Source organism: Elaeis guineensis, chromosome 8 (assembly GCF_000442705.2).
Source record: "Elaeis guineensis isolate ETL-2024a chromosome 8, EG11, whole genome shotgun sequence".
In the NCBI taxonomy this organism is placed as follows: Eukaryota; Viridiplantae; Streptophyta; class Magnoliopsida; order Arecales; family Arecaceae; genus Elaeis; species Elaeis guineensis.
In genome coordinates, this window is record NC_026000.2 from 4,233,250 (window position 1) to 4,377,428 (window position 144,179).

The 144,179-nt window shown below is 37.1% G+C and overlaps 8 protein-coding genes, 1 long non-coding RNA gene and 1 other non-coding gene across 19 annotated transcripts in view; 7 read left to right on the forward strand and 3 right to left on the reverse strand.

The window, feature by feature from the left end:
• The first annotated feature begins 1,946 nt into the window (after nucleotides 1-1,946).
• Nucleotides 1,947-16,838, forward strand: LOC140851038 (gamma-tubulin complex component 2-like). Of its 3 annotated transcripts, none has more exons than XM_073242377.1 (22): nucleotides 1,947-2,132; nucleotides 2,281-2,400; nucleotides 2,929-3,036; nucleotides 3,672-3,863; nucleotides 9,148-9,282; nucleotides 9,360-9,491; nucleotides 10,562-10,645; nucleotides 10,726-10,824; nucleotides 11,245-11,336; nucleotides 11,534-11,606; nucleotides 11,688-11,840; nucleotides 11,944-12,063; nucleotides 12,157-12,210; nucleotides 13,918-14,001; nucleotides 14,097-14,171; nucleotides 14,286-14,435; nucleotides 14,529-14,654; nucleotides 14,740-14,847; nucleotides 14,926-14,988; nucleotides 15,081-15,155; nucleotides 16,148-16,344; nucleotides 16,444-16,838. In XM_073242377.1, the coding sequence occupies exons 1-22, from the start codon at nucleotides 2,070-2,072 to the stop codon at nucleotides 16,568-16,570; spliced, it is 2,430 nt and encodes an 809-aa protein (XP_073098478.1). In that variant the 5' UTR covers nucleotides 1,947-2,069; the 3' UTR covers nucleotides 16,571-16,838. The 3 variants fall into 3 exon arrangements, with proteins under 3 accessions (XP_073098478.1, XP_073098479.1, XP_073098480.1); XM_073242378.1 differs by having other exon boundaries at nucleotides 1,951-2,132; nucleotides 2,284-2,400; XM_073242379.1 differs by lacking the exons at nucleotides 1,947-2,132; nucleotides 2,281-2,400; nucleotides 2,929-3,036; nucleotides 3,672-3,863 and adding exons at nucleotides 8,545-8,628; nucleotides 8,742-8,800; nucleotides 8,976-9,021.
• An 84-nt stretch (nucleotides 16,839-16,922) lies between these two features.
• On the forward strand, nucleotides 16,923-22,365 carry LOC140851039 (uncharacterized). Of its 4 annotated transcripts, none has more exons than XM_073242381.1 (3): nucleotides 16,923-18,201; nucleotides 20,936-21,017; nucleotides 22,123-22,365. In XM_073242381.1, the coding sequence occupies exon 1, from the start codon at nucleotides 17,095-17,097 to the stop codon at nucleotides 18,133-18,135; it is 1,041 nt and encodes a 346-aa protein (XP_073098482.1). In that variant the 5' UTR covers nucleotides 16,923-17,094; the 3' UTR covers nucleotides 18,136-18,201; nucleotides 20,936-21,017; nucleotides 22,123-22,365. The 4 variants fall into 4 exon arrangements, with proteins under 4 accessions (XP_073098482.1, XP_073098484.1, XP_073098483.1 ...); XM_073242383.1 differs by having other exon boundaries at nucleotides 16,923-18,194; XM_073242382.1 differs by lacking the exon at nucleotides 20,936-21,017.
• Nucleotides 22,366-40,471: 18,106 nt separating this feature from the next.
• On the reverse strand, nucleotides 40,472-40,813 carry LOC140859705 (uncharacterized). Its single transcript, XM_073261991.1, has one exon. It carries the CDS (start codon nucleotides 40,811-40,813, stop codon nucleotides 40,472-40,474), a length of 342 nt encoding a protein of 113 aa, XP_073118092.1.
• A 2,360-nt stretch (nucleotides 40,814-43,173) lies between these two features.
• On the forward strand, nucleotides 43,174-56,415 carry LOC105050709 (26S proteasome regulatory subunit 6A homolog). Its single transcript, XM_073242380.1, has 10 exons — nucleotides 43,174-43,357; nucleotides 43,510-43,626; nucleotides 44,155-44,262; nucleotides 44,899-45,090; nucleotides 45,350-45,541; nucleotides 47,650-47,768; nucleotides 48,871-48,958; nucleotides 54,801-54,920; nucleotides 55,030-55,170; nucleotides 56,137-56,415. The coding sequence occupies exons 1-10, from the start codon at nucleotides 43,241-43,243 to the stop codon at nucleotides 56,212-56,214; spliced, it is 1,272 nt and encodes a 423-aa protein (XP_073098481.1). The 5' UTR covers nucleotides 43,174-43,240; the 3' UTR covers nucleotides 56,215-56,415.
• Nucleotides 56,416-57,434: 1,019 nt separating this feature from the next.
• Nucleotides 57,435-63,823, reverse strand: LOC105050708 (uncharacterized). Of its 2 annotated transcripts, XM_010930825.4 has the most exons (8): nucleotides 63,734-63,823; nucleotides 63,366-63,571; nucleotides 58,605-58,898; nucleotides 58,474-58,520; nucleotides 58,311-58,373; nucleotides 57,942-58,074; nucleotides 57,792-57,851; nucleotides 57,435-57,695 (listed from the first exon to the last, which is right to left on the reverse strand). In XM_010930825.4, exons 2-7 carry the CDS (start codon nucleotides 63,496-63,498, stop codon nucleotides 57,817-57,819), a joined length of 705 nt encoding a protein of 234 aa, XP_010929127.1. In that variant the 5' UTR covers nucleotides 63,499-63,571; nucleotides 63,734-63,823; the 3' UTR covers nucleotides 57,435-57,695; nucleotides 57,792-57,816. The 2 variants fall into 2 exon arrangements, with proteins under 2 accessions (XP_010929127.1, XP_073098992.1); XM_073242891.1 differs by lacking the exon at nucleotides 63,734-63,823 and having other exon boundaries at nucleotides 63,366-63,701.
• Nucleotides 63,824-67,405: 3,582 nt separating this feature from the next.
• Nucleotides 67,406-73,467, forward strand: LOC105050706 (Golgi SNAP receptor complex member 1-1). The gene is made up of 5 exons (XM_010930823.2): nucleotides 67,406-67,563; nucleotides 69,169-69,396; nucleotides 69,656-69,823; nucleotides 73,031-73,144; nucleotides 73,247-73,467. The coding sequence occupies exons 1-5, from the start codon at nucleotides 67,528-67,530 to the stop codon at nucleotides 73,358-73,360; spliced, it is 660 nt and encodes a 219-aa protein (XP_010929125.1). The 5' UTR covers nucleotides 67,406-67,527; the 3' UTR covers nucleotides 73,361-73,467.
• Nucleotides 73,468-89,891: 16,424 nt separating this feature from the next.
• Nucleotides 89,892-91,247, forward strand: LOC105050705 (zinc finger protein 1). Its single transcript, XM_073262049.1, is given in 3 exon segments — nucleotides 89,892-90,089; nucleotides 90,245-90,435; nucleotides 90,438-91,247. Coding segments are annotated over 2 exon segments (762 nt in total). The 5' UTR covers nucleotides 89,892-90,089; nucleotides 90,245-90,311; the 3' UTR covers nucleotides 91,076-91,247.
• Nucleotides 91,248-120,655: 29,408 nt separating this feature from the next.
• On the forward strand, nucleotides 120,656-122,070 carry LOC105050704 (deSI-like protein At4g17486). The gene is given in 3 exon segments (XM_073242823.1): nucleotides 120,656-121,100; nucleotides 121,212-121,583; nucleotides 121,586-122,070. Coding segments are annotated over 3 exon segments (711 nt in total). The 5' UTR covers nucleotides 120,656-120,967; the 3' UTR covers nucleotides 121,792-122,070.
• A 2,446-nt stretch (nucleotides 122,071-124,516) lies between these two features.
• On the reverse strand, nucleotides 124,517-131,071 carry LOC105050702 (uncharacterized). Of its 4 annotated transcripts, none has more exons than XR_012143406.1 (6): nucleotides 129,921-131,071; nucleotides 129,132-129,818; nucleotides 128,983-129,032; nucleotides 128,661-128,813; nucleotides 126,622-127,981; nucleotides 124,517-125,079 (listed from the first exon to the last, which is right to left on the reverse strand). It is a non-coding gene; the product is annotated as an uncharacterized lncRNA (long non-coding RNA). The 4 variants fall into 4 exon arrangements; XR_003801670.2 differs by having other exon boundaries at nucleotides 128,995-129,032; nucleotides 129,917-131,071; XR_003801669.2 differs by having other exon boundaries at nucleotides 128,661-128,782; nucleotides 129,917-131,071.
• Nucleotides 131,072-142,836: 11,765 nt separating this feature from the next.
• LOC105050701 (uncharacterized) overlaps nucleotides 142,837-144,179 on the forward strand; it is a 1,672-nt gene continuing 329 nt past the window's right edge. Inside the window, exon 1 of the transcript XR_012133958.1 lies at nucleotides 142,837-144,179. This exon is cut by the window's right edge and continues 329 nt beyond it. This is a non-coding gene — a transcript (uncharacterized protein).

The window sequence follows — 144,179 nt, forward strand, 5'->3', positions numbered from 1 at the left end:
CTTCAAACGGGAAAATCGGAGAAAAACTCCGACGATCGTCGGTGACCGAAGGATCTACACTTAGAGGAGAAGAGGGGGTTCTTATAGAGCTCGTCCTAGGGTCTTTTAATGGCCCTAGGACTCCGATTTTTGATCGGAGACGGGGAAGAGGAAGACTCCGATCGGGAGTCTTCCTCTCTGCTCTGTTTTTTTTTTTTTTTTCCTGGTGGGCTTTGTGGGCTGGTTTTGGGCCCAATTGGGCCGGATTGTCATATTTCCTCTACACATATATTCCTAGACTCTTTTAAATGACCCTCACTTACCAACATGTAACAAAGCTTGTGAAATGCTTTTCTATCCATCCTACAATTCTCAACACAAACTCTATCACTGTTGAAGACCATGTGATTTAGGTTCAATGACCTTATGCTTCCTCTAACCACACGGTTTGTTGCCCCCTAGTTGCCCCCATCTATCTCCTCCTACTAAAAATAAGGAGCAATAAAAGGTACGTTGCAAAGATATATATTGAAACAATTTGAAAATTCATGAATCATAGAGCTAAATATTGTTTTTTTCTTGCCAAGGGGGATCGAGCCATTGCTGCAAACAAGACTTACCATAAAACTATTCTTAGATAGTACCAAAACAATATATATCAGAAAAAAAAATGGACACTAATTAGTATAAATAGGAGCATGCAATTCATTTCAAAGACTGAACAATATTACAAAATATGAATCACTTTCAAAATAATATAAGTGAATTGGATTGTAAATACTGAGCACCAACCCATACATATGAATCACTTTCAAAATAATCAAAATTTCTCATAGCGGTATTTTCACAAACAGACAGAATTATTGAGTGGCGCATAGTTATTAAGAATGAGAATGTGCGGAGGTTAGGTTTTAAGTGTTGCATGAATGCCCAAAACATAATAATAGTTTCATGGTAAATCATTCTCTCATTGGAGGAAGAAAGGCAATATAATGTGATGCAGTGTTAGTATGTTTTGCTATTTCACCTTAAAGTTGTGATGCAGTGTTAGTATGTTTTGCTATTTCACCTTAAAGTTGGGACCTCAGCCCATAGATTTTAACTAGTGCCATTCATAATTATCAGAAACTCATGTATTTCCCTCGTGTTGTAAGGATCTTGTGCCAGTCATCAAGAACAAAAAACAATCACCAAAATTATCTCAAATGAAAGAACAAAAAATGGGAAATACAGATTGGTGATGAAGAAAAAAGTTGCTTACCGATTTGGGATTTGAACATGCTTGAGAGAAAAGAGGTTGCAGTCGGTGTTGAAGAGAGAGAAAGTTTACAGGTTGCAGTCGAGCATAGAAGAAAATTAATTGCTGACAGGACAAGAGTGTCATTTAAAAAAATTAATGAGGGCATAATGGATAAAAAAGTTGACATTACTTGGTAATGTCATTTTACCCATATGACATGGGGGGTAAGACATTACCCACTTGGGGGTAATATGAAGGAGGAGAGTAATCACATTACAGGATAATATAAATTTTTTTTCGTCCAACCAAATGGGGTAATATGATTACATTATCCTATAAGTTCATATTACTGGGTAATGTAGCCACATTACCCTCAATCAAACACAGCCTAAGTAAATTAATGTATAGCTGAGTAGGATAAACCTATAAAATGAAGTTGGCGTCCCCTGCCTATTTTGCAATGTGACCCTGATGCCATATAGGGTTCGGATCTTCCGGCATTATTGTAATCTTCGTAAACAAAAGTGGGTAATTACTTGATAACTTTATATAACAAGTGCTGATCATGGACTGAATTTCGGATTTAAATTTTATTTATTTTTAACCGTGCTTCAGATCTATGTAAAATATGATATTTTTTGGACCAAGACTGGCCCATGGTCTGCTCAATGTAATAAACCGATACAGTCGGCAATTCCGTTGTCGGATTCAGAGGTTATTTGTCTTGTGAGGTTCATCTCGCTGATAGAGAGCACTATCCCTCGTTTCTGTCCTGTGTCTGCCTCACTCTTCTCCATTGGCTTCAGCAACGACGGAGGACTCCAGTTTCGAAGACGATCAGCTGGCTTCGATGAGCACCGACGACATCATCAGGGCCTCTCGCCTCCTCGACAACGAGATCCGAATCCTCAAGGTAAAACCTAATGAAGATCCCGTCCTTTTCCCAAATCAATCTAGGGTTTCTTTTCCCATCTTTTCTCCTCTTTTCTATCTCTTGTCACGCTCTTTCTGCTATATATTAGATTTTTTTTTTTGATCTTGATTTCTTCTGGGATCTGCAGCAGGATGAGTTGCAGAGGACGAATCTCGAGTTGGAATCCTTCAAGGAAAAGATAAAGGAGAACCAAGAAAAAATCAAACTAAACAAGCAGCTTCCTTACCTCGTTGGTAACATCGTCGAGGTATTCTTCTTCCCTTCTTCTCCGCGCCTTGATTTCCCTTTTCTTTCTTTCTTTCTTTTTTCTTGAGAGAGAATATTATTTAGCTAGCGTGTTAACTATTTCAACCAATTAATCTGAAATCTAATCAATTCAACCCGGGAACTGTAACATCAAGAAAGGGCAAGAAAAAATAAGTATGGATTTCATCGGTTTGTTTTTTTGACCTATAATATTTTCTGCGCAACGCTTTATGATGTTGTTCAACGTCCAAGTTCCGTGTCAGCAGTTTTATAGGTTCTAGGGTTTCTTACTCCGCTTTTTTGGCGTGATAAGATGGAATGTTGATGATGCTTTCAGAAATTTCATGAGTAGATTCAAAGATATTTCACCTAGGCAATGAGGGCTTCCATTTGTATGTGGTTTGAAGGACGGAAGCAGTTTAAACTTGGCATGTTATGACATTTACCGTGTTATTTCATGTGCCTTATGATTAATCCTATCGTTCTTTATTCCTTTATTTCTGTTAACTGACCTTCTTGGTTTCTTTAGATTTTGGAGATGAATCCAGAAGATGAGGCTGAGGAAGATGGGGCAAATATTGATCTAGACTCGCAAAGAAAGGGAAAATGTGTGGTTCTAAAAACTTCTACACGACAAGTAAGCTAGAAGTTCTCATTTATCCATTGTTTGCTTTTTTTTTTCCCTTGATTGAGCATAGCTAGCTGTTGCTTCATCTGGCTATCTAAATGTAGACCTTAATGTTGAAATATCAAGCAGTCTTGGCAAAAGCTATTTGAAGTTAGCTGACTTCTGATGGCAATCATTCGGTTGATCAAGTTGCCTTCCATTCTGACATTAAAGAGTCACGAACATCTTGGTGTAAATAAACTTTAGTTTCGAAATTCAATTGGGTCCTTTGATCCAAAAAAAAAAAAAAAATCTTGATGATGGAACTGTTATCCTCATTGTTTTTGGTCTTGCAATATATAATTGTAACAATGTTCACACTAGGTGCTATGTCATTAGTCTTATTACCCTGCTGTTATCTGTAGTTAGTGATACTTGGACTTTTAAAATAATAGCTATGAAGTTTTGTTTTCTTTCCTCCACTATGTTCTACCGCTTTTACTAACAGAAACTCATTGTCAGATTGGAACCTTGCTGATATTTATAGTTGGCATGACTTTGAATTCCGATGCCTCTTGTTAACTAAAAACCATATGCCCATATGTACAGAATTAGGTGATCAAGTATTTTTAACAACTTCGTTCTGTTTCTTATTTGATTTTCAGACTATCTTCCTTCCTGTTGTTGGCTTAGTTGACCCTGATAAGCTTAAACCTGGAGATTTGGTTGGGGTTAACAAGGACAGCTACCTAATCTTGGACACCCTTCCTTCTGAATATGACTCACGAGTGAAGGCAATGGAGGTTGACGAAAAGCCAACTGAAGATTATAATGATATTGGTGGTCTTGAAAAGCAGGTAATCCTACCTTCATGACATAGGTATGAGGTTTTTATTTATTTATTTATTTATTTATTTTATTATATTAATGTTTTTAATGAAATTCAACCACCAAAACTACTGATTGGTATTCTGCTTTTCCAATTTAATTTTGATAATTCTGGATTCTATGGATATGCTGGAGTTGTTTAGATCCTCCCTACGGCTGTTGTTAATGAAGAAATGCTCATTCTTATTTCCTTTCTGTTTCTTCCACTTAAATGCTTCCTTATTTTCTGTAGATCCAAGAACTAGTTGAAGCAATTGTGCTGCCAATGAAGATGTCATACCTGGACTGAAACAGGGTAGGATCCAATGACATTATCCGTGCCTCGACTGCCGAACAGAAAGTTTCCAAAATGAAAATTTTAGTATAAAAAAGAAAAAAACAACAACTCAGCTACTAGAGAACACTGAAAATAAAATACCAGTACGTAGAATTGAACATATATGCATGAAATGGAGACAATAGATGGAGCTGAATTGTTAGAAGACTGAGATTGAAGTATACCTGAAGGAATCCATGGAGAAGGGTTTCGATCCTGTGGTGTGAGTTGGGGCTTTGATTTCCTGAAATCGTCGGGAGGTTTAGGAAAGACGGCGAGTCAGAACGGGTAGAGATAGAAAAGAATGAGAGGCCTTTCGATCGTCGAGGCGAAGGAGCTCAGGAGAGAAGCAGGGTACCTGATAGAATCGGCCGGTGAGGAAGGGACGCTCGAGGTTCCATTGGGGAGTCCCGGCGGTCGAGTCCATGGCGATGGCCCGAGATCCGGCTTCAATCGAAACCTTAGATTTGATACCCTACGATTTTAGAGAAAGAGAGGGCAGGGGCGGTTCACCAAAAAGGCCAAAAAAAAAAAAAGGCGGGTTTTTTTTCTCTCTCTCTCCCCCTCTCCGTCGGGATGAACAAGGCTATTTGGCCCCTTTTTTTTTTTTTTTTTTTCCGTTCACAATTCCTTGCAGCCGGCTAGAGGATTTGCGGTTCGATTGTTAATATGTGGATCCGCTCCACTTTAAAAGGCCAGATCATGGCCTGGTTCATTAGTTTCATGTAGCACGCAAGAAGGATGCTGAAATAACCTGCGGATAGATTAGTTGTCCTTTTTTTGTTTACAAATTTCAGCGAGACATTAGAAACCTTGCTCTATTGTTATATGAAAAATGGGTCAAAACTTCCTCAAAAAAAAAAAAAAAAAAAAAAGGTGTCAAACCTTTTTATGAGTCACTTAAGAGAATGTTTGATCATTTACATTGCTATCTTTAATAGAAATATCTCAAGGGAGGAAGTTATTTGTCTACAAGATAGATGGCAAATCTGAGTTGCATGATATGAAATTTGACATATAGTGTTTGCATGTGTGTAACTCAAAATAGAAGAAAACGTTTGTTGATATATAATTCGAAATAAATAAATAAAAATTAAAAATAATTAACGCATGGAGGAGATTGCACATCTGCATACAAGAGCTATCCATTGCAAGATTTGAAACATACGTGAGTTTTCATTCTTGCATTGTTGCATATAAAAAATTTATACATTGTAACCCAAAAAAAAGTTATACATTGAGATATTCACAATGGTGCTTGCTGTTGTGTTTGGGAGTATTATATATATAAATCTCAAAATTTATTATGAACTGTATATCTATGGTGGGGAAAAAACTCTCAACATGGTACTATTTATTCATGATATTTTGGCTATGACTTAAAGAAATAGAAAGTTTAGCACATAAAATGTTGTCTGCACCATGATACATTAATATTGGCAACTCAGTATCCGAGTAAACTATTGAGGAGAAAAACAACCATTTTGACCATGAATAACACTCCAACCATTCGCATATTGGTTTACATAAAAAAGATAATGACATACTTTTGGGTGCCTATTAGGATAGGAAAAAAGCATCATTATTTAAAACTAAAATTTCGAGCACTACAAAATAGCTTATACCGAACTAGCCAAAAAAATATAGTTATGAAAGTCACAAACTCCATTTCTTATGATCTAGTGTTTTTTTCATTTTTTTTCCTCTAAAGTTGTTGGGTGGATGTCTGGCCAGAACATCATCTCCCAGAATCTTTTCAGTACCACACGATGCAGCAGGAAGAAAGAAAAAATAAAATAAAAAATAAAAATAAAAAATAATCAAAATACATGGATCAGTCACAAAAAAGCTCGTCTCCACGGGACATTCAAACTTTACTATGAAAAAAAAATTTTACAAGAGGAGATCTCATCCTCAATCTTCGTACATTCAATTTCTCTCTCACTAGAAGTTCTCCTCACAAAAGTTCTCTCTCTTGAAAGACCCCCCTGAACCTCTGAAGCGACCGACGTCCGCTGTCCAGGATCCTCCCGCTCCTCTCTCAGCGGTGTTGTTCTCTCTCTCTTTCGAGTTCCGTACGGTTCCGTATGGCGCATCCACGGCAAAAAATCAGACCACACTACCACTGTTTCTGTATACATCCCTTTTTAAAGGGTTTAAACCCAATTAGATTAGGTTTAAGACTCCTTAATCAGCCCAAATCAAGCCCCTGGACCGTCGGATCATGATCGGGAGCTCCTTGGACCCTCCGATCGCGCTCTGAAACCGGTTTCAGCATACGACGGATATGAGATCAGCAGAATTTTTTTTATTTTAGCTTACTAATTTTTTTTATTTTAGCTCAACTCCCATGTTTGCTCATCTATGATCAGCAGGTGATTGCCCCAAAGCATGGGGGCGAGGAGATCCAGAAGCTCTCGAAGTTAGTAGGAGACCGAATATCGAGTCGAGATGGAGATTGTTAGGATTTGATGCATCGAGATTCAGTCCATATTGAGCCCACAGCGAGGTCCGTGACGAAAAATAGAGTTCAACGAGATCAAGATCATCCAAAATCAGAGCGCGATCGGAGGGTCCAAGGAGCTCCCGATCATGATCCGACGGTCCAGGGGCTTGATTTGGGCTGATTAAGGAGTCTTAAACCTAATCTAATTGGGTTTAAACCCTTTAAAAAGGGATGTATACAGAAACAGTGGTAGTGTGGTCTGATTTTTTGCCGTGGATGCGCCATACGGAACCGTACGGAACTCGAAAGAGAGAGAGAACAACACCGCTGAGAGAGGAGCGGGAGGATCCTGGACAGCGGACGTCGGTCGCTTCAGAGGTTCAGGGGGTCTTTCAAGAGAGAGAACTTTTGTGAGGAGAACTTCTAGTGAGAGAGAAATTGAATGTACGAAGATTGAGGATGAGATCTCCTCTTGTAAATTTTTTTTTCATAGTAAAGTTTGAATGTCCCGTGGAGACGAGCTTTTTTGTGACTGATCCATGTATTTTGATTATTTTTTATTTTTATTTTTTATTTTATTTTTTCTTTCTTCTGCTGCATCGTGTGGTACTGAAAAGATTCTGGGAGATGATGTTCTGGCCAGACATCCACCCAACAACTTTAGAGGAAAAAAATGAAAAAAACACTAGATCATAAGAAATGGAGTTTGTGACTTTCATAACTATATTTTTTTGGCTAGTTCGGTATAAGCTATTTTGTAGTGCTCGAAATTTTAGTTTTAAATAATGATGCTTTTTTCCTATCCTAATAGGCACCCAAAAGTATGTCATTATCTTTTTTATGTAAACCAATATGCGAATGGTTGGAGTGTTATTCATGGTCAAAATGGTTGTTTTTCTCCTCAATAGTTTACTCGGATACTGAGTTGCCAATATTAATGTATCATGGTGCAGACAACATTTTATGTGCTAAACTTTCTATTTCTTTAAGTCATAGCCAAAATATCATGAATAAATAGTACCATGTTGAGAGTTTTTTCCCCACCATAGATATACAGTTCATAATAAATTTTGAGATTTATATATATAATACTCCCAAACACAACAGCAAGCACCATTGTGAATATCTCAATGTATAACTTTTTTTTGGGTTACAATGTATAAATTTTTTATATGCAACAATGCAAGAATGAAAACTCACGTATGTTTCAAATCTTGCAATGGATAGCTCTTGTATGCAGATGTGCAATCTCCTCCATGCGTTAATTATTTTTAATTTTTATTTATTTATTTCGAATTATATATCAACAAACGTTTTCTTCTATTTTGAGTTACACACATGCAAACACTATATGTCAAATTTCATATCATGCAACTCAGATTTGTCATCTATCTTGTAGACAAATAACTTCCTCCCTTGAGACATTTCTAAGTGACTCATAAAAAGGTTTGACACCTTCTTTTTTTTTTTTTTTTTTTTTGAGGAAGTTTTGACCCATTTTTCATATAACAATAGAGCAAGGTTTCTAATGTCTCGCTGAAATTTGTAAACAAGAAAAGGACAACTAATCTATCCGCAGGTTATTTCAGCATCCTTCTTGCGTGCTACATGAAACTAATGAACCAGGCCATGATCTGGCCTTTTAAAGTGGAGCGGATCCACATATTAACAATCGAACCGCAAATCCTCTAGCCGGCTGCAAGGAATTGTGAACGAAAAAAAAAAAAAAAGGGGCCAAATAGCCTTGTTCATCCCGACGGAGAGGGAGAGAGAGAGAGAAAAAAAAACCCGCCTTTTTTTTTTTTTTGGCCTTTTTGGTGAACCGCCCCTGCCCTCTCTTTCTCTAAAATCGTAGGGTATCAAATCTAGGGTTTCGATTGAAGCCGGATCTCGGGCCATCGCCATGGACTCGACTGCCGGGACTCTCCGATGGAACCTCGAGCGTCCCTTCCTCACCGGCCGATTCTATCAGGTACCCTGCTTCTCTCCTGAACTCCTTCGCCTCGAGATCGAAAGGCCTCTCATTCTTTTCTATCTCTACCCGTTCTGACTCGCCGTCTTTCCTAAACCTCCCGACGATTTCAGGAAATCAAAGTCCCAACTCACACCACAGGATCGAAACCCTTCTCCATGGATTTTTTCAGGTATACTTCAATCTCAGTCTTCTAACAATTCAGCTCCATCTATTGTCTCCATTTCATGCATATATGTTCAATTCTACGTACTGGTATTTTATTTTCAGTGTTCTCTAGTAGCTGAGTTGTTGTTTTTTTCTTTTTTATACTAAAATTTTCATTTTGGAAACTTTCTGTTCGGCAGTCGAGGCACGGATAATGTCATTGGATCCTACCCTGTTTCAGTCCAGGTATGACATCTTCCTCGAGTAAATTCTTTGAGTTGATCATTGCATTCAACTTAATGTCACTTCTAAAATGACTTGACCTTTAATGAAGATGGAATATCAAAGCTATAAGTTTTAATGATAATGTAGGAGCTCTTGGTCATTGATGACTTGCTGTCTGCTCTGGTGGGCATTGAGGGGCGACACATTTCAATAAAAAGAGTGCGAGGGAAGGAAGGCCATGTAATATTTCAGATCGATCCATCTATGGACCTGGCACTGCAGGTGAGACCAAAAGATGTGAATGGTTGTGGGAAAAATATTAAAATGGAGCCGGGGTTGACCAGCTTTGATTGGTGCAGGAATTGACACAGCGGATTTTCCCTTTATGCGAGGACTTTGTGTTGATCTGTCAGTTTGTTGAGTCCAAGTCCCATTTCAAGAATGGCCTGGTTAACCATGCATTTGCTGCTGCACTGAGAGCCCTCCTTCTGGTATACTACCTCTTTGTTCTCCCTGAATTTTTCTTTAGTATGACAGTTGTTTGTGCTGAATTTTTCAGGTACCTTTTATTTTAAGGCAAGTCAATACAACTGAAATTCATAACCAACCAGTTTTGTATAATCAATTGAGGCTTACTTCTTTTTTTTTTTTTTAATTTTTTTTTTTGTTTCAATGCTAGCATTTGTTGACCCTTTAACACAAACCCAAACTTCTCTTATTTAGGTCTTCTGATTCTTCATCTAGTTTTTGAGTGTGACTGATGTGCTACAAATGTGCTGTTTCTTTTCGAGTTTCTTGTGATTTGATCAATGCATATGTCGTCTGTGGTATGCACCTATCATACTTGTCGCAGGCAGTTGCCCAGCCTGGTCTAAAACCATATATACATGTATTGCTTGCTCTTTTTTATTTTTCCAATGCATGCTGACCTAAATCTGCACCTAAATGGAATCCCCATGCAATCGATAGTAAGTAAATTTTGACTTCATCAAACACAATATTTAAGTACATAAGGAGATTTTCGAATATTTCGTATGTTAGATGATATTTCCCAACTTTAATAATTATATCAAGAGTAGAAGTATGTTTGTGGTTTTGTGCAATTCCAGATGTATGCTTTCTCAGAATATTTGAAAATAATGTTGCACCACTTTTTCTGTGAAATAGAATGCTCTCCTTCACATCAGAATGCGAATTTTAACATCTTTTTTGTCTTTTTGATAAGAAGGGGATTGAATAGCACCTTTGGATCTTAAGGCTCATTAGAGTACCATGATCTTTCCCAGCAAAGCCAATCACCAAATATTACTTTGACATTCTACTTGAGTAGGTTCATCCCAGTTAATGATATATATGTCAACACACCAATATGTATGTCTGTTAATTATTATATGACTCTTTAACATTATTGACGTTTCAGCTTTCAATTAACTGAAAATAGTTTGTGACTTAATGTGGAAGCTACTGTTAGAATTATTTCTCCAGTTTCTCAGACACAATTCTTTTATAGTGGGAGGTCCAACCTTTAGTGTGATTAACTTATTTTCTTGTTTGATATCAGGATTACCAAGCAATGGTTGCACAACTTGAACATCAATTCCGCCTCGGAAGACTTTCTGTTCAAGGATTGTGGTTTTATTGTCAGGTTGAGGTTTTTTTAATGTGTCTACTTTTATATACCAACTCCTCATTTGTATTCATTCAATTACTATGTGCTGCTTCCAGCCAATGATGGGATCACTGCATGCTTTGTCCATTGTGGTTGAGAAGGCTTCTTCTAACAACTTCTCAGGCTCTGCAATGCTTAACCTCTTGCAAAGCCAGGTAAATATCTTATTCTGCAGTCTTAGTTTGCAATTGAGTATTTGTTGCTTCGGTGATTAGATTATGGAGTATCCACATTGTTATAAAATTCCTTCGCTTTTGCTCTTCATGATCTGCATTGTCTTGAATGTTTTTTTTTTTTTTTTGCTTTTTTTTTTGTTTTTTTTGTTTTAAGGATCATTTGAATTTATCAATCAGTCCATAACAATATTTGATCTTGTAGATTGGTTTTTTCCTGTCAGAATATCTGGACACTGATTTACTTGCACTGTCTACTTCGGTGCCCTACCTTTTCTCCCATCGTTTAAAGATTCGACTTTGGCAATCCATGCAGCCTCCATCACCTGAAAAGTTTGTGCATATGCTCTATCTTCTGCTAGATGTTACAACTTGTCATCCTTATTTTTTTCTGCAATGCAGGCCAAGGCTATGGCAGGTGACAATGCAGTTCGGTCATTGCTTGAGAAGATGACACAGTGTGCAAGTTCTGCATACCTGGGCATACTAGAGAGGTATCTACTTATGGAAACCTTGTTATTAGATTTCACTTTTATGGTTTCACCATTAATGGACCTCTCTGCTTTCTTACTGTTTTGGTTCTAATTTAGTGTAGCAATCATGTTCAGTTATTTTGTAGAAGCTCTGAGGTTATCTACTTTCTTTCTGAAATCTCCTGTTACTTTTGTTTCTAATATCATTTAGTCTGCAGGTGGGTATATGAGGGAGTAATTGATGATCCTTATGGTGAATTTTTCATTGCTGAAAACAAATCACTTCTGAAGGTATCTGATATGGGTTGTGGATTGACAACCTGTCTCGTTGTTTTGTGCTCAAATGGATCTTTAAATTATATGTTTCTACAGGAGAGCCTTACCCAGGACTATAATGCCAAGTATTGGCAACAGCGATATAGCCTCAAAGAGGGCATTCCTAGTTTCCTTACAAGTGTTGCAGGGACAATTTTGACAACTGGGAAATATTTAAATGTCATGAGAGAATGTGGGCATAATGTTCAGGTACGCCATTAATTCTTTCATATATCACTGTCTAAATTTTATCTGAAGGATCAAATCACCATTCTTTGATCATAGTTGTGAGTGCCCCACTTGTCATGGTTAGGTCCCCTTATCAGAAAACTCAAAATTAACAAGCTTTGGATCAAATCATCATTATCTTGAATGTATCAAAGCTGCATACGACTTTGCAAGTAGTGAGCTCTTGAATCTCATCAAAGATAAGGTAGACGATGATTTCTGGTGTCTGTCCTGTTTATAGAACATTGGTTTCTTATGCCAACAGCTAATATGAGAATATGTTATATTATTTACTCAGTATGACCTCATTGGAAAATTGCGGTCGCTGAAGCGCTACTTACTTCTGGACCAGGTGCTTTAACACATTATTTATTTTCAACAGTAGTCGGTATATTGGTGGGCAAATGATTTGCAGCTGTCAAGTGTATTCTGTATTTGCCAACATTTGGTTCCTTATGATATATACCATAATGATTTTTCATTTTAAATGGATCATCTGTCCTTCTCTGTTGTTTGGTATTGATCTGTTATGTGGGCTTCTATACAGTTTATTTAGTGAATGGATGCCTTTTTTTGAAGTATGCCTATTGATATTTGCAATCAAATGCTTAATTAGAGTTTTTTTTTAAAAAAAAAAAAATCAAATGATCCAAGTGTGCTGTTGGTTTTCAAATGTTTCTTGATCCTCTTTCCCTGGTAGCAGTATGGAGGTGGCATAAAACTCAACACTCTTTTGGTTATCTTTCTTTTTGGGATGAAATGGTCTATATGGTTGCTTATTTATTATAATATATTGGGTTTTTTTACATGTGTACCATCCCAAACATTCAAATTTGTACAAATACCCTTTCAAAATTGATATCTACATGTATACCCTTATAAAATATCTTTTTTTACATATGTACCTATATCATCTAACACTGTTAAAAATTAATGGTTTAAAATTAAAATGACTCAAATATCCTTAAGGATAGATATGCAAAAAAAAAAAATTATAAGGATATATATGCAAATAGCAATTTTATGAGGGTATTCACTTAAATTTGATTATTTAGAAGGGGATACATGCAAAAAATCCTTAACATAAATGCATCTTTCTTGGTTTGTTAATTCTTTCCTTATTCTAATAGAGAAAAATTAATATATATAACTAAAATAATAAATTTACTTAATTTATTAATTTATATAGATAAGATGATCTTTTTATCAAATGATAGATCAAAATTATTTTATTTAGAAAATAAACAAATCGTAACCATCCATGTTTCTTCTAATGTATAATAATATGTTTCTAAGAAAAGTATCTAAACCTAATATTAGATGAATAACTTGTACATTTGCATAGAATGGACATAGTTGTGGATTTGGACATTATGTAACAATAAGAATTTATAATCTTATTATATTTTACAAAAATATCTTTGTGAAGTGTATAAGGTATATTATGTTGTTATAAGATGGATATAATTGTCCTATCTTGCATAAAAATAAAATAAAATATAGTATTTTAATATATAAAATATTATATAATATCATCATCGTGTTGCTATATTATGTAATATGCTACTACATTGTAGAGTAAGAGGGCTTAAATCCATCTAGATAAAATAGGTAAAAATTAAATTAGAATTTTTTACATATATATTTTTTTTAAACATTCAAATTTACATAAATTTTCTTATGAAATTGCTATTTGTATATATACCTTTATAAATTTTCTTTTTGCACATCTATCTATAAGAATATTTTAGTCATTTAAATTTTAAACCATTAATTTTTTAACGTCATTAAATGATGTGGGTACATATACAAATAAAAATAAGGAAAAAGAAAGATATACATACAAAACAAGTATTTTATGAGGATATGCATATAAATATCAATTTTGAAAGCATATTCATTCAAATTTGAATATTTAGGAGGGTATACATGCAAAAAATCCTAAAATATTTTCTTTCTATCATCATAATTACCTCCTTGAGCTTTTTTTTTTTTTTTTGTGTGTGTTTGTTTTTTTGTTCCAGTACCTTCACTTATTAAGCTATTCCTGGTTTTACAGGGTGATTTTTTGGTTCATTTTATGGACATTGCTCGAGATGAGCTTGCTAAAAGGCTAGAGGACATTTCCGTTGAGAAGCTGCAGGTTCTTTTCTTAGAACTTATCACACATGCTTTTGCAGAGACATGACAGTTTGTGAACAGGCCTAAATATGGTTTCTCTGTCATGTAATGTTACAGTCTCTGCTTGACCTTGCTTTGCGCAGCACTGCTGCTGCTTCAGATCCATGTCATGAGAACTTGACATGTTGTGTGGTAAGTGATACAGTGCATTGTTAACCATGTGTGATGCGCGTGCGTGCACACACACACACACATAATATTTACATTTACTTCTGATTATCTGTATTCATATATACTGCCAAGCAGGAAAGAACCTCATTGCTCAAGAGGCTGACTGCACTTAAAGATTTGGAATGTGCTTATCCTCCACATTTAAACAAACCGATTCCTGATAGTGATGACCAGCCTGAGCCATTGAGCATCACGGGCTTGGAAACATTCTGCCTAAATTACAAGGTTTTGTGTATTCCCGTGCCCACTTATCTTCTATTTTTATCATGACTTTTCCAATTACGATTTCATAACTTCTAGAAATTGGATAAATTTCAGGTTCAATGGCCATTATCACTTGTTATCTCAAGAAAAGCTTTAACAAAGTATCAGTTGATTTTTCGGTTCCTTTTCCACTGCAGACATGTTAACCGCCAACTTTGTGTGGCATGGCAAGTGCATCAAGTATGAATCTTTCTGTTTCCTCCATATAGTTCATTTGATCAATTCTGATCTATGTTTATTAAATTCACTGAAAATTATTTTACAGGGATTTCGTGCTTTCAACACACTAGGAACACCCATCTTGCGATCTTCTATTCTTTGTCGCAGTATGCTTAAATTTATAAATAGCCTTTTACATTATCTAACATTCGAGGTAAGATTCAGCATTTTTAATAAACATATAGGCGGGAAGTGTTGGAATCCTGATTCTTTGGGTGTATATCTTTCTCAGGTTCTAGAACCAAATTGGCATCTGATGCATGATAGACTTAGGACTGCAAAGAGCATAGATGAGGTTTGTGGATTGGATATTATCTGCCTAGGTACATTTATGAATTATAGAAACAGTACTGGATTCACATATTTACTACTGGATAATGCTTACAGGTCATCCAGTTTCATGACTTCTTCCTCCAGAAATGTCTGAAAGAATGCTTGCTTCTTTTGCCTCAGCTTCTTAAGGTGGTCAGCTCATTTATTCATTCAAATTTTAAATAGAAAGAAACATATCTGAAAAAATAAGTAGTCAATTATGTTATTCATGGTTTTCCCCTTACGGTGGAGATTCCATCATCCTTTATTTGCAACTTGAATATGATGCACTGAGGCCTTTTTTTTCCTTGTTCCTTTATTTTTCTGGAACTTGAAACCCATGTCATCTTTTTGTTTCTTGAAATATAGCCTGAAGGGAATTTGTTTTTCCAATGCGCCAATTGCTGCAGTAACTTTAATCTTATCCAGCAAGCCTTTTCATTTGTAAGAAAAGCAAGCCTTTTCCTATTTTATGGGCTTCTCCTTGCAAGCATTGAGGATTTTGTATCTGTGGCTCTTGATCTAAATTCAACCCTCTGGAGCAAGAAAGAGAACATAAAACTAGGAAGACCATTTAGAAGGAATAGACATATATTGGTCTTGTTATACTTTTATACTTAAGCAAGCAGGGAGAAGCCCATCGCTGTGCATGCAGGTGGGTGTGTGTGTGTGCACATGCGCGCACACGTGTGTTGGGGGGCTATTTCTGTGCCCATGTTGTAATGTTGTATGTATATGTATGCATGTATATGCATGCATCATATGTGCTTGTTGTTGATGTTTCTTCTTTTCTACATTCAACAGTTAAAGAGTTTTCAATATTATTCCCTTGGCACAACTATATGCTATCAGAAAGTAGAGTTCTATGAGATTTTTTTATTCGAAACGCTGATTGTTATATTAGCACCTCACATTTAATTAGAGAGTACCGAGGTGATAAAACAACACCCATCCATGCTGAGAAAATACCGGGGGCTGTGTCTGCTTGGAGCTGATGATACATTTCTTAAGCATATGTTTATATATTTAAAATTTATCTATGCCTCCAGCTAAAATAATGTTAGGAAGATTGTTATTTGGTGGTTTAGAATGTTCTGGTGCAAAAAATGTTCATGATTCTTATGCCATCTAACTACATGCAGAAGGTGGAGAAGCTGAAATCAATATGCCTTCACTATGCAGCTGCTATTCAATTGTTGATACCATCAATCTATGTACCTGAGCCGGATGCTGCTGTTGGCTCGTTGGGATTGGATAGATCTAAACCAAGGAGATCTCAGAGTAGAAATCAGCAATTGAACCTTGCAGCAGAAAGCTCCAAAATCTGTGATTCTATCATGTATGAACCTCTGTTATCAAGACCATGCGAAGAATCCAGATGAACAATTTTGTCCTTTTGTTACATTTTGTGAATTTGTTTTTGCTTCATGTGATGCAGGAAATTTGAGAAGGAATTCAATGCTGAGCTTCAGAGTCTTGTGCCCATCTTGAGCAACAGTTCACAAGCAGAGCCCTATCTGACCCATCTTGCCCAGTGCATTCTTGGGGTAGGGAGCGAACAGTGAGTTACTTGATGATTACTGCACTACTTTGGTACCGGAAAGGTCACTCTCTTCCTCACGTGAAACTGTGAATAGTGATTTTTGTGTTGCAAAGGCAAATGCAAATATCCAAAGTACATTGTTAAGCCAACTACGCTAAATGTGTTCTCTTAGGTTTGTTTTATGCCTGTGCGGTAGCAGTTCTTTATTGCTCGAGTAGAAGAGCCAAAATTTGTATCCTTGTACTGGTACTAATATACATGGATTTATTAAGCGAGTTTTGCTGAACTTATTTATCAGTTTAAAGACATATTTGTAATTGAGGGGAGTTGTAATTAATATTTTGTGAAGCGGTCAGAGATGATCTTTTGACCGTTGCGCGTGCCTCCACGCGCTTAAAGTAGTTTTATATGACATCCGTATCCGATAGCCAACGAAGGGCTCTTTCGAGAGAGCGCGCTGTCGATAAATACCTCCTGCTCTGCGTCCGAAAGCTCGCTCTGAAATCTTCTCTGCACCGATAAAGAGGGGAAATAGAAACCCTAGAAATGGAGTCCAAGAAAAAGCTCCGGGTTTTCGGCCGATGCCCCGACCTCGGTCTCTCCACCCGAGCCCTGACCCTAGCCCCCGATCTCACCCTCCGCCGCCTCAAGCTCTCCTTCCTCCCCCAATCCCTCCTTTCCCAAACCCTAACTCTTGATTCCCTTTACTTCTGTCTCAACGGTAAGCCCCTACCAGACTCATCCTCCCTCGCGGCCGCTGGTATCCCCAATTCTTCCGCCCTCACCCTCCGCCTGCGCCTCCGCGGCGGCGGCGGCGATGGCGGCGCCACCGGGGCCGAGTCTCGCGACTGCTACCTCAACATGTACGCCACCAAGAAGCCCGACAAGGTGGATCCGAACGAGACCCGGCTCTCCAAATGGACCACCTGCGCCCTGTCCGCTGAGCCTCTCGTTCCCCCGTGTGTGATCGACCGTCTGGGCAACCTCTTCAACAAGGAGCCGCTTGTTGAGGCCCTCCTCCACAAGAAGCTTCCCAAGGAGTTCAGCCACATCCGGGGATTGAAGGACATGATCCCAATCCATCTCACCCCGATCCCCAGTGCTGCCGATTCCGAGACCAAGTTTCAGTGCCCGATCACCGGTCAAGAGTTCAATGGGAAATATGGATTCCTGGTGATCCGTGGATGCGGGCACGTTTTGAGTGTCAAGGCATTGAAAGAGGTCGAGTCATCGACTTGCTTGGTTTGTCATAAAGAGTTCTCGAATATGGATAAGATTGTGATTAATGGAAGCGCGGAGGAAGTCAGAGCGCTAAGGGAGATGATGGAGGAGGAGAGGGGGCGGCTGAAGGGGAGGAAGGAGAAGAAGGTGGGTACATGTCTGAGTGGTACAAAGCATGCCATTAATGAGAAAGATGGTACTTTGGATGACCGGAAGAAGGATGGGGGTGGTAAAAGGTTCAAGGCAGTGGATATGATGCCAGCCCATGCTACGAAGGAAGTATATGCATCTATCTTCACGTCATCAAAGAAATTTGATTTCCAGGAGACGTTTACTTGCAGGTCGCTCCCGCTTGGGAGGAACTGATGGGGAAGGATGTGGTGGACAGAGAGGAGCATCCTGTTTTATCATACCGTTTCATGGAGGTTTGAGGTTGCTTCTTACTCGTTGTGTAATATGCTTGGTGTATTTTTTTTTTTTTTTTAAAAAGAAATTGCCATGGAGAACTCTTTTAGAGCAGTTGACTTATCAAGTTTGTGCTTCTTCATGTGCTGAATATTAAGGAGGTGCTACCAAATTTATTGTATAGATATTGTTTTAATGCATTTGATCATCATGCTGCTTAGAATGGAGGGGGTTTGAGCTCCTTCTTCTGTATATGGATCATATATTCTCTTGCGGCGCCCCCCCCCCCCCCCCACCCCTAAACCATTCTTTTCACACTCACTCACTCACATAAGCTATGTAAACATTTTTCTTGGTTAAATGAGCTAACCATACATGAGTCTGCCATAAATTAATTTGTTTTAGGTGTGTGAGTGTGCACTTTGAAGCTGACTATTGAGCATGCCCGACCTACCAACCTAAGTCGTCCCAATGTTATTAAGGTGCTCGCCTAGGCGCACCTAGGTGCTCAAGCAAGGCGCCCTTGGTTGAAAGCGCCTCAGCCTCCTTTAGGCGAGGTGCCTTCAACCAAGCGAGCGCTTTTGCTGCCTAGGCACTCGCCTTTGGCGTCCAATTAAAATTGATTTTGTTCTCCTGGCTGTTTAGCTTCCAATTTAACAGGATGATTTGATGTTTGGTGATGATGATGACTTGACATGGGGTGCAGTAGCTAGGGCAGTAGGTGTTGGAGAAGGAAGAAAAAATACCAGATTGCAAGTAAGGTCAAGAACAGCAGTAGCTTCAACTTCACATTTAGAGCCACGAAACTAAAATCATGAAGAGATTAGTTCTAGTTCAGAAGAAGAGATTGAGGAGAACGTAGAGAATGACCTATTTGATGATGGAGGAGATGATCATTATGACAACTTAGGCATAGAATCTGATGAAGACTTTTAGTTTTAGACTTTTAGAATGGAACAATAGGCTGCCCTGTGTAAGTAGTGGAGAAAACAAAAAACTTAGAAAAGTTTTAGTCTTTTGGGTATGGTGTTTAGACAAAAAATCTGATGAAGACCTTTAATTTTGGATTAGATCATTTGAACAATAGGTGGTAATGAAGACTTATAGTTTTAAAAAAGACTATATTTATTTCTTATTTTTTTTTCCTAAAAAAATGGCGTTGGACTTCAATCAGGCACTCGCTTTTTCAGCGCTTAGCGCCTTGAGGGCGCCTGGCGCCCTTAGCAACCTTGAGTCGTCCTTTAATCTAGTGATCACCCATAACCTGCAGTCTGTGAACCTGGCATTTATCAGTCGCAGAGCTACTGCAAACTGCCCTCTTGGTCTCTAAAATCAAGTTCATTCTACCTGTTTTGAAATCTGAACTATTTTTTATTAATCCTTCTTCCTGCATTAATCTAGGTTTCTCCTTTGCATTACTTTGCCACTTATCCAAGTTCTTTTTGTGCATCATATACAAATCATTGGAGATAAATTTTTTTCCGCCTTAGTTGCAATGCATGAGATCATATAGGATTACGTTTAGGGCACTTATAGCAAGTATTGTAAATGCTGATGTCTAGCTGTTTCATCTTCAATTGATTTATCAAGGGTAGTTGAATAAGTATTTATATTGATATTGTCTTTTTTTAATGGGAAACATGCAACATAACTAGTGGGGTGTTTTTTGACGCTTCTTTTTCATGCATACAATCGCAAGCCTTGATTATATTGTTTTGCTGAGCCATATTAGGACTCACTGTGTTTTTTTAAGGTGTGGAATGCTTATGATTGTAAGGCATCCAAGTGACCTTTAGTTCTTTGTTAAGTCAGATGCACTTCAGAGTGCCGTGTCTTTGGTTTTTGTGTTTTGAGTATCTTCATATGCATATATTTGTGTTTTTTGAGTTTTAGAATTTGGGAATGCATTGTTTGAATGTTGGTTATTTTCATGTATCCTTAGCTGGAGAATTTTGCAAAAATGTTCTTTTTTGTCCCTATACTTTTCATCGATTCGCTAATTCTATGTTTAAGATGCTTATCACAAAATAGTGAATCAAGGTGAGATGGTGTGCACAAGTTCTTGTATTTCTAAGGTGCATGAAAGGTTTAACAGGAGGTGTGACAATTCTATAAGATGATTGAGTTTTTATGGAGATATTTTGACTATATGGAGCAAAGAATTTGATGAAATAAACAAAACAAGGAGAAGGATATCTTCTTGTTCTTGTTTTTGTAATCCATCTTCTCTTTGTTTAGAGTGGCCTTAAGATTCATCATTTGCTGGGAAGCCTTGAACGGATGCATCCATTGGCATCCCAATATTATCATCATTAGTGATATTTGACATTGATATGTTGAGAAAAGTATCTATATCAATGTTCTGACAGTCATTTCCAGGACTACGAAGATATCTCAACTTTGTAAGGAAACACTCTTAAGTTGTTGAAGATCCTTAAGGATGTTCACATTTAGCAAACCTTAAAAGTAAAGCTCTTGTCAAACAAATCATTATAAATACCTTGTCTTAAGATGATTGAAGATAGTCTGTTATATTTTATTTTTTTCTCTTTTAGTTCTCAGCATCTGTTATGTAAGATCCAACTATGTGTTTGAACGGAAAAAAAAAGTATGGCATATGAGGCTGCACATAGTGCTACATTTTTTTAGCTTGTTCATGGGAAATAATTGGGAGAATTCTGATGTGATTCAGTTGAGAGGCTGCTTGGTCTTTATTCCTTGTTTTTTTTCCTATGGGATCATGTCATTTTTGTTTGTGCAGTTTATAAGGTGAGCTTAATTTGGTGGAAGCATCTGATACTGATGTTCTTCCTGCAGATCCTGGCAATATGTATGGGTCAGATGTAAGTAATTTCTTTGTATTCTCCATCACTTGGTTGGACCACAAATCTTGACTTTAGGAAGGAGTAGGAATTTCACTTTAAAAACTGAAGGGCCAAAAAGAGCTTATTTAGGATTATACTATATTTGAAATTCAGAACCAAGTTATAGGTTTGTTTTGGTGCCTATTATTTTTAACCATGCGGTTGAGGAATTCGGGATTGAATTATTGGACTGTTGATGACTTTGAGGAACTTTAAAATCATCACCCCACTTTTTTTCTTTTGTAACCAAGGCATGAAGGACGAAACATTTTTTTAACCAAAATACAAGACAGACTACAAATCTGATGGCAAACATGTCCAACTGTATCCCAAGCCATACATATATTTTTTGATGACCGGTGAACTTACAAAATTTTTCAGGCTAAAGGTTATGTTTTAGTTTATATTATATTTCCCTTCCCTTGAAAATTTGTTTTTTTATTTCTGTTACTTTAATATTGATAAGATTTTGGTATGAGAGGTGTGTTGCTGCAGTTTTATTGGTCAGAGGTGTATATACCGTGTCTCTCTGCCTTTTATTCGTTTTCATAGCTTGGTGCTTGTGATAGATCAACGCATTCCCTAGTTCTCATATATGTGAAAAAAGATTTTTTGTCCTCTCGTTATGCAACTCCTTGTGTCTTCAGTTCTGGAATTCATTCTTTTGCAAAGAAAACCAACATTGTTATTGAGTTAATGGATTGATGACTTTCTTTTGTGCTTTTTTCCCCCAAAAACTTAACGTTGTAGCTGACAATTACCTGTGTATCTTATGCTTCACATCTTCGATACACCTTGATAGTTGCATGACAGTGCATGTGGTAGTCGCCCAAGTTCCTTGATCAGGTTGCTATGCTTAGAGAGGCAGCCCTTTTTATGATCAGCCTTACTGTCATTTTCCATCATGCATTTTCTCTGTTTGATTTATTCTTGTTAAATTGTGATTGAATCTGAGTGAAGATTGAGTCAACCGGCAACGTCTACAGCATTTTATTATGTAAAATTCTAAACAGTTGGTAAGGAGTATTTAGCAATCTATATTAGTCATTGAAATGCGTTTCTGTCCTTACTTTTTTTGTGCCAGTGATTGTTCTCTCTATCTGAAGTAGAAAATGGATGTGACAAGTGGAAGTTGACTAAGGTGTACCGACTTGATGATACTCCTGGCAAGTGGAAGTTGTTTTTTTGTGAAGAGAAAGTTGATGAACAACCTTTCTTTTTTGCCTTCTTTGTACCGTTTGAGATAATTCTGTTGTTCCTGTATGACAGTCTACTGATATCCTAAAATTTAAACGGTCTTAAACTATGAAAATTAGAATTTGAAGAATCCTCTGATATTTGCTCGTTGGAGTGCTTGGTTTCTTATTCCATCTTGGGAATCACTTGATATATCCAATTTTATTACTTCTAATAGGGAAGCTAGTTGCTGCTCTTATGATACCTGAGTTGCTTTCCTTGAAAGCTTTTAAGTGGACAGGTACGGATGCTGAGAGGTCATTGAAGTCTTTGCAAGGATGTAGCACCATGATTTGCAAGATAATGCTCTGGTTCCATATTAGAGACTCTTTTAAGGTTTGTGAGACGTGATTTGAGGGAGTAAAAAACTCTTTAAAATAAGGATATCCCGTATCGGCCTTCGAACTAATCCAGGATATCACTGTAGCAGCATGCCCTTCTGTCCAAATACATTTTAGAGTTTGGAAATGACCATTTTTACAAGAAATTTTGCCCTATACTGCATGCACCGTATGGTCGTGCATGCAGCCACTTATGGCTGCTCGTTGTTGTGGGCTCAATCAAGCATTCATCTTATTGCACTACTCTAGGAATGAGGCGTTGTAATTACGTATGTGCATGGCCACGTGGTGTATGTAATGTAGGGTATAAGATTCAGCTATTGGCACTGACAGGTGATGGTAAGGATGTGCACTCCTTTCACTTTAAACAATAGAATACTCCTCTTCACCCATTTGCCAATGTTTGACTGGATGAAACTTCAACTGATTATATCATATGCAAGAATAATTATTGAATTGATGAGTCCATACTCTCCAACTATTTTTAGATTTATATGGTCGACGGTTGCATGTATCAGTATCACTTAGCAAAATATTTTTTCTGGGGTCATAGTCATGGTTGGTCGTTCCCAAGTGAGGTAGCTCCATGCTGCTTTCCACACGGTTCCGACGGGACCATGGACTAGTTTGTCTGAATGAAGAACGCATCCAAGAGTTTCAAGGTCGCAACCCAGTTTAGCGTGGCGGCGTAAGGTCATCTTCCAGCTTGCCGGGATTGATCAATTCATCGCCATTTAAGTGCCTTCTCGGATCCATCCCCACCCATCGTTTTCTCCGAGCTACTTCCTGGAAATCTGCTCACCGTCTCCATGCTTATTACCTCCTCGTATGTTTGATCTTTTCTTTCCATTTAAATTAAGATTTAAGTCTCCGACTCGTTTTTTAACGACTTGTATGTTGTCTAACATGCACGCTTTATCTTGCTAGAAAACTCAGCACCTTTAACCGGGAGGAATTGGAGAAATTGCGGTGACCCATCTTTTTGCCATACTATGAAGCCAACAGGTATGCTATAAACAGGTAGAACTCGGGTCTCAGAATTTTGACTCTGAAGCAATTTCTTGAGAACATTGACTTGTGCTGCAACACAACTCTGGGGCTGCCATTTCTGTCCGGTCAAAAATACCAAAATTTGAACTTTGACCCAACCAATTTGTCAGTCCTGGTTATTACAAGTGCACTTTTGACAGTGCAATTTGATAGGGTTAATGATCACCGGGAAAGTTAACCGTTAAGCTCACTGCGGTGACGAGAAGCAAGTCGATCATGCTACGGCTTCTGTAGCCCAACTGGTGCTTTCCGTTGCCAAATTTGTCCCCCAATCCTCCCCGGTCGGTCTAAAGCGTGGACCGGGTCGAACTTGCAACTCGAAGCGGTTCGGCCTCATAGGAGTACTTGTTTCAGGTACGAGACGAGCCCTTCTCCCACCACCACACAAATCACACCAGAATCTATCTTTTGCATCCGGAGTCGTGCATCTCCTCTAGACACGCCTGCCCATTCTCTCCACAGGATTCCTCGCTATTTTTTTAAATTCTTTATCTAATTAATAAAAAAAATTTATTTAATTTATTTATCAGATTGATGCAAAACGAATGAAACGCTGTTTTGAATGGCATTTTATCATTGCCACATCACCCATTTTTTTCTCCATTCGACGTCAAAAAAAAAATGCCATATTATTTGATGATTTTAATTTTTTTCAAACAAAAAATATAAAAAAAATAAAAAATAAAATTTTAAATTTATAAAAAAATAAAAATTATAATTTTGATAAAAATAAAATTTATCATTTCACATTAGTATTCCCATTTCAAATTATCTTTTTAAAAAAATATCTGAAAAAAATTATTGTAAAAAAAATAAAAAATACCATAAAAAAGAATTGAAAAAAAATAGAAATTATAATTTTAAATTTTAAAAAAATAAAAATTTTAATTTTAATTCAATAAAAATCATCATTTCAAATTACAATCTCCTTTTCAAATTAATTTTTAAAAAAATCATAAAAGAAGGAAAAAATAAGAAAAAAATGAGAAAAAAATAAAAATTATAATTTTGAATGAATTTTAAAAAATAAAAATTTTAATTTTAATTCAAATAAAAAAGATAATTTTAAATTTTTTTTCATTTAAAATTAATTTTTAAAAAAAATATCTACAAAAAATCTTAAAATATTTAAAAAATAAAAAATATCATAAAAAAGAAAAAATGAGAAAAAAATAAAAATTATAATTTTAAATTTAAAAAAATAAAAATTTTAATTTTAATTCAAATAAAAAATATCATTTCAAATTATTTTTTATATTTTAAATTAATTTTTAAGAAAAAAGATGTTCAAAAAAATAAAAATTAAAAAAAATAAAAAGTACCATAAAAAAGTTAAAAATCTAAAAAAATGAGAAAAAAATAAAAATTATAATTTTAAATTTAAAAAGAATAAAATTTTTAATTTTAATTAAAATAAAAAACATCATTTCAAATTACTTTTTCCATTTCAAATTAATTTATTTAAAAAATATTTCAAATAAAAAAAATACCTAAAAAAATTTCATAAAAACAGAAAAATTGGTAAAAATGGGAAAAAAAATTAAAATTTTAAATTATAAAAAATTAAAATTTTAATTTAAATTCAATAAAAATAAAAGAAAAAAATGCCATAAAAAAAGTGAAAAAAAGAAAAAATGTGAAAAAAATAAAAAATTAAAATTAAAATTTTTAAAAAATAAAAATTTTAACTTTAATTCAAATAAAAAATATCATTTCAAATTACTTTCCTCATTTCAAATTATTTTTTTTTTAAATTTGAAAAAAAATTGGTGTAAAAAAAAAAACATAAAAAAAGGAAAAAGAATTGAATTGAAAAAAATAAAAATTCTAATTCTAATTCAAAAATAAAAATTATAATTTTGAATTTAAAAAAATAAAAATTCTAATTATAATTTAAATAAAAAATGGTAAAAAAATAATAATTGTAATTATAAATTTTAAAAAAAATTAAATTTAATTCAAATAAAAAATTATCATTTCAAATTACTATCTTCATTTTAAATTAATTTTATTTATTAAAAAATTACATAAAAATAACTAAAGAAAATTAAAAAAATTAAAAAAATCATAAGAAAAAGGAAAAAAAAATAAAAGAAAATGCCATTTCTTTTGACATTTTTGAAGCATAAAATCCAAAAAAAAAAAAACCTCTCTCCCTCTTCTCCGACGTTTTCTCCTCTTCGGCGGCATGGCGGCGAGCTCCCAGCGGCGGTGAGCTCCCTCCTCTCTCTCTTTTCTCTTCCTCTCTCTCTCCCTCTTTCTCTCTCTCTCCCTCTTTTTCCTTGGCCGTCGACGATAAAAGGCCGGTGGCGGGCCTGTGTGCCCCGACGGCGGCCCTCACGGTGGGCCCCAGCCCTCCCCTTCCCTTGGTCGGCCCCCTCCTCTCCCTCTTCCTCTCTCTCTCCCTCTTCCTCTCTCTCTCCCTCTTTTTTCTTGGTCGCTGGCGACAGACGGCTGGTGGCGGGCCCGCGTGCCCCGACGGTGGCCCCCTGCGACGGGCCCCGGCCCTCCCCTTCCCTTGGCCGGCCCCCTCTTCTCTCCCTCTTCCTCTCTTTCACCCTCTTCTCTCCCTCTTCCTCTCTCTCTCTCTCCCTCTTTTTCCTTGACCGCCGGCGACAGAGGACAGGCGGCGGGCCCACGCGGCCCTCCGGTGGCGGGCCCGTGCGGCCCTCCGGCGTCCTTCTATTTCGATCTGCAGTGACGGGCCCCGGCGATGGGCCGCGGCGGCAGGCCCCGACGACGCCCCCCCGACGGCGGCCGGCCCTGCGGGGGCCCGGCAGCCCCCGATGGCGGCCCCGCGGTGGCTCTCCGATGGTGGGCCCATGCGGCCCTACGGTGCCTTTCTATTTCGATCTTTTTATTTTTTATTTTTGTCTCATTAGATTCAGATTTATTTTAAAATTTGATTTGATCATAATTTAAAAATTTTAAAATATATTGTAGAGTAATTATATCTTAGTTCTAATTGATGACGATGAAAATATCGAAGAAATGCCGACCTTTCTCTTGAAATATTCAGAATGTCGATTTTTAGAATTATATATTGAAAAGGAAGATGCACCGAGCTTTGGATACTATAGTCGGCTTTTAACTCAAGCGAACAATAATGTTGGGCCTTCTTCACCTTTCGTAACTCCTATGGTGCAAACCGATAATGTTAAAACCGTATTTGCAGAACAATATTTCACTACTGTCGGCCTTAGTTGTCCAATTATTCAGAGTCCTATGGTGACTTCTCCTGTGTCTTCTGCTATGGTGAGTTCTCCTTTGCTAGAAGTAGTAGTAAGTGCGGGAGACGACCCTTATATAGGGAATGATGACTGGATAGTCGGTGGAATAAATTCTGATAATCTAGACTTTGAGTCAGATAAAAGCGAAGATGAAGACTGTTGGATGGATGAGGACAGTAACAGTAATGATGATGATGGTGAAGATGAGAATGATGATGAAGATGTTCAGACTAATATTAATGTGGGAGAACCTCAATCTCGTTTGCACGAACGCCCATAATTTTTTAACGATATAAATTTAGATGATGGTGGTTGTGTTAGTGCTAGTCGAAGATTGAACTCTGACTATCAGTTTTGAGATTCCTCGATGATTGAATTTTCTAAAGGTCTAATGTTTGAGAGTAAAGATTAAGTAAGGAGAGCTGTTGATCTTTATTACATTATGAAGCATCGGACATACAATATAGTTCAGTCGCATTTAAAATTATGGTCCGTACGATGCGCATCATCAGATAATGTTTAAAATTGTAAATGAAGGCTTCGTGTTGCATTGTTGAAAAAATATGGATATTTTCAAATTACAAAATATGAGGGTCCTCACACTTATTTGTTTACGGGGTTGAGTCGAGACCACAAATATGTCAGTGGAAGGATGATTGGCACACTAGTCCGACATATTGTTGAAAAAGATCTCAGTATTAAAGTTGAAGCTATTGTGGCAACCGTTAATGATCAATTTCAATATACAGTGTCATACAGAAAAGCATGGTGTGGAAAGCAGAAGGCATTGGTTGTTATTTATGGAGAATGGGAGCCATCTTATACTAAATTACCCTATTATATGGCTGCACTTCAACATGCAAATCCCAGTACAATTGTTTTATGAAATTTTTTTCAAACTGTGAATTTCAATGTCTGACTTTTAAATTATATTTTTTGGACTTTCAAACCATCAATCCAGGGTTTTACGCACTGCTATCCTGTAATCAGCATTGATGGTACATATTTGTATGGAAAGTTTAAAGGTAAGATATTAATTGCAACAAAAATTGATGCAGAGAATGGGATATTTTCATTAGCATATACAATTATGGATGAGGAGACGACTGCAAGTTGGAGTTAGTTTCTTTTCTAGCTCAGAACACATATCGTCAAAGATAGAAATGAAAAATGCTTAATTTCTGACAGGCATCTAGGTATATTAAATGCCATCGTAGATGAGTCTATTGGATGGAGACTACCACGTACCTATCATCGATACTGCTTAAAATATATCTGCAGTAATTTCAACACTCATTTTAATAATATGCAGCTGAAAAGAGCAGTATGGCAAGCAGTATAGCAAATGACGATGCTTTCAAAAAGAAATATTCTTCCATTTGTAAATCTTTTACAATTATTAATTGAAAATTATTTTATCATATAATAAAATTGATAATTATAATAACCTCTTTTACATAGCACGATAACCGACAAAACTAGGAAGGAGGGATAAGACAAATCAAAATAGCTAGATTTCCAATATTCGAGTTATAATTATAACATTATTTCATATTAAAAAGATTCTCAAGCTAGTCCTTATTTTTATCCCAATAATTTTCTGAGTCATTCTAAAAGCAACTCAATCTGAACCTTTCAATCATTCTCCAATTATATATGAATTTTATGATTCATTTGTGAAGGATTTGATATGCCCTAAGATAGACCATCCACCATAGCATTGGTAACCTAATAGCAACTCAATATGTATTCTTAACAGAAGGTAATGGAGTGACTGTCTCGCCTCTGCCACTTGATTATTTTACGACCGTGCTTGAGGAGCTCCACAGTTTTCTATCTGCAAGACAATAAGCGGCCAGCCTATTGGTTATTCCACTTCTTACTCCACTTAACGAGATATGTAATTTTCAACAATTATGAAACATATAAGCCATTATTCCTGATAGCCAGAGCACATCCTCACAAATCGTTGCTGACGAATGGCGCATGTTTCTGAAGATGACAGATACATACTTTCATCAATAAAACTCTACTCTCTGAAACTCTCTAGATAAGTGAACACTTACTTTGTATGCCTTCTTCCAGAAACTGGTTCTATACAAACCATATTTTATTTCCTCCATAAAGCTCTAAGTTCTCATGACTCCATTCATGATCTCCATGCTCCAAATGATATTTTCTGAACTTTCACTCTCCATTCTCTCATTTCAATTTTCTATACTTCATACTTGACTCCATTATAAGCTCAATCATTTTTTATTTATTTTTGCAAGAAGTTGATTTGGATATTGAAGGATCCACCACTAGAGAATCCCCAGTGTGAGGAGCTTCTTTTCTTTGATGATTTTGTAGATTCGACTTAAGAGATCGATCAAGGACTCAGCATCAGCATTCAATTCGGAGGTCCTGACTAGCTACCTTTCGACCGTCTCTCTTGGTTCCAATTCAATGATTTGAGTCAGCACGGCTCTCTAGCGGCAACATGATTTATAAAATCTAAAAAAATTATATATGTTAATAATTATAGTTATCACATATTATTGGTAGTGATGATATATTATATGCTTTATATTTATTTTAAAATAATTTTAAAAATATATTATGAGATTTATTTTTTAGTTTATTATTTTTAAGTTATTGGTTACGTGAATTCTTTTGGAACCTTTCATGAACTTGCTGAATTCTTCCGGCTATGGGTGGAACCGAACACACTGTCGCGATTGCCGTTGCCATGGACAGCAAGGTCTGCAGTGAAGGCATTTATGACGGCCGCTATCCCATGCCGTTGGATGGGGAACACTCAAAAGTGAGCTGCCGTTGGCTGCTCCACCGTATTGACCTGGGCTCCTCGTGTGCCGGGGATCGGACGGTCCGCTGCCGTTTGATTCGTTCAAGAATGCGTGCTCCCGCTTTTCGCGCAAGTGTACGGGCCGCGGAGCGCCTCAACAAAGCGGGCGGGGATGTGGTGGGACCACACCACGCGCACGCGAGCAGAGCCGGCCGCCGCCGAGACCGACAACCGAATCTGGGCTCGTGAGGGCGGGTCTCGAGCCCGGCCGTGGCGAAATCCAGACAAGGCAAGGACAAGGTTCAATCACTACGTAGCAGACTAGAAGGGCTTAATTCAGTTTGGGAGAATTGAATGTTTCAATTAATGGAGCGCGGGATTTAACTTGTGCATCGTAGATGCACAGTACAAATTGCATTCAAGAGATGACACGAAAAAAATGATCTCAAGCTGGTAACTTTTAGCATGAGATGGTCTTTTACTAAGTTACATTTTTTTTTTAAACCTAAAGTTGCAATAAAAACAATTCTGGAAAATCCCTCGGTCTTCCCAAATTAGGGTGAACTGAAATTTGATTCTAGATCTCTTAATATAACTATTATAAACTTTACCAACTTACAAGAAGATACTCACAAATTACAGATCTTGAGGGGTTCATATATAGATTCTATAGAGAAAGATCTATGTTTTTCAAAAGAGCCTCAATTTTGTCTTTCAAGGAATCTGTGAAGTGTGATGTTTTCAATTATATTACTCCACATTTCTATTAATTCATAGAATTTAATTTATTGTTATAGAAATCTTGATGATGGAGAAATCTCTAAATAAATATTTCCACACAGAAATATGGCATGAAGTGTGTTAATGCGTGAATGATTTTATATTGAGAACTATGCTAGAAAAGTCACTACCTAATTCCAACTAAGGACCTCTCTAATGTTTATATGGATGGCAGAATTAGAGACCTAGGTATCTCCTAATGATGGATATTTGGAGACTCAAATCGAACCTCATTTCATATGCTATAAGACATATCTTCGGAAGGCTAATAAAGCAGTTGATTGGGTGGTTTATCGTATGGCTTATCACCATGGCTCGAAGCAACGAAAGATCTTTATTTTGTTGGATTATCTTCAGAATATTTTGGTGACTGATGCAAGTGGATGTATTTACTCAAGTGCTTTATAAAAAAGCCGAATCAATACATGCAAAAAAAAAAAAAAAAAAAAAATTGCATGGAAATTTTAAGGGCAATGCTTATTTGATAAGAGGGCTATCAATAAATTTTTCAATATATAGATTGGCCTTAATTGTAGAAAAATGAGGACACATTTAAGTTGTTGATTATCATATCTATGTTAATATGCAGCAACATAGAGCTCAACTCTAGGTTTCCTTCATATGACAACCATTGTACAAGAAACCTTTTCACTAGTTTTTCCAACCACTATTAGTAACCTAGTTAGGTACAATCCATTAATCTATCCATGCATAGAGACATATTAACATGGGCACACAAATATGCTGTATATACATATATTTTTTGTGTTTGCATGCAAGTATGTATTTGCATCTTGATGTGAAATCATGTTGTCTTGTGGACCAAATGACTAGCCCTAATCTAAGACTCATCAAGCTGAGACTTGGGCTTAATTCCAAGGCAACTTCTGGTTTAGCCAAGCCCATCCAATTTCATATCCTCATTGACACCATGAGGACAAGGAGTCACTTAGAAGGCAACTGATGCCAATCCTTGGGAATCTGCCTACAGAAAGGCTATCTTTTCTGGTTGGTGGAACCATCTCATAATTTAAAATTAACCGATCATGCTCAGAATTAAAAATAAAACATAATAATAAAGTTAGTTGATATAAAAGAAATTGGATCGAAGTTGTTGTCCACAGCGTGGCTATCCACCCCTCCCCTACCTTATTTAATCTTCCCACTAACCTTATCTTACGCTTCTTATCTGCATTATAGTCTGTAGATTCTTTGCTTTCTGCAGTCACCTGGCACACACTTGCTTGAGTGGTATAATTGGTTAGTGGGTCAGAAAGGCTTACATAACGTTTAGGCGGGTTTTATAATCGTCAAAGTTGAAGCTCAACTAAAGATGCCACCACCTTTTAAGGTGGGGGTGAACCCAACCTTTAGTACTAAAATGCTGAAAACCTTGTACTTCCTCACATGGAGTACTGTTTGCCTAAAGATCTCAGCCTATCAATAATGCAATCGAATCCTGCTCCAGGGGAGAGGGGGAGCAGAAGACTGATACAGTAATTCTACTTGGACTCTGAGGGTTGCATTTGATTTTATATGTTAACGTGTGGTCCATTTGTTATCCTCAAGATTTAACAAGTATGAGATTGATAAGGTTGGTCCCAACATTACAGCACTATCAAGAATTGGTTTATATAATAATTGGATACCCGATGGCCATGTGACTCTGGAATCCAACAAGCATCCCCATTTTCTTTTCTTCGCCTTTTGTTTTCCCTGATTTGTTGGGTTAACTTTCTCATGATGAATATATATATAGCATTGGATGAAAAATTCGAACTAATCACAGGGACGTTCCAACTAAGTTAAACTCAAGTTACAACCAATAAAGAGTAGTTCAAACTACTTGGAATTCTCACCAAGGTAATTAAAATCGGAACCTTCTCTATATTTTAACGCTCCCTCTCAAGTTGGAGTGTGGATCTCAAGAACACCCAACTTGCTACTCAAAGATTGAAGTCGATCCTTCCGACGTGGCTTGGTGAAGGTAGCAGTAATTTGTTTTGAAGTGGGAGAGAGAGTTAAAACAAACTTTAGACGTAAGGTCATGAGAGACAAAATGACTTGGTGTAGCTTGGACTTTTGCAGGTCATCAAGCATTGGACTGATTAAGGTGCTCAGATGGAGGTGGTTCGGGTTGATTGGATCGAGTGGAAGGTGATGAGATAAATGGAGCAGGTAAAATTAAAGGTGGAATTCCAAGGAAGTAGGAGAAAAAGATGATGGTGCTGGTAAATTGGGTGTAGGCACTTCAAATTATGTTACACCAACGAATAAGAAAGATATAACCCACAGAACTCAAGTTACAAAATCATGATCTCTACCATATTTTAATTTTTAAGACACGTCTTCTTCATTAAAGAATCATGGTTGGTTTCAGTTGATGCTCCTAAGCACTTTCAAACATGCCTTGCTTTATTTACTGGTTGAAGAAATCCAATGTTATTTATACGATGATCTGAACTTTGGAGCTGGGCAAAAATAATTAATTTTGACGAGCCACTAAGAATGAAGTAGATGGTGCAGGTTATACGGAACCGCATAAGACATTATAATAACTTGAATCTGAACCTTTATTAAACCTAGTTTTCAGAATCTAACCTAGACCTAATCCACTTCATGAAGTATGCTATGCTAGGTTCATCTAAATTTGGTTAGGTCTATCTATACTAGGTCATATTGGTTTAATTTCATTTGACCGATTACAAGTATAATTGGAAAATTAGGTTCCATTAATTTTAACTCTAGGGTTTGAACCTAGCAAGTTGGCCCTTTGAGAGGTCAGCGACTTAATGTATTTCAATTGAGGGTGGGGGTTATATCTTTCACACGAAAGAAGGATTCATCTTTCTTTGTACAAAGTCACAGTTGGATCGCCTAATGATAGCTTCGAGATCTATATAGGTAGACGAATAAAAAAGCATGGAGTGTTTTGAGATCCGTACATGATGCAATTCAATAGTTAACGTTGTGAAAGAAGAACAAAAATTCTTTTGCACAAAAAATGCAATCCAAATTTTCGGGATAATATTGATCCTCTCCCAACTTACTGGCACAGCATTGGCATTCCAGTGTACAAGATGGCTAATACGTAGCAAACCTAATTACCTCAATAAAGTGCAAACAAGCTAAATTAAGAGTATTCTAGCCATTTAGGAAAACCATATCGATAAAACCAGATAGGATGGTACCAAAACTACAAATAAATTGCAAAATTTGGAGAGCATGCTTCTGCTGTCGCTTTGCATGAAGGACACACACATAGCTGTGATCCTTGACCAAAAGCATCATTGTTTAGAAGGGATTATAGGCCGGGGTAGATGTGGGATGTGCTATGATGCATATTTGCAAAGCTAGTTATGGTTATGGTTTTGTAGTATTGTTATTGTGGTCCCAAAAACCCTAACTCTAGCGCTGGGGTGAACCATTGCCTTCTCTTCCTCATTTTCTCTTCCATGCCATTGTGGTGATCACTCTTTTGGAATCTTTCACATGCGTCCTGTTGCATAAGCTTTTCTAAAAGGTGCGATTACTCGTGTTCTGAATGGGTGGTCTTTTTTTTGGCTGTGCTGAAATTAACTAAGTGGTCCATACCTAGGGAGAAAGGGTGGTGGCTGGTTGATGTTAACGAGGCCATGCTTGTCCATATCATTTGAAGCTCATATCATGTACCTCGCATATCAATATTTAATACTCAAGTTATTCCAACTACGAACTTGGTGACATTATAATTTATTTGTGAAAACTTGTATGAAGTCTAACCTAGCATGTTGAGCTCGATTTCAGAATTACATCTGCCCTAACTCTTGCAAAGGCCTCCCCGTCAACCATCCAGTCATTTGATCAAGGTGGTGATGGGCTGAAATGCATGATTGCACCTTTCGGACCTTCATGTGAAGGTGAAATTCTTTGGTACTATGGACGATAGAAAATCAATGTGGAGTGCACCATCCGTTCGATTGACCACGTCGTCGCTATTTTTCAATGCGCATTTAATGCCTGCAGATCAGTTTTTTCGTTTAAAAATTTTGTATAACGAAAATATTCCCGTCTTTGAAAAAATTATGACATTCTATGTCTATATTATAATATCCTATGTCCATAATATATACAGAATATCATAATTTTTTCTAAATAATAGAATATTTTTTTATTCAAAATTTTCAAATAAAAAAATCGATCTACAAGTATTAAATGCGCGTTGAAAAGTAGTTGAAGAAAAATATTCCTCTCATATTATGATATCTTAAACTATATTATGACACCTTGGGCTATATTACGCTATAGAATGTCATAATTTTTTTTCCAAAAAATAAGTATATTTTAGTCATATAAAATTTTTAAATGAAAAAGTCGATCTATAAGCATTAAATGCGCATTGGAAAGTGATGACTATATGGATCAATCAGATGAGGTAGTGCACTCCACGTTGGATTTTCTACACCACCGATGGTGCACAAAGAATTTTCTCTACATAAAGTGGTAAATGAGAACTGCTTTGCACCTGATAATGAAATGATTTTGAAATTATTGTGTGATATTATTATGATATGAGCCGGACCTCTTTGAATGGGCACCAAACCAGACGCACTTGGTTGCCTTGCTGGAACTTATTTCACCAAAGATACTTCGGTACCCGCCAGTTGAACTCCGAAGATTTTTTGAGTTTAGAGGGTGTTTCGTTGGTAATCAGAATCAGAATGAGAATGAGAATCGAAATGGCTTGGAATCAAAATTGGAATGGCCAAATCTCCCGAAGCATTTGATTCGTAATCAGAATCGGAATCGAAATAAAAAATTGAATCGATAAAGAAGAGTAGGGATTGAGTTCTATATAAATTGATCCATTTCTATTTTATCTCGTAATCGAAATCGAAATGAAATTCCTCCCAATCAAATGGTTGGAATGAAAGTCATCTATTTCGATTTTGATTTCAAACTCTCACTCCCCTCAATCAAACACTCTCTCAATTCTTCTTATGGTCGGAGTTGACTCCGGACAATCAAATTTTTGGAGTCACTTACGCACTCGCAGACAGTCTTTTGTGTTAGACCACATGGAAAAAAAATTTAAAAATTTTTAAGGAAAGACTTCAAAGAATCATCATTTTTTTTAAAAAAAAAGCTTGATTCGTCTTCACCAATCTGGTGTGCATCAAAAAAAAAAAAAAGAAGCTTGATTCGTCTTCACCAATCTGGTGTGCACAAAAAAAACGATAGGTCTCTGAGATGCAGTGGAACCCACTGCTTGATAACATGTTAAGCCAACTAAATCCAACCACCGAGCATTCGCTAGTGTTTGACACTAGTTTTATTAAATGATATTTAGTTTTATTCTTTCTAAATAGATATATCACAAACATTTTCTTAAATAATATTTAGTTTTATCAACGGATATTTTCTATTTTAAAATTTAAACTAATTCAAATTAAAAATATCTGATTAATTGCCTTCGTAGCCGCTCAACCAAAAATGGTTTTGCTTTTTACTTTATATAGAATTTTATATTTCAAAATAAGTTAGTAACTTGATCTTTGATAATTCTGTAAAGCTTATGCAGAAATAACTATATTCAGCAATTTGAATATTTAGTCGGCGAAGATAGGTTAGAGCTAGTTTTAATGTCATGGTAGACTAGTTTTGAAATCAATAATTTTATATTGTTTAATTGAACATATCCTGCATGTTGTATTCTTATATTGATTAAACAAAATATTTTTATTGGCTCATATCTACATTCTTTGCATTGTTGCTTTAAGAGCCGAGCTTTAACTCCGAGAAGTAGGCTCACTTCATACTCATATAAGTAGGCCCTATTGGAAGTTCTTTAATAACTAAAGCACTTTAACATATTTCTATTATTATTCTATTAAAAGTATTTAGCTGATCATACCTTTTGTATGTTATAGCTATCGACCACTTTACATAGGATGAATTTAAAACTAGATTACAATACTTTCGATCACTCCTATGATATACTTTGTTTCTTTGAACTCAAGAATTGATGTTGTATCAAGCATTGAGTTGATGTTCTAGCATTGGTGATGATGAATTATAGACTTAAATCCCACTTCTTTCAATGTCTTGAATATTAAATTGCTCACAAGTTGAATGGATCTGTTAAGTTTTGGCTTGATTTTACAAAGCATACAATGATCAAACCATCTGTAATTAATTATCTTATATAGCTATATTTGGACTTTTCATTATATACTTGATTATATGCTATTAATAGTATGGCTTTAGTATCACAATGTATTGGTGTAAGTGAGAAGGATTTAGACCATAACAAAATCTCATATAATAAATTTATCATAGTTCATGTTCATTTAAAATATTTTAAAATTCTATATATGGTATACCGATGTAAAATACTTGAATAACTTGTATATCTACTTAGCTTTCCATTTGAAAAAGCAATACCGGACCTCATGCTATTTGTACGTGAAGTGAAGTTGTGCATTGCATCCGTTGAGAACACGTGATGCCAGGAAAGTTTGTAGACATTATTTAAACTTAATCAATTCTACTTTTACACTCCTCTTTTATTAATGGTGTGGATAAATTTGTTATATATAAACCTCCTCACTCTACATCTTCTCCTTTTTTTTACAACTTGAAGAATCTTGATTTTTTGTTATTTTCCTAAGTTGCTTATGCACATGTTTTGATCAGTAATATCCAAATTGTTATGCATATATGAGGGTATAGTTCCACTTAAAATTATGTTTTTTTTAAAAGAAAATAGGGTGCATTACACTAGAATGATATGTTTAGCTTTGCTTTTCCACCAATATGATCTAAATTATCATTAGTTTAAAACTCCTTAAAACTTTGGTTTGCTGAAATTTGAATCACCTTAAAAAGGTTTTTCAGTTAAGTTCAAACACTCTTCCTAATCACATGTTGGTAAGTGATAAGGATTCTGCTAGAACTTCAATTGTTATGGAAATGTAGAGTGGCAGCTATGAATATAGGAATCCCATCTCTCTCTTCTCTTTCTCCTGGCTAAAAGTAAACTTTAGGAGGATACCAATTCTTGAAGTCGAAGAACTAGAGAGAAAAAAATTGATCTGTCGCCTAATTTCTAGTAGATTCAACGAGATAAGGGAGACTTCACTTGTGTCAAATTTATGATGCAAGGTACATTCTCAATTCATAGACATGATATATGATTGCTTGATTACCGGTCACGTGCATATTAGTTCTGCTGCATGTTTGGTGCAAGTCGATAGTATAAATTTTCAAGAAGCATGCAATTTTCTTCTATCAAAAAAAAAAAAAAAAGAAAAGATTGTACTTCAAAGATTCATAAAAATTTTAACATTTAATTAGGGATGGTAAACCAATGAACCTAAGGCTGTATTTGGTCTGGGTAATGTGATTGCATAGAGATAATGTGATTATGGGGTAATGTGATTATGGCACATTACCTGGAATTACATTACCTTCAAAGCTGTTTGGTTGACATGTTATATCACGGAGGAATCATATTTCTTGTGTTTGGTTGAAGGGGATAATATCATTGGTATTTTGGGTGAGTTTACATTTTTACTCTTAACATAACTTTGTTTGGTTCAAGCTTTCTTAGAATCACATTCCAACTGAAATCATTTATTTTTTGACCACACTCTAATATATGGTTTAGAAATTTATTAATTTTTAATCAATTATTCCATGAATATCATCATTCAAATACCTTATTTATTATTAATTAATGTGGATTTTAGGGACATGGATTCCCCGGCAAATGGTGTAGAGAATCATATGAGGTATATGAAAAAATCTTAGTCCATTTTTTTTGTCCTATGCATTACACAGTTCTACTGTTAGTTATTATCATATAAAATTAGTTTAGGACATAGGATTATTTCACTAAAAAGCTGTTTTGTATATTTTGCAGTTCCAAGCAATAGTTTCTCTTTTCGTCAAAATTGAGTTGGAACTGGATAAAAAATTGGAGAGCCACAAAAGTCAAGTGATAATGGCAAGGAATGAGACGAGAGGGAAAGCAAAAGAGCGCATCGAAAAATGAGAGGACAATAAAAACGAAACAGCAAACAACAGCACAAAACGCCAAGAAATTCATGAATATTATCTATGCAGCACAAGACAGCTCTTTATTTGGCCTTCCTACTATTTTTTTTCTCCTCCAAAATCTTTGCAATATGCACGAACCTTTTATAATGTTATGTGGGAGTAATCCAGTGTGCAATCATGTACAATCAACCAATGCATGCCACTTAATTGAATAATATAAATCTGATGGAGACTTCTATATAAATCTTGCATGAGATAGATGTTATCCTTAACATTGCTTCATATAAAATAAAATTAGTCATTACCACAAGTACATAGTGGTGCGTCTAATGCCATTGCTGTAGTAATATTGTAAAAAGGCCAAGATAAGTCATGTAGGCATAATAGAAAAGAACAGCCGCAGAAGTCCTGTATTTAACACAAGTTCCACCAAGTCATATATTCAGCAAAATAAATCATCACATTGTTTCCATCCAACAAGATAAGTCTTCTAACGAGGCAGTTATCCAATTAAGTAAAACAAAATAAACCTAGTATATTTAAATCATAGCACACAACCATACATCACCAAAGGTTAATACATAACGTAAAAACAAGAGCATAGAAATATCACTAATGAGACTAATCACCGAAGTGAAATGTGGGACGATGACACTCCTCCTCTGCTCCAATCTCCTCACGAATGAAATCCCTCAGCTCAGGTGACAACCCAAAAAACATCTCAATCAAGTGTGGCTCCTTTCTTATGACACGACTAGCTTTGAACAACTCACGACTAGTAAGGCCACTACTTTTTAGAGCTCTTCAGTCAGTTTTGCTCTCTTCTCATCAATCCCAACTTGCACCTCAAAAGAGTAAGCCATGTTCCTCATTTCATTGATTCCTTCTTTATAAGCCTCAGTAAAAGTCATAAACCCCTCTGCCAATGACTCCATAAGGCCATCATTACTCCTTACTCTTTTCTTCTTGAATCCTCGTTGGGTACTGGAAGAGCTCCCAGGTGTTATAGGCTGTGAGCCCGAAGGAGGAAGTTCAGCATCACCATCATCACATTTCTCAGATAAGTCTCGATCATCCAAGTCAAGGTTTAGGGATTCTTCCCTTTTCAACTCCTTAGTAGCATCTGCAGGACTTTTTGCAGCTTCTCCAGTTGTCCTATCCTTGCCAAAGATGATGCACAAATCATCATAGTGCAAAAAAGGCCTTTGCCTCAAGCCTGTGGCATATGGATGACTCTGCCATCATACCCACCAACATTAAGTCAACATACAAGCACCATTATATTATAAAAAAAAAAAAAAAAAAAAAATCCCTAAAGTATACCTTGAACCACTCGTCAAATACGGTTTGTTCACATTCAACATACTTCATTGATTCATTCCACCTAAAGCCACTAGCCCCCAACATCTCTTATATGGCAGTATATTGCCTCCTCAAAAGTTTGACCCTAGAGTCAATATGAGGAGATGCCTTGATGCCACATCCAGGAAGCTTGTGCTCCATTATTTATTCCACCTTCGCTTGATATCCAGTCTTGAAAGTGCCATTGTCACACCTTTGACCCTTATGTGCAGGTTTCATCAAGCACTCAATCAACTTTTCATCTTCCTTTGAAGTCCATTTGTTGTTTTTTTCTAGTAATTCTCCTCTTTCCATTTGAACTTGAGGGTTCCATTCCTAAAGAAAAATGAGAATGTACACAATCTAATTGTTGATATCACAATAGCAAAATCATATTGAATGTGTTTAATAATCAAAATTTCACAAAACAACAAAGAAGGATAATTTCCAAAGCACAAAATATAATGAAAACAATCACCATATTCAAAATCAAAGAAAGAAAGAGCCGAAGCTCAAACTACAATCCGAAGCACAAAATATAATAGAAACAAAATATAGAAGTTCCAAAGCACAAAGTACAACCAAATATTAATATAAAATTATCTGAACTCAATGATATCAAAATAATCAAGGATGATTTCCCATCCAGTTGTTGAACATCTCTTCAGCTAGAGCATTTCGCCAACCACTCCAAGCATTATTGGTTTCCACATGATCGATGTAATCTATCATATTATTCGCACCTTGAACATCACCCTCACCAGCTTCAATCTCCATGGGGTCAATTGACATTTCTCCCCTAATGTAATTATGAAGCAATGCACATGCAGATATGACTCGACATTGAGTCTTCACTGGGTAGTATGATTTTGTTCTCATAGTGGCCCATTTAGTTTTCAGGATCCCAAAACACCTCTCTATGCAATTCCTCACAGCCGAATGTTTCATGTTGAAATAGTCTTCATGCATAGTGGATTGCTAACCATCCTTCTAGGCATTTAGATGGTACCGTTGGCCTCTATATGGTGCTAGAAATCCCTCCCCATTCATATAATTGGCATCATATAAGTAGTAACAACCTGCAATAATATTGTTTTAATTGTTGTTAAAGCCTAATTCTTGAATTATTGCATACAGTCCCTATACTTTGATAACTAGATATTCTAAAAATCAAATATACCTTGTGGAACTTTCAGTCCATTTCTCCTAGATATGGCATCTCTCAAGACTCATCTGTCTGCAGCGAAACCCTCCCAACCAGGTAAAATATAAATGAAATTCATATCTTTATTGCAAACACTTAGGACATTAGTAGCAACCTCACCCTTTCTGGTGCGATACCTAAGTCTATCATTTTGCATAATGTGGACTTTAATATATGTTCCATCTAAGGCTCCTAAGCAGTTCTGCATAAATAAATTTGAGGACATTAATACATGATTTAAACCTAACATACATGCTAATTAAGGTTAGGATTTTTAAATACCTTGAACCATTTCCAACGTTCATTGGTGCAATTCTCTGGAATAGGCTCTGGTTTCACCAATAACCTTCTCTGTAGCCGTAACATGGCATTCAAAATCTTATGAAATTGCCTATTGATTTTCTCCCCAGACCTTGCAAGTTGACATTTTACAACTCTATTCTTCATATCATGTGCAATGATATACAAAAAAATTACTACCATTTTCTCTACACATATATTCGTAGACTCTTTTAAATGACCCTCGCTTACCAACATGTAACAAAGCTTGTGAAATGCTCTTCTATCCATCCTACAATTCTCAACACAAACTCTATCACTGTTGAAGACCATGTGATTTAGGTTCAAAGACCTCATGCTTCCTCTAACCACACGGTTTGTTGCCCCCTAGTTGCCCCCATCTATCCTCCTCCTACTAAAAATAAGGAGCAATAAAAGGTACGTTGCAAAGATATATATTGAAACAATTTGAAAATTCATGAATCATAGAGCTAAATATTGTTTTTTTCTTGCCAAGGGGGATCGAGCCATTGCTGCAAACAAGACTTACCATAAAACTATTCTTAGATAGTACCAAAACAATATATATCAGAAAAAAAATGGACACTAATTAGTATAAATAGGAGCATGCAATTCATTTCAAAGACTGAACAGTATTACAAAATATGAATCATTTTCAAAATAATATAAGTGAATTGGATTGTAAATACTGAGCACCAACCCATATAGAATCACTTTCAAAATAATCAAAATTTCTCATAGCGGTATTTTCACAAACAGACAGAATTATTGAGTGGCGCATAGTTATTAAGAATGAGAATGTGCAGAGGTTAGGTTTTAAGTGTTGCATGAATGCCCAAAACATAATAATAATTTCATGGTAAATCATTCTCTCATTGGAGGAAGAAAGGCAATATAATGTGTTGCAGTGTTAGTATGTTTTGCTATTTCACCCTAAAGTTGGGACCTCAGCTCATAGATTTTAACTAGTGCCATTCATAATTATCAGGAACTCATGTATTTCCCTCGTGTTGTAAGGATCTTGTGCCAGTCATCAAGAACAAAAAAACAATCACGAAAATTATCTCAAATGAAAGAATAAAAAATGGGAAATACAGATTGGTGATGAAGAAAAAAGTTGCTTACCGATTTGGGATTTGAACATGCTTGAGAGAAAAAAGGTTGCAGTCGGTGTTGAAGAGAGAAAAAGTTTAACAGGTTGCAGTCGAGCATAGAAGAAAATTAATTGCTGACAGGGCAAGGGTGTCATTTAAAAAAATTAATGAGGACATAATGGATAAAAAAGTTGACATTACTGGGTAATGTCACTTTACCCATGTGACATGGGGGGTAAGACATTACCCCACTTGGGGGTAATGTGAAGGAGGAGAGTAATCATATTACAAGATAATATGAATTTTTTTCCGTCCAACTAAATGGGGTAATGTGATTACATTACCCTATAATATTCATATTATTGAGTAATGTGGGTCAATCAAATACAGCTTAAGTAAATTAATGTACAGCCGAGTAGGATAAACCTATAAAATGAAGTTGGCGTCCCCTGCCTATTTTACAATGTGACCCTAATGCCATATAGGGTTCGAATCTTCCGGCATTATTGTAATCTTTATAAACAAAAATTGGTAATTACTTGATGACTTTATGTAACAAGTGCTGATCATGGACTGAATTTCGGTCTTAAATTCTATTCATTTTTAATCGTGCTTCGGATCTATATAACATATGATATTTTCTTAACCAAGACTGGGCCATGGGCAGCTCAATGTAATAAACTGATAGAGTCGGCAATTCCGTTGTCGGATTCAGAGGTTATTTGTCTTGTGAGGTTCATCTCGCTGATAGGAGCACTATCCCTCGTTTCTGTCCTGTGTCTGCCTCACTCTTCTCCAATGGCTTCAGCAATGACGGAGGACTCCAGTTTCGAAGACGATCAGCTGGCTTCGATGAGCACCGACGACATCATCAGGGCCTCTCGCCTCCTCGACAACGAGATCCGAATCCTCAAGGTAAAACCTAATGAAGATCCCGTCCTTTTCCCAAATCAATCTAGGGTTTCTTTTCCCATCTTTTCTCCTCTTTTCTATCTCTTGTCACGCTCTTTCTGCTATATATTAGATTTTTTTTTTTTGATCTTGATTTCTTCTGGGATCTGCGGCAGGATGAGTTGCAGAGGACGAATCTCGAGTTGGAATCCTTCAAGGAAAAGATAAAGGAGAACCAAGAAAAAATCAAACTAAACAAGCAGCTTCCTTACCTCGTTGGTAACATCGTCGAGGTATTCTTTTTCCCTTCTTCTCCGCGCCTTGATTTCCCTTTTCTTTCTTTCTTTCTTTTTTCTTGAGAGAGAATATTATTTAGCTAGCGTGTTAACTATTTCAACCAATTAATCTGAAATCTAATCAATTCAACCCGGGAACTGTAACATCAAGAAAGGGCAAGAAAAAATAAGTATGGATTTCATCAGTTTGTTTTTTTGACCTATAATATTTTCTGCGCAACGCTTTATGATGTTGTTCAACGTCCAAGTTCCGTGTCAGCAGTTTTATAGGTTCTAGGGTTTCTTACTCTTCTTTTTTGGCGTGATAAGATGGAATGTTGATGATGCTTTCAGAAATTTCATGATTAGATTCAAAGATATTTCACCTAGGCAATGAGGGCTTCCATTTGTATGTGGTTTGAAGGACGGAAGCAGTTTAAACTTGGCATGTTATGACATTTACCGTGTTATTTCATGTGCCTTATGATTAATCCTATCGTTCTTTATTCCTTTATTTCTGTTAACTGACCTTCTTGGTTTCTTTAGATTTTGGAGATGAATCCAGAAGATGAGGCTGAGGAAGATGGGGCAAATATTGATCTAGACTCACAAAGAAAGGGAAAATGTGTGGTTCTAAAAACTTCTACACGACAAGTAAGCTAGAAGTTCTCATTTATCCATTGTTTGCTTATTTTTTTCCCTTGATTGAGCATAGCTAGCTGTTGCTTCATCTGGCTATCTAAATGTAGACCTTAATGTTGAAATATCAAGCAGTCTTGGCAAAAGCTATTTGAAGTTAGCTGACTTCTGATGGCAATCATTCGGTTGATCAAGTTGCCTTCCATTCTGACATTAAAGAGTCACGAACATCTTGGTGTAAATAAACTTTAGTTTCGAAATTCAATTGGGCCCTTTGATCCAAAAAAAAAAAAAAAAATCTTGATGATGGAACTGTTATCCTCATTGTTTTTGGTCTTGCAATATATAATTGTAACAATGTTCACACTAGGTGCTATGTCATTAGTCTTATTACCCTGCTGTTATCTGTAGTTAGTGATACTTGGACTTTTAAAATAATAGCTGTGAAGTTTTGTTTTCTTTCCTCCACTATGTTCTACCGCTTTTACTAACAGAAACTCATTGTCAGATTGGAACGTTGCTGATATTTATAGTTGGCATGACTTTGAATTCTGATGCCTCTTGTTAACTAAAAACCATATGCCCATATGTACAGAATTAGGTGATCAAGTATTTTTAACAACTTCGTTCTGTTTCTTATTTGATTTTCAGACTATCTTCCTTCCTGTTGTTGGCTTAGTTGACCCTGATAAGCTTAAACCTGGAGATTTGGTTGGGGTTAACAAGGACAGCTACCTAATCTTGGACACCCTTCCTTCTGAATATGACTCACGAGTGAAGGCAATGGAGGTTGACGAAAAGCCAACTGAAGATTATAATGATATTGGTGGTCTTGAAAAGCAGGTAATCCTACCTTCATGACATAGGTATGAGGTTTTTATTTATTTATTTATTTATTTTATTATATTAATGTTTTTAATGAAATTCAACCACCAAAACTACTGATTGGTATTCTGCTTTTCCAATTTAATTTTGATAATTCTGGATTCTATGGATATGCTGGAGTTGTTTAGATCCTCCCTACGGCTGTTGTTAATGAAGAAATGCTCATTCTTATTTCCTTTCTGTTTCTTCCACTTAAATGCTTCCTTATTTTCTGTAGATCCAAGAACTAGTTGAAGCAATTGTGCTGCCAATGACCCACAAAGACCGGTTTCAGAAATTAGGGATTCGTCCACCTAAAGGAGTGCTTTTGTATGGACCTCCTGGAACAGGGAAGACACTGATGGCTCGTGCCTGTGCAGCACAGACAAATGCTACTTTCCTGAAGCTAGCAGGACCTCAACTTGTTCAGGTTATTAAAAATGCTTGCAGTCTTATTCTGTTGTTTCTTGTCGCCATTTATTTATGCTTATAAATCTACTTTTATTCTCATCTTTTTCACCAAAGAAATTGTCCCAGAGATTCACCAGTTCCTTTCACTTTAGGTCATGCATTTCTTGAGGTCATTTCTTGTGCAATGCCGTATGTTAATTGAGTGTTGAAGGATGCATATCGAAGAAATGCGGTTTTCTTTGTGAGTTGAAAAATATGCTGTTGGTTTATTGTTGATTACTTAGTGTGCATTATTTACATCATTCCTTTATGTGCTAACATCACTTATTGTGCTTAAAGCAAAATTGCCAGCTGGAGATATCCTGGTAGAACTCTTATTGCTATATATGGGAAGAAATGTTTTTGCATTTTAAAATATGCAATTTCAAAAGTATTTACAAACTGATTGACATAAATAATTTTGATGGAAATTAAAGCAATTAATTCCAAAATGGAGTTTTGCATAACAGTATTCTTCAAATCATGAGATATTAGAAATTACATAAGTACTTCTGAAAAAATACAAGGTTCAATATTTAGAGGATAAAGCGTCACACAAACACAACAGTTATTCCATTTCAATATTTTATAACATGGTTTACAAATTCATGCTTCAGAAAACGTGGAGGTGCAACTCCATTTTAGGTATAAGGTTTACTTACCGAACACACTAAGTCCAACAAAGATTCTCCACTCAAAACAAATTCTCTCTAATGCCTAACAATTACAACAATTTAAACATCAAACTATAGCTTCTTGAGTTTTTTAATAGGTGTAAGTACCTAATCAAGATCTACATTATCTCTTAATTCAATTAACCTTCAAAATTCATGCAAATATTCATAATGAATAAAATAAAGCTCCAAAATTTATGAAACTTAGTGAAAAACATTTTAAATAAATAGGAGAGCTAATTTATGGCTAATATTGGCCAAATTGAATGACCCCAATGGACCCCATCGATTTAGTTGTAGGCTTTTCCTGTAGCATAATAGCCCTTAACTATCAAAATAGGTTTCCAAAAATTATGATATTGCTCTTTTTATAAAATCTTGAGTATGAGGGCTTCAAAAGAATAGGCTACGTCACTAGAAACTTGCCAGAGATAATCAATGACACAGACTTAGACCTATGTTTTTCATAAATTCACCCCAAAACCACGTTAATCCATCAAATAATATGGCAATAGGACTGGAAATTGCCTCAATCATGCTTTTGGCTAGAAGCTGTGTCCTTGAATCCGATGTATACACGACCAATGAGGTGGTCTCTTCTCGTTAAATGCATAAAAGTCCACATTAGGTTTAGATTAGAGAGAGCAAAACCACAATAAAATGGGAGAGAGATTTATCACCAATTGTATGCACAAAATGGTGGGAGATGGAAGAAATAAGGAAGAAAGCGGGTGGATAGAGAGATGAGAGAAGGGAGGAGGTTCTAGGGTGGGCGAGTGAGATGTAGAGGAGAGGAGAGAATGTATGTGTGTGTGTGAGAGAGAGGTCATTGATGGGATTGTGTTTGGATTCTGCGAAATAGGAGCTGGAGGCTGTTGAGTGGTGATGGTGGTTCTTGGTGAGAGAAGAAAGAAGAGGGTGAGAGGGCAATGGGTTTGCACACAAATGGGGAAAAGAGAGGATGGCGCTGGGGAGCCTGGGTTTGGTTCGGGCCCCAAGCCAGTTGGGCTGGGTTTTCATGGCCCTGAAGTGGCCCGAATGTTACGGATAACATCTTAAAGATTATGTATTTTAAGTTGGGTAATAGGAAAGCAAAAAATTACAAGGATAAGAGCTTCATCATGCTTGTCAAGGAAGTGGAATTGGATATTAAATGTGGATGAAGATAACTTTGGGTACATTTGGTGGATTGGGTTCTTGCTGGTCCTTTGCAACTCATAGTACACAAGTGTTCTCCATAAGTAATTCTACTCATTGCATGATATTCTTTTCTATGAGAAACTGAAAATCGATGCAGAAAAATTGATTACATCTGTCTAAAGCTATGAGAGAGCATAGTTCAATGTTCTTTTTTGCCTCATTCATATTCGAGCGTATATGAAAACTGACTAGTTTCTTTTTTGGAAATATTCAGATGTTTATTGGTGACGGAGCAAAACTTGTTCGTGATGCCTTTCAGCTCGCAAAGGAAAAATCTCCATGTATTATTTTTATAGATGAGATTGATGCAATAGGAACCAAGCGATTTGATAGGTATGCCATGTTCCCATTTTATGATGTACTGTCATATATGCATGTGGTTTCTCTCATTTATTCATACAGGTAGAAGTTGGTAAGTCATTCTTTTGTAGTCCAAGCTTATTATAAGTCCTTTGGAGAGCATTACCTTGATTTGTATCACATTTGAACAGCCTCATGACTTTTCTTCCTTGAAGTTAACAGCATATCAAGTGATTCTATGAATTACTGATGAACTCATGATGCAACTAGCATGATCTTGCTTTTATGAGAGAGGTCCTATAATGATGAAGTTATCATCAATATTAATATGCCTAATATATATTGTATCCATTTAGCTGCTTTTGTTGGTTGCTGTAGCCAATATTTTTAAGTTGTCACAGCAAGATTACCAACTTGGTGGTCCGTATGAAATTATTCTCCTTTAGTTATTTCCTTCACTGTAGATCTTTGTAAGTTGCTTGCACATTCTGCCTTATCCCTCTCCTTTTCTTTTTGTATTGGTTGATATTGTCTCTCAAAATAGAGCAAGCACTATTTAATTATTTTTTGCAACCACATCTGTTATATGATTCAATAATACTTATTTATACCTTCAATCATGGTCAGTTTTACATGTTTTCACTCGTCATCCCTATACAATGCTGAATGACCAGTTCAAGCAACTTTAGTTTTTTCCTTCCTCACAAGTTTGTGATAGGTTTTCTTGGATCCCAAAGTCTCATTTTTCATTCTTTAAAACAAGAAAAGAAAACATTATTTGAACATCTCATTGTTCTGTCTCAGAAATAATTACTTATCTGCGGGGATGAGATATGCCCTACATTAGATATTTAAGTAGCTTATCTGATGCATGGCATCATGTGGACCTAGTTTTCTTCCCAAGAGGAAATTCAAATTTCCATGCTAAATAGGTAAGGATCTGCTTTCCATGAACTGGAAGTTAACACTTCAGAGTGCACTGTTCTGAAGTGCACTGTTCAAATAAGACACCTATATTTTTAAGGTGTACTATCTTGCTGAAAGATGCTAAAAAATGTATTGCAATAAGAAGGTACCACATCTATTCATAATTTCATGGTACTAAATGTGTTCTATCTTTGCCATCCCACTACAGTGAAGTAAGTGGAGACAGGGAAGTGCAACGGACAATGTTGGAATTACTTAATCAGCTTGATGGCTTTAGCAGCGATGACCGAATAAAGGTTAGTATATACTCTTTTTTTTTTTTTTTTTGCCTTTTTGGTATTATAAAGTTTTCTGCATGTCTAAAATTGGAGAATGAGTATCATGACTTAAATTGTTCTTTAACATTCAATATGGCTTATAATTTACTGGTTTTCATTTATGTATTTTTAGCAGTCCTCCATATGTAATCATGCTCTCCTTTTGTCCTCTAATGTTTAGACAATATTGTAATTGGTTTCAGAACCTTCTGGTCAATTGTTAGGCAAAAATCCCGTAAACGCCTAACTTCATCCCTCCTCCCCCCTCCTGGTATCAGATATGATGCAATTGCAGAGCCATATGTTGGTCTATATGCAATTTATTGCTCCCAGTAAAGGTGGATTTATGAATAAATATATTAGAACAATTTGTGAAGCATGAATGGCTAGAAAAAAATTGATAAAGTGGCTCGAAATATTGTGAAATAATCAAGATTGACTTGTATGTAGTTGAAATAGTCAAATTAAAATTTGGTACTTATATTGTAACAGACATATTATAGATGGATTTGGAGTAGATGACCAAAACATTTATGACAATTTTGATCAAAGGTCTTGCTGGAAAAGGTTGCAGCTACAAGCCACTGTAGTAGCTATGTTACCTGGCACTTATTTAAGCTGTCTTGGAGTGACAACACTTTTGGGCACTTGAACACAGGATGACACGGCATGACATGGCTGGATGCTTCATTTTGAAGTGTCTAATTAACATCAGCAAAAGTGTCCGATGTTTGGCACCTTTTGGAGTATAATGCAGGGAACTCCTAGTTTTAACTGTTGGATGCTTTCAATTAAGTGTCCTTAAGTTTTTCTGGGCACTTATTGAAGTGTCCTGATGTTTCTAATATTTAGTAGCGAAAATCAGGTGGATGCTTTAAATGAAGTATCATTATTTTTTCAATATATTATTACAGTTATATGAACACTTTAAGCGAAAGTCATTATGCTTTAAATATAAATATATCACAGTTAGCTATCATTTTAATTATTTGTTAAATAGCATCTATAATTGTAAGTTTCTCAGTTTTTTAATAAGCATCAAGAGACATAAACACACTACATACATGCATGACACATACACCATATAAAGACACAATGTGTGTATGTGATGTCCCCTTGCCTAGATTTTCAGAGGCTGCCATATCTGACACTTGAGAAGTGGTACCCGTGCCAAGTGTCTAGCTATCATTGGCAGGCAGGATGGATTTTTGGAGCTGCTGAAGCACTCGGAATAAGATATTTTGGCCAAGTCAGATGATGAGTGGATAAGATGCTTGTGCAAATTCAGATAACATAAAACAGTAGGATCTAGACTATAATATAGTACCTTAATAGATACCTGGATGAACAATATAAGTGAAACTGAAAATAGTAAGAAGAAAAGGAAACAATCAAGTATCGCTGATTTTACTCCATTTTTGAAGTAAAAGAAAGAAAAAAGTCTACATGGTAAAAATGGGCTGGAAGCATAAGAAACCCATGCAGGCAGGAGAGATTTTTTGGAGCTGGTCTCCTAATAAGATATTTGGCCGTGAGTCAGATATGATTGAATATGATGCTTATTGTAATCCAAGTGAAGTAAAACAATGGGACACAGCATATGATATAATTACCTTAATAGATATGTGGATGCAAAATATATGTGGAACTGAAAATAGAAAGAAGAAAAAGGGGGAGAAAGAAACTCAATCTAGTGTCACTTAATTTGGAATAAAAGAAGGAAAAAGTGTGTTTAAATATATGCTCAGCAACAAGATTTTCAGAACTGTCCTGAATCGGACGGTTTGGGATGGGCCAAACCGGACCAACGGGGAACTGGGATGGTTTTAGCTTGGAAAGCGGCACACGCCGGCACCAAGAAAGAAAGAGAGGGAAAGAGAAGAAGAGAGAGAGAGAGGAGGATGTTGCTGGAGGCCGGCGGTGGCTCGTTGCAGCCGTCAGAGGGCTGCGGAAGTCTTTACGGCTCGGTTCGCCCGATAGGACTGTTAAACGAGAGAGAGAGAGAGAGGGGGGAGTGACTCACTGGAGGGAGGATGGGACAGCGGAGGGGCTGTTGGAGGTTTTCAGATGGCCGTCGTAGCCAGCGGGCGGTAGAAACCATGCGGGTGGAGTCGCAGTCGCGGAACAGGGGCTGTCGTCCTTGTTCACGCGCTGGCCCCTTTTAAAAAATGGAGATAAACAATGAAGCTGGCAAACCATTTTGCGGCTTCAGTGTTTAAGAGGTTTTTTTTTTAAAAAATTAAAAATAATGAAGTCGGTATTTGGATTGCCGGTTTCATTTTTTTTTCTAAAAGAAGCAAAAACAGTAAAGCTGGCAAATGGTTTGCTGGCTTCACTTAAATTCTAGTTTTAAAAAAAAAATCCTGTGAAACAGAGGCGTTGCCCTTATTTCACGCCGCAGCGCTGCATCCATGGACTGCGCCTTCCGGCAGCCCCTCCGACTCCTTCCCCTCCAGCCTTTTCTTTCTCTCTATTTCTCTCTCTCTCTCTCTCTCTCTCTTTTCTTCCTAGTTCCATTGTTTTGGTTCGCACCGGTCCGGTACGGTGTGGCCCATACCGATCCGTACTGCCGGCCCAGGCTCCGGTACCCAGTCTGCGAACGAACCTTGCTTAGCAATCATGTTGGTTCTAAGGAGAAAGAAGGAAAGCACTAATTATAATAGATTGATTTTATTTAGGCTCATAACTCATTACATCTTCATTTTTCTTTTTCCCAAATATGGATTGAATATTAAGTATCCAGAGTTCACTTTGTCTAGTTTGGAATGCTTGTTTCATCTCTTTTCGTGGGAAATCTTTTTCCACGTCTTTATATATATGATAAGCATTTGCTTTGGCATGTGTGTGAAGTAAGACAATCTGTGAAAACTACGAAGGAAGGAAATGCAATGTGGATTGAATCCTGGGCGATAAAGACTGCACAAGCGCATAGGCATAGTTGATGTGGAAATGCTGGGAAGGCAACCTAAGATTTTGTATGCAAAGTTTTAGGACAAGTGTTGATGATCTTCTGTCTTTAGGGAGTGGGTGCACCAGGTTGGCATCATGTGAATTACACCACGAAGGTAGATTTCATAAATTATAAGAAATTGAACGAACATATTTGATGGAAAAGGCGATACAGAGCCAACTGATACTGCATGTTCATACACCACAACAATTAGAAGATGTTCCTGTGTTGTCTCTTTTTTCTTTTTTTTCTGTTCCTGAAATTGTAGCCTATGAAAAGAGTGCGAGGAAAATTTTCATGGAGCTACTTCCAGCATTAGAAGGTTTGACAGCTAGGATTACAGTATATCCAACATCATAAGAGTTGCATCACCTGAAGATAATGGTAGAGATGCCACTCTGTATATGCTCTGGAATTTGCTTATAGATCTTAAGGATTTTCAAGAACCTTGTGTGGTAATTGCTGTCAATGCATGTGGTCATTGGGCGTAATCTTGATGTTATCGTGCTTCATTTTTGTCTGTATCTTGAAGGGCTTCGTAAACCATATACTGCTATCAAAACATCCAATGGGAAAACCTGACCCCTTTTTTTTTTTGTTTCACACCATTCCATTTGATGCTTTTGGTCCTTGCCTCCAAAACTTCCTTTTGTCAAGACAAATTATACATCATCATCTCTTTTGGCGAGCGAATTTGAACAGAATTTTCCTTGCTTTTGCATCCATCTCAGCAAGAACCACTTGTCATTTGGTGCTTGTTGCCAGCACGTTCCCTGAGCACCCCTGTGATGTAAATGCATATCATGGACTTATCGGCAGGCCAAAAGTCAAAAGGTCCAAAATACATGATTGGAAGAAAGAGGAGACAGCCATCCTGAAATCTTATATAGATGCAGTAGGCAGCTTCAGGTCTGTATTAAGGAGATAAATTAAAATTAGAAATTAGAATGATATGATTGGTTGGTTCAGATAGCAGGGAAAAGGGTGACAGACCAGTAGAAATTAAGATAGCAGAGGAGGTGGGATGAATAAAGTGGATGGGATATTTCATCCTTGTGTTTTAAATGCGAAGTACCAAAATTCACGCTTCATCAAACCAGTGATGAGGAGGATGGCTGTTTCTTCTTCTTCTTCTTCTTTGGGAGGGGTTTCATGCAAATTAAGTTATGCTGTACAAACAACAAGAATTGACTGTTTAACAACTTTAGTTCTGCTGTTAATTTTTAAATGATATTCTCTTGAGTTTTTTTAAAAAGAAAATCAACTGTTGCATAACATTATTTTCACTGCCCAAGCATGACTGCTTCTCTAATTTTGTAGAAGCCTGCCGTTCATTTGAGAACTTATGCTAATCATGGTTACTTCCTACCTTTTTTAATGAATCTGAAAATGGAGCTGGTAGGCAAGGAAATCTAATTCTAGCATGCATGATAATGTAGAAGGAACCTTGTACTTCTATATTTGAGAACTTATGCTAATCATGGTTGCTTCCTACCTTTTTTAATGAATCTGAAAATGGAGCTGGTAGGCAAGGAAATCTAATTCTAGCATGCATGATAATGTAGAAGGAACCATGTACTTCTATATTTTGTTCCAAATGATCTGGTAGGGCATGTTAGCTACTAATGGGTAATGGGATATGTGCATAAACAGGAAGCCAGTTTCTTTTGCTGAACTCTGTGTTCTGGTTTTCAGAGCCAGGTCCTATACTGCAAAGGACTTCAGTTATTGGAGATCCGTATCTACTTGATTTACAGGCTGTAGGAATCTGCAAATAGTTAAATGCCATTACATGATGAGTCATGTATGTGAAGCCACCTTGTGCCCTGGATCCTTGAAGCAATTTGAGTTCTCTGATGCTAGTTGTTATTTGATCTGCCAATAAACAATTCTTGAAAGGGTATGCCAATAAGTAATGAGACATGCATGAAGAGGAGAAATGTGGTGTGCTATGCCATGCCTCATGTGAATTTCAGTTTATGGACATTTATCTCTATTTGATCCAACAGCTGTAGGAATTGGCAAATAGGTAAAGAGATGTGCACATGTATATGATGCCATTTATGTCCTAGATCCTTGAGGCTATATGGTGTCCAAGATAAAGGTCAGCTTTTTCCAAGTTAAACAACATGAAAATTATTGGCTATCAATTGGCTGAAGCAGTTGTTTTGTAGCAGATCATGGACCTTAGAAAATGAGTAATTAATGGGATAAGTATTTGTCGCCACACGATATTCAAGTTGGTAATTTTACTCTAAAAAAACAGTAACTTCTTTAGTGTCCATTGAAAACAAATATGAGTATTCTGCAAAGTTCATAATGCTTTTCTAGCATCTCTCTTACACACAACTTAGATTGATATGTTTAAATTTGGAAGTCCAGGCTTTCATTAAATTGCCTTGTGGAATCAATTTGACTAGTATCTCTTGCATACTTGGTTCAAACAAAAGCAAATGTCATCCAATTTTGTTATAGTCGAGGTTCCTTTTCTTAAGGTCCATGCTCCACTAGGTACCAAAAAAAGGGGTGCACTTGTAATGTCCATCTTTGTGGTTTTTTATGTCAATAGTTACATGAGACTTCAGACCACTCTTATGCCTTCCCTTGTTTTAAACAATAATCTGTTCTTGTTGCCTTTACTTTGACCATTGTTAAGATAAAATACTTCAAGAATGATGGAATTAGAAGCTTCTATTAGTTTATCTCTGAACGGTAAGGGTTCATACTTGTTTAGATCTATGTTCTCATGGACTAGCAACCATGTAGTATCAACAAACTTTATTGGTTCTATTTTACTGTCCTGCTGTCCTGACAACAATGTTTTTGCTTTCTTCTTCTTCTTTTTTTTTTTTTTCCAATTGATTTTTATAGGTTATAGCAGCAACAAATCGTGCTGACATTCTTGATCCTGCTCTTATGCGTTCTGGTCGTTTAGATCGCAAAATTGAGTTCCCTCATCCATCTGAGGAAGCAAGAGCTCGAATATTGCAGGTGGCCATAACTTGTCTTTTCTCTCTGAATGTGCGTGTGCATGAGTGTATAACTAATGCAATGCTCCAGTAGAAATTAAGCTCTCTGTTTTTTTGGTGTTGAAATTTAGATCCACTCAAGGAAAATGAATGTGCACCCTGATGTCAACTTCGAAGAGCTGGCTCGATCCACAGATGATTTCAATGGGGCACAACTGAAGGCAGTTTGTGTAGAAGCTGGCATGCTCGCTCTGCGACGAGATGCAACTGAGGTTCTAATCTTGTCCTTATATACTTGGTTCATACTATGTCACTTCAGTATTTTTTTTTTTTTTTATTTTGGGTGAGTGTGGGTGGGGAGGGGGGGGGGGAACTTATCATGGTGTTGATTTGGGAACAAGAAGGCTTAATTTTCAGGCATGGTTAATTATGAACTCTAGTTTCACAGTGAAATGGCAGGCAGTTCTGCATCATTGCACATTTTGTTTCCTGTTTTGACCCTCTGTGTTTACTAACTTTTGCTAAGATGTCTTGTCCCATTTCATTGTTTTTCTTGTGTTTGTGTAGTTTTGGTTCAAAAAAATTTGGTTCAATACTTTTTAGATGCATTAAATTTATTACAAACCGAAGAAGTCAACTTGTTGCCTTTTATCAAGGTCATTTTACTCGTGGATGCATCCATAGAATGGTGAGCAAACATAATACATTCTTCAAGAAATTCCTCCTCTTCCTGTGTTATGTATGATCATGGACATCTTATGCAAGAGTCATGATTCCAAGTGCCATCCTCTGGTGATCTTTGCTGGCAGGCACAAACCATGCCAGGGTAGTACTGACACCCAGCATGGGTGGGCATGGCATGTTGTATATCTTTATAAATATTTTTAAACAGGGTTAATTTATTTATCTATTTGTTCGGCAAGCAACAGGATGTGTGGTGGCACTGTGACATGTTGGCCAGTGGCTGGCACACCCTGTGCCACCAGCACTTGAATCCATGGTGGGAGGAACTTTTGTCTGTTCCCCTGTATGGTTCAATGTAATGATCACACTACTTTCCATTGGATTTAATGCATGTTTGAAGCTTCAAATGCCCCCATAATCCATTTAGGAGAGCCCAATAATACCCGTAATTACAATACTGCCCAAATCATGTCTTTTTACATTGTCGCTATTGTTATTAGAACAATAATCAACTTACATTATTTTTCTCTCTCTCTCTCTCTCTCAAATTTCAGGTGATGCATGAAGATTTCAATGAAGGGATAATCCAAGTCCAAGCCAAGAAGAAAACCAGTTTAAATTATTATGCTTGATACTGAGCATATGAGCTTCTAGTAATGTAGTTGAATTGAAGGTATATGTTGAAAATGTTGATTTTATCTTTCCCCAACAATCTTTGTTTAGAATATATTTTATCATGAAGCGTCATCGAAATATCATGACGCATCATCAAATGTTCTCTTGCTTTGTGCTTTACCAAGTTATCAGGGTCAGGCCAACACGCTTTCAGAGTACTCCGATGCATGTCTCAGATTGTCGTTCTAGTCTGGAGGACCACCTTATATGTCCAGAAATGATTGTTGATGCTGTCTCAATGCAAGTGGTCGTTGATTTGTGTTTGGGACACGCCAGCAAAACTGACAACTTGAGCAGGGCAATCACCGATGAACACAGTTTAATGTGAATCTTGATGAATTAGGGAGCTAGCAAGTCGCGTTTATTTATCAGTTTCACTTTTACAATCTCTTGAATACCGTAATATTTTTCTTAATACTATTTACTCCGTAACTGATATTTTGTTGTGGCATTAATATGTATCTAATCAATTCTCCTTGACCAAAAACAGCCAGCTGGTTAAACGAAGCCTGTCTAAACATCTCTGATATGGGATTCGCCTTCGAAGTTACTTAACATGATATTTTGATAACTTTATATGTTGGTGAGAGGAGCATTGATATGTATCAAATCAATTGTTGATCCTGTATCGACATGGGACAAACACCTTTTGATGCAGCGTATACTCCGTGACCCTGCAAAAATGGGCATTTTTGCTGACCGGACATTACACCATGACCTCCCTAGCGAAGATGATGGTGATAAATTTGAGAGGGAATTAATACAACTGTTTGATAATTGACCACATTTTAGATGGTCCTACTGGTGAAGATCGAAGCATCTATAGGATTCGCCTTTGAAGGAGTAACTGCATTGCTCGACACTATTTTAACCATTTGTTCTACGGCTGGGCTCCAGATAGACGTTTCTGGTGTTGAACAAGATATCCTGGAGGTTTACAGATAAAAAGGGCCAACTATTTGGTAGCGGGACTGAACTGATTGCCCTGCAAATTGGTCGTAGTAGATTAATTCTTAGTGAATGTTATCCTCTTCCACCCTGAAGCTAAACATGACATCAGAAAATTAATCACCTTTACTCAATTTAAAGATGATATTTACGCAGGTCAGTAGACTTGAGACCAAAAGTACAACCACATCGTACTTAAGTGAGATCAAATGCCCTGTTGCTATGTCGGTGAGATGCCAATACCGATCAGATATAAGTTATGTGCGCCTTCGAGTCAGTAGCAATGGATTACAGCATTTAGGAAAGTAACAGATGACCATATGCAACGATGACGCTTTGTGAAAAATAGCATGTCCCTTTTGTTGCATAGCACCCAAGGTCAACAGTTGGCAAAATAGACAGTTTCGATGAATCTTAAAAATGTTTTCCAACACTTCACAGACAATGAGGTTACTGATTTAATAGTTAACATAATCTGCTCCACTTACTCCTGCAACGAAATAGATAAGATCATATGCTACCCAGAAAAATTTTGATGTATGGATGCTTAAAAAATTGTGTTATCTGCAGTAGAAAGAACACTGACCAGCATAGATGCAAGCCCTCTGATATCAGGAGGCACCATCATGGCTCCCATCTCCGGATTCTGAAGATTTCCAGTCGAAGAAAATAAATATGAATGAAAGTACATAAAAGGACCTCCAGCAAATAGTTGTGCAAGTACAGAAACAAGTACCATGTATGGCTGCTAAGTTATCTTCTTTGTACACTCCGAGTGGTGAGCCACGAACAGACAAAAGCATCTCACCATTCTTTGGCGGCCTTAAAGTTTTGGGAGTCGTGCCAAAAGATAATCGATTCCTAGTTGCCTGCAGCGAATATGATAATATCCAGAGCTTAAGAAACTGATATCCTCTGATCTCTTGGGAAGAAAAGGTTTTAAAGAAAAGGTGCAAGGTATCTGCAACATCTTCACTTAAATGGTGATTTCATGCATATGTTAAGCATCTATCAGGCCCATGAGAGAATTATCAATATCTGAGCCAACATATAGCCTTTAAGCTAAAATAGAGGCACATAACCGTAAGATGAAGAATACACGCACCCCAGGAGTTTGCAAAATGTCTGTCGTTCCAGGCATCTGGTTTTCTGATGGTTCATTCCAAATCTAGAAAACAGGAAGATTGCAAAACAAATTTGTAAAGATCAAGTGAAGAAACTATAATGAGACTCAGAAGTTTTGAGAGGGCAATATTCACTTAACATACAAAATCAGGAATTTGCAGGTTCGCAGCCTCCAAGAAGTTTTTCTTCACTGTCAAAAATCATATGAAGCAGTAAAATAATTTAATATTCAGAATCAGAGAGTTGAAATGCATGTATGGAAAAATATACAAACCCGAGTTTACTGAAAACTGAAGGCCACCAACAGAATCAAGTGAAGCACGCATATTTCTACCATCAACTTGATTTCCGGGCAAATAACCATCTTTATCGTTCCATTGCAACTCAAAAACTTTGTACTTCTCATTTCTTATCACAGACAGGTTGGTCAAATTTTTCTGAAAAAATGCTATTGCTGGAGTTTCCAACTGTTCCTTACTTAAATATGAGCGAAGCAAGCGCAACCGAGAAAGCAAATTTTCAGTCTCTGCTGCACAAATAGCTTGAATTGCAGCAATTCGACGTTCAACTATCCAAGCATGTAAAACTTTGCTTAGAATAGTTAAAGTACCAAACAAACAAGGCAGGAAAAAAGTGTGCTCTAAATCTCATCAAAAGTTAGCAATCAGAAAATATGCAACAAAAAAAAAGTAGCAACTTGTGATTTTAGAACGCAATCTGACTGCAAAACTAATGACCAAATATGAATGTATACTATTGACTAAATTAAAGAACACGTATTATCATTGAATAGGATGATATAAACATAAGAAGAGTAGTTTCAGAAAAGATAAGGGGGAGCATAAAGAACAGGAAATATTAGTTGATGAATATAAGAGGTGCTAAAGGGATTGGTTGACCTATAAGATTCACAAGCTGGACAGTGTTCCATGTCCATGGTCATGATTAGGACTCCAGTCTCATTTGTCAACAAATGATAGCTAGCTTTTGTTGAAAAGTTCTACCTACTTAGTACTTGAATCAGGATCTTTCCTTGTTCTTGTCATTAGCTTTCTAGCTAAAATCTACTACTTCAAGAGTCACACACACAATAAAATTTCTCCAGAATCACATTGATGCTCTTGTATCCCACTTGCTTACTAAAACTGCCACTCTGTCTCAATTGGATGCTCTTATATAAATGTGCTGTTCCCTGTTACAATATCTCTTAGCCCTTGATGATATGTTTCTTTAAAGAATAAGAAACTGAGTAATTTGCATTGTTTTATGATACATTCAACTATAGTTTTATATACTGTTTCCTAAGCAACTATCATAATGTAAATTATTTCATAACTTCATTTTCCTCACTCCCTCAGCTGATTTAGTTAACTAAGGTTATAAGTGAAAAAGGTTGATATTTTTGAAGCAGATCCCTTGGTGTATGTTACTTAGAATGATGATATGTAGACATAGAGGGGTGTTTTGGAAAAACAGGAATCTAAACACTAGAGTATAAATTGTTGATACATAGTACTGGAAGTGATTAGTAGATTTGATGACCAAGGAACGTTTCCGAATGACAATTTCAGTGATCTTGGACCTATTTTGGGAAAATTTAGTCATAAATAAGCATTATATTTTTAATGCAAATGAATGGGGTGGATGAAGTGGAAGGATGCCTCCGAGAATTACTTTGTCACAACATAGCCCAATTGAAAGAGTTAAGAAAAGAGACCCAGATTACCTGTAAGGCCTGCATTGTAATATGGGTCAGATTGTTGGACAATGATGGTCCAAACACACATGATGAGGATAAAAAACATGAGAATATTGGAGTAAATACATACGATGCAGGCTTAAGAGTTAAAACATTTTTCATGTCAGTAAGTACAATGGCCAGTTCTGAATCATTACTATTTCAATCAACAGATACATGGTTGTCATCTTGGCAAATAAAGCTACAGTTTGGTTAAGTCAACATATAATTGATCGGGATTTACAACCCCAGACCAAACCATCCTAGTCAGCCATGATAGTACAAAATCACTTGACGGTCTTTTGGATGCTTTTGCAGCTCTCAACAGGACCATGGTTGCAAATAGGTTCTGAAAGCTGGGGAAATAAGAACGAGTGCTAGAAAGAAAATACTATGTTTACTACATGGTAACTTAGAAGAGGGATAAAAAGACTCGAAAAAGGTAGAAGAAGTGGGTCACCTTATTGTCAAATTAAATCTCAATGTGAAGTGGATGAGAAGAAAAAAAGCTGGGTTTATACATTTAAGATAGAGGTGGATGAGAAGATTCCTCAAAGAAGAGGTGGTAATGAACAAGAAGATAATGGGCTAGGTTCTCAAGAGGGTGATTGCATGAGGGGTCTGAAATTCTTGCATAGAGAGAGATATTGTAATTTTTCCTTTATGTTTGGCTTTATACTGGAAAGAATAATTAAGCAGTTTATTGGCCTACTTCACTAATGGAAGGGGAAAAAGCTAGATGAGAAACATGAAAGAGAGAAGCAATCAAGTAGGCTGGTGTTGATTATGTACTACATGCAAAAGTTGTAGGGAGCGTTTGGTATCAAGCAATCATCCCAAGATCAAGGATAATGTGGATGAAGGTGATGAGATCACTGCATTTGGTTGCACCATGATGATCTTACAAAGAAGTGATTCCAATATCACCCTTACTCCTCAAATAACTGCCCAACCTAATGATGGAAAACTCATCCTTGAGATTGGGTATCCAAGATCACCTCTAGGGCAATAATCTCGAGATGAAATTTGAGGACAAAAAACACCCTTCAATCAGCAAAAAAAATTGGTATATCAGTATATTAAATATATTATATCAATATTATGTAAATTATATTACAATGATATTATACATAGTGTATTATTTATCATATTATTGTCATATTATTAAATTATAATAGCAATATGTTTTTGTGCTTTATATTTATATTATGAAATTGTTTAATATATTACTTCTATTTGACTTATTTTTCTAATAAAAATAAATATTGGCATTAAAATAATAATATATTATAACTATAAAAAAATAATAATTCTATAATAATAATTAATGCATTTTATAGAATTAATAATTTATAAGATTAATAAATATATTATTATAGAATATATTAATAATTAATCTATTAAAAATTTAATAATAATATTTTATAAAATTAATAAATATATTTATGAAATATATCAAGGATAGTTTTGGTATTATATGGTTAGTGATCCTGGATTTCGATAGAATACCAAACTGGTTACTCATGAATACTTGGAGATCTTTATTCGTTGGAACAGAGCATATCAAATGGGGTTATTTTAGATCATCGAGGATCAGATTATCCCTAAATATGAATCATCGATGATCTAATATTACCTTAGTGATCTCACTTGGGTCACCAAACACCACCTTAATGTCTGAAACTATGTAGGAAACTAGGAAGAAAGACCACAATAGGAAAGTGCGAAAGGCTGGTAATGAATGGGGCTTTTGCTTAGCATTACATAGCATCTGTGAATATGAGAGAAGTGATGAGGTAGCATATGTGGAGAGCGAAAAGGCAACAACAAGTGATAAGCAAGACATTAAACTTTGTAGACGGATACACGCCCATACAAAACCACATGAGTCACCCATATGGAATCTAAAATTAATTATATCTATGAAATTCTTTGTGAATGTAACCAAACAACCCTAACAAAGAAAAAGTTAACTCAGTCAAAGAAGCCCTTCTACAAGGTCATTCAAACAACACTTTACAAAAAAAAATCATTGGACTAATCATTTATTAGAAAGCTAATCTCCATCATCCAAGTGTTTTTTTTTTTTTCTGTGGGGTGGGGGGACGAAAGCAAAGTTTTAAATCTCATGGGACAAAGATGTCTCAATTTCTCCATGGAACGGATTACCTCGCTGTCCTGTCCCGTCTCGATCATGCATCCTAGTAGATATCCTCCATCTTTTTCCCATCTTCTTTTCTTTTTTTCTTTCTTTTGTTTTGTCTTTCTTCCTTCTTTTCTTTCTTTTCTATCTTTCTTTCTTTACTTTCTTTTTTCTTTCTTTTTGTCATTTTTCTTCTTCTTTCCTTACATTTTTTTTTCCTTTTCTTTATCTTTCCTTCATTTCCTTCTTTCCTCTTTCTTCTTCTCTCCTTACATGAATGGGTTTCGAAGTCCCGAGCCTGTCCCAGTCCCATTTTCTCACAGACATAGGACAGGATGGCCGGGATGCCCTCTGTCCTACTGGAACGTAAAATCTTGGATGAAAGAAAGGAGACCCATAACCAAGTCAGCAATATTTATATAGCTAAAGACTTTGGAATGGATGAAACTTCCATCTTTGCAGAATTGTTTATGCTAAAAAGATGGCGGATCCCTCTTACCTTGGTACAAGAAGCACAATTTAATTTCTTGCTCATACATTTTGAAGTTTTAGAAATTAGAATTTGCTTTTGTAAACATATTACCATCCTTTTGTCAGAACAAAGGAAATAATTCAAAGAAAGAATGCTCCATTAGACAGAGCAGTTTGCATGCGTGAGACCCTCAATGTAAGTGTACATGCAAGACATAGTGTCCTGAATTTGGATATCGAATATCCATGAACAAGTTTGTGCGGCTATCAACAGTATAGCAAATTTACTTGTAATAAGATAAACATAAAACAGAAGTGCTTTCCCATAGGGAAAAAACACAGATCTTGGATTCTGATCGTTTAAGTGGTTCTACTTCAAATAAGAGCTCCTTTGAAATGGGAAAGGAAGTCAAATCAACCGTAAAAACTATCACTTTAAAATCAAATAGCTAGATGATCGAAAACGAGCATTCTGTAGATTAAATTCTGGCAAGCAAGAAGCATCATCTTAGTTATACAAACCCCATTAATGTATTTAAAAAATTATCTAACTATAACATCTAGTGACTAACAGCTACAAGAAAATCGTGGAAATGAGGAATGACGAAACCTTTTTTTTTCATCTGTCACAAATTTGCTAATAGATCAAGCGCAGTCAGAGGGAGGAGAGATGAATCGAATACCTTCCCGATTATTGAAACCACGCTGTCGCTCCGCGAATTGCGCCGCCCTGTTCTCGCTCGGCCCAGCCTCGTGATCGGTTTTCGGCTTCAGGGGAGACTCCGTGACCGCCCTCTTCCTCCCCCTTCTGGCCATCGCAAGGCTCGCCTTTGAGAATAACCGACCTAACGAGAGCTCGAGAGAGGGATCAGGAGAACCAAAGCCCTGTCTGAAATCGAAACAGGCGGCAGGACATCAGTAGAGAGGGCTTGAGACAAAACCCTAATAGCAGAAGACCCACAGTCTCGACTCCTCCAGGATCTTGGTTCCAGTCTCTCGAATCGAATGCCAAAATCAAAAATAAAATAAAATAAAATCAAGAAAAACTTACCACGTTTCTTTTGATTGAATGGAGGCTCGCGAGGAGGAAGTGGGTTTCAAATATTCAAAGGCCGCCAAGCGGATCGAGAGAGGAGAGCCCTATTCCCGACGACGCGCGCGCAAATGGGTCTGGTGTGGCCGGATCCAACTCGTGTCCGACGTGGATCGGACCAATGCTCAAAACTGGGACTCGAATCATGACCTATGAACTATCCTTTTTGTGACCCATCGGGGCTTATGGGTGGAATTAGGTGGAAAATTGTCACAAACATGAGCCATATATATATTGCATCCATAAATTATATTCTAAATTATATCGGACATGAAAATGGTAACTAGCAAGACGTTTAGGAGCCAGCAACAAAATTCATGTCGTAACCATGCGTAAGATAGCAACGTAAGAAATAATGATCCATTATGTAACTACTAACATTCACATCATATTGATTTCTCTGGTTCAAGTCCAAGTGGGTGAGATCAATTGAGGATTATTGCAGTGGTCACACCTTAATCTTAAAACTTGGAGATTTTGGGTTTGAGTCTTGAGTGGTGTATTCTTCTTATTTTGATCTATGTTAGGGATAGGGCTTCCTATCTTACAAAACAAAGCAAAAAAAAAAAAAAAAAGAAAGAGAAAAATGAAAAACAGTGGGGAAGGAAGTCATGTTATTGAATTTGAATAAATTCACCTTTGAATGGAGTTTTGAATGAACTGTACCAAATCCATCCATGAAACAAATTATATGTTTCAAACCTAATCTGACCCTTGTAGGTTTATAATTTTTATTTTATTTTAAATTATTTTGAAATACTATTTGCGAATCCAGTAAGAAAATAGAGAACAAATGCGAAAACTGATTATAATTTATACTCTACATTATTGAATGACTTTAGTTGTAGATTTTTTTTTCTTCTTTCAACCTTCATGTTTATTTTTGTATCACTTAATTTATAAGTTAAAAGGCTCCTAGATCATTTTTTATTTATAATTTCTAGACACTTAGTAGTTTAGATTATAATCTTGGGACAGTTCTTTGATTTGGACGACCAATCATCCCTCTTGAGTTGCTAACTGCCTAACTCTCACATTGAAAATTTAACAAGCTTATTCATGCACCCCAGCGCACCGCGCGAGGTTCTTTATTGATGGACCGTGGGACAAAAACAGCTGTTCCATATAACTTTTATATCTTTTCAGGCAAAAGAGGTTGCAGTCTCAAAAGTGGCATGGTGTGGTCTCAAGTCATCACAACAACCATGAGACGCAATCCATCTGCAGACTGCAGGCCAGTTTCAAACTTCACCCACTTTAATAGAACTCTAGCCTCAAGATTTTTTTTTTTTTTAAGATACATTATGTTTGTCTCCAAGTAAATCCAATTTTTTTAAATAATTTTTAAATTATTTAAATTTAAATTTTAGTTCTCTAATTTTTTAAACTATTTTAATGTTGCTCTCAGAATGGATTCTGATCATTTTCTCTCACCGAAAGACTGACGTGGCAACCTTTGATGTTGATGTGGTATAATCCAATAGTTACGTGACAAAATCTAATGTTTATATGGCATTAAAAGTAAAAAAAAAAAAATTGCTACCCCTTCTCCCTCATGACTCTTCAGCTACGGCCATCCCCTCACCCGGTGCCACCCCCTTCCCTCCCGCGACTGTGACCGCACCACTGCCAATCGTCACTGCCACTCCCCCTTTCCTCCCGAGACCCCCTTTCCCTCCCACGATTGTGCCGCCGCCCTTCTCCTCTATAACCCCCCTGCCACCCCTCCTGGGCCCCGCCCACCATGCCCCCATGTGCCCCCATGATTGAAGATGGAGGCCTGAGGCTGGCGGTGGGGCCTGGAGGCTAGCGGTGGGAACCGTAGGTGCGCATAGAGATGATAGCTTTGGATTTGAAGACGGCGACGACGGCGAAGGGCGCAGCCAGCGATGCAGAGGTGGAGGAGGATAACGGCTGTGATGTCGGTGAAGAGGAAGAAAAGGGCTAGAGTCACCGTCCTGATGACGGCCTAGAGGATGAAGGAGAGGATGCGGGCACCGCCCTTGGACTTTACCAGTGGCTGGTGCAAGTGCATTGCAACAGAGGGAGGAGAACCGATCCTTTGCACTGGGGTGGTGCGGGATGAGGCGGGGCTAGGGGGCACTAGCGCACAACCCACCGACGTCGGAGAGGGGGGCTGGGGCGGGCGGGGGTGTGGCTGGAGTGGTTGGTCGGGAGGAAGGAGAAGAAAAAGAACAAAAAAATAAAAATAATAATAAAATATTATTTCTTACACATCATATTTATAAAAAATAAAAAAAAATATTATTTTTTTATTCTAAATCAGTATCGATGACTGTCGCATAAATATCGATGATTGCCATGTAGGATTTCCAACACGAGAAAGATATCAAAAATGGGTGAAGGATAATATTAAAATGGTTCAAAAAGTTTAAAGATTAAAATTTAAATTTTTATAGTTTAGATATTATTTAAAAAAAATTAATATAGTTTAAAACCTATAATTTTTTTTTTTTCCTCCTGGTACTCATGAGTCACGAGGCTGTTGTTTTTAAGTGGTTAAAATAAACTGTATGAAGACCCATTATGGGAGAAGATTATACTCCCCCTCCTTATTGTTCATAAGTCCCTTAATCACTAGTCAACAAAATGCCAACTTTATGCAGGTATATAAAAAGTTATCTATACGAGGCTAGGTTGGATCATGAATTATCATGTCCTTGTGTTATTATTTTTATACAGTAAAAACTAACGAGAAGCATGAAATATTATCTATAGGCTCCTATATTAGTTTTAGCTTACAATTTTTCAATTCATACTTAAGGTAGATTTTACACCTTTTGAAAGGAGATGATATCTAGACTTTTTATTCCAAAATTAGTATAGAGATATTTAGATTAAAAATTTACATTATTGACCATAATCTAAGCCACTAAAGATATTTAGAAATAAAAAATCATGTATTTTAATAATCTCTAAAGTACACCTACATAGGAGCAAAATTTAAATAATATGAAACTATATTTTGCTATGATCTAAATATTAAAATTTATGAATTTTTAATTTATATATATTGTAACATGTATGAATCATAATCAATAAGATAAATTTTAAATTAAGTACTTCATCATATTCTTTAGCATATTAGTATAATGAAAATAGTTTATTTTTATGCTCATATGTTGCACACTATCAAATTATGTGATTTCTAGTTCACAGGTAATTTTAAATGTATGAATTAGGATTAATAGTGTAAATTTTGAATTTAGATATTTGATCATTGATGTTGGAATTTAGGGGGTACTTGATTGGAAAAAATGGAAGTTTGGAATAAGATTCGAAATAAGCGATTCATATTTCAACTGCTTGATTGGGGGAGTTTTATTTTGATTTTGATTCTGATATAGAATAAAAATGATTCAATCTATCTAAAATTTAATTTTTATTTTTATTTTATAAATTTAAATTTTCATTTCGAGAGTGCTTGCTCACCGGTCACTCCTCCGAAAGAAGTATAGTTTCTTCGCGTAATTTTCGCATAGACTCGGCGAGGTTATGCCGACTTCGATTCAGCCACACCGACCATCCCTAGATCCAGCGAAGGGATTCGGAATAGGAATAGATGGTTGACCCGTCCTCATCTTGGGCTTCCAACTTCTATCAATTAATGGCATGCATCTGTCCAAACCTCGAAGCAACCTCCTCCTCCTCCTTCTCGACCTTTGATTTCTCCCTCTCTCTCTCTCTCTCTCTCTCGTCTCTCTCTGTCGGTCGATCTCGGGCGAGGAGTTATGGAGGCGTTGTCATGGGACGCCCTCCGGAAACAGGTACCCTCCCATTAGAATTTTCAATCTTTCTTGATCTGTTCTTCTTATTTTATATGCCGCCAGTCGGAATTTTCCGAAGAGTTGGTGCTGATGTGATTCAGTAATGTGAGCTTGGATGGTTTGAAGGATTTGTTTTTTTCTCCCTCTTGAAAATTAGGACAAGAAAAGAGATTTTATGTACTCAAATGATTATTATTTGGTGGATATATGGAATTTAGGTCCTGAGCATGCTTCCACGGTCTTTGTTAAATGTATCGCTCGAAGAGGTGATTCTTAGGTTCTTAATAATTTGTTGGGAATGTAGATCCAGTCTGTTCCATATAGGACGAAACTGTCTGACTTAGCTTCTAAAGTTTTAAACTTTGGGTTGTATGGGGAAAAAATTCTTCTTTTTTCATAAAAATCTGGAAAATCAAACAAAAACTAACTTTTTTCTTATAATCTTGAAGTGTATATTGTGGATCTGATATTCTTTATACATCATCGTGCAAGATTGTTCTAGAAAGAAAATGAGCTTTCAGAGATATTTGATATAAATGTTTACTTCTGGTTTGCTTAAAATGGGTCCTACGTGGATTCCAGATTGGCAGTCTTCCTCTCCGATTGAAAACTCTTTCGTTAGGCTTGATTTCTACCTGGATCAGGCCTTTTGTTCTTATGTAATGCTGAAGCAAGTCTCACAGATTGTAATGGGTTGAAACATTGATTTCAGCTGATCTTAGAGCCCTAAATTTGAACAGGAAACAGGCTTCATCAAGAGCCATGTGGATTTTGCCTGAAACGGCTGAATTTAAGCAACAGATGATCATATCAAACTAATATGACAAAGATCCACAATGTGACATTTAGGCAGATACTTTAAAGTTTAAACCATGCTTTTTTGAATGATAATTAAATTAGTATTGGGAGGTCTTAGTTGACAGAAGATTCTGATAAGTACTGAGGGGTCTTAGTTGACAGAAGATTCTGATTTACACTCTATGAACATAACTATGTTATGTGAATACTGAGTGCTTTATATATGACTATTTCCTTCTTTTTTCCAAGATTTTCTCTTGTTTTGGATTCATGCAGCTGGCTTCTTCTTGCAAGTCCTTGGTAATCCTATTGAGCGCACATTCGGACTCTTTTCATTACTTTTGGCCTTCTGGCATTTTTAAACTTGTCATATATGTAGTTCTTTTCCACCTTCTATCCATAAACTTGCTAGATTTTACTGCATTTTTATTTTGATGAACTGTTTTGTAACTCATGTTTTTTGACTTGCAGTGAGGGTGCGTTGTGCCCTACAATTTACATTTCCCTATTCATACAAAGCAGTATGTAAAAGCCATTATAATCAGACAAATTCATACTTTATAACAAAGAATAAAAACTGAAACTCCTCAAGTAAGGATAAAGCTATGAAATATGTGCATATATTCCTCCAGTATGAAATTAGAATGATGAAACATACATTGTGTTGCGTGATCACAATGTGCTGTATTGCTTCCTTGGCAACTAGTGAATACTGTGCTGGTGGTTGTCTGCAGTCCATTGATCAAGTGTCACATGATACAACATATCCAACTATTAGTGAACTGTTTCTTTTTCTTTTTCATGCAGGCAAGGAAACTTGAAGCTCAGCTGGATGAGCAGATGAATTCATATCGTAGATTGGTTTCCACAAAACCTGATGGTTCAGAGAAGGATCTTGAATCTGGAATAGAGCGATTTCTGAAACAACTTCAGCTAGTTAATTCACAGATGCAAACTTGGGTATCTTCAGGAGGCTCAGAAATCCTTTCACATACATTAACTCGGCATAGAGAAATTCTTCAAGATCTTACTCAGGTAGAAAAGCTTTTAACCAAATGAAGGACTGATAAAATTTAAGCCAAATCTGATTATTAATTCTAAATTAAACTATACCTAGAACAGGCACCTAGTACCTACCAAGGATCACCTTGGATATTTAGCATTTTTGTGCTGCTTTTATAGTTATGCTGATCATCAAAAAAAGGACTAGGATCAGAAGTCAGAACTATATCAAATCTTGGCATATATAGAATCTGAGAAATGCTATCCCTGGTTCTTAATTGTTTTGACACAGGAGTTTTATCGGCTCCGCTCTAGCCTTAGAGCTAAGCAGGAACATGCATCACTCCTTCTGGACTTCAGGGATTTTGAGAGGGCAGGATTGGACATGGAAGAGGGTGCTGGTTCTGTCGATCAGGCTCTTCTTAAAGAACAAGCAGCTTTAAGTAGAAGTTCAGGACAGGTTTCTCTCTCTCTCTCTCCCCACCCCCTCTCCCCCCTCCCGCTCTCTTCCATTCTCTTCCCCAACTTGTCCTGCAGCCTGTGCTGGCTTTCATGTTAAGATGCAACTAGCAGAATGACTGGGTTTGGTGCAACTTGAATGCATCATTAGCTACAACACACGTATCTTTACTAGCTTGGCATTTTTAAATGTGACATTCTAATGTTGACTGATGATATGTCATCAATGGTCGATCAACATTTTCAATTCTAATACTCAAATACTATTTCATACAGTTTATGAACATCCTTAAACAATGCTATATACAAGGCTATCATTCTCATAAAACTATGCATTTCTAGTCACATATCAACAAGCAGCATGTTACATTTGTATATCTACTTACTAACCTTATTCAATTTTTTATAATATTAGTTTGTTGTATATATATGTCGCATCTGCATTCATATTTCAAATAATAGAGATTCTCAAAATGCATTCCTGTGTTGAATGTATATTCCAGTTGTTTCCAGAGTATTATAAATTCATAGACATGGGAACTAAACAACCAGTTTAGTTGATACCTAAATTTTGCTTGTAGGTATAGTTACTAGAGAGAACTCCCTCTCCAGGGTTGATTCTTTACTGATTTATAAAAGTTATATCATGGCCAATATTTACAAAATCACACCAAAGTTGCCGTTGTTTAAGCACTAATGGAACTTATTGACACCTAATTTTAGGGCATAAATCCATTGACTAATCAATTGTGCATGTGAGTTTTTGGTCTCTTAGGTAAATTATTTTTAATTAAATCAATGCGTATCGACTATTTCTAGTGTTATGTTGGAGTTCCATGCTACTGCTTTATAATTGATAAACCAAAAGAGGCGTAGATTTAATTCCTGTAACCTTGACCTCCATCAAACTGCCCAAGGTCAGAAGTTAACCAAGCCTAAGATCTGGAAGCAAAATTGAAAACATTATCAGTAAACCAACTAATAGCTCATTACCAGGATACGAGATTATATAAATACATTATCAATGAGTCTATGCCACTGGTGCTCACCTTCCTGCAAGCATGTTGCCACTCTCTCTCTCTCTTTCTCTCTCTCTCTCTCTCTCTCTCTCTCTCTCTTCAAGAAGATATCAGAGTTAACTTTCTCAACAACATAATATGGCTTGCCATATTTTACTAGCAAGTTCTTTAAGGCCCTTCAACTGTAACTCTACAGACATGAATATGATGGAAATCCTTCAATTTTTGTAGAAAAGTGCTGATCTTGGCCTTTTTCAAATACTAGAACCTGACCACAAAGGACCATAACCATGGTTGAGTGAAAGACTCTTGCCTATGTACCATAATATTCTCCTCTAGTTACCTCCATGCAGTGAACTACAAGTATCTTCCTTAATAAGCATCTTTGAACCTATAACCTTGAAAAAAAAATAGTTGCAAATGAAAGTAAGAAAGCATCTATTTCCTAATAAACATGACACTACTTTCTTCTCAATAAACCACATTATATTAAGCATCAAAAGGCAAGTGTCTTTGCAGTAAAGTGTTAAAAACTCTAAAGTGATGAGGGCACTTAGATTTTGGAAAGAACGAGAAACATCAAAAATGAAGGAACAGGCTCAATAGCAAGGCTACAGTCCACCAGGATGTAGCTAAGTATAAAACAAAGATCAAATGTGCTAATGCTCTAGGTTATCTTCAGTAAAATCTGTGATCAGATACTGTAGCAAACACCTTAGATGGCTTTAACAAATCTCACAAATTAATCTAGGCTTGGGAGGACAAGGGGAGCAACAAAAAAGTGCAAGGCATTATATTACTATAAACTCCTTGATAAGCCCCAGAAACTGCAATAGCTGAGATACAGTTATCAGAGAAGCAATTCTTTGAGGTATTTGGGGTGAAAAGAAATATGATTGCTTGTTTTTGTTCAACTATCTCTCTCTTTCAAAAATTGTGAATTACTTTGTTCTATGGCATCTAGTGAAAGATGTGCTTAACTGATGTACCCCTCACATTCATCATTCTCTACTCCCACACAGGATTAAGTGGATTTCCCAATAAATGGATGACTGCTCAATTAAGTGATCAACTATCTTAAGATGGTTTTGAACAAGGTTTATATGATAACTCATTGACCCTTGACAAGCTTGCACCTGCCATATCATTTTGACTCTTGAAAGATGAAGTAAATCTTACATGGAAGATTATTTAGATTTCTGTTGATTTGGGAGATGTTAGTTGAGACATGGTGTCTGCCTTCTAACCCTTGGTCCTCTTTGTTTCTTGAAGATTAACAAGGAGGAAACAAAGGATCTCTTTTTGCTTTGACCACTACAGTTCCTGTTACCTCTTGGTTCCTTGTCGAAGGGAATGTCTGGAAACAATTTTTTGAGCTATTGGTCTCAGAGTTGTGATACTTTGTGAATATTATCAACGAACATGTCTAATAACACTTACATTTGATATCCTCTATTTGTCAAAACAATAACTGTGGGAACGATCTTTCATATGAAGTAATTGAATCTGAAACACACGAACCAATTGGTTCAGTACCGAATCTTTTTGACAAATTACAGGTGACCATACAGGCAATTCATGATGAAATTACCAGTTACCTTCCTTTTTGTTGATGCAAAAACTACAAAACTTGGCAACATGCACAGTTTTGTCTTTTCTGTTTATCAGATGTATGTTGTTCGGCCAATACTGACCTGCCACTGCAAAAACCCTTTTGTATACATAGGCATGCTAACTAATTCCTGTCAGCAAAACTGCATGGACACTAACATGCAAAGCCTCCGAATCTCCTACAATAGTTAGGTGTCTGCAAGCCACAGTCATTTAAAATTGCCTCATGTTTTTCTATTATTCTTCACTTGGTATTGTCTATTTATGGGATGACTATTATTATTTATCATACTTCTGGTGACCTGAATGACTAGCTTTCCATTCAGTTCCCGTGGATAATGAAGGATTTTTTGGGGCAGGTTCTTTTTTTCAGGGTGAATGTTGGTTTGTTCTGCTCTTACTATATATGTCAACTTGAATAGAATCTTTTTATTTGTGATTGTTTTTATTTAAATGGATTGGCCAACTTTTAACTTCATGTAATTGAGATCCATGACTTGAAAAAGAGATTTAGAAGCTATGCAATCATCAAATATTTTCCACCCAAAACTCTCATTGTAGAATGTATGTGACTCCAGATGGATGGTGTAATATCCCAAGCCCAAGCTACTTTGGGAGCACTTGTTCTTCAACGCTCAACATTTGGTGGCATTAGCGGCAAGATAAGCAATGTCAGCGGCCGACTTCCCACGGTACGTAATTAGTGTATTTCATCTGATCCAAATTAAGTTATATGGTTGATGGCAATCCACTTGAATGGATCATTTATCTAATACTCCGAATTAATTGTGCAGGTAAATCATATCCTTTCAGCAATTAGAAGGAAAAAATCAATGGATACCATCATTCTTTCCCTTGTTGCTTCTGTTTGTACGTTTCTTATCTTGATTTACTGGTTGTCAAAGTAAGATGCAGTTTGAGAAGTTGCCATTTGAACGATTTTCCTCTGTAATCACACACATCTAGCTGTAATGCTTATTATATTAAGATTTTTCATTGTTGTGTTCGTCACTAATCAGTTTTGGTTTTTGAAAACTCAAATGCAGTCAGATATAATCTTTTTGTCTTGCTTTTTCTCCATGGATAATTTCTTGAATAATGTTTAACGTATGCTTATTGGCATACATTGCACATCATGGACAATTTCTTTGATGCTTGTCTACCGGTTTCTGGTTTCGTTTGCGCCAAGTAATTAGCAACTGGAGGCTTTGCGGATATAAATTAGCCACTTCCCTTTTAATCAAGCTAAAATTCAGTGCTGATATGTAGTGCACTTCTTGACTTCATGCTGTACTTTATTGTATGATAGCAACCATCTTGTTATAGCAAGGACCTGCACTGTACTTGCCAATGTGAGTTTCTGTGATGTTAGCCAGAAGAATGTGAACTCTTCTGCGAGCTGGAGCATATCCAATGCAATGTTGTTGAGCAAAAATTGTAGTTAAAAAAGAGAGCATTGTAAGCATAACAAAGTTCCACGCGGAACCAAGTTTGCAGGCAGCCCATCAAGCAAGGTTTCCCACACGAGAAGTTTGTTTTATTGTCACGCCCCCAACCCGAGATTGTAAATCGAGGGTCATGGCAACCGCCGCATACTCATAGAAAACTCTTCTCATAAGCATGCAAGACATCTTATCATGCTATCCTAAAACAACAGCGGAATAATTATTCAATAATTTAAATCCAAAATATAATGACCTAAATTTTTTTCTTTAATATCTCAATAAATTCAACAACAATTCAAAGGCTTTGCATCAAATTCAATAAGCCTTTCAACCTAAAATAAAAGCATGAAGATATTGTTTCTGATCACTCTTCCATTCATATCTTGTATCATCTTAATTTCTCAACATCTGTAAAAACAGTAAAATAAGAGGTAATGAGCTAGACAGCCCAGTAAACAATGTTCACTTTTCAACAGATTTCATCAGGCATATAAGTAAATAATCATTTATAGAAAATAAGCATATAGAGTTCATCAATTCGAAATCAATTTCAATTATGCAACATAATTCATGCCAAATTCATTTCTTTTTCGAAAATTCAAGTTTCTTTCCAAATTTCAATTTCTTTTGTTCTTCAATTTTTTTTCGTCAACCATGAGCTATTACCACATTTTCCCTGTGGCAGGATCATAATACCGCGTATCTACTTGCGGTAGGCTGCGAATCATCTGGCAGCCATGTCCTTTGGAACCCCTGGTCTCGCTGGCGGTTTGTCGCTGGTTTCTCTGGCGACATGTCGCTGGTCTCGCTGGCGACATAAACCCTCAGGACAATCAATTGCCAACGTACATGCCCCCATTGGCGGGATCCTTTACATAGTCAGGTTGTCAATTCTTATTGTTTCTTATATCATAATTCTTCATAAATCATGTTTCATATTCTAATTTTGATAATAAAACATATAATCATGTAGTATCGAAATCAATCAATGTAATGCATCATGAAATCAATATGTTCAATCATGCTTCATCATAACATTTTAAATAAGATATTTTCATAATAAAATATCATTCATCCAATTCATGCATCGTTTCACAAATCATATCAGAAAAATACATTATAATTTGTCGATAAATCTAGAAAAAGTGAAACATTACTTACCTCGAACGCACTCCAATAAATCTACATAATTCTATAAATTTTCTTCCAAAAAAATTCTGTTCGTAGATCATATCGCAATATTTCATGATCAAACATCCACAATCCTATATAGAATCAATTTCAATAATTAGAAAGAATACGAATACTATATTTCAACGGTTTAGATTGGGTCCGATCATCTAATTTTATCTAATCAAAATCTAATTAGGACCTAAATGATCCAAAGTTTGACTATCAGATCAAATCGGATTCGAAGTGATAGGACCGAGGTTTCTTCATCGATTTCATAAAATCAAGTAGAGAGAGACAATCAGAGGAGAGAGAATTCATGAGGTATAATTCGAATTGATCAGGTGACACAATCCAACATTAAGATTGATCCAATATCTTGATTGGTGAAATCAACATGATCAAATCAAGTCATGACTAGATCGGGATCATGGATGATCAAATCTAAAGATTCATGGTCTGATCAAGGTGGGTGCCAGTACGCTGTCAGACAATCATGGATCGGGGTTCTTCATTAGAATCAGATCATGATTATTAAAAGAAATTTTTTCATTCACTAACCTTTTTAGAGAGAGAATCAATCAAGAGAGAGAATATTTTAGAGAGAGAAAATTCTAGAGAGAGAAAATTTTAGAGAGAGAAAACTCATCTTGAATTCTTCAGACAATATGATTCAACAAATTCTGATCGATCAGATCAAATCATGCTAAAATTATCATGTGGATAATTCAATAAGATCATGAGAAATAAAATCTAAAAATACCTGATCTGATCAAAGTGGATGTCGGTGTACCGTCCGACGATCACGGATCAAAAATCCATCACGAGGATCATTTAAATTCATCATCATTCTTCTCAAAATTCTAGAAATCTTAGGAGAGAGAAATAATCTAGAGAGAGGATTTTAGAGAGAGAAAGTAGAGAGAGAAAGTCCAATTTTAGAGAGAGAAAATACTAGTTCAGGCTGAAAAGAGAGGGAAGAGAGAGAAACTCTCTTTCTCATATTTTATTATTTATAAATTAATTTATTTTATTTTTTTCTTTCTTCTTTTCTTTCTTTTTCTTTTTTTTTTCCTTCACGGAAGAGAGAGGAGAGAAAATCCTATTTATTATTATTATTATTATATTATTATTATATTATTTTTCTTCTTCTTTTTTCCTTTTTTTTTTCTTTTTCTTTTTTCTTTTCTTTTTTTTTTCCTTCTTTTTCTTTTCTTTTTCTTTTCTTTTCCTTCTTCTTTTCTTTTTCTTTTTCTTTTTCTTTTCCTCCTTCTTCTTCTTTCCTTCTTCTCCCGTGGGCTTGTTTTGGGCTGAAACAGGAGACCGTGAGGTCCCCTCGTTGGGTGGCCGGCCGGCGGCGCAGCCGGCGTGGGACGACCAATGGCAGGAGAGGAGACGTTCCGACGGCAAGGGGCGGCCAAACCGGTGGTCGACGGTGACCACCGGCGATAGAAAAACGATAAAAAGGAAGATTCTTCCGCAACAAAATCCGGCGACTCCAGTCGCCGGCGAGCGTGCACATCGGCACGGAAAGGAAGGGGAAGGAGAGAGGAAGGAGAGGAGGCTTACCTCCGTCGCCGGTGAGGCTTTTCCGGCGAGAAATTGGACGGCACGGTGATGGGTCTCTATGAGAAATTTCCGACGATTGCCGCCGTTTTGCCCCGGGATTTCTCGATGAGAGGAAAGAGGAGGGTTCTCCTTCTTAAATAGAGCTGGAGGGAACTCATCTCCGACTCCGATTGGGAGCCGGCGAGAGGATCTTCTCCCATATTTTTCTATTTTTTTTTTTTGTTCGTTTGGATTCTTACATGGGTTGGGCCATCACATTTATAGAATCATGAGCATTGTTTCAATACTTCAAATATAATCGATGGCCATCTCACAGACTTGGAGGAAGCCGAGCTTCAAGTATCGACCAAGCTGGGCGGCGCGCTGGGAGATGACGCGCCACCAATATTGGTAAGGCTCCATATGAATCTTTATTTCTTTGTTTCAAGATTTCGTTTTCGAAATATGGTGGGAATGCTGCTTCTGGGCTCAAACCCGAAAGCTCTCCCTAATGCACGTTTCCTTGGTGATCAAAGTCCCAGAGGCACGGCACAGGGACTTCATGGCTCATAGCGAGGCACGGGCGCAAAGCTTTATCATCTTTAGAAGCAAGGCATTATCGAAGTAGCAGCATTGATCCCTCCATGGCACCGGAGGAGCCCAAGTTTGGTTAATGCCATGGTTGTTTGGTTGAATCAGGTGAATTTTAAGTGGAAATAGATCGGCCCCATTAATAGTAGGATGAGCAATGTGAAGGTTTCATTATATTTTGCCATGTCAAATTGCCATTTGTTTTTAGTTGCTGGAAGAATTCCTCCATCTTGATCTAGTCTTTTCGGTGGATTGCTTGGAGGCAGTTGAAGCAGTAAGATCACGTTTCACTCCTGTCATTTTAATTAGTTTCAATCGAGCACGGGATCATGAATGCTTCTTGTTGAGATAATTCAACCAATCTCTGACTCCGACTCTACATCGGTCTTATGAACACAGTACGCTGACTCACAATCCGCTGACCGACCGATAGTCGGTTATTCTCAATCATCAACGAACAACCGCGATGACTTATTTAATATCCGATTGATGACCATCGATATATCAGAGTTATCGACCGATGCTCATTCGGATATACTGACATATAGTCGGCTTATCTTTCCATAGTCACATAAGGTCGGAATGTGTGGAACCTATACATCTAACCGTTATAAACGGTTGTCAACCACGTGTCACGGTCATTAGTGGGCATAAATAGCCCATGAATTTCATGATTATGGTCCGATAATTTAGTGCCATAAAAAACGGGATCACGTATTCGACGGTTACATCTGAATCATTTATAAAAGGAAGGTAAATGAACAGTGTGGAGAAGATAATTCTGGGTTGAAACTCTGCTAATTCACATATTCTTCATCTGCTGTTCACCACTCTCCGCTGACTTAAGTATCAGAGGGTCCTCGCCGGACACAACTCCGATCAGTGAGGACTTCTTTTGTAGGTGCTCTGCTTCGATGACGGACGCGACAGGAAATTGGCCACAACAGATTGGCGTATCAGGAAGGGGGCAGAATACAAACAACCATGCCAAAAATCAGAGCTCAACATTCGATAGGATCAGTGAGGTAGTCTTCCCGCTGGGAAGATGTTCTTCCCTCACCTCCAGTGGTAGAGCCCAGTTCTTCGCGTCATGTAGTTACTACGGACGCACAAATTGCTACACTTATGCAGCAAATAAAGATACTAATGGAGGCGGTTCAAAACCTCCAATAGCAGCAAACTCAATAGCAGCAATAGCTGCCGGCAAAGGAGCTAGTCGGTAGCTCAGACAGTGCCATCTAGGCACAACCACCGTCCACTACGGCATTCACCCTCCTCTTCTTTAGAGCGACGACTGTCTCGATACTCTCACCGAGATGGACAGCCACGTTCTAGGCAATCCCATCATGCCATCCATCATTCGCGGAGTTCTTTCTCTCCTTCTCGTGCACATAGTATCAAGAAGGGGAAAAGACCGCGGACACCTTCTGCCTCTCCATCTTCAAGCTCTTCAGGGGGTTTTACCCCTGGAGTTTTCTAACAACGGCAGCTTGATGACTACGAACGTAAGTTCAAAGAGATTGACCGCCAGCTTGCCCGACTTCAGGTGGAAGGTCGGAAGTCTTCCAATGACTATGACTTCCACACTGTCCAGCCTCTCTCTCAGTGCATCTTGAATGAACCGATTCCGTCTCGATTCAAGATGTCGCAGATGGAGCCATACGATGGCTCCACCGATCCAACCGACTATTTGGAGAGCTATAAGGTTCTCATGATGATTCAGAGGGTAACCGATATCTTCTTATACATCGACTTTCCGACAACTATTTGGAAGGCTGCTTGAGTTTGATATTCTGAGCTTTAGTCGGAGAGCATTAACTCTTTTGAGCAGTTCGAACAATCTTTCGTGACCCACTTTAGCACTAGTCGAAAGCCGTCACGGATGTCAGACATCTCTTCTCTATCAAGCAAGGTGAGATAGAGACGTTAAGAGATTTTATGGCTTGATTTAACGCGACCACACTTGAGGTCAGAGACCTCAATAAAAATATGGCCATATCGGTCATAAAGAGGGGTCTGAGAGGATCCAGATTTACCTATTCTTTAGATAAAATTCTTCCTCAGATCTATGCTGAATTTTTAGAGAGCACATACAAATATATTCATGCGGATGAAGCTGCTTCTGACCGACACCGGACATATGAAAAAGATCAGAAGAAGAAACAGAAGAAGAGTGAAGCTCCGACCGAATCAAGTCGGCCAATTATCAATAAGCGAGTTTCACCTCGACGATGGAGATCGAAGCCGAACAGCTATGGCAGGTATGACTCCTATACTCCTCTTTCTGCTTTTCGTGCACAGATCTTGATGGAGATCGAAGGAGAAGAGTATTTAAGACACCCTCCGTCAATGAAAGCGCCATCGAAGAGCCGTAACAAAAAAAAATACTGTCAGTTTCATTGTGATCACGGTCACGATATCGAACAGTGTATCCAGCTCAGGGACGAGATAGAGGCTCTGATTCGGTGAGGCTATCTCAAAAATTCCGACGCGATCGTCCGACTCAACCTTCCACCGAACAACAACCTCAGCCGCAAACTGAGGAGACAATCAACAATCAACCAATGGCAGGAGTAATCAACATGATCTCTGGACGATCAAAGAATTGAGGGGCAACTTCCGAAGAAGAGTAGGCGAAGAAACGACAACTCGATAATAAAATTATTTTTTTAAAAGATGATGTTCAGAGAATTCAAACTCTCCATAATGATGCTGTCGTTGTTTTGGCAATGATAGCAAATTATGATGTAAAAAAAATTTTAGTTGATAATGGAAGCTTAACAGACGTTCTGTTTTACTCGACTTTCTTCCGAATGCGACTACTGACTGATCGACTCAGGAAAGTCTCGACGCCATTAGTTAGTTTCACTGGAGATGCAATTACCGTGAAAAAAAAAATACTCTTCCACTAACTGTCGGAATAGATCTACGACAGAATACTGTTCTCTTAATATTCACGATTGTCCGAGTTTCTTCGGCTTATAATGCCAAACTTGGATAATTTGGACTTAACGTCTTGAGAGCAGTAGTCTCAACATATCATCTATTGGTCCGATTTCCAATAAGAAATAGAGTCGGAGAGATGCATAGAGATCAACAACTTGCTCGATGCTATTTTCTGATCTCCACACAGAATAATCAACCTAAAGACTCTTTGTCTATTGATAAATTAGATCAAAGAGAAAATGAAGAAAGGGATGAACCAGTCGAGCAATTGATTTTTATCTCACTAAAAGAAGAAGATCCTAAGAAGACGGTCCAAATTGGATCGCAGTTGCCTGATCTGGAGCGGCAACAACTAATAAATCTGATAAGAGCAAATACCAACATTTTTGCTTGATCAGCTACTGATATGCTGGGCATCTCTCTGGAGGTAATAATCCATCGACTAAATATTGATCTAAAAGTTAAGCCAATGAAACAAAAGAAAAGATCTTTTGCTCTCGAAAAGCAAAAAATCATCGACAAAGAAGTCGACAAGCTCCTCGCAGTTAATTTTATTAGAGAAGCAAATTATCCCGATTGGCTCGTTAATATAGTGATGGTGAGATAAGTCAATAGAAAATGAAGAATCTGCATCGACTGTATCAATCTAAATGAAGTCTATCCGAAGGATAGTTTTTCTTTATCGAAAATTGACCAACTAATTGATGCAATTTCAGGACATCGATTTTTAAGCTTCATGGATGCCTTTGCTGGATATAATCAGATTCGGATAGTACCTGAAGACAAGGAGCACACAGTCTTTATAACCGATAAAGGCATCTACAGTTATAAAGTAATGTCTTTCGGTTTAAAAAATATCGGAGCTACTTATCAACGACTAGTCAATAAAATATTCGAGGCATAAATCAGATGAAATATGAAAGTCTATGTGGATGATATGCTAGTAAAAAGCCCTCAAACTTCTAATCATGTTCGGAATATGAAAGAAGCCTTCATCATATTTTGACGACATCAGATGAAGTTAAATCCAACTAAGTGTGCATTCGGAGTAACTTCTGAAAAATTCTTTGAATTTATTATGTCACAATGAGAAATCGAAGCCAATCCCGAGAAAATAAAGGTTATCATCAATATGAAGTATCTAAGTTCGAAGAAAAAGATACAACAGTTCAATGGAAGGATCGCCGCACTCAGCCGATTCATCTCAAGGTCGGCAGAAAGATACTTATCTTTCTTCAAAATTTTGAGACAAGCGAAAGACTTCACATGGTCAGATGAGTGTCGACAGTCCTTCGAAGATCTAAAATAATATCTAGCGTCTCCACCGTTACTTACAAAATCAAAGATTGAAAAAATTTTGTATCTCTATTTGGCAACTTCAACAGAAGCAGTTACTTCGATACTCATCCAAGAGGATAAAAATCAAATTCAACGACCTATTTATTATACTAGCAAGATGCTTCACAATGCTGAAATAAGATATTCAAAGGCAGAGAAGATGGTCTATGTTCTAATCATATCATCACAGTGACTTCGCCCATATTTCCAAACACATCTCATTATCGTTTTGATAGACCAACCATTGAAGTTGATTTTATACCGACGTAATACTTCAGGTTGAATGATAAAGTGGATAATAAAACTCAGTGAGTTTGACATCCAATATCGCCCACGTCCATCAATAAAGGTATAAGTTTTGGCAGACTTCATCGCTGAATGTACTATACCAGACAATAATCCTGAGGATGAATTCGATGATAAAATAAAGCAAGTCACAACTCCCGAGCCTGACTTAACGTCGGCATGGGTGTTACATATTGATGGAGCATCTAATGTACAGGATAGTGGAGCTGGTCTCATCTTCATCAACTCCAAAGGGATAGTAACCGAGTATGTCCTTCGATTCAATTTTAAAACTTCAAATAACTAAACCGAGTATGAAGCTCTCCTTGCTGACTTGAAGATTACCAAAGAACTTGATATTGATAATCTAAAGGTCTTCACAGACTCACAATTGATTACCGGATAAGTTAAGGGCGAGTTTGAAGTTCGAGATCCTGTTATGATGAAGTACCTTCAGAAAGTGAAAGATCTAATATCAATCCTAAAATATTTTGAGATCTTTCACATTCCAAGGGTAGAAAATGCTCGAGCTGACGCACTCTCTTGACTCATAACCATTTCATTCAACTCGCTTACTCAGAAATTCGTCAAATACCTTGAACAACCAAGTATCGATAAAGTCGAAGAAGTGCTACAAATCAATGATGAGTCGAGTTAGATGGACCCGATCATCTAATACTTGACTGATGGAACTCTACCAACAGATCTTTCAAAAGTCAAACAATTCAGATGAATGACCTCGCAATATATTTTGATGAATGACCAACTTTATAAAAGGTGTTCTCTCTTCTCTTACTAAAATGTTTGGGACCAACAGATGCCGATTATGCACTTAGAGAAGTTCACGAAGAAATTTGTGAAAATCACTTGGGGGATAAATCTTTGGCTTACAAAATTTTATGACAAAAATATTATTGGCCCACCATGAAGAAAGATGCAGTTAAACTTGTTCGAAGGTGTGAACCATATCAGAAATATGCAAATATACAACATCAACCGGCTAGTCAGTTGACATCAATTATTGCACCATGGTCCTTCGCACAATGGGGAATATACATACTCAGTCATTTTTCTCTGACATCTGGTCAGAAAAAATTCATAGTAGTTGCTATTGACTACTTCACCAAATGGGTAGAAGCTGAATCTCTGACATAGATCACTGAAAGTAAGATGGAAGACTTTATTCAGAAGTCAATCATATGCAAATTTTGTCTACCACATACCATCATCACCGACAATAGTCGATAATTTGATAATCAAAACTTCAAAAAATTCTGTACAAAATTTTACATTATGCACAAACTCATATCAATCGGCTATCCATAATCCAATGGTGAAGTGGAAGTGACAAACCAAACAATCTTACATGGACTTAAAACCAGACTGAATGAAGCTAAAGACCTCTGGATGGAAGAACTATATCCGATCTTATGAGCATATCGAACAACTTCTTGTATACCAACAGAAGAATCACCATTCAATCTGACTTATAGAACAGAAGCGATGATCCCACTTGAGATTGGGTTGCCATCAGCAAGAGTGGAACAATATAATGAGCCAAGCAATTCAAAATATCGGAGAGCCGATCTAGACCTACTTTCAAAAGTCTGGCAGTAAGCTTAAGATCGGATGGTAGCATATCGACAAAGAGTAGTCCGATATTATAATTCAAAAGTTAAACCGAAGGTCTTTCATCCAGGAGACCTAGTCTTAAGAAAGGCAGAAGTCTCAAAGCTTTTGGATCAGAAAAAATTATCTCCAAATTGGGAAGGATCCTACAGAATAATTGAGATACTTAGACCAGACGTATATCGACTGAAAACTCTTAAGGAAACAGTGATTCTTCGAACGTGGAATGCTGACAACTTAAAAATGTATTATGAATAAAGTTGTTCATATGTACAGTGCTCAGAATGAAATATTGAATTTCAGAATCATAAAAATTTCGACCAACTACAAAGTGATATTAGATCAATAAATGGACGGTCAATTTTTATCGACTATATTTTAATTTTTTACTGTAAAAACTGACACATCGATTATATCTCAATTTTTACTGTAAAAACTGATATACCGACTGTATCTCGATACCGACTATATCTCGGCTTTTCACTATAAAAGCCGACTCTAATTGAATGACTATTTTCGCCGACTTAGTTTTAACTAAGTGGAATACTATGTCAATACGACTTAAGTCAAATTAAAACTATACTAACTTGACTACGATCAGTCGAGAGATATTCGGCTTGTCACCGTTTATCAAATAACTAGATATACTGATTTGACTACGATCAGTCGAAGGATATTCAACTTATTACTATCTATCCGAATATCTAAAAGGTAAAGTATGTCGATTGATATTCGACTAACGAATAATTCTACAATTACTACTGAACATTCGATTCACCGATTGATATTCAGTAGTCAAACTACGATTCTACGATATTGCAGGTACACAGAAAGGAAGAAAGAGTTTGCACTTGGAAAATTTTTTTCATTTATTAAAAAAGAAGTAATAAAAATTGGACTAAAATTTGATTATAAAATTCTTTCAATTACAAAAAGAAAAATAAAAATACTACACCGATCACCAGTCGTTATCTTCATCTACTTGCTCCGGTGCAGCATCGACGACTGGAATAGCTTCTGGTGCGGTCGGTGCGTCATCTTCGATCGACACAGTGCCCTCTTCAGCAGCTTTATCTCCCGAACCAGGATGAATGATACTACTCAAGTCCAAGTCTGGGTACAATTTTCTGACTGTATCTCGATCATTTTCGTACCCAACGTAGTAGGATGCATATCCGTCTTTGAGAATTTCTTCTTTGAATTCTTCAAAATTTTTGAAGTTCTCGACGAACAAACTCAGGGCTTCCTTCACTGACTCTGCCTCAGCTCGTGCGGAGGTTGGCTCAGCATCGGTCAGTGCCAGCCTTTCCAGGGTGGCCCGATACCTTCCGCGCTCTGCTCCTAATTCTTCAATACATCCATCCCTCTCTCTTCAGAGTCGATGGATGGAGTGCTTCTTGCTCTTGATCCACGACTCAAGGGATGAGATGTTTTGGCGAGTCGACACAAGTTCGGCTCCAGAAGACTGTAGGTCGGTCGTTATTTGGGAGATCTGCTCCAAAAGTTCCTTCTCCCGTTCAGTTACCACCTGGAGTTGTTCGACGGTAGTATTTTTTTTGATGGTGACGGCCGCCACCTCATCCATCCATAATCGATGAAAGTCGGCAATCTTCCAATAGCCGCTCTCTAGATCGTGCATGTCATGTGCCCACTAAAAAGCAGAGATAAATCAAGTCAGATAAAAAAAAATAAAATATCGAAAAACTTACCCCGAGTATCATCGGATAAAAGGAAGAAAATAGTTCAGCGATAGTTCGATTCTTCCTATTCTCTCGATCAGTTGGAAGAAGAGCAGCTTCGATGAGCCGCTTGGCCAATGCCAGATTGGCCAAGGCTGACTCACCCTCGGAGATCCAATGTCGAAAAGAGTCGGAAGGCCTGCAGACGACCTGTTATCGATTGAAGTCGCTGGCACCTTCCCCCGATCTCTGGTCAACAGTCCCGCGCTTGAGAACGTTGGGAAGTCAGAGCTCGACTGTGTCCAAGAAAATTCCGCTGGAGGAATGCCTGATGCAGCCGCAGACTACTCGAGTTCAACCATGACTCCCATCCCGATCCAAACCTCTGCTGATGGAGCCGTCGATGGTATTGTTGTAGCTCCATCCTTTCCTGCAATCCCATCTTCAGCAGACGGTACCTCAGGAAGCATTGTCCGGACCGACAATGTCAAGACTGGTTAGAAAACTGTCTCTGACGGAATATTGGATTCCCTTGCCAGTATCGATGGAGTAGTGACCCGACCCTTCTTCGACGGTCAGGAGGGTCCAGCTTCAGCTACTGCCTTCTTCTTGACAGTGTGTGAGCAGATATCAGCAGCCGACACTTGTGCTCTTAGCTGCAATCAAAACAAAGAGATTAGTATAAAGTTCAAAAATAGACAGAAAAAATAAAGTGACCGACTATGTTATACCTAAAGAAGTGATCGAACTAAGTCCGACATCGTAGAGAGCTTGTTCAGTCATCAGCTCTCGTTGCGGTGGAATTGTCATGTCTTTCAGTCGGAGGAAGTCTTTTCGATCATCAACCACCACCCAACTATTCTCATTAGGCTCGGTTTTTGGATTACCCCAGCACGAAGGAAAGCCCCAGAAAAAAGAAGAAGAGACAAAGAAAAATTAGTTCTTCCATCTATGAATGGATGATGGAAGATCGGTGATAAAAGAAAGGCCATTCCTCGGGTTGAAGAACCACCAACCCTTGGCTTCGGATGAGGACGAAGGATGAAGAAAGTTTGAAAGAGAGAAGGACGAGGTTCAGTCGGTATAAGCCGACATAACAAAGCAAAGCTAATGATCAGTCAGACGGAGTTTGGAGCCAGCTGAGTAGGACAGAGACCATAATAGTCGAGAAGATTCTGGACGAACTCCGAAATCGAGAATTGAAGATCGATCCGAAGGTCCTCGACATAAAATGCGATCTGATCTGGAGGAGGAGAGTTAACCTGACCATCCACGTTAGGAGCAAAAAGCTGATACTGCTCCGGGATACGGTACTATTTTCGGAGCTGTTCAACATTGAGCCTGGATAAGGAAGAAGCTTCCATTTTTGGAGAAGAAGAAGAAGCTTTTCTATTATCCTGAGAAGAGAAGCTTTTCTACTAGCCATGAAAAATGGAGAACTAAAAAAAGAAAACCCTAAGAAGAGAAACCCTAGAAGAAAGAAAGGGGAACTTAACCTGAGATCAAAAGTAATGCAAGAAATAGAACTCAGAGCTCCTAGTACTGAGGCGACCTTCCAGTAGAACCTTTTGTTGCAGAGGATGGTGACAAATGCAAAATAAAGTCTGGATGAAAGCAATTGTGTATATATAGGACCCCTCAACGGTCCAGATGAAATCGATCAAATCTGGATCTCCTTAGATGTCGACACGTGGTGATATCAAGACCGACCATTGGTCAGACGGTTCGACGCACCTGCTCCTAGATCATGCCATCTCACCATTATCCGCATGAACAACTCAGGGCCAATGACATTTGGACACATGGCCAAGATCTGTCAGTCAGAATCAAATCATCTAAATTTCTTGAACATCGAATTGTCTTTCCAAAATAATAGTTCAACGATGGTTTCACAATTATCAAAACAACAAAATAGCTGAAGATCTCTCGTATTCCAAGAAGTCATTAATACTAGCAGCCGAGTAGGAGCTCAAGGCAGCACGTGAAAACTCCCTTCGTCTAATGTGATAGACCACGTGACAATATACACGTCAGACCACCTTGGACTTGGGAGTGGGGGGCAACTGTTGGGACAATTCAACCAACCTCCGACTCGACTCTACATCAGTCTTATGAACATAGTACATCGACTTACAATCCACTGACCGACCGACAGTCGGCTATTCTCAACCATCAACAAACGACCACGATGATTTAGTTAATATCTGACTGATGATCATCGATATATCATAGTTACCGACCGATGCTCATTCGGATATACCGATATATAGTCGGCTTTTTTTCCCACGATCACATAAGATCGAAATGTGTGGAACCTACACATCTAACCGTTATAAACAGTTGTCAACCATGTGTCACGGTCATTAGTGGGCATAAATAGTACATTAACTCCATGATTATGGCTTGATAATTTAGTGTCATAAAAAGTGAGACCACGTGCTCGACGATTACATCTGAATCATCTATAAAAGAGAGGTAAATGAATAGCGTGGGAAAGACAATTCTGGGTTGAAATTCTGCTAATTTAAATATTCTTTATCTGTTGTTCACTATTTCTCGCTGACTTAAGCATCGGAGGGTCCCTGCCGATTTAAGCATCGGAGGGTCTCCATCAGACATAACTCCGATCGTGAGGACTTCTTTTGCAGGTGCTTTTCTCCGATGACGGACGCAATAGGAGATTGGCCGCAATACTTCCTATATTTTGTTTCAAGATGAAGCCGAAAAGCAGAACATTACAAATGCAGTTGAGCAACTACACATCGTGGGAGAAGGGGAAGGCAAGAGCCGGAGAACTGAAGTATCACGTAGAAACTGTAAGGTAACCAAATTATCATGGGAAGTCATTGATCATGCATCAAACTCAATTTTTCTGCTTTTATATACATAGAATAATATCATCAATTTCCTAATTGCTCGGTCAGACATATATACTTGTCAGCTGAAAATGTGTGGAGAACTCTTTATCTGTAATAAGATTGATGATGATGGCAGACATACATGTCAATTCTTGATAGCATCAAGCCTTCAGTTTGAGGTAGAAAACCGTTTTTATTACCTAGTTTAGCAGGCTCTATACTTCGTTCAAGGTTCAACCAACATTAAGAAAGCATTTTTTAAGAGACTAATTTAGCCCTACTTTATCTGAGTCAATACTTCATTCAAGGTTGATCAAATAATTGTTTGAAGTATGAGAAGAGCAAAGTTGTGCTGCATGTGGTGTGGAGAATAAAGTACACGCAAGACAAACAGTGCTGTTTGACATGATCAACAATATCTTTTCCAACACAGGTTTCAATGTTACATTTTCACCTATCAGTCAACACTCAACAGGTCCATACAGTTCTAGGTCCTAAATTGTTTTTTTTTTTTTTTTTTCCCACAGAGATTAGAGCTAATGGGCACAGAAGAACAAGTCAGAAGTCATAAATGAGGGCCTCCGAGCTATCATTATCTGAAGCTAAATCAACCATACATGTTTATCATGCACATCTGATGCCTTGGACTGTACCAATGTAATCACACACTACTATAGAACATCATTTTGGATGACCCCAGTTGCTGGAATCACTTCCAGTACCTTTATTTTCCTTCTCTTTTGACATAAAAGGACCACCGCCCTCCACAGGTGGGCGCTGCCAATAGGTCCATCGCAGCCTAGACAGGGAGTTCCAATGAATGCAAATTAGATGGAGCCATTTTAATTCTAGAATCTTCCTGATAAATAGATGGTCCCAAGGCTTCTATCTTACTCGATGGGCATATCTAAAAGGTGATGACGATTCCAATGGAGGAAGTGGGTCTTTGGCCTAGTGTTATTGGTTGGTGTTCTCGTTCATGCATATCTGCTGAGATCAGCCAAAGTTTCTTTTAGTGGAGTATGGATATATATTAAGGAAAGATGGAGACATTTAGAGATCCTCATGAGATATGCTCCTCGTTGACATAGACAAGTTAGAAAAAGATATTCTCACATCAGTTGTATGAGCTTTCAAGGCATTTTGACGAAGGAGTGGATATGTATGTAGCACACCAAAAGAGGTCACTTACACCCAATAATTTCTCTAGTTCATGACACAGTCTTTTGAAGTGGGGAAAGGAGGACAAGTGTGCTGTAGTGGACTTGAGTTTGTGATGACAGTTGAGTGAGGAAAGGAGTGCTTACCTCAAAGAGGGAGGCTGTCTCTTCCTAGCATCCAAAGGATGTGGCCATACGATGCACCTAGAAAAAAAAGGGGGATGCGGCCATACCATATTGGCCGCATATGTTAGCACACAAAGAGGTGGAGTAGCAGGACTGCACTTGTGAGACTACAAGGTGGGATGGGTCGGTCCACATAAGCTTTACCACTTACTTGCCGGCCACATGTCGGCCGAGCTCCCAAAACTTCACAAAAAGATGAGTGCCCCACCCATGATTTTTCCTAACATAGATCATGTCTCACCCCGATGACATTACTGACTATTGGTTGGATCAGATCCGCTGCTGAGCTAGTGGACCAGTCCAATCGCGTGAAGCAACATGCACAAATATGCGTGTATTACACGTTTTTTTTTTTTGTTTTGTCCATTTTGTATGTGTGGCTTTATGGTTGGATTAGTCCACTAGCTTTGTGATGGATTTGCTCCAACTAATAAGCGCTCCAATGACAGGGAACAATGTGTCGGGCCATTATGGGCTTATGGGCTTATAAGATGGGCTTATGCCATGTCATTATTGTCGCACCATGAAGAAAATGCCATGAACTTTCTATAACCACCTATTTAGTTGTGCATAATTGCATCATTGCTAGATTTTATTGAAGGGAAACAGTTGAAAGGAGGCTCATTTGATCAAAAGACTTGGTTCATCTAGTTTCCTTGGTCTTAATATATAAAGACGCAAACAGTCTATAGATTGATATAATTCTTACGAGGTATACCATGGTACCAAACAAGCTATCTATCAACCTCAGATGGCATTCAAATGGAACCCATGAGAGAGAGAGAGCTTTAAATATTGCCGTGTAAGTTTCCTCCTAGTTCTCTTTCCATTCTTCAACCTTATATACCTGACAAGCATACGAGCCTAAGGTAACTGTAAACCAGGTCATCTTTCCATACTCAGAAGGGGGCAATTAATCCTCATCATTTACTATATCTTCCTTTCCCTTCCTTGCAGTCCAACCATCTCTTTTTTGAACAGCACCAAACATCAATAGCCAATCCCAAGCCTGACCCCCTCTCCCATGGAATCACTCGGAGCCACCATCCACTCTGAGGCCACCTCAAGCCTCTCAAACAAGGAGGCCATCATGGTGAAGGCAGAAGAGGAGGAGGGAGGAGCAGGAGGAGGAGGAGAACAGCCAGAGTGCACGAAGTCTTATTAGATCTCAGCATGTCCAATAAAGACTCCGACGATGGCACCTCGTCGTCAGCCCAGCCCGTGCTCGAGCTCGACCTCATCGGATCCTTGGGCGCCACAGCCGGCGCGGCCGCCATCGAGGCCCCACCACCGGAGTCCCGGGAGTCGGAGCCAAGGGTGTTCTCGTGCAACTACTGCCGGAGGAAGTTCTACAGCTCGCAGGCGCTCGGCGGGCACCAGAACGCTCACAAGCGCGAGCGGTCCCTCACCAAGCGTGGTCCCCGGCCGGGCCATGGCCTCGGCTGTTTCCCGCCGAGCATGGCGGCGCTGCCGCTGCATGGGGCGTTCGGCGGGAGGCCGTTGGGAATTCAGGTGCACTCCATGGTCCACAAGCCTTACTTCGGGGCGGCGCCTTCCATGGCCGGTGGAGTGCTAAATGGGCGGCATGGGTGGTGCCGGCCGGCGGCGCCGACCATCGATCAGCGGCCAGCTGTTGGGAGGCTACGGATGGAGAACTTTTGGGCCGCTCCTTCTGCGAGGTTCGATGAGGCGGGGGTGGCGGCCGGAGGGTACCGGTGGGGTGGTGGTAATCAATTGAGTGCAGGGAAAGAGGAGGTCCAGAAGCTCGACTTGTCTCTCAAACTTTAAAGAGTATATAGCAGTGGTAGTAGCTTTAGATATTTGATCTCTCTGGAATTGGCTACAGATTTTTCTCTGTTTTGGTTCTCCTCTAGTTATGGCTGAGAACTTGTTCATATGGATTGGTAGTTCAGCAGATTTTTGACGTGTTGATGATGATCTTCTAATCAATTTCTCCCAATGACTTGGATGCTTATCTTTGTTAAGTTTCAGAGATTAATGGATATTAACATCATTTTATAACATATTTTGTTTATATTATGTTTATTACGAATACAACATACCATAATTTTATAATATAGTATTTTTTTTTTATTTCGTTATATTTAAAGTATTAACATTATCCACTTATACTATAAAATAAATAGTAAAAAGTTAAGGATGTTTTGTCAATTTAGATTGATAATTTATTGCAATTTTAAAATTTTTGTAGAAATTTTAATAATCAAACAAATCTAGCATGAACATCATGAATAGCTTTTCTTTTTTTCCCGTCTTCCTCATGCTCCTACCAAAAAGCTTTCTCTAACAACTAATAAAGAAAGTATTTCTGTAAATTAATTTCTCGTTAAATGTACGATTAAAAGGATGACTTTTTAAGAATAGTTTAATTGCAAAATATTTTCTTTAGATTCGCTGTCACTGTGTCCTTTTTCACTCTAAAGATAGAAATATTTATGATATTCAAGTCAGGTGATCTTTTGTTTGTGAAGCTGGCTTAAGAAAGCGGTAAAAGAATTTTCAGTTTAAAAAATCTAATAAAATATACTTCTGAAGTTTAGAGGCCCTCTCATTAGATAACTGTATATACAAGTCTATAGTCTTGTAAACACAGACAACTATTAACAATTAAAATAAATAAAGACATTACACGCTATGGATAATAAAATATTTCTAACAACTGTTTCTATACACGGTTTGATAGGTGTATCTCTATAAATATACAAAACAAAGCTAAAATTCCCAACTATTTACCACGCTAGTTTAGAGATATCAATCGCAAAGCCATGGTAAAGTATTACCGATTACGATTTGCATCCTCGTATTCTACTTTCTGTAAATTGTTTATGGATTGAGAGGAGGAAGCAAAATCATGAAAGAAATTATAATTAAATGCCGCATTAAAAAGGTTCGTGGGCAATTTACAGCCTAATAAAAAAAAGATAGTAACAGCTGCCCCCATTACATCACCCTCTCGGTTGTCTTACCCTACAAGCATCGTCTCAAGAAGCTTTTTTGGGCATGTGAGCTATTTCATTCATTCCCGAGATAATGAGCATTTACTGTAGCTTAAAGTCTTCACCTAGGAGTTATCCAGTCCCATGGCAAAAAAAGTCTTCCCAAAAGTTGAGAGTTTTGTGATCATGTGAATTTTAGAAGCCAGTTAGGAATATGAGAGGCCGTGCTGGGTTAAGTCACACTTATGCTTCAAGATAACGTCTAACGTCTCGTGGCATCTCTCATTCAGATGAATAAGGGATGCATCCATAAAGAGTACAAGAATCTAATAAATGTATTGAGGAACGAGTTGTGGGGTATGTATAGAGTCAATTCCTATAAGGTTGTTCATCCTAAGAGACAACATGATCAACGTACAAAACCGAACAATGTACCAAATGGTATTGGTGAGTCACTCAACTGGATGTACAAATGAAGTTGTCAACTAGTTTGCGAGTAGAGTGAGTGGAACCTTGCCTTCATCAGGGCTAATTTTAGGGATGTGGAGGTTGAGGCTTGAAGTGTTGGGTTGGCGTCCAGGTTGGTCGACGTTTTAGGAATTATAACAAGACTAGCAGTTTCAAGTCGATCATTAATAAATAATTAGTGCCTGCCTATCTTAATAAGTAGCCAATTTACCTTCTCTTGTTATTGTCTTTCTTGCAAGTAAATTTTAATAAATTGCTCCACATGGACATCTAATGTTCGAGTTTACGCAGGAGTATGTGAGATTTCAAATTTGTGCGGGAACTAATCGAGTTGAAGACGCAGGGTCTTGGTAATGGGAGTTTATGCCATAGTTGCTGGATCAAGGAGATGATGAAGCTCATGATGGATAGTTTGAAAAAAATAGACGAGATGGAACATTTTTTTGGATTGCATCTTTCGGCACGAAAGAATGATAGTTTGAAAATATAGACAAGATGGAACATTTTTTGGGTTGTATCTTTTGCACGAAAGAACGGTCGATGTTTTTCCATGATGTCGACCATTGGATCGCACCATACACGGATCTCAAAGCACTCCGAGCTCCATCACTCGTCTTTCTCGGATCGTGAAGCAATCATTACGGGATCCAATGATGGATTTGTGTGAAAGACACAACGCCTGTCCATGTTTCAAGGCTGATGAATTTGTTTTAAGGCTGAGGCTGTGCAAGGTGGGCCTCCTGTGCAACCAATGGTAGAGGATTCAAAGGATTATCGAGAACGTTTTGGAAAGATGTTTACAAGGTTGTCCTATTCAATTTGGTTGAGACATAAAGTGATGTGCTTTTATGTTAGGTTAAGTTTGCAAGAAATGCAGATTTTGTTTGTGGACGGAGTTCTTCTCGGACACCTCAAGAAAACGAATCGTAGTTTCTGGGACCACTCCATGCTTTTGCCACAAGGACCGATGGGACTTTTTAAAGAGAGTGAAGTATGTTACATCAAAAAAAAAAAAAAAAAGAAAAAAAGAAAAGATAGTGAAGTGTGTTATTATCCATAAACAAGCAGTTGTCATCTCTGTAGTCTGGGATCCTGGTGTCTAGATGTTTATAGACCGTTAACAGCAATCGTCACGTAAACATTACATTGAAATGTAAGGGAAAAATAGAATAGAAAGGTTTCATTGGGGGCAACCTAGAATATGAAAGAAGGTTGAGACATGAGTCCAAATGAGCATTAGTTTAAAAAAAATCATGAGCATGTGATTGAAATAGAGAAGCTTCACCGATGGACAACGCACACCTCAATAGCAATCAACAATCTATTAACTTGTGCTCGACGTACCATGATTTTAGGTGATGAATGAGAGGGGCAATAAAATATAAGTCGTAATAGCCTCTTTAGAGACTCATAGAACTTTTTGTTCATCATTATTTATTTATTATTGGCTATTAGAATGAATTTATGCCAGAGACTACAAGAGCGGTTCGTGTTCGGAATTGGAATTGAAAATAGAATGAATTGAAATGAGAATGAGAATAACCATATCCTCTGACATATTTGAAAATAGAATGGATTGAAATGAGAATGAGAATAACCATATTCTCTGAAATATTTGATTTGCGGCCATGATCAAAATAGAAATCTAGAAAAAACAAAAGATTGGATTTTGAAAGGTTTGGATACGAATCATAATAAGAATATAACTTTTTTCTATCCAACTACTGGAATGAAAATCATTCATTATTTTTTTTACCATAGAGTCCACTTCTCTCCAACCAAACATGCCCAAAATTGCTTGGTCCACGGTTACTTTGAATATCTGAGTGTTTTACCAAATTAATTTTAAAAAAAATTATTTACAAAAATAATCTAATATTTAACTTATTTATCGGATTGATGCAAAAGGAATGAAACACCATTTTGAATGGCATTTTATCATCGTCACGTCACCCTTTTTTCTCCATTTTTCACGTAGACGACGCCAAAAAAAATTTAAAAATGTCATATTATTTGACGATTTTAATTTTTCCCCAAAAAAAAGAGAAAAAATAAAAAAAAGGAAAAAAATAAAAATTATAATTTTAAATTTATAAAAAAATAAAAATTTAAATTTTGATAAAAATAAAAATTATCATTTCAAATTAGTATCTCCATTTAAAATTATTTTTTAAAAAAATATCTGAAAAAAAGTATTGTAAAAAAAATTAAAAATACCATAAAAAAGAATTAAAAAGAAATAAAAATTATAATTCTAAATTTTAAAAAAATAAAAATTTTAATTTTAATTCAAATAAAAATCATCATTTCAAATTACAATCTTCTTTTCAAATTAATTTTTTTAAAATAATATCATAAAAGATAAAAAATAAGAAAAAAATGAAAATTATGCTTTTGAATGAATTTTAAAAAATAAAAATTCAAATTTTAATTCAAATAAAAAAGATAATTTTAATTATTTTTTTCATTTAAAATTAATTTTTTTAAAAAAATATCTAAAAAAATCTTAAAAATTTTAAAAAATAAAAAATATCATAAAAAAAGAAAAAATGAGAAAGAAATGAGAAAAAAAATATAAATTATAATTTTAAATTTAAAAAAATAAAAATTTTAATTTTAATTCAAATAAAAAATATCATTTCAAATTACTTTCTCCATTTCAAATTAATTTAAAAAAAAAGATGTTTAAAAAAATAAAAAAATAAAGGTACCATAAAAGAGTCAAAAATTTAAAAAAATGAGAAAAAATAAAAATTATAATTTTAAATTTAAAAATAATAAAATTTTTAATTTTTATTAAAATAAAAGACATCATTTCAAATTATTTTTTCCATTTCAAATTAATTTATTTAAAAAATATTTCAAACAAATGAAAAAAATATCTAAAAAAATTTCATAAGAACAGAAAAAAAATGGTAAAAATGAGAAAAAATTATAATTATAATTTTTAGTTATAAAAAAATTTAAATTTAAATTTAAATTCAAGAAAAATAAAAGAAAAAAATGCCATAAAAAAGTGAAAAAAGGGAAAAAATATGAAAAAATAAAAATTATAAATTAAAATTTTAAAAAAATAAAAATTTTAACTTTAATTCAAACAAAAAATATCATTTCAAATTACTTTTCCCATTTCAAATTATTTTTTTAAAAAATATCTAAAAAAAAGAAAAAAATTGGTGTAAAAAAAATAAAAAACACCATATAAAAAAGAAAAAAGGGAAAAGAATTGAATTGAAAAAAAAATAAAAATTATAATTCTAATTTAAAAATAAAAATTATAATTTTAAATTTAAAAAAATAAAAATTCTAATTATAATTCAAATAAAAAATGTTAAAAAAATAAAATTTGTAATTATAAATTTAAAAAAAATTAAATTTAATTTAAATTAAAAATTATCATTTCAAATTACTATCTCTATTTTAAATTAATTTTATTTATTAAAAAATTACATAAAAATAACTAAAAAAATTAAAAAAACCATAAAAAAAAGAAAAAAAAAGGAAGAAAATGCCAAAGGGAATGGTATTTTTGAAAATGCCATCCCCTTTGGCATTTTTGAAGCATAAAATTCCAAAAAAAAAACCCTCTCTCCCTCTTCTCCGACGTTTTCTCTTCTCCGACGGCACGACGACGGTGAGCTCCCTCCTCTTTCTTTCCTCTTCCTCTCTCTCTCTCTCCCTCTTCTCTCCCTCTTCCTCTCTCTCTCCCCCTCTTTTTCCTTGGCCACCGACGACAGAGGACCAGCGGCGGGCCCCGGCCCTCCCCTTCCCTTGGCCGGCCCCCTCCTCTCCCTCTTCCTTTCTCTCTCCCTCTTCCTCTCTCTCTCCCTCATTTTCCTTGGCCGTCGGTGATAGACGACCGACGGCGAGCCCCAGCCCTCCCCTTCCCTTGGCCGGCCCCCTCTTCTCTCCCTCTTCCTTTCTCTCTCTCCCTCTTCCTCTCTCTCCCTCTTTTTCCTTGGCCGTTGGTGACAGAGGGCCGGCGGCGGACCCGCGCACCCTGGCAGAGGGCCGCGGCGGGCCCGCAGCGGCCCTGCAACACCCTTCTATTTTGATCCACGGCGGCGGGCTCCGACAGCGAGCCTCGATGACAGGCCCTAACGGCGGGCCCCGACGGCGGCCCCCCGACGGCCGGCCCTGCGGGGGCCCGCCGCCCTCGGGGCCCGACGGCCCCGCGGTGGCCCTCCGATGGCGGGCCCGTGCGGCCCTACGGCACCCTTCTATTTCGATCTTTTTAATTTTTATTTTTATCTCATTATTTTTTATTTTTTATTTTTATCTCATTAGATTCAGATTTATTTTAAAATTCGATTCGATCATAATTTAAAAATTTTAAAATATATTGCATTTCATGAAAATGTAGACCTGTCAGTTGACCAATGTAGGATATTCTACGATATCCGTATAAAATATATATTTGATTATATATTTTTGTACGGATATCGTAAAATATATACATTGATCAATTGATTGTCCAGTTTGGACAGTTTGGGAATTGCATTTAATTCTATAGGTAATTACATTATTCGAATGATATGCGGAGGGTTCGAGAGAAATTTGCATTTAATTCTATAGGTAATTACATTATTCGAATGATATACGGAGGGTTCGAGAGAAATTTCGGACAGTATTTTTCTTTAGTTCTCCTCACATATTTTCAGTCGTGTAGGGAGAACTAAGAAGAAATACTGCCGTAATTTCTTTCGATCTCTTTTGCGTATCGTTTGATTAATGTAATTAACCTATAAAATTAATACAATTTTCGAATGGGATAGGATCTATCTGTACCTATTTGTTGATGATATGATACATTTATCATGTAAATCTTTTGAAACGATAAAATAATTAGTAATACTAAGTATTTTGATTTTGATTTTGTCATAGATTTCTCTGAGAAAATGTCCAGTACTCGAGTTCGTGTACTATTGTATTATGATGGCATGATACAGAATGATAAAACTGATGTGCAGTACAGTCACCCTGCAAACTAGATGATTAGAGTATCTTCATCATTATCACATCAAGAATTATTAGACCATTTATACAGCAGTATTCCTGTAGATAAAAAAAATATGAAATAAAATTGAAATAAAAATCTCCTAATCTGTCAGGACAGTTAATGCAGAGCAATTATATCTTAGTTCCAATTGATGACGATGAAGATGGCGAAGAAATGTTGATCTTTCCTTTGAAATATTCAGAATGTCGATTTTTAGAATTATATATTGAAAAGAAAGATGTACCGAGCTTTGGATACTATAGCCGACTTTTAACTCAAGCGGACAATAATGTTGGGCCTTCCTCACCTTTCGTAACTCCTATGGTGCAAACCGATAGTGTTGAGGCCGTATTTGCAAAACAACATTCCACTACTGTCAGTCTTAGTTGTCCAATTATTCAGAGTCCTATGATGACTTCTCATGTGTCTTCTGCTATGGTGACTTCTCCTTTGCTAGAAGTAGTGGTAAGTGCGAGAGACGACACTCATATAGGGAACGATGACTGGATAGTCGGTGGAATAAATTCTGATAATCTAGGCTTTGAGTCAGATGAAAGTAGAGATAAAGACTATTGGATAGATGAGGACAGTAGCAGTAATGATGATAATGGTGAAGATGAGAATGATGATGAAGATTTTCAGGCCAATATTAATGTGGGAGAATCTCAACCTGGTTTGCATGAACCCCCATAATTTTTTAATGATATAAATTTAGATGATGGTGGTTGTGTTAGTGCTGGTCGAAGATTGAACTCTGACTATTAGTTTTGGAACTCCTCGATGACTGAATTTTCTAAAGATCTGATATTTGAGAGTAAAGATTATGTAAGGAGAGCTGTTGATCTTTATCACATTATGAAGTATCGGACATACAATGTAGTTTAGTCGCATTCAAAATTATGATCTGTACGATGCGCATCATCAGATAATGTTCAAAATTATAAATGGAGGCTTCATACTGCATTGTTGAAAAAATATGGATATTTTCAAATCACAAAATATGAGGGTTCTCATACTTGTTTGTTTATGAGGTTGAGTCGAGATCACAAATATGTCAGTGGAAGGATGATTGGCACACTAGTTCGAAATATTATTAAGAAAGATCCCGGTGTTAAAGTTGAAGTTATTGTGACAACCGTTAATGATCAATTTCAATATACAGTGTCATACAGGAAAGCATAGTGTGGAAAGCAGAAGGCATTGGTTGATATTTATGGAGAATGGGAGCCGTCTTATGCTAAATTATCCTATTATATGGCTGCACTTCAACATGCAAATTCCGATACAGTTATTTCATGAATTTTTTTTCAAACTGTGAATTTCAATATTCAAGTTTTAAATTATATTTTCTAAACTTTCAAACCATCTATCCAGGGTTTTACACACTCCCGTTCTGTAATCAGTATTGATGGCATGCGCTTATATGAAAAATTTAAAGGTAAGATGTTAATTGCAACAGGAATTGATGCAGAGAATGTGATATTTTCATTAGCATATGCAACTGTGGATGAGGAGACGACTGCAAGTTGGAGTTGGTTTCTTTTCTAGCTCAGAATACATATCGTCAAAGATAGAAATAGAATATGCGTAATTTCTGACAGGCATCCAGATATATTAAATATCATCGCAGATGAGTCTATTGGATGGAGTCCACCACGTGCCTATCATCGATACTGCTTAAGGCATATCTACAGTAATTTCAACATTCATTTTAAAAATGTGCAGCTGAAAAGAGCAGTATGGCAAGCAGAAAGCACTCATCAAGTTCGCAAGTTCAACTTTATCATGGGTAGGATCAGAACAGTGAATGAAGAGGCTTGAAGCTGGTTGTCCGAGATAGAAAAGGAGAAGTGGATGTTGGCACATAATGATGGTCTGCGCTATAGTGTCTTAACTATAAATTTGTTGGAGGTTTTTAACAATATTTTACGAGGAGCTAGAAATGTGCCAATTACAGTTTGTGTTCCAATGATATTTTATCGTCTTATGAAATACTTCAATACGAGACATGTCCAAGCCTTGAGATATGTAGAGAAGAATTCAAATAATCTTTTTACTCCTCATGTTGCAATTAAGATTGCTGAAGATCAAGTTAAAGCTAACCAGTACCGAGTAACAGCATTCAACCTTCAAAGAGTTATATATGAAGTACTTACGAGGAGAGCAAGTACAGGATTACGAGGTGGAGAAAATTTTTATACTGTTACTTTAGCTGAAAAAAATATTCTTGTGAAAAGTGGAGCATGTACAAATATCCATGTTTATACGTTTTAGCTGTATGTCAAGAAATTGCTGTACATTTTAGTGATTTTGTGGATAATGCATATACAATTACAGTATATATGAATGTTTGGAGCGGTGACTTTAATCCATTATCACATGAAGATTATTGGATGCATACACGTATATTCAAATATATTCCTGATCATCATCGTTTGAGACCCAAGCAGAAAAGTGACCAAAGTCAACAAGACTACGAAATGAGATGGAGATAGGCAAATAAGAAACAAGAATTACTGTGACATTTATAAGGAACAGGGTCATGACCGCCGTCGCTGTCCTAGAATACTTCAACATACTTCAACTTCAAGTAGTGGAAGAAATTAAAGGCTCCGAAGATGTATTTTCGTCATTGTTTTATGTATTTCTGTGAGATTGTATTTGAATATACGTATTTAATATCCTGAGATGAACTGAATTTTTTGTTTAAGTTGTATTGTGTGACAATATTATGTTTAAAATATATTTCTCATAAAATGAATAGCTATCATATTTCTTATTTTTTAATACACTTGTGATAATATCATTATTTTAGATTCATTAGCGTATTATGGCTTACAATCCGCGGTATCCCGATCCTCGAGACAGCAGTATTCTTACATTGCAGGAGCACCATCGATCACAGACTATTTTAGATGGCGGCGTAAGCATTCCAATCCTATTTACTATTTAAATTTTTTTGAAAAGTCATATACATTATTAAATTATTATATTTTATTGCAGGAGCCCAGACACCTTCGTCTACGACGATCCGATGCTGACTTTTGGAGGACAGAGGATATCCCACATAGAGTGCTGGATTATTTACGATATCTTAGATTTTATGGAGTATATCAGATTGGTCGTATATAGATGGACGTTGGTCTTGTTACTGCTTTGCTTGAGAGATGGCGTCCAGAGACACACACATTTCATCTTCCATTTGATGAGGCGACCATCACTTTACAAGATATCAACATCCTTACTGGACTACCAGTTGATGGCGATCTAGTTACCAGAGTTGATCCCACGCTTACCATTCCGGAGTGGCAAGCTTTGTGCTTGCGATTGCTAGGGTTTGAGCCTGACGCACACTTTTTCGATCATTCACGACTCAAGATTGAGTATTTGGATGATCGTTATCGATATTTTCATATTGCGGATGATGCACCAGAAGAAATGGTGTAGCAGAATGTTAGAGGTCAGGTACTGCGGTTGTTAGGTGGTGTCCTTGTTGGGAATAGTGTCCCAAAATCAATCGTCAGCCTATTGACGGTTATGCTCTTTGTTGTATTAGTACATAAATCATAAATAAATAAAAATTATTTTGATATTTTTCATCTCAAATTATTTCATCTTCTAATGAACTCCTGTGTTGTGGTGTAGTCCTTAGGACTATTTAGACTTGACAAAGGAGGATTTGTCATTTAGTCCTTAAACCTGTTCGCGACCAAATGATACGTTGTTACCAAGGACAACAATATTTATCGAGCATAGGTTGTTGTGTGTCATATAGGTTGGTTGTCCTCTTAACCAAGGAGTGTGGAGACACTGATATGGCATACAGGTGAGATGTAAGGGTACATATATACTGAACGTGACCGATTTCGGAGCTATTTTTACTGTCAAGATTTGCTCCGATGGGATATGGGTATAACTATCCCTCTGACCTGAGACTGCCACGGTGACTTGCAAGCAACTCACTGCACTTAGACATTGGACTACCTGAATTTCTAATTCAGTGACGGAAGGCTGCTGGGTGTAGTCAAGTACTTGACTTGTCGGTGCGTGTGTCAAGATGGGATTGACCACTCCAGTTCAGAAGCTGTATACAGTCGTATTTCAATTTAGCAAAATCTTGGCCAGGGTAGTCCTAGTGAGGAGTCACAGGACTGATTGAGTTGAGCACGACTCGGATGATCTAATCAGGGTTGACAGTTTAACCCTGAGTCGTCCTAAACACAGGGGTCAAAAAGGATGAATTATACAGTAACCATATTTACGTAGGTTCTGAGTGTTGTGATTGTGACTATTCGACCTATCCAGATATCGGGTACCATTGCTAGATGGTCACTTCGATTAGTACAGGAATTTATTTTTGTGCTACCGACTTAGGTTCGAACATGCGGGATCACACACATTAGAGGTTCCTATCTGATCTGATGGCTGATGAAGAGTCTTAATATTCGTGGACTATGAGTCCTACGTGTCTGAGACTCTGTGATCAAGAATCAAGATTATCTGATCACAAATCCTACACATTTTGGGTACCGGGGTCAAGAGTCCCACTGGTTTGGGACTCTACGATCAAGGTTTCATATTGATGGACTTTGATACCCGATTGCCTATCGAATTTGAACTCAATATTTATGAGAAGTTTAATTAGTGATTTGATCGCTAATTAACTCAATTTGATTGAGTAATTATTTTTGGATCAAGTCTAATTGAATTGGATTCAGTTGGGTTTGATCCGATTAGGTTAAGAGTTGACCTAATCATCGAGATGGTTTGATCCCTGATTTGATCAGGGGTTGGACTTAATCAATTTTTGATTTGATTAGAATTTTATTGAACCTAATTAAGCCTAATTAAGTTAGATTTAATTTAGTCTAATTGTGCTTAACCTATTTAGATTAGGTTGGCTCAATTAGGTTCAAACCACCTTGACCTTTCTCCCTGCACCACCTCACTTCTTCTGCGCATATTTGGATTCACGAGAAGCAACTTCTCGTAAATTTTCTCCATGCAGAAGGCATCCCATGCCCACCCTTGTGCGCCAATTATCTGGATAAAAATAAGTTGGTTGGCCATTCAAATTCAAAAGAAAGTTTGAATTTGAATGAGCAACCAACTAATCCATGCGCCATGCTCTTATCTTGTGCGCCCCATATTTTACACGAGAAAGTGTTTCTCGTGTAAAATTTCCATGCACAAATCAACTCACGCCCCTTCTCTTCTCACACCCAAGTAGATAGGGATGAGTTGGTTTTGCATTTGAATTCAAATTTGATTTGAATTCAAATGTGCAACCACTTATCTTTATCCTCTCACGTGGATAAGACACGTTCAATGTTATTTTAAAAGGAGGAGAAAGGTGGGGCGTGCGTAGAATTTTTTGGAGAAAAAGAGTGGGGCGTGAGAAAGCCTTGTGCATAAGTAGGAAGTCCATATCCTTCCGAGAGAAAAAGAAAGAAAAGAAAAAATAAGTGGGCGCAGAGTTTCCAATGAGTTCCCTAGGGTTTCAGCCTGGGGTTCGGGAAGTGAGAAGGTGAGCTACGAGTGTCGTGAGCCCACCAAATTTTAGAGAGATCTTTAACATCCTCTCAAGCACGTCTGCTGATGATCCAGAGTATCTAAAGAATCGACAGATATTGATCGAAGGAGTTCGATCAGCATCGATCGTTGAAAGGACTCTACAACGAGCTAGCACTCATGAGGAGCCGATCAGATCGGGAGCCTCATGTGGACGATCCATAGAGGCCAGACGTGCTGTGTGGCTACGTCGCGATGATCAGACTCTCTCGATGGTGATCAAATGACGGTGATCGACTATCCGCATAAAGGTGTTGTATTCTGAACACAGAACAGTAAATTATTTACTATTCAAATTTGAATTTCAAATTTAAATCCATGCATGCTGTATATCATATTTAGATCTTAATGTAGAGTAAATATATGTTAATTAATTAAATTAATTAATTATTTTTACTGTAAAATAGTAATTTTAAAAAGTTTTAAAATTACCATTTTATCCCTGTACTCAAATTTCGCTTCAAATGGTATCAGAGCAGGTTCTAAGATATGATATATAAATTTGCATGCGTAGATTAAGTTATAATCTAAAAGTTTAAATTTAAAATTTAAAATTCAAAATTTAAAATTTAAAATTTGAAAGTTATTCAAAATTCAAAATTCAAAAATTTGAAATTCAAAATTTGAAATTTAAATTTTAAAATTTAAAATTCAAAATTTAAAAATTTAAAATTCAAAATTTGAAATTTAAAATTTGATTGAAATTTAAAATTTAAAATTTGGTTGAAATTTTAAATTTGAAATTCAAAATTTAAAATTCAAAATTTATAATTTAAAATTTGAAATTTGTTTGAAATTTGAAATTCAAATTTTAAAATTTAAAATTTAAATTTTGAAATTGGTATATTTAGATATACTTGATCCAAGTAGTAAGTAATCGAATTGGATTGGTTGCCATGGCCGTCCGATCATAGGAGAAAAGTAGGGTTTAAAGGTCCTTTCTTCCCATTCGATGGGGTCTCCTATGGTGGTAAGGGTGCCGCTGTAATTATATCCCATGCAGATGAAGCAGCGAAAGGACTTAATTTTAAAGGTTTAATTATAAAATTTATCATGAATGCATTAGATTAGATCTAAAGAAATATTCATGATTTATTTTGATTGAGTTATTTTCTGTTATGTAATTAGCAATAAGATTGTTATTTATAAAATGTGCTGATCTATTTGTGAAATAAGTCAACATATTTGGTGAACAGAAAATAAAACCTTTCAAATTTGAAAATTATTTTTGAAATATCAAATCTTGACCCATCAGCCCAAATACTTAATTAAAAGAATTAAGTGTTGTCAAGTTGGTCTAAAATTGTGAATTAAGACCTAAGACAATTGCATAAACTTGTGGATCAATGGGTTAGATGGATTAGGTCCATAATTGGGTTAGACTTAAGGTTAGCTTAAAGAAATGGACTAAATTAGAGTAATTGATCAAATCTAATCAAAAGTTGAATTAGATTAGGTCAAGGACACTCTAGACTCAACTCCAATAGTTGTAGTTGAATGGGTCCATGTCTTTAATTAGACCAAGATGGACTTAATTCATGGCTACGCGGTGAAACCTAATTTACTAAGTTGATCAAATTAAAACTAATGAACCGGTTGGTGTCTAAGGTAAGTTCGACAGTTTGACCAGTGGTTCTTAAGTGGGAGCTACTCGCATTGATTCGATCTCTGACGAGTTAATGGCATATCCCCACCACTGATCTCACTTACCTGGCCAACCTGGTGAGTTAGGTTTTGATTAGATCACTTGGTGATTAGGGCTCACCCATGTCATTAGGTAAATCAGTTTGACTGATTTAGGTGCTCCTAATGCCAGCTTTAATTAAATCTTTTTTAATCTGACTTAGTGAAGTCAGTGAGAGGATTGAAATTGACTGGATATTTTCTTCTCATCTATCCTTTAATAAAATTCTCAAAAATTATTAGGTCCTAAAAATGATTAAGTTATAGTGATAACTAAGTCATAGCCTCCCATTAAGTGAGTGATAATGAGTCCATTAGTTTAATAATCATTGGAGGCCCAAAGGCCTGGTGCTTATTGACTAATGGAATTATCATTCATAATATGATTATTTAGTTTGAGTCTTTCTGATGGTGGTCAGGTTGGCCGGTCAAAGTCGGGCCTGATCATTTATTGGTCCGATTCACCAAATTAAGTCATGTTAATGGTTGGACCTAACCAGATTTTTTCAGTGGAGGCCAAAGCCTACTGATTAGGTTCTGGGGCAAAATCAATTACTAGAAGTTGTTTAGAGAAACAACTGGTTATGAACCTATCCATAGATGCACATGGGTTGACCAACCAAAGTTGGGCTCGTGTGTAGTCTGTGTGGATTCTAGTACCCACTAAGGAATTAAAGTAATTCTTCGAATTGGAGGTTGAGGCTACCAGTTCGTAAAAATAATGGAAGAAACTTTAGACTAAAGTCTAAGTCTTTAGTATTAATAATTTGTGTACTAATTAAGGTCTGATTTTTCTTTATGCAGCTATGGCCACTACCCTGTCGCTCCGGCCATTATTAGATAATGACAAGCTCATGGGACCTAATTTCGATAGCTGGTATCGAAAATTAAAAATCGTCCTTGAGCATGAGCGGATCCTTTATATAGTAACGAATTCGGCACCTGAGGAGCCAGCCCCGAATGCTAGAGGGACGGTCCGAGACACTTACCAGAAGTGGCTCAATGACAACACCACCATTCGGTGCATCATGCTGGTGGCAATGAATGATGAGTTCAGCCGCAGGTTTGAGAACGCCCAGCCGCAGGAGATGCTTCAAATGTTGAACGACTCCTTTGGCATGCCTGACGATGTTGAAAGGCACAAAACTAGTTGTGCTATTTTCAATGCTCGGATTAAGGATGGGGCCTCAGTCACTGATCATGTACTGTACATGATCGAAATGATTGAGCGCCTAAGTAAACTGGGCTTTCCCCTGTATGAGCAGCTTGGTAAGGATGCGATCCTTAATTCTTTGCCCAAGTCCTTCCTCCCCTTCCTTACTCATTTTCGAATGACCAAATCTGCAGTAAACTACCACGACTTGTTGGGGTTACTGCAGAACTTTGAGAAGGACCACCAGCTCCATAAGGAGTCGGTGAATGTTGTGGGAGGGTTTTCTTCTGATCTTCGACCCTTTAAGAAAGAGAAGAAGAACAAGAAGAAGAAGAATAAGAAGGTGCAGCCGCATGCTCGGACGTCTGCACAGGGTCAGACCAAGAAGCGCAAGCCCGACCAGAGCCAGGCAGTGTGCTTCTTTTGCAAGAAGCAGGGGCACTGGAAGAGGAACTGTCCTCTATACATTGCCTCCCTGGATCCAAACAGGCCGAAGAAGATGCAAGGTAATTATATGATTATACCTTGCAACTTTTTCATTTGTGATACTACTGCCTGGGTATTAGATACCGGAAGCCTTTATCATATTTGCAATTCGATGCAGGGTCTGCAGGTCAGTAGGAGATTTGATGAAGACGAGAGGTTCTTGAACGTTGGAGATAGAAGCAAAGTTCCAGTTCTAGCTTTAGAAATCATAAACCTTGTAATCAATTCTCATAATGTGATTCTGAGTGAATGTCACTATTGTCCAAGCTTTTTATTAAATATTATTTATGTAGGCCTTTTGACCATGTACGGTTATGATTTTTTAATAAAAAAAAATATTTGCAATATCATTTTGAATGGTGTTACAATATTTGTTGGACAACTAAATAATAGAATTTACTTTCTATCACAATCTGTTAATGTGGTTCAAACCTCCGGTAAACACTCTAGAATAGATAATGTGTCAGAAATCTACCTTTGGCACTGTAGGCTAGGTCATATCAATAAGAACAGGATAAACAGATTAGCTCAAGAATTAATTCTTGAAGTAGGTGATTGTGAATCACTTCCAACCTGTGAGTCTTGTCTTCTTGGGAAGATGACCAAGTCACCTTTTACTGAAAAAGATGAGCGAGCCAGTGAATTCTTGGGTCTGGTACATTCTGATGTATGTGGACCCATGAGCTCAAGTGTAAGAGGTGGATATTTTTACTTAATAACCTTCACAGACGATCTATCGAGGTATGGGTATGTCTATTTAATGAAGCATAAGTCGGAGTCGTTTGAAATGTTCAAACTATTTTAAAATGAGGTAGAAAAATAAACTGAGAAGTGTATTAAAACTCTTCGATCTGATCGAGGAGGTGAATACCTTTCCAATGAGTTTTTGACATATTTAGGAGAGAATGGGATTCTCTCTCAGTGGACTCCTCCTGGAACACCACAGCATAATGGTGTGTCTGAAAGGAGGAATTGGACCTTGTTAGACATGGTCCGATCCATGATGGGGTTTGCTGGTCTGCTGATCTCCCTCTGGGGATATACGCTCGAATCGGCTTGTTATCTTCTAAATAGGATTTCGAGTAAGTCTGTAACTAAAATGCCATATGAGATATGGATAGGACGTAAGCCAGTACTCTTGCACCTAAGGGTTTGAGGGTGTCCGACTTATGTTAAACATTTAATTATGGATAAGCTTGGACCTAGGTCTGACAAGTGTAATTTTATGGGGTACCCAAAAGAGACCAAAGGGTATTATTTTTACCTAGCTGATGAGCAAAAGGTGTTTGTCAGCCTTAAGGCAATCTTTTTAGAAAAGGAGTTCCTTGGTGAAGGGACTATTGCCTCTAAGGTCAAACTTGAGGAAGTTCGATAGGTGGAAAAACCGACACAAGTAGTTGAACTTGAACCGGATTTGGTTAGACCAAATTCGGAGCCCATTGTTGATGCACCCTTAAGGCGATCTGGTAGAGTACCACGTCAACCAGATAGATACTATGGTTTCTTGGTCTGGGACGAAGATCCTATCGAACTTGATGAAAATAATGAGGATCCGATCACCTACATGGATGCAATGCAGAGACCTGACTCTGAGAAATGGCTAGAGGCTATGAAATCCGAAATGGAGTCCATGAAGGTCAACGATGTGTGGACATTGGTTGACCCACCCGAAGGAGTAAAACTCATAGGGTGTAAATGGGTCTTCAAGAGGAAGAGGGGCGCAGACGGAAAGGTAGAAACCTATAAAGCCCGTTTGGTTGCCAAGAGATATCGTCAACGTTATGGTATAGACTATGACGAGATATTTTCTCCTGTGACAATGCTCAAATTTATTCGGATTATGTTTGCGATAGCTGCCCATCTGGACTATGAAATCTGACAGATGGATGTGAAGACAGCTTTTCTAAACGGAGAGCTGGATGAAGAGATGTATATGATACAACCTGAAGGATTCACATCCACAGATGAGTCTAAGGTGTGCAGGCTATAGAGGTCCATTTATGGACTTAAGCAGGCATCCCGGAGTTGGAACATACATTTTGATAAGACGATCAAGACGTATGGCTTCATTAAGAATGGAGAAGAGCCCTGCATTTATAAGTGGGCTAATGGTCCAGTTGTGGTATTTCTTGTATTGTATGTGAATGACATTCTCTTAATCGAAAATGATGTCCCTGTATTACAGGGAATAAAGATTTGGCTGTCATCACAATTCTCCATGAAGGATCTGGGAGAAGCTTCCTACATCCTAAGGATGAGGATCTATAAGGATAGATCTAAAAGGCTGCTTGGCTTATCCCAGTCCACGTACATTGATACTATGCTGAAAAGGTTCAGCATGGAGAATTCCAAGAAAGGCTATCTACTGATAGGCCATGGAATATCTCTCTCGAAGAGGGATTGTCCGACAACACCTCAAGAGAGAGAGCATATGGGTAGAATTCCATATGCTTCGACAGTGGGATCTATCATGTACGTCATGACATGTACACGACCAGATGTGGCATACTCACTAGGAGTAGTGAGTAGATACCAATCTGATCCAGGAGAGAATCACTGGAAGGTTGTTAAAATCATCCTGAAGTATTTAAGAAATACTAAGGACTAGTGGCTTGTTTATGGTGAATCAGACTTGAAACTTATAGGATTTACAGACTCTAATTTTCAGTCTGATCACGATGACAGCAAGAGTGTGTCGGAATTTATTTTTATCCTTAATGGTGGGGCTGTCTGCCTGAAAAGTTTCAAGCAGCACACTGTGGCTGATTCAGTTTGCGAGATGGAGTATGTCGCTGCATCACATGCTGCCAAAGAAACGGTGTGGCTGAGAAAATTCATCACCGAGTTCAGAGTAGCATCCTCCCTTGTTGGTCCAGTTCTGCTCTACTGTGACAGCTCTGGAGCCATTGCTCAGGCGAAGAAACCAAAGGCACACCAGCGGATGAAGCATATTCTGCGCCGCTACCATCTCATCCGAAAAATCGTAGATCGAGATGATATCGACCTTCAGAAGATCGATGGGAAGGAGAACCTGGCCGATCCATTCACTAAAGCCATTGCGGTGAAGGAGTTCGACGACTTCAAGTCGAAGATGGGTATTAGATACTGCACCGATTGGCTTTAGGCCAAGTGGAAGATTGTTGGGAATAGTGTCCCAAAGCCAATCGTCAGTTTGTTGATGGTTGTGCTCTTTGTTGTATTAGTACATAAATCATAAATAAATAAAAATTATTTTGGTATTTTTCATCATAAATTGTTTCATCTTCTAATGAACTCCTGTGTTGTGGTGAAGTCCTTAGGACTATTTAGACTCGACAAAAGAGGATTTGTCGTTTAGTCCTTAAACCTGTTCGCGACCAAATGCTACGTTGTTACCAAGGACAATAATGTTTATCGAGCATAGGTCGTTGTGTGCCATATAGGTTGATTGTCCTCTTAACCAAAGAATGTGGAGACACTGGTATGGCATATAGGTGAGATGTAAGGGTACATCTGCACTGAACGTGACCGATTCTGGAGCTATTTTGCTGTCGAGATTTACTCCGATGGGATATGGGTATAACTATCTCTCTGATCTGAGACCGCCACGGTGACTTGCAAGCAACTCACTGCACTTAGGCACTGGACTACCTGAATTTCTAATTCAGTGACGGAAGACTGCTGGGTGTAGTCAAGTACTTGACTTGTCGGTGCGTGTGTCAAGATGGGATTGACCACTCCAGTTCAGGAGTTGTATACAGTCGTGTTTCAATTTAGCAAAACCTTGACCAGGGTAGTCCTAGTGAGGAGTCACAGGACTGATTGAGTTGAGTACGACTCGGATGATCTAATCAAGGTTGATAGTTTAACCCTGAGTCGTCCTAAACACAGGGGTCAAAAGGGATGAATTATACAGTAACCATATTCACGTAGGTTCTGAGTGTTGTGATTGCGACTATTCGACCTATCCAAATATCGGGTACCATTGCTAGATGGTCACTTCGATTAGTACAGGAATTGGTTCCTGTGCTACCGGCTTAGGTTCGAACCTGCGGGGTCACACACATTAAAGGTTCCTATCTGATCTGATGGCTGATGAAGAATTCTAATGTTCGTAGACTATGAGTCCTACGTATCTGGGACTCTGTAATCGAGAATCAGGATTCTCTGATCACAAGTCCCACACATTTTGGGTACCGGGGTCAAGAGTCCCACTGGTTTGGGACTTTACGATCAATGTTTCTATTGATGGACTTTGATACCCGATTGCCTATCGTATTTGGACTCAATATTTATGAGAGGTTTAATTAGTGATTTGATCGCTAATTAACTCAATTTGATTGAGTAATTATTTTTGGATCAAATCTAATTGAATTGGATTTAGTTGGGTTTGACCCGATTAGGTTAAGAGTTGACCTAATCGTCGAGATGATTTGATCCCTGATTTGATCAGGGATTGGACTTAATCAATTCTTGATTTGATTAAAATTTTATTGAGCCTAATTAAGTTTAATTAAGTTGGGTTTAATTTAGTCTAATTGTGCTTAACCTATTTAGATTAGGTTGGCTCAATTAGGTTCAAACCACCTTGACCTTTCTCCCTGCACCACCTCACTTCTTCTGTGCATATTTGAATTCACGAGAAGCAACTTCATGTGAATTTTCTCCACACAGAAGGCATCCCATGCCCACCCTTGTGTGCCAATTATCTGGATAAAAATAAGTTGGTTGGCCATTCAAATTCAAAAGAAAGTTTGAATTTGAATGAGCAACCAACTAATCCATGCGCCATGCTCTTATCTTGTGCGCCCCATATTTTACACGAGAAAGTATTTTTCATGTAAACTCTCCACGCACAAATCAACTCACGTCCCTTCTCTTCTCACACCCAAGTGGATAGGGATGAGTTGGTTTTGCATTTGAATTCAAATTTGATTTGAATTCAAATGTGCAACCACTTATCTTTATCCTCTCATGCGGATAAGACACGTTCAACATTGTTTTAAAAGGAGGAGAAAGATGGGGCGTGCGTAGAATTTTTTGGAGAAAAAGAGTGGGGTGTGAGGAAGCCTTGTGCATAAGTAGAAAGTCCATATCCTTTCTAGAGAAAAAGAAAGAAAAGAAAAAATAAGTGAGCGTAGGATTTCCAGTGAGTTCCTTAGGGTTTCAGCCTGGGGTTCGGGAAGTGAGAAGGTGAGCTACGAGTGTCGTGAGCCCACCAAATTTTAGAAAGATCCTCAACATCCTCTCAAGCACGTCTGTTGATAATTCAGAGTATCTAAAGAATCAACAGACATCGATCGAAGGAGTTCGATCAGCATCGACCGTTGAAAGGGCTCTACAACGAGCTAGCACTCGTGAGGAGCCGATCAGACTGGGAGCCTCGTGTGGATGATCCGTAGAGGTCAGACATACTGTGTGGCTGCATCGCGATGATCAGACTCTCTCGATGGTGATCAAATTATGGTGATCGACTACCCACACAAAAGTATTATGTTCTGAACACAGAACAGTAAATTATTTACTGTTCAAATTTGAATTTCAAATTTAAATCCATGCATGCTGTATATCATATTTAGATCCTAGTGTAGGATAAACATATGTTAATTAATTAGATAAATTAATTATTTTCACTGTAAAATAGTAATTTTAAAAAGTTGTAAAATTACCATTTTACCTCTGCACTCAAATTTCACTTCAGTCCTGTTATCCGATACTTCATCGAATATGATGAAGTTGATGTTTTTGCCATTATTAGAGGATTTAGACTTCGCTCGTAGACTCAGTTGGGGCAGTGCAGTATTAGCTTGCCTGTACAGAGTTATGTGTTGGGGTTCTTATGCTGATCAGAGCGAGATTGGTGGTTATCTTGTATTATTACAGGTATGTGAATTAAAAATTTTTATTTTTAATATTCAATTATATTCCAAACATTGGGTATATCATGTATGATTTTTTTGAAATTTACAGATTTGGATATGCGAGCGTATGCTGACTATCAGTTCATTATGACGACAGTTGCTCGAAATGCCATCAGAGCAGCATGATCCTGATGTTCCATTTAGACTAGACGGACCATTGGGATATAGGTATAAAAATATTATTTTTTTTATTTGAAACTTACTATTTTAAATTTGATAAAATTTATTTGACATGAGTAGATTGTGAAACAGATGGAACGTTGCATTCAACGTTCATCACGTATCGACGAGAGTGGCACGGATTTATAGGTGCTAGTTGGATACATTAGTTGATATATATAGATGGATAAATTTTAAATTTTTTATAAATATCATTTTACAGTATTCATAATATATTAAAATTTTAGCTTACTATTTTTTTTTATTTTAACTCTATCAGTTTCTGTGGGAGCCATATACAGATGAGATATTGACTATATTGCCGCAGATGTGTACAGTTGGACATGACATATGGACTGCTAGGGTGCCACTTATTTGTTTTGATGTGGTAGAGTAGTATCTTTCCGATCGTATCCTGCGGTAGTTTAGTCAGATTCAGGACATCCCAGAGCAATTTGATACCAGCCAGGGACTTCATCATATTGATTGACGAGGGAGAGCTCGTATTGACTGGTGCATCAGACATGCAGAGTACATCGATATTTGAGATGCACGTTGAGATCACATTATTCATGATGATCTCATTTTGAAAGACCGTTCATATACCGATGACTACATGCTTGATTTTTTAACATTACAGTGCGAGTCATTGGATAGTCTCGGTATGCAATTCTCGAATATAAGGGCGAGAGTTCTGCTGTGCATTTTTTGATAAGACTACGAAATTAGTTTATGTTGTTTGTGTTATATTTTTGTTTTATATTTTACAGTATATTGACTTTTTTATTTTTATTTTGTAGACTGATTCTATGTCGGATCTTGTGTTGGATGCTCGTCGTGCTTTATCTACGACTGATGAGGACGAACGGATTCGAATACTGCGTGAGATAGAGAGAACAAGTTTCGAAATATTGGTGGCGATTGGTGTTGATCCATATAGCTGTGCGCCTTGGTATGGAGCAGCTGATGCGCCAGATATGAGATATACGCCGTCACCATATGTTCCACATATGCCATCACCGCATATTCCGCATATGTCATCACTAGATGCTGCACAGATGCCACCGCCTTTTGATCCACAGATGACAGCGCATTCTTCTTCCTACATCTTCCAGATGATATCATCGGGTACCAGTTGGCCACATGAGTATGATACTTTCTTTTCAGGCCCATCCGTGTATTCAGATGAGAGGGTTGAGCAGGTCGCTCAGTCCGTAGATGATCTGACAGCATCAGTTATTCTTGAGTAGCATGATCAGCAGACCTCCTCCACTGATATAGGGGAGGAGCCATCACAACAGGAGCATGAGCAGCCGTTGAAGACCTTTTTGAGAAGATCCAAGCGACCACGGGCACCACGACGTCCTCGTGGGACTTAGTCTTTTTTAGATTTGTACTTAGTATTTTTAAAACTTTTATTGTACTATTTTTTGTATGCTTGATATTTTTATTCTATTTAATATTATTAATTATTAATTTTATTTTATATTATTGAATTTCAAGTGATCGGATATTATGCTTTGTGGATATGGATAGACATATTCTAATGTGTCTCAGAACATTAGGAGAGAAAAAGTTATGCTAAAAGAGCTATAAAAATTATAACGTAAATAATAATATATTAAATAATTTAATTATGAGATGAATCGGACCGTACTGGTACATCTCGATCTGGTAGGAGCACGAACAGCTACGTATAGTGCGGTATGAAAAAAAATTAATTAATTTAAAATGGAGAAAGTAATTTAAAATGATATTTTTTATTTGAATTAAAATTAAAATTTTTATTTTTTTAAATTTAAAATTATAATTTTTATTTTTTTTCTTATTTTTTATCAATTTTCTTTTTTATGATATTTTTTTATTTTTTATTTTTTTAAGATTTTTTTGAGATATTTTTTAAATAAATTAATTTTACATAAAAAAAATAATTTGAATTTATTTTTTTTATTTTGAATTAATATTTAAATTTTTATTTTTTTTCTCATTTTTTACTTTTTTGTTTGGAATATTTTTTTAAAAAAAATAATTTGAAATGGGGAAAGTAATTTGAAATGGTATTTTTTATTTTAATTAAAATTAAAATTTTTATTTTTTTAATTAAAAATTTATAATTTTTAATTTTTTTATTTTTTTAAATATTTTATTTTTTTATGGTAATTTTTTTTAAAAATTTTTTATTTTTTTGACATATTTTTTTAAAAAATTAATTTGAAGTGGGGAAGTAATTTGAAATGATGGTTTTTTTAAATTCAATATTATAATTTTTATTTTTTTCTTATTTTTTATTTTTTATGATATTTTTTATTTTTTTAATTTTTTAAGATTTTTTTGAGATATTTTTTAAAAAAAATAATTTTAAATGGATAAAATAATTTAAAATTATTTTTTTATTTGAATTAAAATTAGAATGTTTATTCTTTAAAATTCATTCAAAATTATAATTTTTATTTTTTTCTCATTTTTTCTTCTTTTATGATATTTTTTAAAAAAATTAATTTAAAAAGGAGATTGTAATTTGAAATGATGATTTTTATTTGAATTAAAATTAAAATTTTTATTTTTTTAAAATTTAGAATTTTAATTTCTATTTCTTTTCAATTCTTTTTTTATGGTATTTTTATTTTTTTTTGCACCAATTTTTTTCAGATATTTTTTTTTAAAAATATAATTTGAAATGGGGATACTAATTTTAAATGATAATTTTAATTTTTATCAAAATTTTAATTTTTATTTTTATATAAATTTAAAATTATTATTTTTATTATTTTTCTATTTTTTATCATTTTTTTCTTTTTTTCTATAAAAAATTAAAATCATCAAATAATATGGTGCTTTTAAAAATGTCATATTATTTGGTATTTTTTATTATTATTTTTTTTTTTTGGTGTCGTCTACGTTGAAAATGGGGGGTGGCGTGGCGATGATAAAATGTCATTCAAAATGGTATTTTATCATTGTTACATCAATCTGATAAATAAATTAAAAATTAAATTATTTATATAAATAAATTTTTTTTTTATATTAATTAGGAAAAGCACTCTTGAATATCCAGTGTACATAGCTACCAAAGCTCACTTAAACATGCATAGCTAAAGTCATCTATATTGCAAAACCAAAACATGGTTCGTCTCTTCATTTAATGTGCCTTTTCCGGTAGGAATCTTCAATAAATGTGCCATTGCCATAAACGTTGAAAAAATTCCAGTAGAAGTCTGTAGAAAATGTTTGGTCCCCAGCAATATGGACTCTTCCTTTAGTTAGAAACAAGCAAAAAAGACTAGGTGGACAGAGGACAAGACCATCAGACTGGCTTGTAACATCAAACAATAAATACAGAAGACCAGAAAATAGCAAACTTAAAGCATGATTCTTTTAGCAGCATCCTCATCCTTAGCTGAGAAAAGTCGTCCATGAATTCTGGATATGGTTCCTAAATCACATGGCATTCACCCAGTTGACCTCAAGAAAACTTATGATCGATCGATGTCATATGGAAATTTTATGGAGATGAACAGAAGAAAATAAATTTAGATGGGACAACCATTGAAAGTTAAAGATGTCTACCATCTAGCCTTATCGACTATTTAGTGTCAGAAACTAAAATATTTCAGAAATGTGTGTTGTCAAGAAAATAAATTCATGGTATCGTGCATTCTTAACTGGTTCAATATATATATATATAGATTTGCAGTTCACCACATTACGAGGAAACATGGATAACTTTTAATTAATAGAGGTTGTCTTCTGAACAAGGTAGAAGTTTGGTCATGCATGTGTATATGAATGCTTTTGTGTGAGCATGCATGTAGACACACACATGTACAGAGAGCGAGAGAGAGGCAGAGATAGATAGGTCGATAGATAGAGAGAGAGAGAGAGAGAGAGGACCAAGTCACTCAAATTTCAAGACATTATACTGGTGCAAAATACATAATTGTTCATTAAAATCAAGAATCTACAAATGAACTCAGATGGTGTTAGGTCTGGTCTTGAAGAGGTGGACAGAGAAGGGTGCTTTTCTTAGAGTCCTTAGTTTTGCAAAACAGGCTAGTGACATGTTCATATATGCTTGCGCATATTCTACGTATATGTGTAATAAGTTTGTTTCTATATGTGCACGCTATACATGTATACACAGATATCCAGATATTATATCATATCTAAATACTAATCTTAACATGGATTATGAGTTTTTGTATCCTCGCATACTAATCCAATTCTTATAGACAAGCTATACTAATACTTTGCATACATTAAATAAATAGAAGCAGATCAAATATATCAAGCACCATGGTGTAGGGTAAGCAAACCATTATCTGTAATTGGACAGGAAAGAACTTGACAACTATTTTCTGGATTCAGATAGAAATTCTAACGGATAACAAACAAGTTTACAAGACACTTAATATTTCCATATATTGATTGGAGTAATGTTAGAAAGCTAGAAGTGAAATAAACTAAAAACTTGTGTACAAACTTTAGTGGTCCCCAAAACATAAACTACTCAAAAACTGTTGTTTCTATTGTTCTCTTATCATGCATTTTTCTCTGTCATTAAATGTTTTTTTGTCACGCAACGCTAATACACTTCAGAATGAAAACTGTCAAACGTGTAAGAATGAACAACATCCTAAGAATTAGAACTAAAAATGCAGAGTAGGTTAAAAATGCAGAAACCATGTTGGTATGCTCGCGTAGGGTGGTTGGTTAGACAACAAGAAGGCAGCAACCAATCCTGTTGCTGGATCAATATAATGTCGTATTTTTTTCACCATTGAAACTTCTTAGCATGACCTCCTTGTGTTTTAATTTTAAAAAAATCCCTATTGCTTTTACAATGTATCTGATACAATCCTTTAATTTTTTTTTCAGCGTACCTCTGAAAGAGCAAGTATGATGGTGGCATGGAAATTTTTATAGTGAAGATTCCCCAAGAAAATACTGATTCAAAGCAAGTGTTCATTAGATGTCAACAGGAAATAGAGGACATAATCTCATAGCCTGGCAGGTTCATCTATTATGCATGTGGAGTGCTTTCAAAAACGATATACACTGGAGCAGGTTAAAGATCCACAAAAGGATTGAAGATTTCTGTAAAAGAAAAATCTAGCACAGTAAGCTACCGTCATGAATATGCTTCAACAAGGGATTATAACGGTAATTGTGATATGTGTCTGTACGTCTGATGACATTTGACTGAAACACAACAGCATTACGTCTCGTCAAAGTAGCAAAAATTACAATGAACACGAACAAAAAGTGTGGCACTTGGTTTGGTAGTTTGGTTTTGGCTTTTGCAAACAAGGTTTCGGCTTCCAATCATCCGGATGCTATGAATGAAGCCATGCTTTGAGGAATTCAAATTGCGGTTCATCTGGATTTCATGACTTGGTAGCCCATAGCGGCAATCATACATTTTGCCAACTTGTGAACGATATACAACCTTAAACATGGAGAGGAATGCCACTTTCATGCGAGGCGCAATGAAGATTGTGACTTTTCTTAGGGAAATAAAGATTGTGAATTGAAAAGGTGGTTTCACCCTGGGACAATGTAAGCACCCTGCAATTGCTTAAAAGGTATGTTTTCAATGGATCTCCTTTACCAAACTCAATGATTTTAATAAGTTCATGCTGGTGTAGAGGTCATCTAAACTACCTTGAGATTCACATTATCAAGTTAGCAAGGACCGGAGTGAGCAATCCGCCAAAGATTCGATATAAAAGCTGCTAGTAAAAGAGGCAGATATGATCTCTATGGACTCCATTAAATTTCATTCAGAGGGAAAACCCTATAGAGATCGCATCGATTCCTAGTGCAAAGAGAAAATCATCCACTCATGAGCCTTCTAGTGCTAAAAACTAAGGTTGGGGAGCTCTTGGCTCAAAAAAGAATGCAAGAGGAGCAGATGTACATCCAACCCATCGGGCAATCTTACTATTAATAAGTGCTATTCCTGTAACAAAACAAATCAATATTTTGATTCATTTCAAATCGTGATTTTTCTTCGGTACTCGAGATTGGTCTGAAATGGAAAAGTCAAGGATGGAATTCTTGCTTGAGCAACTGGACTTGCGGATGATTGTCAATGAGACAAAGAACTGGAATTGGTTAGCTAGGTAATGAAAGAGAAGCAGGGTTGTTGTACCTCCCTCACCCTTTGCTCATGCTGCCATCTTAATGGAGTCTGGCACCATAGTTTGTTCATCCAAATTCAATGATGTTAATAAGTTCATGCTGATGCAGAGGTCATTTAAACTACCTTGAGATTCACATTATGCTTTCAAGGTTCGGCACTCAGATTCTGCATTTTGAGATGATTTAATTTGAGGCATGTAGAGCAAATGAAACTTCATGTCTCACTTGACCGTGGAGCCAATAAGAGTTTTTCCAAAATCTGATAAAGCTGTTGAACACAAAACTCCATGATCCCTATCATTATAATGCAGATTCTTAGGGTATCATTCTCAATAATCCTGCTTTGCATCTTCCTTTCTTTCTCTGTACAGGCACAATCGCAATCCTATATGCTATGCGATACCATGCATATTTTTCTTTCTTCCTTCAACTTGCTCCCTCCAGAGCGTATGTATGTTCCAATTGATTCAACTTTGTTCCTTTCCTATAAATTGCATGTCCTGAAGTCTAGTGTATATGTATATAGATGTATGGACTCAATGAAAAGGGCTTCCAATTGTAGATTTCATTGTTTGTGAAGGCAAAATAAGTACATATGTAAAAAGTGATAATTTGATAGCTAGCATGGCAATTTGAAATCAATTAATCAATCACCCCATAATCACAGTCCAATTGAACAAACATATAACATTACTTAGTCCATTGGGAAAATATATATCATGCAGCAAACAAATGCAATTGTTCACAATTTTTGTTCTCTTATGTCACTTTCCATCTAAAGTTTTCTATAATAATTTTTCGATATTCAACTAATCTTTACCTAAGCTGTTGTGGTACATGCAGACCTTTATGCATTGGCAACTAGAATCTTAAGACCCACTCTTCTAAAATTAATAGAGGTGTCACCAATCATCTTAAACAATGATGCAATAATCTCTTATCAAATACTTAATAAACACCTTGCAAGAATGGGCATGTAACCCCCTAGTCGACAAGACTGCATCCCAATATATGCCTTATTATGTCACTCCTTATTTTTTGGCTACTACATGCAATCCATCATCATTTCAGGGTCAGTTAATCCCTCCGTGTGAGAAGGTAATCTCAGGTATGTTCAGATATGATATGAATTAATATATATTATAAAAAAAAAAAAAAAGGACAAACACCGAGAAAGTTGAAACAATATCACTCCTTTTCACTTGGGCAGGAAAGTTGGAGTTCGATTCTAATATCGAAATTTTTTTAAAAAAAATAAATGTTTGAGATCCAAAACGCCGTGCAATTGTACAAATCCAAATATTATACATTCGGCATCCCTTTGCTGCTTCAGGATCCTTCCACATGAACCACTACAATTGGAACATCATTCGATCCCATCCTTTCTTCCTTTACGTAGGCTTCACTTCTTCATAAACAACACCTTCCCCCCAGGTGAAAGAAACTCTGTCTCTCCCATCCCTAAACATATTTCCCCCCATTTACGTGTCCCACATCCATCAACAATTCCAGGAAAAGTTTCCTGAAATCGGAAGCAGCCAACCAGGGACAGCCGGTTACAAAGACCACCCGCATAAGGTAAAATAGATCTCAGTTTCCCAAAATCAAGTTAAAAAAAAAAAAAAAAAAGCGTTGCCCACGCGGCTCCACCGTTTTCTTTTTTAATAGCTGGGATAATAGCAAAAGAATGCGCAATAAAATTGCAACTGTAACGGAAAATTAGCATTTCGGAAATAGAACAAAACGGGTCGCCGATATAAGACGAATGCCGGTGCGAAAAGGTGACAAAAGCCGCTACGGGTGGGGGGCATTTCGGGAAGACGAACACAACTAAGTTTCCAGAGGATCATCGGATTATACCCAGAACAGGGAGATAGCGGAGAGCAAACCGAGGCGAGCCGCCCACTCCGCAATAAAAGACAAGCACCAGCAGTTCGAAGAGAAGGAACCAATTCTCCTTTCTTTGACCACTATGTAGATTTTTTTTCCCTAAATGCCCCTGCCCCTTTCGTCCCTGTCTGCCCCTCCACCTCCCTCCTATCCTCACCGCCGGCGAAGAATAGCTCGAGATTATATCAAATCAGTGTTAGAAAACGAAATTGTATAAAGCCGTCGCCGTAGCCGCCGTTCTGATAGACTCCGTCCGGCCTCCGTTGCCGGAAGATGTTCATCAGAGGGAGCTCCGGGAAGCGGAAGACCGGGACGGTGCCCGTCTACCTCAACGTCTACGATCTGACCCCGATCAATGGCTACGCCTACTGGCTCGGCCTCGGCGTCTACCATTCCGGCGTCCAAGGTGACATTTTTCTTTCTCTCTCCCCTTCCACGGTTTAAAGCTGGGATTTTTTTTTTTTTTTTGTTCGCGATGGGGTGATTGAGCCAGGGTTAAGGTTTTTGGATGGGGTAGTGCACGGGGTGGAGTATGCGTACGGTGCGCACGAGCACGCGACGCCGGGGATCTTCGAGGGGGAGCCGCGGCAGTGCCCCGGGTTCGTTTTCCGGAAGTCGATCCTGATCGGGCGAACGGACATGGGGCCACGGGAGGTGCGGGCGCTAATGGAGGAGCTCGCCACGGATTACACCGGCAACACCTACAACCTGATCTCCAAGAACTGCAACCACTTCTGCAACGAGACCTGCCTTCGCCTCACCAACAAGCCCATCCCCCGCTGGGTCAATCGCCTCGCCAAGATCGGTGCTTTTCTTTTCACATTTACAGTAGATAGATCTCGTTTTTGGATCCAAAATTCCGACTTTTCGGAGGTTTCTGAGGCGTTATTGGTGAAATCTTTAGGTTTGCTTTTAAATTGCGTGCTGCCGGTGCAAGTGGCGGCGGTGAGGAGTCGGGGAGAGGAAGCCAGGGGAAGGCGAGAAGGGGAGAGGAGGAAGCTGAGGAGCCATTCCACTCGATTCCCTCCTTCCACCACTGCTTCTTCTGCTCCTACGGTGGCAACTATTTCCTCTGTTCCCTCTTCGGGGACAACTAGAAGCCATACAAGGAAACAGCGATCTTCGTCATCTTCTTCCCTATTTGAGGCTTCCTCCACCTTAAAGGTCTAACCGCCGCCGGCCGCGGCGGCTGAGACTGAGAGTTTGGGGGAATTCACTTGAAAGAAAAAAAAAAAAAAGAAATCCCTTTCTTTTTTTTTTAAAAAAAAGCTTTCTATGTATATTTTTTTTCTATTTTTCTTTACTGCACCATTAAATGCTACATCTGTCTCCATCTCAGCAAATACTGGATTTTGTTTTACTTATTAATTAAGAAAATCCAAGCTAATTTGTCGCTCCCTTACCGCGTGTATTTTCGAATTCTCGTGAAATCCCAATGCGTGCGCGGATGCTAACCTGCAGTTTGCGACCCACAGCGGATTCGATCACACCCTTTAGTTTGGGGGTTCCTCTGGTACTATTCCTCGTTGGTGGTTCCGCCGCGGGAGCGAGAAGTGGAAGTGTCGCCGTCATACGCACGTGTGCGATCAAAAGGCAGAGATAGGTGGCCCCTCCCTGAGGGTCAACCGATCTTGCTTTCGGCGGTAACGGTCGAAGAATATTCTCGTAGTAATAATTAAAAAATAAATAAGTGGCACCACAAGCGCGCCCTTGTCAGCGTTTTTTGTTTTTTTATTTTTTTTATTTTTTGCTTTACAAGAGAGTTGCTGCCTATCTTTTGAACTGGTAGTGGCTAGTGGCTCGGAGTGTTCTCGGGTCTGCCTAAGACCCGTTATGCCGGGCTGACCACAAGTCGGGTTATGGGATAGGCTTGGGTAATTTTGGATCAAATTTGGGCTTCAAATTTGAGACCGTATATATTTCAGATTTAGTTAGTCAGTCTGATTTAGGCCAACTTGAGCTTGAATCTAAAGCAAGTTCAGAGTTGGCTTAGTAGAAAAATTTTTTGTACATCACGGACGATATAAAAAATGTGATGTGGAGCATACCATTTTATTCGATTGGTCCATATAGTCATCACTTTTCAACATGCATTTAATATCTGTAGATTTATTTTTTCATTTAACATTTTGAATGACGAAAATATCTCTATTTTTTAAAAAATTTATAATATTCTATGTCTATATTACGATATCCTATGTTCAAAAAATCATAATTTTTATCCATAAGATGTGATAATATAACATAGGATGTCATAATTTTTTTCAAAGAACAGGAGTATTTTCGTCATTCAAAATTTTAAAATGAAAAAGTAAAGCTGCAAGCACTAAATACACGTTGGAAAGTAATTGAACAAAAATGCTTCTTTCATATTATGATATCTTGAACCATATTATGATATTTTAAGCCATATTATGACATTTTGCATACAGAAAGCCATAATTCAACGTAGGATGTCATAATATGCACAGGATATCATAATTTTCTATGCCATATTATGACATCTTGCATATAGGAAGTAATAATATGGCACAGGATGTCATAATTTTTTTCAAAGGACAGAAGTATTTTTGTCATACAAAATTTTTAAACAAAAAAATAAAACTACAGATATTAAATGCGTGTTGAAAAACAGTGGCTACGTGGACCAATCACATAAAGTGTTGTGCTCCATGTCGGATTTTTTACACCACCCATGATGCACAAAAAATTTCTCTAGTGTCTAGTTTGAAATTTGAGTTCACTAGTTTGCTAGATCAAGACCCTCGGTTCTTTGCCTCTCTTGATGAAGTAGGTAGGCCTGCTTATCGAGTGAGCCGAGTCAGGTTCAGGCTGATCTCAACCCAAGTGAAAACACTGATTTTTCAGGCCCGATCTTGATCCGGCCCAACCTTTGGGCCTCTTATCCAAACGGGAGTCCCTTCCATATGGGGCTTCAGGCTTTCGAGGTGGGTCTCCGGCTTCACTGGAGGTTTTTTTCCACAATCTTCCTGTTAAAGGAGGTTGGAAGGGAGGCTTAATAGATTTTTAAAGGTTATTGGCGTTTGAGTCAGATACCATTCGCGCCCAAAAGGGAACCAGAAGAATTTACCAAGGAAAACCTATGGGATGATGTCAAATTCTGATTAGAGTAGAATAAGTGGCCACGTCAGATGAAACAAAGTATAGGTGAGTACACTCCAGTCATTGATCGATCCAGTGGTCTAACAAACATTGAAGAGTAGACAGCTTGGTTTATTTTTCTCTCAAATAATAATAATAATAATTGGTTAGAAGACTTGGTGCTATGGACATATGGCCACTAATCATTAGTTCAGAGTCGACAAGTTTGATGCTTGGGTCTTGAGGAGCTTCAAAGTCAACTTAAATCATGCATCATGTGTTAAGTTGGTTGGTGTTATCCATTGCTAATTTAAGTAGGTTTGTGGAAAAAGATGGTCCACAACCGTCAGTTTTGTATTGCCCAACGTCCGTGAGAATGATCAAGGGTGACCGTTGGGAGCTGTTTGGTGAAATGTTTACGTGTGAAGGGCTGGCGATCGCACACTACATGAAGAAGCATAAACATTTTGTCACTGTCCCTATTACGGTGCGATCGTCTTTGATGACGAGCTGAAAAAGATAATTCAGAAGATTTGCATATGCATATCTTTATTGTGAATCTATTTGGGAATATATTGGTAAAAATGTAAGCACCACCAAAGAAAAATTGAAAAAACGATAAAGAGGAAGCTAGTTATATATGTTGACAAGTTCCTTTTCAAGTAAGTTGCAACCATTCTTAATGTACAAGGCTCCCAATGCATATTAGTCATTGTAGAGGGTGCCAACAGTTTTAGTTGGTAAATTGCTGAATCTAATACGAGTGATCCAGGCTTAAAAATCTTGCCCTTCACCGCAAGCTATGATCTCAATAAATTTCAATGGTCTTTTCTCCTCCAAAGAAATAGGTATGCATTTTGACAATTGATGCTTTTAATTGTCTCCTTAGAGGGAGCATGATGTGTTTCTATACCCCAAGAACAAACCCCTCCTCTTAATTTATATAACGAGCGTCCTAAGACCATTGCACTTTCCCATGCCCGTTCCAAAGTGGACATAACCGTAAGCTCCAATTGGGCCCGTATGCCCTGAGGACAACCCAGTGCCAAACATGGCCGAGGAGAACATTAAAATTGTTATGCACCAAATGGACAACTGAGATAGAAAATAGTACACAGGTATCCAGCAATGGAGGAACAGAAGGGTCTTGCTGGTCGGATGGGCTCTCGTACTTCGGCCACCTTATCCAGCTTGTTAATCATGCAAGAGGAGACGGCAGTTTCAGGCTGCCCAACAGCTTTGGGAAAATACTAAGGCATTGTTTTGGAGAGCTCTTGAAGCACCTGAAAATACTTTCTGAGAATTTTTGAATAAAATAAAAACTGTCACAAAGGCTAATATTAATTATTAGTTATTATAATGAAAATTACCAGGGGTTGTTGAGTAATGGTGGTACTCAACGACGTACTCGTCGATGTAAGTTCTTAAATATTGACATAGATATTTCATCTCAAAAAATATTTTAATAGGATGAAAATGAAAAAATAAACAATGGATGAGAATGAAAGAGTAAACTACCGTAAACTCCCAGTTTATGACAACCACCATAACAGGATAAATTAAATGATTAAGAATCCACAACAAAAGTGAAGAAAAACAAGTCTCAAATGATGGAGCTAATATCATAAAGTCTCCAATGATAGAGTTAATATAATATTAGCCAAATCTCAAGACATATTGATTTATATCAACAAGAGCATACAGACATGTATGCAAGCAAGCACTAGCTCCAATGCATATACATACTTATTCCACAGATAATATGTATGCATGCATATAGTATATACAACATGCATACATATACAATATTATTTATTATTGATGCTAAAACAAACATAGGAGAAGTAACAATGATAAGAAAAGCAATTACACCACTAACAACAAATATCATCACTAACTAGTCATACTCCACGGTTCTTATACGAAGCCATGAATAATTGAAATAAGTCAAAATATTTGCCAACCATTTTGCAAGATTCTCAATGTCAACTACCAAACAGTAATTCAGAATATCATGAAGAAAACATGAATAATTCAAGAGCTATCCAATAACTGTTAACATGGAGGAAGCTGAGTACAGTGGCAGAAAGATCAAACAACATAGAAGAAATACATGCAACAAAAGCACCAGGAATGGTAGTATGATAAGAGATTAGAAGCACCATAACACTGAAGAATAGCAGCATTCCTCTCTCTCTCTCTATATGAACTATTAGATAAATAAAACAATATTTATCCCCTTAATCTTATATATATATATATATATATATATATATATATATATATATATATATATATATATATATATATATATATATATATATATATGCTTTGAAAACCACTAGGTGACAAATAAATAAAGGTGAAATTTGTGATTTGAATGGTCATCTGGTTTAACTTGAGAGTTTGCAGGATGGAATAAATTGTTGTTTTTGAGGGATTTTGCAATCTATTTTCTAGGAACATTAATGCAGCCCCATATGCTGTAGAAATTCTGCCTTCACCATTCACCTAAAAGGAGGGATCACCGGCAGGCTAGAAATTGCAATATTAAGAGAAAAGAAAGTATTGCTGAGAGGAGCTCAGAGGCATAAAATGGTATAACATCAATAGAATGAAAGGTAGAGCATTTGGATTCGACATAGCCACCCCATTTTTCTAAAAAAAAAAAAAGGCCCCCCATTCTTCATCTCCCATCATATATATGGATCCAAAAATGGATGTATCAACGTAATCAGACCATTTATATGACATAATAAAGTGAAAATTAGTACAAAGGAAGTTGGAAAAATGTAATTTAAAGATTCTAAGAGGCTCAGGTCTACCATTTTTATTAGAAGGAATTATGATATCCTCTTCCCGTGAACAACAGGTGGCAGAAAACAGTTACGTGCAGCACAGCGGTTCTCAACAGGCAGCAGAATGGCATATTTGAGAATATGGCTTCCAAAAACCCTAGCTCCTTGATGCAATAAGGAAACATATATCAAACAGTCAATATTACAAGTTAACAAACCCAAATACCTATGTGTATCCGCCTTGTGGCAACTCAAACATCAAGAGTATCACTACTAAACTTCAGTTCCAAACATTTATATTCATCAGCCATAGTTTTATGCAACCATTTCTTGCATTAAATGATGCAATTAATCTTGAACAAGACAATGAAAATACCACTTTGTGTATCATACTTTTATTTGCCCTTACACAGGTTACTATACACATAAAGACTGTATAATAGAAAGGAAGGTGTGCTCAAGGGAGGGAGGAGAAATAAAGATAAAGATAAATTCTCACTCATATCTCTATACAGAAATCAGATAATTTTTCCAAAAAGAAAGAATGTCACATACCAACAAAAATGAAAAAAAGTATGATATACCTAGTGACTCGAAGTATAAAATACTTCGGAGTATGACCTAAGACCAAAAAAAAAAATTTAAAAATTAAAAATTAAAAAAATTAAAAAAAATTAAACAAAAAATCTTGACCTTGCAGTAGAACCTGATAAGGGTGTATTAGTCAGTGGGAACAGTTTGCCTCTGCAGAATTAACATCAGTGTGGAGTACCGAATTCATGCAAAGAAAGTTCTTAGAAGCTGAGCTAGCTGAATAAAATGAAACTTGAGATGACACATATAGATTAAAAAAAAAAAAAGCAATTAGCTCAAATAGTTGGGATTGGCTGGACAATTGGTAACTATGTTCGTACACAAGGATAATATTTCATGTGATTAGATAAAATTGAAAAAGAAAATATAACTAACCCTCATTGTGCAAAGAGCTCAATAAAGAGAACTCAGCCTTGTAATGTGAAAGGGAGCAACATGCACGGTATAATGTGAGAAAACAACCAGGAGTTACTGCTATAATAAGACATATTAACAGCCAAAAATAGAAGTCAACAAACCCAAATATCTATATGACTGCACACACAAAAGAAAGAAAGAAAGAAAGAAAGAAAGAAAAATCTGCATTGGTATCCACCTTGTGCAACCCTAACATCATGACAGAGCAAATTTAACCAATAATATAGCATTACAATCATAAGATTATCAAATTTCTTCACCATTGTGCAGATAAACCTCAAAAATCTAACAATCTCAAAAAAATCCACATCAAAAATCCTTCATCATATTTTTGCATCGTAATCAGAAGCTTACGGAACCAGTGCTGCTCGTCAACCTGTCAGAGTGCGAAGTGAAAATTTGTTAGACCGAATGCATTCATGTGAAATAAACATATAACTTGTGATTTGTGATTGTTCTACTTTACAAAGTGAAAGAAATGATGATGTCAAATTTGAAAATAAAATGTTGAAGAGACTGAGAACATAGAAGTTATCTTCATTTCAGACATTGCAGGACTTCTAATGTGTTAGTTGAAAGCTTCATAAGAATAACCTCCCAGGGACATGCAGGGGAATCAACCATAAGACAATTTGGCTACTTGATTCTAGGTAAGAAATTGTGTGACAGAAATTTAATGTTAAAATCAAATTTTAACTGTCTACAAGAGGCTCAACAGGGGAAAAAGAAATAAAAGTGGATATCAGGATCTGCTTTGCTCATAGCAGGACAGTTATTTGACCTCTCCAAAAATGATCTAATACAGCCATTAAGCAGGAAAAAACAACAGAGTGTATTTTCATCATCTTTCTCATGTGATTCGTCTCCACATGCTGCAGTTGTTGGATTTCACATCAACTTAGGAATTATATAATCATATCGACTCATTAAGAAATATATCAACCACAGTAATTATATCAACTCTAGATGCATATATTATCAACAACAGTAACTAGATCGACTCAGGAAGCATATACCAGAATATCCAGTATTTAAACAGTGAAGGAATTTGGTACCTCATCTTCACTACTACCAAAAATCCTCCTCCACCGTCCACCATCAAAACCTTCATCCCATGCCACTACTCAAATTGAAACAGGTCATCTAGAAATTTATGCACCACCTATTGATACACCACCTGATAGCAACAGGGAACATGATCCAGGTATCTAAAGCACAAAAGCATACAGGCAAACCAAATTATGAAATTATCACTACCTTTGCAAAGACAAGTAGGAACAGTAAGAAAAGTGAACAAAGCAGCAACATAAAAAAATTAAAGGGTTGCACTGCTATTAGATTAAGAACATCATCAACAGCAAATAGAAAGTTCATAACCTTATCCCATACCCGCTGCAGGTAGGCTTCCATGAGAGATCCTGCAACACCTGCTTTAAGTCTTAAAAAATTGGTGAGCCCTGAATTTGATACAAACTCTTGCAGACCCTGGGAAGGCGACGTTAGAAGGGGAGCAGTAGAGAAACTACCTTATGGAACACCAGGTTGGTGCAGGAACGTACACTTTTTCTGGAGGATAACATTGAAGCTTTTTCAAGTTACCTGTGGTGATATCATTGCTAAAAAAAGGGGAAGGAAAAGCGTAAGGAATACTTAAGGAAAAAGAAAACTATTCAAAACCTAAAAGCAAAAAAGAAAAAAAGAAAGAAAGATAGAGTCAAGTAAAACAAGAACATGTGGTTGGAAGTGGATTCAAAACCTTTAAAAAATGTGATAAACCTTAAAACCATCCAAACAATCCCTAATTTTCAATTATCAAAACAGAAAATTAGAGGATTTCCAAACCCCAGCTGCTACTGAAGCAATCCCTATCCCCAGGCTTTCATCGGCCTCCAAATCCCATGATTTGTTGAGAAACCACAGGAACAACTCTTCGGAATAAATTAATTACCTTAACGAAATTTAAAAAAAAAAAAAATCTTGAAAAAGAAAGCGACAGGCAGAAATTTGGAAATCAAAGAAAGGGAAGACAGAGGAGGCTCAGATTGACCGTTTAATCCAGCATTGTATTGTTAACCTAAATCAAAACTGATGCAAATCGGTTGCCTGCACCACGGCAGCAAACCATCCAAGATCACCTTGCCGTTTAAAATAGGTGATCTCTGTCTGATTCATAACGTAGCAAATCCAAATCCTCACTGGCTCTTCATAAAAACCTAAAAGCAATGCCAGTTTCCCGCTTAGATTAAAAAAAGAATGAAGAACAAAAGCAAGATAAGAGAAAGAGAGAGAAGAGGAACTTCACAGCCAATACCCGCCTGGGAGAACAAAAAGAAGAAGAACGCAGAAAAGAAGCCGTAGGCTTAGGAAGGGAGGGGCGCCACCCAAAGCCCCTCGCTAACGAGCACCACGTAGAGGAAGGTGAGTTCTGCAGGAGAGCCAGGACCTCGACCCCAAGAACAGTAGAGCCGAACGGGTGAAATCCAAAACGCGCTACTCTGTTTATATCGCTACCCCGCTAATCTTTGCATCGCTTTTAATCCGGAGCGTCGATTACGTGGATCCGCGGACGAGGGCAGATCTTAATGATCCTTGCTTCTGTTAAGAGGGCCCCGCAGCTGACGTCTCACGTAGGGGTGTAAAAATGGGGCGGTCAGCCCGAACCCGGTCCGGCCGGGCCCGGCCCATGATGGCTCAAGGTAGGGCCTGGCACACCTACTCTATTGTGTGGCGGCAAGGTCGCGGGCGGTGGGGCTGGGGGAGGCACTGAGGCGGGAGGGGTCGCCATCGTCGTCATCGAAGGAGGAGGGGGACTGGTAGGAGCTACGGAAGGAGGTTCGGTGGAGGGGTTCTGGAAGGCGACACAGAGCTCTTTGGAGCCATTAGAGGACGGCTCCTTGGAGAACCCGACGGCCAGTCATTAGTGGCAGAGTGGTACTCTGTGTGGGCGCTGCCATCGGAGGATGTAGAGGCGAGGCTAAAGCGACTTATGGTGGATCTTCGATCAGAGTTCGGCGGCCTCGAACTCGAGCCCTACATCACCCTCGTCGGTGCCATCTGCCTTCACCCGGACGACGCCATCCGTCGTCTCCACGAGGAGAGGGAGGCGAAGGTGTCGGAGAGGCAGGAGATGGCAGAGGCGGCGACGAGGGAGGAAAGCAGGAGGTTGGGGTCGAGAGAGAGGGTTTGGGCGGCGACAATCTGGCCATTTATTCTGACGGAACCTCATGCACCGGAGGAGAGAGAGAAAGGAAATACCAAAAACCCCAGTCATCATCATCTCAGCTTCTCCTTTTCGACCGCCCGATTGGGACTCTTTAGGATGCAAAAACTATAAGAAAAATGGGGGAAAACATAAGAAATATCAACTAAAACAAAGGAGAAACGGAAAAAAATTAAGGGCAAGATCTTTCCCTGATCTTTTTTTCTTTTCATTTTATTATCTGTTTCCAGGAGAGCAATGGAAAGAAACTAGAGGGTTTCTTAGGTTCCGATTGGGTTTTGTCTCAGGGAATATGGGTCCTGGTCACTATTCCAAAACTGACAGAAAAGCGAGAGGTATTCATTTCCACGAATTAATTAAATAATTTTTTTAAAAAATCTATTTTATAAGGTTGGAGATTTTTGCCCGAAAGGATTCTTTTTTGCTCATCTAAGCTTCCCATTCAGCCACTCTAAGCTTGACCGTCTGTTGGAACTCTTGAAGATAAAAAAATATAAAAATATATAAAAATATATAAAAAAAATATAAAAAAAATTAATAAAAATGGAGGAAAGATAAAAAAATTTAAAGAAAAGGATGATCATTTTTTTTATTTTTTTTATTTCATTATTTTTTTCAAAGATATGTGGAAAAGGAGAGCACTAGAGAGAGTTTAGGGGTTTCTTAGTTTTCAATTGGGTTTTTTCTCAAATATATGGGATTCTGTATGAGTTGGTCCCTTGAGTTTGTGAGAGCTTAATCTTGGTAAATTGGTAAACGCATGATATTTTGTGGGGTTGGAGATTTTTGTTCGAAAGGATTCTATTTTGGCTACAAAATTTTTAATTTATGGAGCTTTGTTCTCTTGATAATGATGTAGGGGTTATTTGACGAGGATCGCCGACGAATGGCATTTTCGTTAGAGGCATGATAGAGATGATAAAATAGAGGTTCTGCATTGACAGAGTATCCATTTGATATATGTATTTTGCTTGTCGTTATAGATGAGCTGGAGGATGAAACCAATGGCTTTGCAGGTGGACTGCTGGCTGATCATACTCTCGGAGATGATGCGGACCTCCAGAGCAGAGTCGATATAAAGATCATGGATATACGAGTGGATACCGATATGTTTGATTTGGATGAGATTCCAGCTCTTTGAGAGCCTTTTGAGCTCCACCATGACAGGGAGAACAAAACGAGCTTTGGAGACAAAGAATAAAGCAGAGAAGAAAGAATCTTAATACAGAAAGAGGACGAGGATTTTAGGAGAAACTAGGCAGCAAGAGGTCCATGAAGAAATCCAAATTTAAAAAAAAAAAATAAAAAAAGTTATAAATAGCTTATAATCCAAGTTATACATAAAATATATTTTTAATTATTTTTAATTATTTTTAAAAAATATATATAATAAATATTAATAAATCAATAAAATAAAATATTTTTTGGAAAAAGAATCACATCCCGTATATAGCACAGGGTTATAAGCTAGTTACTTATAAAAATGGATGCAAACTCAGCCCGATCTATATTTTAAAAGGATCAGTCTAAATCCGGATCAAGCCTGAGCCCAGCTCGGCTCTGAAGTCCTGATAGGCCTAGATTAGGAATAACCCAGGCCAGCCTGGATAGGGCCCTGACCAGGCTCTGATTGTATTGGTGATCAAATTTAGTCAAAATGACCAAATTACCCCCCAACAACTATATAATGACTAGTTTTAAGGATATTTTGGTCTATATAGTCAAAAAATAATTTATATATTTATTTTTTTATTAAAAAATGTAATTATCTCCTCCAATGGCTAGTTTGCGAGGGCTTTTTAGTCCATATAATTAATTTGAATATTTATAAATACCACATATCATAATCATTTTCATCACAATAAATTATATTCGACTCTTATCTCTACTCTACTGCATTCACATTTGCAACGTCGTCCAATTTTCTTAGCTTCTTTTTTATAATAATTTTTAATTTTATTTTTATTTCACATTCACATACTCCAATAACAAAATCTCTTTCATTTTTTATTATAAAAAAATGACAAATGAGTATGATCATATCGTTTTAATATAAGAGGGATTCAATAATTTCTACTTTGTCTCGCAAGCTGACGAAAACTCCTAACCAATAGTTGATGCTTCAAATTTTAATCCCAAATAAAGAATAAAAAATAAATTATTATTGTTTTGGACATGTTCGATGTCATCACAGTAGAAGAAAAAGGTGAATTGTTATGAAAAGCTCAATACAAACATTGTAAATATTTTTTGAGTAACACAACATTTGGTGGAATGACCCATATCAAGCGATATAGAGATGAATACTTTAAAGAAGATACGAATGTTTGTATGCAAATTTAATTGGCTCCAGATTCTTACGATCTAGGTACGTCCTGTTATTCTCAAGATATTAATAGGCAAAAATTAGCTAAATTTATATTTCAAGATGAACAGCCTTTTATGTTAGCAGATAATCCAAGATTTGAAAAATATATTAAAAGGGCTTCATGCCCCTCTTTTCAAAATATTTCTTGAAATACAATTTGAGCCGATGCTTTAAATTTTTTTTATAATTATCAAAAATAATTAATTATCTATTTTGAAATGATTCCAAAAATAGTTTCAAAAATTACTGTACAATGATACAAGAAGAATATGTTCGCTATTTTCTTCTAGTTTTATAATTATATATTTTAAACTTGTAAATACAAATGATAATTTATGTCATTTTATCGAATACTCGATCTATAATGAATTTGCAATGAACATATATAATAATAAAACCCATACAAAAGCCAATCTAGATATTTATATTTTTTTAACAAATTTTTTTCTTTGAAACAAAAAATAATTTATATATAAAAAATTATATCTTTCTCTCATTTGAGATTTTTTAAAAACAATAATATTTTTTAATACTTTATTTCAAAAATATTTTTATTTTAAATTTATTTTCGAAACTACCATGCCAGCGTGAAATCATAGATTGAACTCACGATTTCATGGCCACATGTCCCAATCCATCCACCATATGTCCCAGTGAACGTCAGGTGTGGCACTAGATATGAAATCATGTCTTGAGTCACCATTTCATTTCTTCGTTTCTTAAAGTCTTGATTTCATCGTCAACACTGCCCACCCCGCAGTCCCTCCCTTGTTTGCCATTTCACTGACAATCCTCTCCTCTTTCTCCTCCGATCATTGGCATTCAGCCCACCGGTCCCTCCTTGTTCCTCATTTCTCCGATATTTCTCTCTTCATTCGACCCCATCTTCTCATCCGATCACCCAAATTCGACCTCCTCTGATCGACCGGTATGTCCTTGTCAGATCACCCCCATCCGGCCCCACCCCAGTCGGCTCCCCCATCTCTTACCCCATCCCGATCGGATCCCTCCCATTCAGTCCCACCCCGATCGGATCCCCCACCTCCGACTCCATCCCGATCGGATCCTCCTAAATACACTTTGTTAATTTGTGGATGAATTAATGGTATGTCAGTTGTAATGTTATTGTTTGGGTTACACAATGTTCAGAGTTGCTCTCTTTCATTGTGTGGTTGTGAAGTTGTGATCACATAATTTATCATCATCATTTATTTTATGTAAAGTATGAAATACATATTTACTTCAACAATTGATGTGATGTTGTTATATAAATGCATATGATACTCTAAATCAGGGTGGGTTAATTGAACATGGTCTTATCTTAATTGCGAAGAGAATATTTTCATGTTTCGAATATATGATCTCAAAGTTATAATAGGTTCCGGGTTCAAGGTTTTGGGTTCATCAATTTCCAACTTGGATAATATTGTAACAGGATCTAAATGTCAAAGACTAAAATTTAAATTTAAATAATCTCTGAATAATTGAAGAAAAAAAATGGCGAACCCAGCTGACACAACTTGGTCCGGGCCAATCGATCGGCTTAGATCGACGGTCGACCATAACTGGCCACTTTCGAGCCAAAGTGGTCGACTGACTCGAGCAACCGAGTTGGATCATCGAGCTCCATCTAAGCTAGATGACCACCCTGATCGACCAGGATCAACCATTGGGCTTAGTCTGAAGCGATCGACCGGCTCAGACCTATGGTTGATCGCAATGGCATGCTTTCGAGCCACTGTGGTTGACCAGCATGAGCAATTGGGCTAGACCGCTGGGCTCGATCTGAAGCGATCGACCGCCTCTAAACTGGCTAACCGCAACTGATAAAGCCTAGTGGTCTAGCCTGGTTACGCGGGCCGATTGACCAAACTGGCCAATCGACCATCTCTTTAGGCCCGTCGACTGTTATGTGCAATTTTTTTTGATTTTTTTAAAACTATAAAATGGTAGGAATGGTCTAGTTCATTAAGTCTAGTGGTTTAGGTTGGTTGATCCGGGTGGTCTAGGTCCATTACACCCTAACACTGAAAGAATTAAAAATAATGCCAAACTATAAAACCCTAAGAATTAAACCATCATAGTTTATATGAAATCTCGAGTTTAATATAAAATAGATCAGAATACATGATTCCATCTAAAATATGAGCACCAACAGAAAGCTAAATACTCTTACAACAAACTGAAATTCATTAATCGAAATATAAATGAAAAAGATGATACATAGTTAAGCCTCAAATACTGCAACCAGAAGTTGAAGCCTAATCATCCACTGGAAGGTCCTGTGGTGATAGAGAGAATTGATGATAAAAATGCTGTACGAACTAATCGAATCATCCAAATCTCTCGTCCAGTCGAGCATCCATATGTGCAAATCGCTCATGCAATCGGGCATCCATATATGCAAATTCTTCTCTAACAGATATCTCCAATGCACCTATCCGAAAAGACAATGTATGCAGATTGAAAGATTGCGATCAGATTGTGTAGCATGTCTAGACTATTCTCTATCAGTAGGCTGACCACCCCCTTCACCATCATATTCTTCTTCATCTATCTCAGGCATATGCCTCCATAATCCATCAGTAAATATATACCCTACATGCCTTAGAGATGCATGATTGTAGATGTCAGTAGGTCTGAGCTTAATAACTTTATTATCATCAATGATACGAACATCAAATGCTTCAAATATAGCAGTTATAACAGCTCCATAGGGCAAAATAGTTTTGAAACTTTAAAAACATTCATTCATATAATGCATCATTAAAAAAGATAAATTAATCCTATCATCTGAGAGAAGCATTCTAAGGAAATAAATATCTAAATATGATACGTTATCTCTGTGACCTCCTCTAGGTAAAAAATTAAATATAAAAATATGATAGATTAATTTATTTTCAAGTGGTAACATATGTGCAATAGGTTTATCGATCTGATCAAAAATAGTTCTTAACACAAGTAAGATACTCCAAAATACTATGACTCCAATAATTAGTATTGAAATATCTATCACTATCAAATGGAATATCCAAAATTTGACCTAGAATACTGTAGTCAAACTCGATAATTTATCGTTTGACATACGATGAAATAGAATAAGATTCACTATCAAAACTAAAATTACTATAAAAATACTGAACTAAAGTAGGATATGTTGGCTTGTTGAGCATAATCATGGATAACCAACCCCTCCTTTCGAACAAAAATCGAATATAAAAATTATTAAAATTATTTAAATCAACTATTCTACTTCCTATAATTTTTCTTTCACAAAAATTTGATTAAAATTCTTCACTACACTCATGATTTAAAATAAAGTCTTTCATACCTATGAGTTGGTTGCTTCTTTTTTTCTACTCGAGTTCTCTTTTCCTTCAATAAAATTGCATCTTTTTTTGAAGCCATTAAATTGGTTCTAGAGGGGACTAAGATTATGGTTGAAATGGACCACAATAGAAGAGAAATTTTAAAAAAATCAATAAGGAGCAGGATGGCTTCGGGCTGGGTTTAAAAGCATATGAAATAGTTGATTGAACTTACGATTTCATAACGATAGGATTTCAAAAGTGAAATGATGGGTTCAGTCCATACTTTCACAACGATAGTATTTCGAATTGAAATCATGGGTTGAATTCATGATTTTAATTTTGAAATCACAACAATAAGATTTCAAAAGTTATGGGTTGAACCCATAATTTGGCATCAAATAAAAATCGTACTCATGATTTCGTAATGGGATCTACGGGTGATTTCAAAATGAAATTATGGGTTGAAGTCGTAATTTCATTTTGAAATCGTAAATTTAAATCATAATTTTTTAATGAAATCATAATTTTTGCCCATAATTTTATTTTGATTTGACTTCTACATCATCAATAGAAACTCTTGGGTTGAACCCATAAGTTCGGCTATTTGAACTCAAACTGGTAGGTTCAGTTCATGATTTAGGCTCAGATGACACCGAATTCATAGTTTTAAAAATAAATTTGGATTTGAAATATTTTTAAAATAAAATATTAAAGAAATATTATTTTAAAAAAAATCCTCTCATTTGACCAGTCCAACCCATCCCATCTAATCCCATCCGGCTCACCCCGTTTCTAGATTCTATTGATCCCATCCAATCTCGAGATAAATATTAGATAAATATGAGTAATAGTCTATCCAATCTATTGCCATCCCCACTTGTGAGGAACCAGAGGCCATGCTTGTTGGCCGTATGCGCACTGCCGCCAGCCCTTCCTACTTTTTGAGCATTCAATGCGTGAAACTTTTAAATGTTGTTCTTAATATTGGATATGGTCCACAAATGGTGCGGTAGACAGAGGATCCAAAATACAGCAGCAGCGATTGACATGTTTCACGAGGAGTACAGCATTCATTATTGCCGGATGATGCAAGCTTGAGTCAGTTCGGCAGGATTTTAGTCAAGTTTGGCCAGCTTTGAACTGCTTGCAAAAGATTCAAAGCTCTTGCAGCAGCTGCTCTCCATACACAGGGAAAAAGAAAAGTAACAATGATCTAAATGCGTATAGTATATGTAGCCACTAAGGGGCTTTAGGTCTATGATACAGGTGTCGAGAAAGATATTTTTTTGGAGCATGATGATAAGTGGGATTGTAAAAGGTGCAGCTCACTCAGGCTCCTATCTAACAAAATTATCCAAGCCAAATCAATTTGAAACATCCTTAAATCTAAAATTAGATGTAGTTTAGATCAACATAGCGAATATTAACTTCCATTAATTTATTATCTAAGAAAAAAATATTATTCATATTAATTCAAATATATTCTATTGGATAACCAATTCATCAGATTGGGATTTTATAAGATCTAAATTTGGCTGTATATGCATCTCTCTTTCATTGGGTCATCATGTAGTTTAAAAATATCTCGACATTTGGATCCAAATTTTATTTTTAAGAAAGAGGGATGGTTTAGGTTTCAAAGTTGAGTTAAACTATTTTACAACAAGAAAAGTCCTAATCTGTAATTTTGAAAAAAAAAAGAATGTGTTGTACATATATACGAGGCATGCATGTGTCTGTATGCACACATAGATATGCATATACAATAATTTATAACATGCAAGCATGTATATATGACATTTCAACACCATCCAAAGATTTCCACTATCATCTATATATTCAACGGTCTCTAATGTATACATAGTTGGTATAAAAATAAATGATATCAAGTATACTAGTATTGTAAAAGATATGATAGTGTATATAAATTAAAAATTCATTTTATGGATCATAATCTATATATCTTAAAACATCAATAGATTTAAATTTATTAGATTATAATAAAATACAGTATCATACTATTAAAACCGTTCATTTTAATTACTACTTGATGAGTATGTTAGAGGCCACCAAAATGTATGCATGGTAGTTTTTTTATTTTTTATTTTGCTATAAATCATATTCAATAGTTTGGATCTTAAATTTAAATAGTACATCCTTGATTTTAAGTCTTTAATTATCTTTTCAAAAAATTAATATAAGATATATAATTCAGGCTCATAACATGGTTCAATTCTTTTATTCACGTAGAAAACGAGATCTCTAAAGAGAAGCAAAAGTCAAGGATCCCCAAACTTAGTTGTCTCCAAGCACCCGTCAGCTTCTTCCTTGAACTCATCTTTAAGCTATTTTTTCTAATAAATTTTTATTTTAAAGGTTATCTTATGCTAGGAAGAGATTAACTAATATTAAAATAGCATATAATGGATTTTTTTTGTCCTAGATTTATTCAAACAGGCCAAAAGGGCTCCTGTAACATGTTTCTGACAACTAATTGAAATATGCCACATACCCTATACTTGGATACATGCTTATCTTCCAATATGAGACACTTTCCTTGCTTTTAGATTCTAAAGCGGAATATTACAATGTATGATGGAAAGAGTGTAAGCAATTGCAAAATGAAAAATAATGGAAAGAGTGATACGCCACATGGAAGCCAAGAGATTGTAAATTGTGATATGAAGGTCTAGCTTTTGGTGCATGATCCTTGCATGAAACGGAAAGCTGAACTATTATGTCTTTTTGCTAAAAATATTGTGAAATATATACTTGGTTGCATAGAAAACATACTTCTAACGTATCGATACGAGTTGTGAAACTAGGGTAAAACAATTGGTCGTCTGTGCCAATGACTCAAGATTCTATCTACAATAACTTGACCTAACTTATACTTAACGCAATCATATATCAAGCTCACCTTGGAGTGTGTAAAGGTTCTAACTTTTAGCTTATAGATCCTACCATTTAAAAGAATTTATGTTGGTGTAATTCTTACCCTTCTATCAAGAAATGGAATAAAAAAGTTCAGTGGTAAAAAAAAAAAAAAAATCAATTAAATGAAACGCAGAGAAAATAATAGAAAAAAACTTTTATTAAAATAGATTGTAGCCCTATATATTTCAATCTTGTCATGGGCGAGATGCTAAATGATACTACCTATACACATTGCCTACTTGATTTGAACCACATCAAGTCCTAGATGACGTCCAGAGCACCATCGGGAGGTCTGACCAATTTTCCAAGAACCATCAGTCCATCACTATCTCAAAACATGAGCGAACTTGTAGTTAAGACATGACACTTGTTCGGTCTTTCTCCACAAATCCTAGAACTCGTTGACCTTTCAAAACGCCTCACGTACCCAAGGGTCTGCCCACCCGCAAAGACACACCCCCCCCAACTTTTGACCACAACCACCCTTTGGCTTTAGAGAATCTAAAGAAGAAATGCACATCCAATTTCTCCCATCCATCGGAGAAATTCTTAAGTAAGCTTAGTCTATCATATACGCTGTAAATAAAGTCAATAAAAAAAATGCCATCACAGCACACCACAGTATGGTGAGTGGTTAAGGAGTGACGTGTTAAAGTGGTTATAAAATTTTTAAACTCAAATATGAGGATGGCATTTTTTTTATTGACTTTATCTACCAAGTCTATCCAAAATTTCTCCATCCTAACCCAACCGTCCCAGCTCGTGTGTCCCCTTTTTTACGGCTGTCATTTTCCTCCGTGAACTAATAAACAATTACAACCTTATTATTATTATTCTATTATATGATTACTGTTGGCAAATTAATTTATAGCGGGAGTGCCGCAGGGAGAAAGCCCCGGATCCGCCGCGCCAGGAGAGTACTCTTCTTCGTAGCATTAAAAAAATAAAAATAAAATAAAATAAAAAAAAGCATGCCAACATCCACGTTGGCATGCTTGCGGACTCTCACAGCCCTGGCGGCCGATGTAATCATCGGTCCCACCATCCACCATGCCGCTCCACCTACCATCAAGGCCGCTTTGGGTTCGGATCTTGTGCTCCGCCACCGACGGCGCCGAACTGCAGCTCTACTCCACCCTCAAAACCATCCCGGCACATCCAGACCGAGAACCAAACCTGCCACCTTGACTTCCCCAACGGCATCGACAACCGCTGCGCCCAGGTGCTTTCGACCTATATCTTCGCCGCACACGTCAGCTCGAGGTTTCTTCCCGATCACTTGCGGCCCTTGGCATGCAAGCGCCGCCTCGCCCTCATGACCTCCTTCCAATCCTTACTCTCGGAGGCCGCTGTCGCCGGCGATGAGAGGTGGGCAGCGGGTGAAGGCTTGGAAGAGAGAAGAGGAAAGAAATTAAGATGAGGGCATGGGATGGCAACGCCGACGATTAAATCAGCCGCCGGATCGTGACCGTATTCGCCAGAGCCGGAATGACGGAGAAGGGATGAGACAAATATATACACCTATATAGGTCCTGATCCCGTCGAACGAGGGAAGTTGCCCGGGGCACCGGAATCCGTTAATGGTACCATCGCAGCCTGTTGGTACTGAGATCTATAAACTTCCATTCATTCCATCAAAAAAAGGATCAATTTGCAAACTTGCCGACGTGGCATGTGAAGAAAGGCACTTCATAACACGTTGTAAAGGACCGAACTCTACATTGATTGCCACGGGTGGTTCGCGTTCATTCTACGCCTTTAGCTGATTTGAGAGGAGCAGGGAAAGGCCTGTCTATGCCACTTCTATCTCAAGCGCTAGAAAATAGTTATGAGGGAAATTCCCAATCATTATTAGTTGAATCATACGATGCACTGTTTGGTCCGTAGGAATCTCCTCTTTAGCAGATGTCGCCGATCGTTATGCTTTCATGATTTGAGATTCTATCTATCATGGAGGTTTAGTCCTACATCGATTATGGTTAGGCGTATTTTATCTTATATAAGATAGGAAATCTTCTCTTTCAGAGACATCTTTTCGATCAAAATCGCAAGATCTGATAGTCATTAAAGTACCAACAACGATCAAGAACCGCAAGCCTATAAACTATGACAACTGCATACTTTATTGTTTGATTCTTATAGTAGTTAAATCTATTGTATAATTTTATTATTTTTTTATAAAAAAGAGGAAGAACCTATAAAATTTTTATTCGATCCTCCAATTCAATGATCTCTCTCTCTTTCTGGCATAGGCTTTGTATTTTGCCATATTTTCTCTAGTAGTCTTGAAGAAGAAGTCTGAAAGTTAAAGACTCTCGTTAATAAAGTCATCAATCCCATGATTGAAATAATTTCAAAAGAAAAAAAAATCACACATGGCATCCTCTTTCTTCTTTGTTAAAAATTTTCATCCATTCTCTTCTTCATCAACCCATTTCTTCCATCATGAGATTTTTCTTCTTTATTCTAATCTTTTTTCCTCCTAAATCTCTCTCTTTTTTTCAAAATTTTTGTATTTAAGAATTAAAAGAATCTAAGAAATATATGTATATAATATTTTATATTATATAAAGCTATAAAGTTGTGTACTGTATACTAGTCTTGATAAAAACAATGTCTTGAAAATAATATATCGATTTTTAGAGACACGTATTGATTTATTAAATAATTAATCTACTTGATGTTATTATTTATCATGTAACATATACTAGTAAAAATATATTTTGAAAATCATGTATCATTTATCTAAATGCATGTATTGAATTATTACTGAATATGTATAAAAAAAATTATAATATGTATCAAAAAATTGATAAGTATATAATATTGATCATATAATATATATAGTGATGAACATATGTTATAAAAATTATTTATTAATTTATTTGAAGATTGTATTAATTATTATATGACTAATTTGTCTAGTATATGTTTGTACTATGTAATGCAAAATCATTTATTAACTTACTAAATGATTGGTTTACTTTATATATATTATCTAATCATACGGTGTCTACTGTTTAAAAATATATTTTAAAAATAAAAAAATTTTATATTTTTTTTTTTTTTTTTTTAATTATGGATTGATAAGCCGTAGTTATTGACTTTTGAGCTTGCTAGTATTACCTATAAACTTGTCTAAGGGGCACGAAGCGGGATTTTTGTGTACCATGTAAAAGGTGAGGATTTTATGGTCCGTTTACTTCGTAGCGACGCAAGATATCGGATGGACGATGGCGAAGGTACTTCAAAGGATACACAGAAGCGTTTTTTTTTTTTTTTTTTTAAACTTTAAAAGAAATCGGTCCTTGTAACAAAAAAAAAAAAAAAAACCCAGTCCCTGTAACCGAAAAAAATCGGCCTTTGGTCTCTTCTGTTCCTTAAAGCCTTCTCCTTTTCTCGCTCCGCACTTTGCCTTTTCGCTCGCTCTTTCTTCGCTATTCCACCAGCTATCTATTCAGTCTTGGGAATTTTTTTTTTTTTTTAAAAGAAAAGTCTAGCTTTGCTAGCTCCGAATCCCTACGAATCTTGGAATTTTGGAATTTTGGGGGTAATTGGAGGGGAGAAGGGCACTGGAGGAAGAGAGGATGCTGGACCCGATTCCGAGCTGCTTCCGCTGCGGTGCTGTCGGGGTGCCGCCGGCGTCGACGGCGACGGGTCCGAGCCTGACGACGTCGATCTACGAGACGCACTTCGGCCTTGCCGGCCTCTCCTGGTCCCGTACCGTCCTGGGCATCTCCCTCCGCGCGGACCTCCGCTGCGCCGGTGGCGGAGCCGCGGCTGCGACGGAGGAGGAGAACGATGAGAACGATGAGGACGAGGAGACTCTCCGGTTCCGGATCCGGCCCTGGCTGTTCTGGAAGCGGAAGGGATCGAAGCGGTTTCACCTCAAGGACCACCTGGGCACCGGACGGTGGAGTTCTCGTGGAACCTGACGCGGGCGCGTTTTCCCGCAGGCGGCGGCCCCGAGCCGTCTGCCGGGTACTTCGTCGCCGTGGCGGTGGATGGAGAGATGCTCCTTGTCGCCGGCGATCTCGTTGACGAGGCCTGGAGAAGGACCAAAGCCGCAAGGGAAAGAGCCCATGGAACTCGATCCTGATCTCGAGAAGGGAGCATGTAGCCTTGGGGACCCGGCGGCGGCAGATCGTACAAGACGAGGGCGCTATTCGGGGGGAAAGAGAGAGAGATCTCGATCGATCTGGGAAAGAAGGAAAAGGAGAGGGATGTGGGGATGTGGTTGGGTGTCGACGGCAGGAATGTTCTCCAGGTGCGGCGGCTCAAGTGGAAGTTCCGTGGGAGCGAGCGGGTGGAGGTGGAGAGCGGCGCACGGATCCAGGTCTCGTGGGACCTCTACAACTGGTTCTTCCAGCCCAAGGACAAACCCCACGCTACCGCCTCCACTGCCGCGGCAGCGGCTGCGGCGGCGGCGGCGGCGGCGGAGCTCGGGCACGCGGTGTTCGTGTTCCGGTTCGAGTGGGAGGCCGGGGAGGAGAGGCATTTTGTGAAGGGCTTCGGCGGGCGAGCGAGGGGGGTGTGCTATAAGGGGATTGGGGGATTTTTGGGGAAGAATCGGAATCGGAGCCAGAGCAGCGGCGGCGACTGCGGCGGCGGTGGCGGGGGGGAAGTGAGGAGGAAGATGGGGAGGAGCCAGAGTTTGTTGAAGACGAGTTCGTCCTCGCCGTCGTCATCGGCGTCGTCGGCGAGCAGCTCGACGGTGATGGAGTGGGCGAGCCCCGAG

What these genes read in the sequence shown, in the direction of transcription:
- LOC140851038 (XM_073242377.1), top strand. Translation starts at nt 2,070, where the DNA reads ATGAGCACCGACGACATCATCAGGGCCTCTCGCCTCCTCGACAACGAG. An exon ending in CACTGAGAGCCCTCCTTCTG is followed by an intron (nt 9,492 to 10,561) that starts GTATACTACCTC and finishes GTTTGATATCAG; the next exon opens with GATTACCAAGCAATGGTTGC. An exon ending in CTGCAAAGAGCATAGATGAG is followed by an intron (nt 14,989 to 15,080) that starts GTTTGTGGATTG and finishes TAATGCTTACAG; the next exon opens with GTCATCCAGTTTCATGACTT.
- LOC140851039 (XM_073242381.1), top strand. Translation starts at nt 17,095, where the DNA reads ATGGAGTCCAAGAAAAAGCTCCGGGTTTTCGGCCGATGCCCCGACCTC.
- LOC140859705 (XM_073261991.1), bottom strand. Translation starts at nt 40,813, where the DNA reads ATGCATGAAGACTATTTCAACATGAAACATTCGGCTGTGAGGAATTGC.
- LOC105050709 (XM_073242380.1), top strand. Translation starts at nt 43,241, where the DNA reads ATGGCTTCAGCAATGACGGAGGACTCCAGTTTCGAAGACGATCAGCTG. An exon ending in CAGGACCTCAACTTGTTCAG is followed by an intron (nt 45,542 to 47,649) that starts GTTATTAAAAAT and finishes GGAAATATTCAG; the next exon opens with ATGTTTATTGGTGACGGAGC. An exon ending in CAAGAGCTCGAATATTGCAG is followed by an intron (nt 54,921 to 55,029) that starts GTGGCCATAACT and finishes GTTGAAATTTAG; the next exon opens with ATCCACTCAAGGAAAATGAA.
- LOC105050708 (XM_010930825.4), bottom strand. Translation starts at nt 63,498, where the DNA reads ATGGCCAGAAGGGGGAGGAAGAGGGCGGTCACGGAGTCTCCCCTGAAG. An exon ending in TCAGTTTTCAGTAAACTCGG is followed by an intron (nt 58,521 to 58,604) that starts GTTTGTATATTT and finishes GATTTTTGACAG; the next exon opens with TGAAGAAAAACTTCTTGGAG. An exon ending in TAACTTAGCAGCCATACATG is followed by an intron (nt 57,852 to 57,941) that starts GTACTTGTTTCT and finishes GGAAATCTTCAG; the next exon opens with AATCCGGAGATGGGAGCCAT.
- LOC105050706 (XM_010930823.2), top strand. Translation starts at nt 67,528, where the DNA reads ATGGAGGCGTTGTCATGGGACGCCCTCCGGAAACAG. An exon ending in TTCTTCAAGATCTTACTCAG is followed by an intron (nt 69,397 to 69,655) that starts GTAGAAAAGCTT and finishes GTTTTGACACAG; the next exon opens with GAGTTTTATCGGCTCCGCTC. An exon ending in TCAGCGGCCGACTTCCCACG is followed by an intron (nt 73,145 to 73,246) that starts GTACGTAATTAG and finishes TTAATTGTGCAG; the next exon opens with GTAAATCATATCCTTTCAGC.